The sequence below is a fragment of the Pelecanus crispus genome, chromosome Z (genome assembly GCF_030463565.1).
Source record: "Pelecanus crispus isolate bPelCri1 chromosome Z, bPelCri1.pri, whole genome shotgun sequence".
Lineage (NCBI taxonomy): Eukaryota > Metazoa > Chordata > Aves > Pelecaniformes > Pelecanidae > Pelecanus > Pelecanus crispus.
Genome location: NC_134676.1, coordinates 29,845,442 through 29,963,053, shown reverse-complemented (window position 1 = coordinate 29,963,053; position 117,612 = coordinate 29,845,442). Strand labels below are relative to the sequence as shown.

The 117,612-nt window shown below is 41.3% G+C and overlaps 2 protein-coding genes across 5 annotated transcripts; one reads left to right on the top strand and one right to left on the bottom strand.

Annotated features, from left to right (window-relative positions):
* Nucleotides 1-11,421: 11,421 nt before the first annotated feature.
* MRPS27 (mitochondrial ribosomal protein S27) lies at nucleotides 11,422-59,300 on the bottom strand. 4 transcript variants are annotated; one of them, XM_075725991.1, is made up of 11 exons: nucleotides 59,237-59,300; nucleotides 57,113-57,190; nucleotides 51,599-51,669; nucleotides 48,970-49,028; nucleotides 26,823-26,937; nucleotides 26,241-26,319; nucleotides 24,817-24,932; nucleotides 21,901-22,003; nucleotides 19,530-19,672; nucleotides 15,969-16,124; nucleotides 11,422-11,819 (listed from the first exon to the last, which is right to left on the bottom strand). In XM_075725991.1, exons 1-11 carry the CDS (start codon nucleotides 59,298-59,300, stop codon nucleotides 11,580-11,582), a joined length of 1,224 nt encoding a protein of 407 aa, XP_075582106.1. In that variant the 3' UTR covers nucleotides 11,422-11,579. The 4 variants fall into 4 exon arrangements, with proteins under 4 accessions (XP_075582106.1, XP_075582107.1, XP_075582108.1 ...); XM_075725992.1 differs by lacking the exon at nucleotides 59,237-59,300 and adding an exon at nucleotides 28,881-28,970 and having other exon boundaries at nucleotides 57,113-57,147; XM_075725993.1 differs by lacking the exon at nucleotides 59,237-59,300 and adding an exon at nucleotides 28,881-28,970 and having other exon boundaries at nucleotides 57,083-57,115.
* Nucleotides 59,301-59,386: 86 nt separating this feature from the next.
* On the top strand, nucleotides 59,387-78,518 carry PTCD2 (pentatricopeptide repeat domain 2). The gene is made up of 10 exons (XM_075725995.1): nucleotides 59,387-59,492; nucleotides 61,642-61,734; nucleotides 64,076-64,205; nucleotides 65,026-65,143; nucleotides 68,183-68,261; nucleotides 70,768-70,859; nucleotides 74,088-74,201; nucleotides 75,779-75,853; nucleotides 76,761-76,874; nucleotides 78,242-78,518. Exons 1-10 carry the CDS (start codon nucleotides 59,387-59,389, stop codon nucleotides 78,464-78,466), a joined length of 1,146 nt encoding a protein of 381 aa, XP_075582110.1. The 3' UTR covers nucleotides 78,467-78,518.
* Nucleotides 78,519-117,612: the final 39,094 nt, after the last annotated feature.

The following is a 117,612-nucleotide window of genomic DNA, read 5'->3' as shown; positions in this document are numbered from 1 at the left end:
ATGCACCTGGACAGCTCAACAAGGCAAGATAAGCATTTTTTTGAAAGCTTCTTTTGTACTGTGGAAGCAAGATTGAAGTGGTATCCAGTATCAGAGTTACAAAACTTAGTGAAACATTCAGAATGATGAAAAAGGTTACCTGCGAGCCTGTACAGTATTCAACCTTCCTTTGTCTTACCTTATTTTATTTGTTTAATTTAAGAGTGAATATGGGAACAAATGTACAGAAACCTTTTTTTTTAGTGCTGTGTGAACTTTTAATAGATGAATTTTTAACAAACATTTTCATTTACAGGAAAATGCAAAGAAAAATTTTTCAGGTGAAGGCAATTTTTTAGTAGTTTTGTAAGATAAATGAATAATGTTGTTTAAGGTTCTAGTGAGAATGGATATTGAGGTAAAATTTATTGAAAACAGTCAACTGCCAATACCTTTTGAGGGGTGGAGAGGGGGGGTGGAAGGGCACCCTGGTGGTAAAATTAATCTATTGATGATGACAGAAAATGGGATTTGAAAAGTTGATTGCCTAATACTTACAAGGGTGTAACCCACATTCTCAACCCTCACAAGATCTTGAAAAAAAGATAGAATAAGCAATAAGCTAAAATAAGACACCCTTTCCTTTCCTTTCCTTTCCTTTCCTTTCCTTTCCTTTCCTTTCCTTTCCTTTCCTTTCCTTTCCTTTCCTTTCCTTTCCTTTCCTTTCCTTTCCTTTCCTTTCCTTTCCTTTCCTTTCCTTTCCTTTCCTTTCCTTTCCTTTCCTTTCCTTTCCTTTCCTTTCCTTTCCTTTCCTTTCCTTTCCTTTCCTTTCCTTTCCTTTCCTTTCCTTCACTCTTCCTCTTCCTTTCCTTTCCTCCTCTCATTTCTTCTTTTTACTCTTCCTCTTCCTTTCTTCTTCCCTTTCTCTTCCTTTTCTTGCCTCTTCTTTCACTCTTTTACTTTTCCTTGCCTTTCCTCCTTCCTTTCCTCCTTCCTCTCCCCTTCCTTTCCTTCTCTAGACTGCTTGCAGAGGAACAGCATCACTGTTCTGTGATTTAAGACAGTTTGGATTTTTTAGTCTTAGAAGTTTTACCCCAATTAAAAAAAAACTTGGTACATTGTAGAAGGTTTGCAAATCTGAATTTAAAGGCGGAGTAAAGACCTCCAAAATGGAGATATGTGCTGGTCTGTATGATTCACCATTATGGCTAGTATTAAGTTTCAAATGTAGTAAACTATGACCTCATTTTATTTTCTTTACTTATAATTTATTTCAATTTTACACTGTTAGGATATTTTTGTTTAATAGGTATATGTTTGCACTCCTAATTTTTATGAGGGTTTTTTTAATACTGCTTTAGGGTCCTTTAAATGTGGGCTCCTGAGGCCTATTTAATGCTGTGAATTACTGTTTGTCAGTTGTTGGGGGTTTTGATTTATTTTTAATGTCTTCTCTCTTTTTAGGTATCTCTAGCAATGCTGTTCTATTTATTGCTATACCTTTTAAGTCGTTAAGAATAACTCAGAATGACTATGGCACAAAAGGCAGATGGAAATGTATTGTGAAAACAACCATTTTTGCTGAGCTCATAATCATTCACTTAAAATTGCTTTTGTAATACGTAGTCTACAAAGTTATAGGCAAAATGTTTGGCAGAATAGTTGTACTATTTCTACAATTCTTTCTGCTTTGTCTACTTTCTTGTATAGGTGAGATTTCAAACTTTTTGAGTGGGTGGGAACAGGTTTTCTGATTTTCTGACAATATCTGAAATGGTTTGTATCTCTGCTTTGGTAGAAAATCTGTTTTAAGTACAGCAGTGGTCCTGAGACTAATCTCACTCATGCCACTTACTCCTGTGAATCAGGAGCAGTTTCACTACAGTCAGGGAAGTTACAGTCATTTGGTCCTACTGAAATGAAATTGGAATCAAGCCTTAAGTCTCCCCAAGCAAGTTTGTGATGGCTCAAGTGTTTGTTTTACTTTTAAAATAATAATAATTAGACAGTTACAGCTGATTTTAAAATGTACATTTGCTTTTTTGCTGCTACAAGAATACTAAAATCCTGGTCTGGCTATTCTGAGGTATTGTAATGCCTGTTCCATCCATTCCCTTTCAAATGGCAACGGTGCCTGGGTGCAACACAGAGATGAACTCCTCCATTAGCTCCTCTTGCCCTTAATGTCTTTCCTGCCTGTGGAACTAATCTAACTGTGCTAGTCCTAGTACTACACAATTAGTTTAGTGTAACAGTCATCAAAATGTACCGTGTACATTAACGATGAGTGCTGTTGATCAGCATAGATTTCTAGGAGCATGGTTTGTTATTGATTACTCTAATTATAAAGATTCAATATCTGAGTGTAAAGGACACTCCATTTAAATGGTGGTATTACCCATAACAGCATCCCCAGTCATGATCTTTATGCTATAACTATACTGCTTCATATAATTCAATGAAGAATTAACTTTGGAGATCCCACCCCACTCCTGAACTTGGACAGGGCCTCTCTTGCATGCCTTTTCAAAGTCCTGTGGTGGGCCTGACTTTATTGACCTCTATTTTCACCCCATCTTTCATAGAAATCACTTCTGATTTTTTTTAAACTTACTTTACATACTGTGGTGAATGGAGATAACTGTGTATATGAATGTTTTTTCTTTAATTGTCTATGATAGCTTACACATTTTAGGAGAGTTCCAGTACTCATTTACTAAGATTTAATCAATTTGTTACTTAAATTTTCAATCCCTCCCACCACAAGCAAGTCAGCTCCAAAGAGCACTTACTGTGCATTTGGGACATTTTTGTCATACGCTTCTCTTTGTTCAACTGTCGCCAGAGGTTCTTGCTCAGTAATGATGTTTTGAGAGAAATAGTAATTTTGTTGGTCTGGATTTATTAGAAAAAGAAAAAGTATAATGTTTACACTTGAAAGAAACTGTAAGCTTTCATCTTTTCACTTAATAATTGAACAGAACACTAAAAGCAACTAGGGGTAAGCATTTCTTAGAATGCAATTATATTATTCACCTGGTTTAAAAATGTTTGCTATTTAAAATAAAAAAAGAAAAAAAAGTCTGTTGTGAATTTACAAAAAAAATCTAAAAAAAATTAAGTAACTAAATAAAACAATGGCATAAAAATATAGAAAAAAAAAAAAAAAAAAAAGAAGAATTAAAAAACCAGCTTCTCTGCACTAGACTAGCTAGGAGCTCCAGATGGAAGGAGCTACCTCTTCAAGACTGGGCTGTAATCACAACTGTAAAGGAAGAAATCTGAAATATGCTTTCACGCATTTGCATGCAGCCATTATCTTCCAAACTATGGAAAGAAACAGTCTTGTTGCTGGCTGAGAAGCACCTCACACACCTCCTCTCTCTTGTTCTGAATGGTGTTTGTGTCAGTCTGCAGCTGTGTATGGTATTATGTCTTATAATCCTGCATCACTTCTATTCTATCCAGTCATATCTAATGTAGAAAATTAGTTTCCAGTGAAAGTAATATGTAGTGCTTTTATGATATTTGTGTGCAATATCCCCTCGTCCATTGAGGATATTTGATGTAAAGCAAACAAACTCAATTCCACAATAAAATACAAAAGTGCTAAAGTGGTGTTGACATGTTTCTTGTCTTTGTGTATGTATGTATTTTTAAGTTTTCCCTTTCTTTCAATCATGATTACCTACTATATGGGTTTTTTCTGAAAAGGTCAGTGACTATTTAAATGCTAGATAAGAGCCAATCTCTATTTAGAAATTGGAAAATAAATGCGGAAGATTGCTTTTATCTCTTGTGGCATAAAACATTACCATGATGTACCATGACGTGGCTTCTTTTTGTTGTTCTCATTTCTGTATCCCTCAGCAGCATGAGAAAACACCTCATTTTCAGTAAGTACATGTTCAAGGGGCTGTGTCAGAGATGATACCCAATTAAGTTACATCAAACTGAGCCTAGCCTCATTTGGAAAAGAGGTCTTTTCCAAAGTTGTTGCAGTTTAACAAGAGTGCGCAGCTTGTCTCCAGTGGACATGGACCTTTCTTGACTGCCCTGTAATCCTGGTGAGAGGGGACGGAACACTTGGGGAAGCTGGGCTCCTGGTGTAGTTTTTTACTTCATAAACATCAGACTTTTCCTCTAGTGCTGTTAAAGCAACACTGTAAGATCAGGCTTTCTGCCTTTGTAGTTTTGCTTGCCGCTGCAATGCCTGCTGGGGCGAGGTGCAGCAGTCAATGCTTATGCTTTTTTAGCTGGGGGAGATGGTTAATGACATGAAAGCAGGCAAAGGCTGGGGCAGCAGGGAGCAAGGGGTGCTCGTTCCCAGGAGAAGCAGTGGCCCTGCGGGATTTCCTTCACCCTCAGACAGCAGTCTTTTTTTTGTGGGCCCTTATCTGTCTCCAATGTCTAAGGTTTCATTTGTAACTTCTAATGACAGTAATAGGAAATACTGTGTTTGGCTTGAATTGGGCAGAGCATTGTGAAGTAGAGAAAAATGACAGCCAGATGAGGGGAGTCAACTGCTGCAAATCTTGTATCTCAAGTATAATCCTGCATATGTCTACGTGAAGGTTTTTTGAGCTGTTGTGGTAGAGTAGCCTGATACTACTTAAAATATATTAAAATGATTGTGCAAAGCAGACTAGGTCAGGCTTCAACCCCAGTTATTCACCTGTAGCTGCAGGGTGAAGTTCTGGATTTGCACAGGTGGGACCACTCATAGTACCTGTGGATAGGGGCAGGCCAGCCTGGTCTGTAGTGTTTGGCTTGCTGTTTCCAGATGCCAGAAGAAAGTTCCTTTCTTCAACACAGCTGCTGAGGAGGAGAAATTTTATTTCCACTACTGTTGTTAATAAACTGATTCAATGAGCTTATGAATTATTTCAGATGGCATGGGAAAATGATAGTCCCTCAGACTTTTTCAGCTTGTCTTAAAATGAGGGATCTGTCTTGTGGCATCCTAGACCTGGAGACTGTTTAATGCTGATTTCTAGTGTTCTGTGGCTGGGAGGAAATTGAGTTTTTCATGGTTCCTAGGATGGGGTGAAAAGAGGTGTCCAGGGGTCTCTTGAGCGATAGCCATGGTGACACCTCATAGATCCAGCTAGTTCCCAGCATTGCAGCAAAGCTCCGTGGCTTCCTACAGGGTGTCTCTGGGCATGCAGTACTTTTGCTGCATGAGCATTGCCCATGTCCTTCACACAGCGAACAGGTGTTGACCACTGCCTACTGGTATGGTGCCTATTTTCATCTCCCACAGACATGGCTAGTCCATACGAGCATGAAATCCCCAGGGCATTGTCCTCTGTTGTGCTACGTGTGCTTTCTTCAGATTCAGCCCAAAACCACCAGAGGCTGAGTAATACTGAGTGCCCTCAGCCTGCCAGGGGATTTGCTGTTTTTTGACTGCATGCTCAGCATCATTTCCACCAGAAATGAAATACTGAGGAGAACCAAAGAACTAAATCAGCAGGCGCTGTAGTCTGCACAAGCTCTGTTTGCTGGTTCTCATGGATCCTTACCGCAGATGTAGCTGCTTCTCTGCAGTTCAACAACTCCAGCATTACTGTCCCCAGTGTGAATAGCTGGCAAGGAGGGTGTGGAGGTTGACTGTGCATCTGCTGCCAGCTTCACTGCCAAAACAATTGCATGTGCCCTGATTTACACATCATACTGCAGCTCGGCCCATCACCTGTGCTTGTGAATTACACAGAGAAGATAAGTGAAATAGATGGTACTTACATCCTAATACAGACAAAGCTAAAGATACATAACAATGTCTATATACAGAGGTTACACACTGCATACCTGTTAAGCTCCACAAATTAGTTTTGACTAAGCTTTTACAAACCTCATGTTATCTCAGCCCAGCTGTGTTACTTTCTCAGCTTAAAGAGTTGAAGGTAAACTAAACCACTGAGCCACTTAAATACTTAATATGACCCCCCCCCCCAGAGTGCAAGGCAGTATTTCCAGGAAGAGTTTACAGTTTCCAAAGATGTAATTATAGCAGCAGTTACCATATGTAAGGACAAGAACAGTCTTGAAAGTTTCTTTCCCAATTAATTTAAGGGAGGAATTGTCAGGATTTGCAATAAACAAGATATATTGAAAGCTGATTTTTGTCCTGCTAATCTAATGTGCATGTCAATGGGGCTCTAATGCTGTTTCGGTGCCTGGGACATCTGCAATTTAGAATGGGTTGGGTGGACTTGAGTTTATCACAAAGGTTTAAGAGCAGCCAACAGACAGTACTATGCAATTGCTAGCTGAATTCAGTGACAACTTTGTGGTTACTGAAAGATGTATGTATTTCCATGGGGAGATTGACCCAGAGTAGATGGCAGTTTTCTATCACAAGTTTAGTATCTAAAGTGACTCTTGAATTAATGTTTTGTCACTGATTCTTGACCTATACTTCATTCTCCACAGTTTTATTTTGAGTCACTGTCCCAAGTTCAGGTTGCTTGTCACTTATGTCAGCAGTAGTTTCTCTTCTACAATCCAAGACCCTTGTCCTCATCTCAACATTTCCTATCATTACATTTTTGGAAAGGTAAATTTAACTTTACTTTCCACAAATGTGCTCAAATACTTACCAGAAATACATTTTGCAAGGTTCAATTGTAGTTTCTACTAAACAGGCCCAGCAAAAACAGCAGCAGTACTTGCAGAATAGGATGCTGTTCAGTGGACCACGTCTTGCATCTCTCAAAGTCAAGGGTGCAATTCCCTTTTGTAACTATGACTCCGGCTTTGTGAGGAGGTGGGGGAAGACAGGACACTTTCTAACCTGTGCCCCAGGCTGTCTTCTGCCTGTCTCAGTGGCACAGTGGCAGCTGTTCAAGTCAGAAACCCCCTTGCACCAGCCAACCTTCATCTGCAGCTGGGGTAGGTCATCTTCCTAGTCCCACAGTTTTAGGGTGACCAGAGAGCCCTGGGATGGGCAGGCAAGCATCTGGGACAGGGTGCTGGGTGAGGGAGAAGGTGCTTGAAGCTGTGGCAAGGGGCTTGATAGCAGCGCTGTGTGTAGGACACAGAGGTCTTGACCGGGTCCGAGAGCATCTAGTAACCTTGGCAAGGTCGGGTGTTACCATAAATAGGGCCCATCTGTGCAAGACTTCAGGCAACATTTATTTGAGCTGCAAGGGAATAAATATGTAATTTTCCTCAATGGATAATGACCTTCAGTGCTTTGCTGGAAGTGTTCTGCCAGTGACACTTGTGGGAGGAAGTTACATATTTGCTTGCCTAATCAGCAGTGTATTTGATGTCTGCCATGGATTTGAATTGGGAAGCTGCTTTTTGAATTAAAAGGAAGAGCTTTAACCTTCTAAGTGCTGCTTTTTTCTCCTAACAGCAGCTGAATTCATGCCAACACACCAAACAGGCTTTGCATTTGTTCTGGTTTCTGTTTCTTTTGGCTAGTATTGTTCAGAGAAGGGTCTCTCCCACACCTGGGGAAACACGGGAGATCTGTTAACACTGTCTAGCATGTTCAAGTCTGGCTGTACCATAAGCATTAGTGCAGTCATGTACTATTTAGGCTGATGGTCACCTTGTTTGCATGCACAGCTCAGTGACTATGCATGCAAATGCACTGCTTCTAGCACTGGGAGATTTTCCTCTGCCTTTAGCTATACAGACACCAGGATAATGAGTAGGGAAATTACTCAACAACTTTCACAAAGTAAGATGCACTCCTGTGATTTAGGAATATACTGAAAAGGGAGAAACTGCAAGAGTTTTAATTCAAATCACAGCTGTAGTCACAAACAAAAACAGGATGTGAAGTGATCCAAAAAAAGGAGATAGTGTTACTAAGAAAGAATTTGGCCTGTCCCCTCCAGAAAATATTTTGACAGTCCCATCCAGACAAAGAAAGGTCTAGGCAGCTGTCTGAAGCAGTGCAGTGAGGAGCAGCAACATTTCAAAAAGCTTGAGAGTGTCCTAGTGAGGAAGTGCTCATTGGGTTTTGAGCTCACATGGAATGAGTACCAGGGTGCAGGACTGGATGAACACACAAACTTTTCGTGTTTGTAGAGTACAAAAGTATTTTTGTTTTTTATATATGCATATATACACATATCCACATTCTTCCTTTAGCATCAGAGCTCACATTTAAGCAGCAGCACATCAAAAGCTGCCATGACTTCCCCCCTTCTAAATGCAGCCAGCTGCATCACAGCCGGTGATGACTATCACAGGAGAGCACACAAAGCTGTGGGCATCCGGACAGAAGGGCTTTTGACTACCTGGGGCCCAGTTTTGCTCCCAGGTGTTGCTACAAGTGTTCTTCCAACTTCTTTTCAAGACTAATCCAACAAGCAGCTGAAAAACAGGTTGTGTGCACAACATGATTTATGCAAGGGGGCGAACAGTCAAGTCTATCTTACTTTTCCTGGAGTGGGAAGAAGAAAAGCAGGTAGGTCAAGCTGAGTTAGTTGATACTCTGTTGATTTTTCATGCTGCATTTGTGGTGCACAGCTACTGTCCGTGTCTCCCTTAGGAAGCCGAGCACATGCCTGAACAGCACTGTCTGTGAATTACCCCATCTCACAATCTGTCTCACCTTTGACCTTGCTCAAAGATAGCAGGTAGAAGACAGCACCAAAGAGGAGAGTACCTTCTTCTCCTCCCTCAAGCTTCAGTTGCAAATTTATGTTTACAACTTCTTGAGACTGAGCTGTGTCCAGGGGCCTCAAACCTCAGGGTGCCTGAGCGCTTGGTACCCCAGGCTGCTTGCTGTCTGCAGAGCTGGGGGCATGTTGCTGTCTGAGATGGGGGTGCAGGACAAAGAGACATGGCCAACCTTCTTGGAGAAGGGGAAGAAATAAATAAGAGATGATATACAGGAGGAACTTGAAGGGCATCATGGGTGAGGTCAAAAGGGAAGCAGCGAAGAGGATTGCTAGAGAATTCAAGAGGGTGCAGGTAAGCTTGTGGGAAATGTGAGGATTTGCTAGATGAGAGAACACTGGTTTGGCAGAAGCTGGTTGCTATTGAGTAAGACAGTGGTGAGACCTGGGGTGGGGAAAAGCAGGATTGAGGCTACTAGACCACGGAGAAATACTTGGCTGGGGCACGAGCGGGAGGGAAGAGGGGCCCTGGTGTGCAGCTGCCCCAGTTGGTAAACATGTCACAAGTGGTTTCTCACTCAGGGTGATTACTGAGGGGACAGATAAATGAGAAAGCTTGGCAAAACTTTTGGCTTTTTAAGCTACAAATGGTCTGGACTGGCTGCTGCACGTCTTATGTTTGATGTCCTTTATCTGGCCCCAGGAATCTGCTTTGCTGCCTGCAAAGCATTTGGCAGGGAACCCTCCCCCTCTCCCAAGGGCAGAGAGGGATATGGGAGGAGATTCGGGCAAAGACAGAGAACCCTTGTACCTACACTGTTTTAATTTAGACTTTGGACTGACTCAGAGCATTCAAACCCACAGGGCCTGGAGTAAAACAAGGAGGCAACCTGCAACACTCATTAACAGGCTAAGCAGAGCTTAGAGGAGGATTTTGTTCTCCTATTGCTGCAACAGTTAAGTATAAATGGAAAGGGAGGTTAGTTGTGGGGGAAATGAAGCATGCTCTGTGAGAGAGCAGGGGGCACAGCAGCTGGCAGCTTGTTGCAGCTCAGTTAGCATTAGCAGCCCAGTGTCTTTACCAAGCAGGACGAAGCGGGGTGGAGGCAGGGCCAGAAACAGGCTCCTTGTGCTGCCAAGAAACAGATGCTTACAAGGAACAAGGAGAAATGTGGCAGTGCCTGTTGTGGCCTAGCCAAACAGTGTCTGCATAAGCAACAGGATCAGCAGCTGCAGTAGCTAGAGGCCACGCGTCAGCAAGGAGGGTCTTAAAACTGTGGTGGTGTAGGGAAGATCCCAGGAGGGAGAGGTGGTGTCTGCAGACAGAAGCTCAGAAAGGAATCGGGATGCAGGAGTGATTATGAACCTTTGGAGGTACAACCCATGCTCTGATACTAAGAAACTGAAATATGTGGTCAGGGAATGGACACCTCATTTTCCTATGGCTGACTAGGAGTGACAACCTCTGTAAAGCTGCCAGTTTTAAGGAAATTGTTCTTACGAACAATTTGGCCTCCCACTCTCCCTTAAGGCTCCCTAACTTCTCCTAGTAATCACAAAGCATTTAGACCAACAAAAAGGAAAACAACTTCAGGAGACCTGAGAAAAGTTGCCCAGGAAAAGTCCACTGCTGGTTTAGTTAGGCCAAGCCACAAAATCATCCACTTACCTGGAGACAGCACTCTCTTACTGCAGTATGGACGAAACTGTCGGACTTGCTGACAAGATGGGGTGAAGGACCTTATTGCCAAGTTCTTGGATGTGAAAGAGCAATCAGGCTCTGAGTGCGTTTGCTGGGAACAAGAGAGGTGTTTGATGTATGCAGATAAGATACTTTCATACACTTAAAATAAGTTCACAGATCTGCAGCATGTTCTCACTGGATATACAGTGAGCTTGTGATGTGAGTTTCATCACTGTAAGACTAGACAGGTGCATGACAAAACTGGATGCTTATCAGACGCTGTGGTAAAGCAGAGTGAGACAACACTGTTGTTGCCCTAACAAGCTGCAGTACTGCAGGCCTGTTGCTAGGGTCTCCCTGTTCTCAAGGAACTTGCCCTGCCATAAGCTGCATAAAGTTACTGGCTGCAGCTGATGAGATTCAGTGGTGACAGGGAATATATCAAGGATGGATGCTGATGCATCCCACAACCAGTGCACTATGATCCTTTCCTCCCTTGCCGTTTCCTTGTACTCTGTGTGAATAGCTACATTGTTTTACCAATCTGAAAAATGGGGCATGGGACCATGTGCACAGCTGAGACAAGAAGGGAATTAGGCCAAAAACCCCATGAAACAGCACCCAGAATATAAAAGGAAACTGCACTGCAGTATGAGGCTCCTCAGTGTGTGCCGAGGTGATTGTGTGTGTTTCTCTACTGACCTTAAAAATGGAGCAGAACAGCACCAGTAGAGTCAGAAATTTCTAACTTCCTTACAGGGAAGGCACATCTGTGTGCCTGTACAAGTGCTATCTCCCTAGGCTGAAACTCTTTACAAGTAGTTTTAAAAACAGTCTAAAGTTAGGCTTCCAAGTCCATGTATAGCACCCTGAAATTTTCCAAATGGGTTGGGAAAAAAAGAAAAAGCAATAAATATATGTTAATCCTCTTAGTGTCTGAAGTTCAGAGTAGCCAAGGCATTCTTTCCTGTGAGAAACCCCTACTGAAACAATTTGTGTTTGAAATCCTTCCCTCTTCTTTTGTTCCTTCCACCCTCTACACCTTTCATCACAGGCAAGCTACTTCTTATGCCTTTGTTTCTTTGTGTTGTCTCCATCCCACCCCCTGCCTAGCTGACGGTAAGAGGAAAACATATCATATACAGGATGAAGATTTCTAAACCACATGTGCTTTACTTCAGGAAACAGGCAAAACTGGAAAAGTTTAATTTGCATATGGCAGTCACATATAGTCAAACTTGCAGCAGGATTGAAGTGAAATATTAACAATGGTGAGCACTTCAGTTCACTGACACAGGAATGCATAGCACTATGGTAGTGTTTGAGTTCCAGTACTAAGCAGATGCTTCAGCTAGCTTCCTAGCTTCCATTTCCTGCTTAGCCTTTTCTCTCATCTCTCTTTCTCTCTCAACGAGAAGTGCTTGCTCTTGCTCCCACTCCTTTAGCTTCTGCTCATGTTTTGCAATGTCTTCCACTTCACATGCTGGCAGCTTTTCCTTGACAAGTTGGGTGGTCAGGGTTAACAGGCTTTCAGATTCAACCTTGCCAAGTGAATGCAGCTTAGAGTACAGCTCCTGTCATAAAAAGGGATTTAGTAGGGAGTGAGAAATAGACAGCCAGTCAGTCACAAAATAATCAGCCACAAAATACTTGCCTATAACAACCAATACATCGCTGTTTGAATCTAACTATTAGCTGGGCTATACAGGCCAGGTAACTGTTTTGGCCCAGCAAAGTGTTTTGCCTGTGGCAGCTGGTACCATTTCTTGAAATGCTAACCTCTAGATTTTTTTTTTTTATCAATAAAACTAAAACAATGAAGTTTCACTTTGATTAACCATTGAAATTCTCTTTATTTTTCCAAGTTCAGTTATCTGGTATTAACAAAAATCAGCTGACCAGTTGACTACAATAAATATAATCTAAACACCTTGGTTTTGCGTCTTACTCAAAACTGATTTAATGACTTGCTCCACACTGGCTGCATTAGCATCCCTCTCAACAGATGCACATCACTTTAAATGCTCTCTTGCTAATGGTATACTAAGTAGCTCCCATGATTTTTCTTCCCAACAGTTACTGTGATCTCAGGCTTGACTATGCTTACACAGGACTGTACAATAGCACTAAAGCAAGGGATATTTTTCAGGGATATTCTACCTGAAACTAAGAGCATAGCTTCAGTAAGAAACTGTGCAGTATTTCTTTCTTGAGCTTTATCTAGCTTTCATGCAGCATACAAATGTTAATTCACTTAAGATGAATCATCCAGTGATACTATTTCTGGCTTTCTGGAATCTTTAGCCTGATGGCTCACTAACAATCTGATTAATTGCCTTAGAAGTGCAGATACACAACCAAGGAGGAGTTTCCTAGGGGAGAAAGATGACATGGCACTGGCAGATTCTTTACCCCTTGCTCACTTGTTAGATAGCAACACATTTTCCTGATCTTTTAAAGAAAATGTTTTACTGAACCCAGCACTTGAAGAAATGTTTAATATAAGTACATGTCCTAAAGAAAGGTACATCCATGCTTCTTTCCTTTGCATAAAGCCTATTGTTTTGCATTGCAGGATGATGGGAAGAAGATGTGGTGATCATTCACCTCCAAACAAAACAGCAGTTCTGGGGCTAGGCAGATACCCAGATTTCCACTTCCAGTTATCACTGGAAGCTTATGCGCTGTGCTGCTGCCCCACAGTGTTCCTCTTACCCCAGCCCACACTGGCAACAATCTGCAAAGGCACTGCCCATCAGCTCCTGTCTTGAGGCTTTGCCTTGCTCTTATGCAGGATACTATGATATCCCCTCTGAGGCCTCTCTACTTTTCTCTGCCTTAGCCAACACAACTGCAGGCTTTGCTGTGTTTCGCCAGACCCCTGAAGGTTTGAACTGGACAGACAGCAGATTAAAGACCTTTTAAAACGCTATGCATGCAGGTCTGAGGGGCTTGGGTATTGGGTTAGCTGGTTTTTGAGTTTATCATAAAGAATGAAAAAAAACCCCAATGGCTTTGAAGCTAGTGGACTAAAACCAAACTCAGTAATACTTAGGTGTATTCATCTCTATTTTGTTTGAGATGTCAGTAAGTATACAATGCATCAGTGAGAAACACAAAGAGACTGTACAGCTTGGGTCTCGGGAAGGAACCTGACAACTATACTCATGATTACAGATTATATATTCAGTTTAAATATAACTGGTTTAGATCCTTCAGACTCTCCCTACTAGCCACTACCAAGGATGTGCTGAAAAGGGTGTTTATGCACTGAACCCAAGCAGTATGAAATTGAACTAGAGAAGGGCAACAAACTGGAAACTAGCACGACTTCTCTCCTAAGCCATTACTGGTACAACTGAACTCCTGGAATCTTCCCTGCTCTGCTGTGATACATTAGTGAAACTAATTTAGGAAAGCAGCAGGCTCTATGTCCTGCAGGTACCAAAAGGGTACATTAAGTGCATAAATCATTGATTTCTATAAGCAGTCTCCAGGGCTCTGCACGCAGAGAAGAAGCACTGCTTTTAGAGAGGGTGTTCCCAGCATTTATGTGATGAAATGCTTGCCCACTGATCATTAACACAGATGGAAGGACCTGCCTGAGGAACACTGTACTGAGTAGTGAGCCTCAGAATACGGGATCTGAAAATAGGTAATTACAACAGGAATGACAGCATCAGACAGAGAGTCTAAATTACAGCTCTAAAGGCTGGAAAGAGCCAAATGCCCTCAAGTCCTGCTTGTTTTAGTGGAAGTGAAGGACACGCTGCCTCTCACACATTGTATCTGTTAGGCTGTTGTGGCTTTTTCAGGTACTTCCACAAATGGCTGTTCTGAAGGTTGGTACAAGACATGGAGTCCAAGTATGTGTATAAAAGCTATGCAGAACAAGCTACAGTTCCAGACAGCAACGTTATGTCTGGAGCAAATCCACATGCTTTTCCTTGCATACCCAGGTGTATGACTTGTGAAAAAGAACTGAGCGAACAGGAGAGAAGCAATTGGTTTTGAGCTCAAGGAGAAGGACTGGGACATGCTGGCTAATGCAAGGCTGGACAAAGTGCACCAAAGTGTTTCTGGCAGCAGAAGTGCAAATCCTGTGTTGGGGTTACATCACACAAGAAGCAGATCATCTGTGCTGGGACAGCAGCTGTGAATGCCAACACCACCAGGTTGCTTCAGAGCTGCCACCTTCCCTCAGACTTGTATAGATTTGTAGTGAATTTCTCTGCCCTGTGAACTATACCCATAGGTGTCCAGGGGTTCAACTGAGAAGACAGGCTAGTCCTAATGGATTTGAGAGAAGAGTCCGAGAGCTCTTTCAGGCTTAGCTGAAATGGCGTTCTGATTTGAGAGTTCCTCTTCTCATCCAGACAACCAGAAATTGTGGCTTATTTACATATAAATTACTGTTGGATGCCTAGACTTCACATGAGGGCTGCGTCTTTCTTATATTCAGACTTTTATGGTGGGAGTTTAGAGCTAAGCATCAGGATTGTAGTTTGTTGGCTCAAAGTCAGGGCACTCACTACCAAACTAGGGAATGCCTGAACTGTGGTTAATTATGGAACTTGTGGAAAGGTTGAGGTGCGAAGAAAACTATCCTCTTGGCACTAGTCTGTCCCCAGTTTGACATTTAGGCCTTGTTTTGAGCACTCTGCATTATTTTCTTAAAGGCTAGAAAACAGATAGACAATGAGAGACTCATAAAAATGTCTCACTCCCTCCTTCCAAGGGCACTTGTGTTTACCTAATTCACTGTAATTCATCCAGGCATTAATTATCACATGCTGAGCACCCACTGATTCCCAAACACTTTAATTAAAAAGTTCTAAGTGCCTACAAAGCAAGTTTAATATCTAAAGATTAGTGGCAAATAATTTATGTAAATAAAAATTAAAGAAAGGAAAAGTGTGTATATGTGAGGTGAAACCATAGGATACTAGTCTTTTAACTTTTGACATTTCTTTAGAAGAACAACCATCTGTATGCAGAACAACTGTCCAAGGTCGTGACAGCAACAGTGGAAACTGGTGAGCTATGGAAAGAGTACTGCTCCTGGAACTACAAGCCAGATTAGTGTCAACCTGGGGTATTTGATTTTTACCACAGCACAAGTCAGAGATGATAAAATAAAATGAGCTCATTACATAGCTATGAGATGATCAAATAAAATGCACTCATTATATAGCTATGCCCTAATGAACAACTGTGTTTCATATTGTTATCATCAGCATGATGACCTAAAGATAAAAGGGAGGCAATATAGCCTTACTTAATTCCCCAGACTGAAAGTACAGGATGCAACATTCCTACTTAATCATAACATACACAAAAGGACAATAAATTCAGGATGGTCTCATGCCTATTACAATTTATTTTAATGAGCAAGAGCCCACGCAAGGTCAGATAATGGATCTCTAATGACATACCACTTTCACAAACAGGTCTGGATTTATCATTTTGATATATGAAAAGTGAAGATAAAATCCCAGCAGACAGACAAAACACAAGTGGCCTTGAGCATTTGTGTCTTTGTAGGCTGTTGCTTCCTGTTTGAAGAAGTGAAAATGTAAGGTGACATCAGTTTCAAAAATGCCAGGTAGCACTCCTGATGCACTGAAGGTGTGTCAGTCTACTAGCCATAACAAGCCAGCGTATCTATTTTCTAGTATATATTATGGAGAGCTTAGAATATTTACATAAACGAAACTCATTACCTTGAATTGGCTGTAGTACTCAGGTGCTTTAGACTGCTCTGTTTCTTCTGATTCTGCACACTGTGACTTCTGCTCTAATTCCTTGACTTCTTCAGCCGATTCTGGACTAGGTTTTGCTTCAAGGACAGACTGCAAAACGGTCTCCAGAGCATCAATCTGAACAATCACATTTGTCATGGTTAGCACAAACAGTTTGGAAATACAATCTGAGTGACACCGCTGTCACATTTACAAACAACTTCATGAGATACCATGTATTTTGAGATGACTTCTGTGTATGATAAAAAGAAAACAAAATTCTAAAAGGAAATGGGACTTCTTCTTGGAAGAATTTTATACTGTACTTGGGACCTTTGAGGTTGGACATTAAATCCCTGCAACAGAACAACTCCACTACGCCCTGTCAACAGTAAAACTCCCTGTGACTCAGATGCTGACTGGTATTTGCAGATCTGTCAGGCATTAGGCTAATGTCTCCTCTTGGCCTGGTATCTGGCCATAAATACTAACGCTAAATGGTAGGCACAGTGCTAACAATGCTAGCATGATACACAATCACAGATACATCTAAGTAAGATATTACTATGGAATGTTTGAACAATATAATCTCTAATAGATCATCTCAATACCTCTTTGGTGAAAAGAAGCATGCAGACCACCTGTTTAGCAACAAGAACATTCATTCCTATCATTAGTTTGGTAATTTAAAAGGAAAAGTGGAAATGTAGGCATACAATATATAGGTATAGGTATATTTTCAATCTGTGACACCTCTGTTCTCTTCATGTGTTTGTCTTTCGAGGTAGTAAGAGAACCACCCTCTCCTAATCTAACTGCAGCTGTATCAAAAGAATGCATTAGCTTCATTAAGGGAGTTGGTAAATTATTTCTGTATGTATTATTGATACAAAAGATGGGACTGCTATATTGATGCTGCTGCTGTTTTGGGAATGACATGATCTCCATAACTGGAATTATTGGACGCAGGTTGCCTGCGTTTTAAAGTGCAGCTTTTACAAATGCAAAGAGCTATCATCCTTCCCTGAATCCTATTTCTGAATGTTTATCAGTAGGATGAAATAACTTTCTGTAACCTTTGGATCTGTGATGCTGTCTCCAGGCAGAAGGGATCTTGATACTTACGGTTTCATTTTCCTAGCATAAGCATATAATGCTAAAGGAATAAAAATTAGGCTTATTTGAAGTAACATTCTTGACACTGAAATGTAATCTTTAAACTAGCAGTACTGAAACAGGATGAAATAAGCAATGAAATAATAACTCCATGCTTGGAAATACATACACTCATTTAGGGACTCAGACAATTGAAAAAAACCAAAACTTGTCTGGCTTGTTTACAGTTAAACAGTACAGCACAATACTAAAACAGTATAGCACAATACTAAACCAGTATTTCTATTATCTTGTTCAGACAGTAATAGCAAGAGAGGAAAGAGACACCCTTCTAGTCAAAAATGAATGGACGCTTAAAGCTTGAAAGAAAAGTGACTGGTGACTGGGCAAATCACTTGAAAATGTTTACACCAGAACTGCACAGATAAAAAAGTTTATTTGAAAACTTCCCTTTTAGATAATGAAATTTATTCAGCCAGAAAATAATATTACATTTTGGAAAAGAACCAGGTTCGCAAAACCACGGCCACGTCTTCCTCAAGTAATTCTGTGACTGTGCAGGCATGCAAGGACAATGATTTATAACAGCATCTGCGCTTCCCAGTGGTATGATACGGATTTACGAGAATTGCATAATGGTCAACCTAGTCCTGCCAAAAGAGGCCCAGGATACTACAGGAAAAAAAGGTTTATGGCACCTGAGGTTGTTTCCATCAAATCTGCGGCTGAATTCAGTGGAAGCTGACTGACCCCAATATTGACCTGGTCAGTGCTCTTAGTCCTTCACCCTTAGGAATGCTGCATTTTAGTTGGAAACAGTAATTCAAAATATCTTGTTTGGATTTTCATAGTAAAATCTTAATAAGCATTTAGGTAGAAAAGGTCAGATGATGCAAATCAATACACTGTAATTACACCAGATAAGGATATGGACCAACATATTTTCCTTGTTTTCCTTTCTGCATTGGGGTCACGAAAATGCATTAGAGAAAAATTATTTTGATAATAACAAACCATCCAGGCCTACTCTTGGTCCTCAGCTTGGTGAAACTTATGTGATTTGTTTATATATTGCTACTTAAAATCCAAATGAGGCCAATATCTCTTCAGAGAAGTTTCTGTGTGGTTCTCACAGTCATTGCTTTTTGGGTTCTACTATTGGATTTGTAGAAACACTTGCAGCATTAGTGAGTCATCAGTAACAACCTTGTAAGTTCTTGGTTGTTCACTTAACAAAGTAAAAAGTGTCTCTATGAAGAAAGCATTGCTAGATATTACTAGCATCTACTATTTTTACAGTATCAGTATACAGAAGGACAGGATTCTCTATGGACCTGTTGTACCACAGACAGATGCAGCCTTGTTTCAATACTAGGATGTTCACCTACAACCCAGACCAAGTGGAGGAGTTCCTTAATTTGTCTAGGGTTTGTAAGCAGAAAAAATCAGAAGTGTATTAGGCTGAGTTCTTCAGATTTGGAGTGATGAACAAATCCCCAAAACCACACACCGGAAGAACTAACTCAAAATGGTGAAAGTTGCAGACATGACACTTCCTTCCTTGCACTGTCCAGTATTACACAGAGCTGCTTCCAAGCACGGAGCAATAGATAGGAGAACTGAGCAGTGCCCTGACCTGTGTTTGTCAAGGGAAATGCAGAGACTGCAAGCTTAGTAGTGAAGCTAGCAAAAGGCAGACTCCCATCACCAGACACACTTTCAGGAAAGAGTACCAAGAAGAGGAGGGGAGACCTCAATGCTGTTTCTATCCTCCAGCTCATGTGGTGGGGGTTTCCTAAGTTACACCTCCTAAGCTGTCTGATTCCAGGATCAGCCTGATGCCCAAGAGCACTCCTAAGCCCCAAGTCCCTTAGTCAGTGCTGACCTTACAAATGGACCAAATCTATCCATCCTCCCCAACTGAGGGCACCACAACCCTTCCAGAAACCACTCTGTACCAGTTTTGGACCAGTATCACTCAGGACGATACCATCTCAGAGGGCACAGAACACATGGAATTAGCTGGGAGAGGAACAAGATGTGATATTTCACCCTCACTGCTAAGAAGTATGTCTCCACGTGAGTTCAAAAGCTTGGGAAACAAAGGTGTCTCCCCATCCCCACAGACATGTGCTTCCTGTGACACAGACCGAGGTGTCTCTATAGGGAGGGGAAGGCTTAGGAAATGTACTTAAATGGTTTGTGGCAATAACAGACACTCATTCCCAAGGATGTGCCAGTAGACATCATCACTGGCTCATCAACTGAAGCAGCGGTTCTTTTCTAAACATTACTTCCTCTGTCTTCCAAAGACCTCTGAAATGTTGCTGGGGCTCTTATTAGCAAGGCATGGAATTCACAGGTTTTACTGGAGTGTGGCTTGTATGAAATTCCCTCTGTTCAGCGGGTTATAGCCTTCATACTCACAGCTTCTTTGCAGATTTTGCTGTCCCCTGACAATGAAGCCACATTCTCCATCACTTGCAAGGCTCTATTCAAGTATCCAGGTGTCCACATCAGCGGCATTAGATTGTATACAGCTCTTAGCCCTTTATTCAACTCCACTTTCCCTGTGATAAAAAATACTTTAGCATTAGTACTTCAACAGTTGAGTCTTAATGGAATCCATATGGGTTGGCTGTTTTTTAGAAGTAACAGCAAGTGTCTTGGCTTCTGCGCTAAAAAACAACATACTCTTCTGAAAAGCTGCTGACAGAACTGCTATTACCTTATTTTATGAAGGTGCCTTCTTTTTGCCCAACTTCACAGCTATTACATGTTTGTTCCTGGTTTCTCCCCATCCCCCCTCCTCTAGAAATTTTGTCCAGATGGGAAAGAGGAAAAGCGGTCAGGTTTTCTGGCTGTCCAACAGTTGTAACAGCAGCTCTGAGCAGGATGTCTGAAGATCTCAGAAAAATGTCTCCTTACCCTTCAGGGACTGACTGTGCAGCATTTGTGCAGTAAATCTGAGGGTCTGGACTAACCTCTGTGGCCTTTAGGGTCTACTCACACGTGTCATGGCCAGACTGTACGGCATTTACAGCACACACTCTGGCTAACTATACAGCTTAGTACCCCTATTCTTGCTAGAGCTTCCTGAAAGGAAATATGGGAGACATGCCAAAATGAAATTTTCATTCTTGATTTAGGACATTCTGTGCAACAGGTCTTCACTGACTTTAGTGGGACCTGTGACGTGCAGCATCACTGACAATGTGGCTTTTCTTCTGATGGTAATTACTAGAGAACACGAAACTCCTACATAATAGAGGGAACGTACATCATGTTGAAGTTGGTGAGTACTAATTTATAATGACTGCCACTCTAAGGTTTTGATTTTGCATTGTCAATGCAACAAATAATACGACTTCAGTACGAGAGTTGTATCCAAGCTCTCAATCTAGTTTGCACTCTGGCTATAATGACACAAAACTATGAAACACACCTTACTCTTTTTTTACATGGAAGAGAACAGTGTAGAAAAAGCAAGGTAATAAGTGCACAGACAACGCTTGTGGACTATGGCTAAATTAAAATAGCTGAGGTGCTTTAGGCCACTGTGCCCGTAGACATCTTTCACTCTCTCACAGGTTGGTTCCATTAGTGTTGGCAAGACTGTGGAATACATGACATAACAGTAAATAGGTTTTGATCTACTGAATGTCAATGTCATGGAACAAGTACTGCTACTCACAGACAACAGTGAAGTGCATTTTTGAAATATGGCTACTACTCAACCAATCTATATGACATAAAAAACACCCCAAACTGAATGCCAACTGGACAGCAAAGTCCCTATTTGTATCAGTATCCCCACTGGATAACATACTGCAGCTCTATGGAAAATCCTGCTTTCAAGTTAATTTTCACATTTATCCCCCTTTTTGACTGCAAATTAGTTTTTTGCCTTACAGTCACGATAAATCCAAATCAGCATCCTAACTCTGCCACTACATATTGTATTTTGAGGCCACATTTTAAGAACAAGTCCACTTTTTAATTACCCTAAGTAAATTCTAGAATAAAATATAATGCAGTAATGGAACAACTGCAAAATCGTGAATTTAAACTTAATTAATTACTTTAAAGTAAATAATTTTGTAGAGAAGGACAAAACCCATCTGCACTATATTCCTCTAAAGGTTAGAGGAAATTCAAGAATTAGTTACCCCATTCCCCATTCCCCTTCCCTCCAATTCTGGACATACTCTGATCGAAGTGCTTTTTAATAATATGGCATATCATTAGCAGTGAAGACTCATTAACAGATACAGGATAAAGGCGCTGCTATCTGCTGTTCACAACAGAAACATTAACTTTACAGTGACTAGTAAATGTTCTAAACACAGCGGTTTTTAGGCTGTGCTCTCTGAACTTCCTGCGGTTTAAGGATTATTTTAAGAAGCTGACTAACTAGAAAAAGAGTCTATTGTCAATAACCTTAAATTTGTGTTATGGAACTCTGTATTTTTGGGTTTTTTTAAAAATTTGTTGGTCAACAAACAAACCAACCCTGCTGTTCTTTAAGAACGTCTTCTTTCAGCTGCCAATCCAAACCTGCATGGAGTCCTAAAGGAGGTTCTGAAGCTGGCTGATAAAGGGCATACAATTCAAATCAGTACTACTCTCCAGACTTACAAAACAGACTCAGTCTTAACTCTGAAATTGTTCCTTCCACGATTTCTGCCTTTTTCTTTCTTACCCTCCTTGATGACATTTTAATAAAGCAAAGATGCCAGTTTAATTCACCCACTGAAGACAAGAGCAAAAAGATGACTGTGAGGGTGGTAAAACTTACCAAGGAATGCATAGCCATACAGCTGGGAGCTAAAACCCACACTGCTTGTTTGCTTCAGACCCGTAAGCACTAGTGATGCTCCAAGATTTCTTTCCTCTTCCCACTGCAAATAATGTAAACTAAGTAAGTGTTCCGTGACAAACACAAACATAAAATGGCAGCAGCCAAAGACAGCACGTGGCTTTCATCAGATGTCTTAGCAATAAAGAATCATTAAACATGTCTACTGTTCAGAATTACAGTATGTATATCCTGAAGAACAGTACACATTATACTGACAAACACCATTTTCCAGAAAACAGTAAAATGTGAGTGGTTGAGATTTTGCATGGAGGTGTGCAAAGTGCATTTCCTTCAGGACAGAGGGTTACACTGATTTACACTGGCCAAGCCCTATCTCTGTCCTGTAGGTCCTAACACTTGCTTCAGGCTAACACTGCTGAAGAAAAAAAATTACACAGCTTCTGTACTGGACCAGCCTTTTCTTTTAAGTACATGGTAAGATACATGCTCCACTATCCTTCACTAGAATAGGAAAATGCTGAGAGAAGAATATGGTGCTAATGGTTCCTCTGAGTCCAAAATCTGCACTGTGAAAAGAACATATGCAACTTACCAAGGCCACTGTATGTCCCAGGATTAAAAGTACAGCTGCCTGAGCCAGACCACCAGTGATGGCTAAAGAAGGGCACCCAATCAGTAAGTACATTAAAACCACAACAGTAGTGTGAATTTTGTTTTGCTATGGGATAGTACAGTACATTTTTCAAGATGACAGAAGCACAAACATCGAGGATAAATGTCTCTTTACTGCAAGTGAAAGGAACTGAACAACTCTCATTGCTAAGAAAATGATGAAAAGGAAGCTGTATAAAGCAATAGGTTGGAGGAAGTCTGACTCTCTAACACGTGGGCTTTGTGGCAGGGTACTTCAGTGTCTTGTTTATTACCTTATGACTTGAAACAGATAACCCTGGTGAAAGGAAGAAGCCTTAGGTACAGTGAGTCTTAAAAAGCACAAAGGTTCAACCTTCTGGTTTAATGCATTATTCAGAGATGTCTTTTCAAGGTATGGCATTTTTTTTGTGTCTCCATTTGGGTGCTGCAAGAATTTGCATGTTATCATCTGGGTTATCACCTGACAGCCAGGCAAGGTATTTGCCTGATCCAGAGAAGGGATACAAGGAGACAGGGCTGAACGTGCTAAATTCAGCACTCAGACGAATGCTACAGGAAAATCAGATGCAACTGGGCTGGAAAAACAGGGCTTTTAGAGTGGTCTAGGTTCTTTCAGGAGCTAGCCCATTTGGCTCCAAGAGCTGGACGAACTGCAAGAACTTAACGTTAACACCTGTGCAGTGGAAGGTAGCAATCATACTGATTGTTCGCAGCAGTCAAGGAGGAAGCTTTCTGGGGAAAGCCAAGACCAGTCAGGCTTTCAGTGGTGTTTGCAACAGCAGAAAAATGGAAGCTCTCTATCACCACTACTACACACACTAAGGCCTAACATAGCAGGATTCAGCCCAAGATCCAGCTCTCAAAGTCAAAAAACCATTTCATCAGGCTGCTGGACCCTAAGCTACAGCCAAGGGCCTGTCCACAACAGGACACTGGCTGACCTGTCCCACATGTTGGGAAAACTGAATGAGATTTTCAGGAGTAGCTGAGCAGATCTCAAACTCTGCCTACCCCCACTTCTTAAATCAAACACAGAAAATCGGTACTGAGCATTATGAGGTGTTGAATGGTAATCTGTATGGTGTATACATATAAAAATATGGCTTCTGATGTCTTTGGATGGGGCTATTTCAAAATGCATATTAAAGAAGTCACAGCTAAATAAATATGCTTGCCTTAAATGTGTTTCATGTCCACACCACCCTCGCTTGCATATTCAGCTTTCATGAAATGCTATACATACTAACAAGTGCTTGTCTTTGCAGTGAGGATACACAAACATGGACAAACATAATGGGAAAATGAGATTTTCATCCCTCTGTTTTTCATATACAAGTGATCAAGCATACTTGACTTCTGGGGAATGGAGAATAGAGAACAGGGTAAATGAACATCTGTTTTCTATAGTGAAAACTGAAATTACAACCCAATTGAGTAAAACCTTAAGGCATCTGTAATATACATTTTGGAAGAGGCTTTGTATAAGACAAATGGAGGATTCAAGCATTATCCTTATGGATGACAACATGCTATTGAAGGCCTGTGCCAAACTACATGAAAAGTAGCTGCCTAAACTGCTGGAAATGGCAGAGCCCTTTGCAGATACCTAACTAAGCCCCTTCTGCAAGGGTAGAATAATGCCACTTCCAAAATCCTGAACTGTCATGCTGGCCTTAAGCAAGCAAGATGTGAATAAGAAACCCCTAATCCTTGGAGACAGGAGAGATGTAACAAACTTAGTTTTAAAACAAATACGTACTAGAAACAATACACCCAAAGCCAAATGGGACAGCAAAAATCCTAGTGAAAATGCTTTACAATTCTGCAACATCACCATTATGAAGCTCTAATGGTGAGCAATATGCGTCTTAACAGTGTCCTCTAAAATAGGTGACAGTTTTTTTGTGTTGACTGATAGAGCCTTCTTTGAGCTGAACTGAAATGTCATTTCATAACCTTCCAATGGGCATACACTACATCTGAAAATCCCAACACACCTTCCCTTTCAGAGAAAGGAGCAAAAGGGGTGACAAGTTATTGGATAGATTTCATATTTTGTTGTTTCTTTTTTTTTTTTTTTCTTTCTTCTGCAGTTGTAAAAATAACGAAAAAAAAGGGAGTATTTATTTTTTCCAGGTAAACTTAGATGAAATAAAATATATTCAAGATTGAATGCCCAACTGACTGCACCATGATACTTAGAGGGTTTGTGTATCATTTTGAGTGTGGCCAGCTTACCGTATGTTCAGACTTGCTTGCCAGGTAATGGTATAAAACATAGAGAGAAAGAAGCTGTGTTGAGAACTCATCAAAACTTTCTTGCAGCATGATCTCTGTTACTACTGACATAGCATCTATGGAGGAAAACAATACATACTCAGCAAGTGCAAATTTACACAGCTCCCTTTCACATCCACTCATGTTCACTGATACTTTATCACTGTAGTATGTTTTGCAGTAGTTAGGGAGAAAGTTAAATATTTCTTATGACTAGCAGTATAGAATTAGTCTTGCTCACTTGGGTTATTCAAACATGCTGTAAGAAGGAAGAACGGATTGAATAGCATGAGACCACAGCAAAGGAGCTTTCCAAACTCATCTTAGCTCTACACTCTTCAGTTGGCTCTCCTTTGCTCAGCAGTTTAATCATTAACATTTTTTAAAAAATCTCTAAAAATTACTTCTTTTTTCTTGTGTTTAGATTACAAACATGAGAAGACCAGCTTAAATTCACTCCCCTTAAGGTGACAGGAGAGTACAATGGAGCACAAACATCACAGATGACCCACAGCACTCACTGTGTTCAGCAAACAGTGCTCTGGAGGAACTCCACAGGGAGTTCCAGTGACACTCCCTGTCCAGAAAGACAGTTTGTTAAACAAAAGGCCTTTAGCCTGTCAAAGAAAAGAAATATGGATGGAATAAGGGGGAATTCACAGACAGGGGGCTCTCAAAATAAAATAAATACATGTATTAATTTGTCATTTAGCAAAACCTTCATGATAAAAGCTACAGACAAGTCCTGCAATTCTACTGTCCCTTTCAGTTACTTGTTTTACAAGATGCTTAAGCAAAGAAAAGCTCACTGCAAGTCTACAGTACCACAAAGCGCGCAGTGAAATTAAAATCTTAAATATTTGTCATCAAACATGAGAGGATTATTCATCTCAACACTTAAACAGTCAACAGTGAAAGACAGGCACATCAACATGGCAGTTCAGCATAGCTGGCTCTCTCCAGTGACAGACAGAAAGTCTAGACAAACAGTTTAGATATGTAGCTTTTCAAGGAGCTAAATGTAGGTAAGAAGAACTCTACCAACATGCATTTTGATTTTTATAACACTCTCATTATCACTAATAACTAACATCACTATGATGTTGTTAGCATGTAAGTCAGAATTGTAAAAACTGGAGAAGTTGCTTTACATTTGGAATGGGATGAATCACAGTAGAAACTGTGAATTGCATATGTTTCAAAATTATATAATTAATAAAAACCCAACAGAAATGAGATATGAACATGCAGTTTAAAGGAAGGAGACAGCATGTTTTTAAGGTGACTTGGGAGAAAATATGGCTAAAAGTTTTTAATTCAAAGAAAGGCTCTGCAGATTTAAGAGCATACAACTAATGATGCAGAATTGGTACATATTTTCTCACCTTCATATTTCTTCTGCTTTATAAAACAATCCAACAAAATATTGAAAGTAAAATTATCTGGGAAAATTCCATACTGAACCTGAAGAGAAAAAGGAAAAAAAAAATCAGTGTGAAAATTTGCTGTTCAAATCTTTCCAAGCATAGTGCTGCAGGTATCAGAAAGATCAGAACCATGGAATTGCACACTGCTGCAATGTTAGTCAAGCAACACAAGGAGATTAGCACTGCTCCCGTAATATAGGCCTTTTAACTATTGATGCACTGGATTTGTTTTGGCATTTTTTCTGAGCGTTTGGGACCAAGAGGGGCATTGCCTATCAGGTTTTTACGCCTCTCCTGCATCTAGCATGTTTTGGACACCAATGCTGTTTAAAACCAAAAAGCTTCCTGGGAAAGCAGAGGAAATAAAAGCTGTAAAGAGCTTTAGCCAAAATTCAAGTGCAGCATTAATGTTTGACAAAGAAATATCTGAATTTAAAACCACAGTCTACAGGACCTGGCTGCAATAGAATTCCAGGTAAGCCACACTTGTCTCAAAAAGCTGATCAAATATACTCATGGCTTTTCCTTGTAAAAACTTACCTTGTTTTTTAGTGTGTATAAAGCTTTGTCTTGTGCACCATATTTTAAGCACTGTCTGATCCAGCTGTGGATGGTCCAGTCTCTCAAGTACCAGCAATTTGGACTATGCCGAAACCTAAAGGATGATAAACAGTCCAGGTGACAGTATGACCTTCATCACAGAAACAAGTTCTGTAATCAACAAACTATGAGTTTCAGAACCCCCGCCTTTCATGATCTCAACTATAAATCTGCCTGTATTTGACTTTGCAGAGTCAACCATTGCTCTCCATAGAGCTCCAACTAGCCCTTTCAAGTAAGAGAAACAAAACTTTGATACACTTTAATAGTGTGCACGAAGGCAGAATCCGACCTTTTCACAAATGCATAATATTTTAAACTATTCACTTTCCAGAAAGCCTACTGCTTTTCCCTGGAAAAGAGGAATTCCATAAAACAATAGCTTGGTATATTTATGAAGGCCAACTGAGATTGCTATAAACACTAGTACTTTTTAACCTTGTTCTTCTGATTGTATAATATTGTATTGTTGCTGGTGTCATCAAAGACCAACAACGCTCCATGACTGATGGCATCAGCAAGTATCAGAATTACATCAAAACACAGCTGGGTCTGAACCTTTCGAGCTTGTGTAATCTGGTGTTTCCCACCCTCTCCAACTCATGCCTCACTTCAACCACTTAAGAATTCATTGTGTCTCAGCATAGGCCATCCCTTTGCTGCTGCATGCTTTATTTGCGTTTAGAAATGCTTCATCATTGAGGCATGCCTCATGCAAGGGGAAACTGCTGGAGAGCCCTCCCCTGCCCCCCTGCACTGGCTGCCTTGCTCTCAACGGATGTTTCTTCAACCTGTTCTAAGACACCTTATTGCATGGCTTCAGCAGTCTTCCCAGGCAACCTACTCCAGTGCTCGACCCATTTGTAAAATTAAATACTTTAAGTTCAGCCTCTTTTATTTCATCCTTATTCAGACACATACGCTTTGCTCTGTATTTGGAGAAGTGGTGACAAAAAGCATATGGAGCTTTACCTTTGGCAAAGACTCAAAAAACAATTAAACATCTAGTGGTAGGAGCTGCTGCCTTGGTCCTGGGCTGAAATTCACACCCCAGTGCAAAGAGATGCACGCAACCTTACTCAATTCAAATTGTATGCACGAAAAATGGGCTCAGTCCCCAGCACAAAAGTGACTGCCACTTCCTGTGGAAAACGCTGATGACTGAGCTGGGCTCATGTGCAGATGCTTGCGGCCTCAAGCCAAGCTGCAGCACAATTTAGAGGCAGGGTTGGCTCTTCCATCTGAGTGAGCATGCTTTCCAGAACATTTATCAGATTAACGTGGCCACCAACTCTCTTTCCCCCTCAGTGAATCTCTGCGTATTTCATCCCACAGCTGAGGGCTACACAGATGACCAAGCCTGGAAAAGTACTGCAGCATACAGAGCCTTTAGAATGCAGAAGACATCCATGCCAAAAGCAGAGCTAAACAACTGCACCAAGTCTAAATATACAGTTTCGTAAGTGGCACATGAAATCTCCCTATTAAACTAGAATTTAACAGAAAAAGAAAAGCATGCTTTGAATATTAAATTACAAACATCCATTTTGTTGCTCTAATTGCTTTCCATTTTCTTCCCTCTGGAGTTCAAATATTGGGAATGGCAAGAATGTCTATTTCCTTTCATTAAAGTCCTGTTTCAATAATGCTTACAGGAAGCATCAATTACAGGCATTTGGATTTAATCCTATTTTGATAAAACAATTATCTAATTGCTACAGACTGTTTCACCAGCCACTTAAGATGGGTCAGAGTCCAGCACCCAGCAATAAAGCTGCCAGCATCTTTTGAAGTTGCTTCATTAAATGGTTAATATTGTTTCACATGTGGAAAACGACAGACTTGTCTTATAAAAGCATGACACTGATGCTCTCAAAGACTCAGGCCTTTCTTTTGATACAATCTTTGGCATTCTTCCTACTAATTAGTTATACAGAAGGGAAGCAAGCATTTAATAAATGCAACCACCCAAAGGTTTTAATGCGTTTGAATATTCACCTTTTTGCAGAGCTGCGTTCATTCTCTTGAGTACACCACAGTGAAAAGAGCACTCCAATACCTCCTGCACCTTGGGAATGCCACAGCCTACTGTAATGGTGAAATGTTTCTATGTTTCAAAGTCAACTTGTACTTGGACAGTAAAAGGCCTAACAGGGATGAGATGTGGTCCTCAATCAACACAAGTTTCTGGAATTAGTATGCACAAAATTCAGAGGCATGTTATAAAAACTCTTTTAAAAAGATCTTTGCATGAGCTTTGTAGGGCTGGGACTGATTTGAGAGCGTGTGTGTGTATAGACAGCCGCAGGATCTATCAGATATAATTACTGTATGTTACTATTAAGATCTTTACGCTCGGACCAGGTCTCCACTGCACTACGTACGATGCAAATAAAAAGCAAACAGCTTCTCAGTCAAAGAATTTTCTAGTTAATTCTAATAATTAATTACAAAACAGTTGCCTGGGAATGAAGAGAGGGGACTGGTGCCAAAATTATTCTGTCTCTGTGTCAACAAGAATGCAATACATATGCACATACACGATCCCTCAACACTACACACTTCCATTAATCCACGATGTGGTAGAAGGAGAATTGGAAGTGAAAGGGAAACAGGTACACTACAATCTTTAATTGTTTCTGATCCATATAATGCTGGGATGAGCTTTGTCTCTATTCTACTAGCTAAGAGAAGCCAACAGAGTATGTGTTTTTACAGCTAATGTAGACAAACTAACCAAATGTTGTGGCAGACATTTTTATTTGAAAGGGAATCAGGGAAAAGAGGAGACTGCTGGTCATTTTGACAAGCATTAACATCTTACTTCTCCTCTTTCTCCACAAAACACAAACCAGAATACAATTAAGCAAGGCAATATGTTCAGGGACAGATGAAAAGACAGAAGGAAGCTAAAACTACAGAAAGCAGAGGATTCAGAGTGAATTAAATAAAGGAAGCCTCCAGCAGTTGCTGTGTGTTTAATGGAAAGACCAGGAGGTTATCTTGCAGATGTCTGCTGCTGAAACTCATTTTTCTGAGAACTAATAAAAACCTGAGAAGCACAAGATTCTTATAATGCGTTCAGAAAAGACAAGGAGAAGCATCCATAACAGTATTAGGGGAGGTCCCTGTTGGACTTTAATGTTAATGGCTAAAGAATCAATATGGTCATCCTTCCAGTCATTGAACTGAGAACATCTGTCTCCACAGGGAACAAGACGAGGAATATCTGTAAGACAAGGAGTTCCTGAAATATCAAGGTCATTATGAATCTAACAGCACACAGTGCAATGGTACTAGAATTCCCCTTATTTTGGAAAATTGTTCAAATGATGCAGCCCAGAAACTTGATTTTCATTAAAACATTTCTTTATACTTGCAAAATGATTGTAACTTGGAAGAGATACAGCAAGTGTACAGCCTCAGTACAAGGCAACCAGAACATTTTTAGCCAAGCAAGTGCATATTCTTTCTTGCTCACAAACTGACCAGGACACTGGGCTAAGAATACATTTTTAGTTTACCGATTTCCTGCACAAGGCCCTATTGCTCATCATTTACAACAGTGCTGAAGTACTCATGCTGTGTTAAAGAAACTGAACAACGGAAAAGTTTATCAGATGCTGAGAGTGCTTTATGGAGTGCTCTACTAATACAGCAAGCATGACTTCTGTTGGTGCCCTCCCACACTGCAGAAAAGCTGAGTTGCTTCCCTTCTTTATTTATTTTAAATGTTTTTTCAAATTTGTTTGGTGCCATCAAGTGGTGATGCACTCTAGTGCTGCTTTCACATACCTTGTATTCTCAAGGGAAGTAATACAGCAACCCTGAGAGCAAACAGAAGCACCAACATGCTGGACTGTATTCTTCTCCCTAGGTTTGGTACAGGGGAGTTCATTGCTTTGGGGACAGTCACAAATGAGGAAGATGGTGAAGGAAAACTCACTGGATTACAGAAGAGCAAGTGCTGCAGAAATAATATACTACCAGGAACAGCTCTGCTGCACAGAGGGAAAGCCAGCTCAGCAGATCTGTTCTAATTCTTGGCTAAGCTGATCAGAAGCTCCCATATTGCACTCTGTGGCTTTCTTAAGGGTCAATCCAATCCCTGGTACTGCCAGACGCTATCCTTGTGCAATATGCTATTTTTTCTTTTTCCCCCCATGTGTGAAAGAGGAAGAAGAGTCCCCTTCCTATCTCCAACTTTGTCTGACCTAATGAGAAAGTATTTTGTAATGATCTACACATTCAGTGCACAGAACTGTATGATCTCTTAGGCCTCCAAATTTCTTCAAAACTTTCTAAATTTCACCTATGTTTTGCTTTGCTAATTTGGCATTACCATTGTCGTGGTTTAGCCCCAGCCAGCAGCTAAGCACCACGCAGCCGCTCGCTCACTCCCCCTCCCCCGATGGGATGGGGGAAAGAATCAGAGGAGTGAGAGTGAGAAACACTCCTGGGATGAGATAAGAACAGTTTAATAATTGAAATGAAGTAAAACAGTAATGATAATAATAACAATACAATAATGATGATAATAATAATAATATACAAAGCAAGTGATGCACAATGCAATTGCTCACCACCCGCTGACCGATACCCAGACAGTTCCCGAGCAGCAATCACTGCTCCCTGGCCAACCCCCTCCCCCGCCCCAATTTATATACTGAGCATAATGTCATATGGTATGGAATAGCCCTTTGGTCAGTTTGGATCAACTATTCTGGCTGTGCCCCCTCCCAGTTTCTTGTGTACCTGGCAGAGCATGGGAAGCTGAAAAGTCCTTAACTAGCATAAGCAGTACTTAGCAACAACTAAAAACATCAGTGTGTTATCAACATTCTTCTCCTCCTAAATCCAAAACACAGCACTACGCCTGCTAATAGGAAGAAAATTAACTCTATCCCAGCCAAAACTAGGACAACAGTACATAAAATCAACTCCTTAAATAAAACCTCTTGTACTATAATGTTGTTCTCTGTTCTTATGCTTTAGAGATTTCTGTACTGTCTTCTACCACATTGCAAGGAAGTGGAGAAATTAACAACAGAAGGACACTGAGCAATCTTCACCCTTTCATTATTTCTAATATATATCATATAGATGTGTTATTGTGCTTTCCTCAGAGTTAAAACCAAAAAGGTTTCATATGTTGCTAGTACCCTTGTAGGATCCAGCCCAGGAAAGGAAGGAACCTACCTAGTGGTAGTCACTGTAACAAATTTCTTCCACCTATACTTCAGATCTCTCTTCTTTTAGAACTAGAGAGAAATATGGGCTTACACATTCATTTGCTTTAATCAGGAGGGGACGGTACCAGATTTCTTCTCATCCACTTAAAATTCTAAGAATTCATGAAGCAAAATGCAAGGAGACTTAAAATGAATAAATATTGTTAGAAATGTCCCTGCGAGCCAGGAAGCAGCTCTCTCAATGGAACGAATCCAAAGCCGCTCCACATTTTACAAAAGTCATACAGGGCTGTGAAGCTCCTTGGCAATGCCATGTTTTTTTTCTTCCCAGGCACATTTTTTAGGCTAGAGTGCATAATGATCAAATGGATTCCAGGCAGTCTTAGCTTGGAAACTGGAAGGCTAAGGAAACATCACCCAAAACTCTTCCTTTGTTTGTCATTTCCAGCCACGGGCCTTGGGAAAAATCATGTGCATTTTAAACGGACCCAGAGTCATTGCTCATGTGTCAGCATCAAAGGCAACAGCCCTGAAAAAAATCTTTGTTGATTGAAATTTCCTTTTAAATGTGAACAAAACTTTATTTTTCCATCTCGTCTTTGCCTCCATCTTAGCCTACACCTTTCTTTGTATGCATCCTTTTAAAAATGTCATGTATAAACACATCAGTCCTATAGGAAATACTTCATGCATTAACTGCCTACACTCAAGCAAAAACAGCGGGAACACTTTAATTCTGTGTTGAAATAAAAAACTCAACTAGTATACATAGTATAAGAAATCAATTATCAAAAGCAGTAACTGGACAGGTTTTAAAAATTAGATGAGTCAACTATAACAGAGGACAGTCTCATGCTGAGGCAGAATCATACTCTTACACAAGAAGAGAAGTGGTTTGCAGACTCCCTGAAGAAAGCCCACATTCAGCCCTTACTCTGTTTTAATTTTTATTGACTTTCCCCAATCTTTGATTTTAAAATAATTTAGCTCTTGATTGCTTTGACCATAAAATTAATTCTTCTAAATTAGGCTCGCTCCACCTCCACATGAATGAATATTTCTTGCACAGCATCTTTTGTTCGGGAGTTGCACAGAGCTGTAACAACACTGATGAATATGGCCTCAAAACATGCCTAAATGATCAGTTTTTAGATATGGAGAAACTACAGTAAAGAAGCACAGTAAAACATCAAGGCTGAACAGGAGACTTAAAGAATACTTTTAGTATAGGGTCTTGCTCTCCATTTATACCATATTCAGCTTTTATTTCTCATATTCAGCTTTTATTTCTGTCCATCCTGACGTTAGAGGTTTACCCGTTTCTTAACCCTTATGCTTAGAAAAAGGTCCAGAACTGGGAGAGAAGATATTTTTGGTAGAAGTGCATACTACGCAGTCATTTAGGAAGTCTCAGGATATCACCCCGGGTAACCACCCTCTCCTAACAACTGAAGGGACAGAATTCACCATTCAGTAGTCTCAGAGTAGCTACTGCATTGCTCAAACCCATGCTCCTGCACAAAGCTTTGCAAAGTCTCTTTCTAACAATGACTACCACATACAGCAATCAATCATATAGCAGCTAGGTTCTAGTTTATCCTTTACTGACCTAGCTACTTTGCCAGCCAGTTATTACAGCTGATTAACAAATGACAAACTGAATTTCTGATACAACAAGCATTTCTGCCCATTGTTGTCAATCTCTTGTACCACTAATGTTCTTCTTCCTTTTGATGGATTTAAGGCACCTTTGTGAGTAAAACACAAAGAACAGCCTTATTATGTTAAAAAGAAAAAACATATCAAATAGTTGTAAAATCCTAGATAAATGTTATAAATTTCAAAACAATGTGTGAATGGAGATGCAGTTTACAGCAGCATAAAAGAAATGCTTTGCTTATACCTAAACAGACATAAGAACCACCACAAAAGAAACATAACAGCAACAGATCCAGAGCCTACAGCAAAGTTTAAAGCAATTTATTGGGATTCCTGTCTCTGAAAAGTACCTGAATTATTTATCTGTCCTTCCATCCACAGGCAGTGAAAATAACAGAACTGGAGCGAAGCAGCTCTTCCAACTTTCTGCCACCAGGTTACACCAGGCAGCCTTGAACCCCTCTAGAATCATTTGCAAAGCACAGAGAGGAGGAATGCTTCAGAGAAGTCGATCAACTTAAAGTATCCCACAGGCTCGCCTTGAATGCCTTGAACCTTTATCGTAATTAGTTCATAACCAGACTGAAAAAGGAAAGCCAAGGCTCAAACAACATATTGCTTCTCAGTACACCCTTCGTCCCTGGGAAAACTCTCCCAGGCTGTTAAATGTGTTTCCTAAAAAGCTCCTCTAGCCATGTAGATTCAAAATACTCCAGAACTACACACTCCCCGGCAGGACACCAATGGAAATTCACTTCTCAAAAGAACACGAGTCAGGATTTCTTCTGTATCAGCTTGGTTGAAGGTGTTCTGTATGCCTCAACCTGACACAATAGGACATCAATCACAGGCCTTGTCTAGCTAGAAACTAAAGGTCTTGACATTTAAAAATCCAGTATCAACTTGGTTCCTTGTTCTAAGCATAATATTTAAACAAGACAGGTCAAAGAAGGTCACCAGCTAGCTCACTAAAGCTAAAACTGGCCATTTGGGGATCCCCAGTGTGACTGGTAGAGAAAAGAACATTGTTATGGTACAATATTGCTACTGAGAAAAGGTGGTGGTGCCTGCTTTAGTTTCATCCAGAAAATAAAACCAGGTCTTTTTATCAACATTCAGAAGTTTTATTTCAAACACGAACTATGAAACAAGCAACCTCCCTTTTTGGCTTTACTCCTTTATTGTCAAGACAGAATGATGAGGTGAACAACATGGGAGATTTGCTTCACTTCTTGTTGCTTAGAGATATATCCCCAGTGAAAGAAACCAAATAAACAGACACTTTGATATGGTATTTTTATTTTTCTCCTCCTCCTAGGATAGTAAGAGTGTCTTGTTACCCAACACCCTTCATCTCTCCTGCTCCTTTTAGAAAAGACAGGCAGGAAAATCAGATTTTCTTCTCACACACATGAAGAATCCATACTACTTTCACCATAAAGCTGAAATTCACTCAAAGAGCAACAGTTAACAAGAAAAAGTCTTGTCATAACAACAACAACAATAATAAAAAGCCCAACTTTTCCCCAAACTATTGACTGTAAAGGACACCAATGGGCCGGGGCCAACTGTATGAGGTTCAACAAAGCCAAGTGCCGGGTCCTGCACTTCGGGCACAACCCCATGCAACACTACAGGCTTGGGGAAGAGTGGCTGGAAAGCTGCCTGGCCAAAAAGGACCTGGGAGTGCTGGTTGACAGCGGGCTGAACATGAGCTAGCAGTGTGCCCAGGTGGCCAAGAAGGCCAACAGCATCCTGGCTTGTATCAGGAATAGTGTGGCCAGCAGGAGCAGGGAGGTGATTGTGCCCCTGTACTCGGTGCTGGTGAGGCCACACCTGGAATACTGTGTTCAGTTTTGGGCCCCTCAATACAAGAAAGACATTGAGGTGCTGGAGCGTGTCCACAGAAGGGCAACAAAGCTGGTGAAGGGTCGGGAGCACAGGTCTTTTGAGGAGCAGCTGAGGGAACTGGGGTTGTTTAGCCTAGAGAAGAGGAGGCTGAGGGGAGACCTTATCACTCTCTACAACTACCTGAAAGGAGGTAGTAGTGAGGTGGGTGTTGGTCTCTTCTCCCAAGTAGTTAGCGATAGGACAAGAGGAAATGGGCTTAAGGTGCGCCAGGGGATGTTTAGGTTGGATATTAGGAAAAATTTCTTCATGGAAAGGGTAGTCAAGCATGGGAACAGGCTGCCCAGAGAAGTTGTGGAGTCACCATCCCTGGAAGTGTTCAAAAAGCAGGTAGACGTGGCACTTTGGGACATGGTTTAGTGGGCATCTTGGTGTTGGGTTGATGATTGGACTGATGATCTTAGAGGTCCTCTCCAATCTTAATGATTTCTAGTTTTTACTTTCATTATAAATAATCCGGCCAACCAAGCCAGGAAACATGAAATTGCTACTCTACCCTTAATTGGTTTAGTGATGGACTTGGTAGTGTTAAGTTAATGGTTGGACTGGATGCTCTTAAAGGTCTTTTCCAACCTAAACGATTCTATGATTTCTTGCTTTAGGGAGATTTTTGAATCTCAGCAATTTCTAAGTGTGTCAGGCTGAAACTTGCTGTATTAAAGCTCAACAAAAGGTCAGTTCTGCTGACATCTTTACTCATGTCTCCAAAAACTGCTTCATACAAAGGCTGTAAAAAATGGCATATGTATAAGTAAAGTACTGATTTGATTGTTACCCTTTTACTAGCCCAGCTATGCCTGTCATTATTTCAATTAATTCTCCATCTGTCCAAAAGCTGGTACATAAGTTATTGACTGGACTAATTTTTCAAAATGAAAAAGAAATGTTTGTGAAAGCCCATCTGTAATTCATAATTGCTGAAATCACCTTTGTACCTGGTTCACTTTGCACAGTGACAGAGAACCCCTGCTAAGGACTGCCAGAAAGTCAGTTTCTAGCAGAAAGCTAGTTCCCACTAGATGCATATTGGAAGTAAGTTTAAAACCTTCTGGGTCCCAAACAGTACGATATGTCATGGGCTTTCTTCAACCAGGGCTACCTGTAAGATTACGTGATTTTAGGGAATAAATTGCTTCAAAGCTAGTTAGATGTTTCATTTTTAAAAATAAACAAATTACTTCAGATGCTTTAGAAAACCTCCATCTCTTACCCATCAACTATTGCAGGGATGCCACAGCAAAGCCTGCGTTCCAGTAACCATTAACCAAGCTGGACGTAGCACAAAAGGCTTTTCAAGCTGACAAGACAGCAACTCCAAGTTTTAGAATAGTTCATTCAGTGTCAGAGGGAACTGAATCAGAGTTAGCACCAACTTGCAGGAGTTTCTGCCTTCCAGCGCTAAGCTTAAACTATGACAGTACACCCCTTTCACATTATATTAAAACACAACACTTTATGGGTATGCATAAAAACCACTGCCAACAAAAGCCAATAATGACTTCTTACTTTAAGAGCAGAAAAAAACCCCAGCCTGTAACTAGACATTGCTATTACAGTACTTCCAAACAGCAACTTTTTAACAGTGCCTAACACACAGCCTAAATTTAACCTGAGACAAAATTAACATAATTTTGTCAGAGGCCTAATTCAGGAAGAGCTGGAGTCCACATTGTAACAATGTTGCATTTTCCATCTATTCTACTCAAATTTTTTATGCTTCACAAAGTATCTCCCAGAAATACACCACACACTAGCCTCAAACTACTGTAACATTACATCCACTGACACAAGCCTTGACACTTCTCAGTTTGATCAGAGTTGAACTTGCACAGATTACAACCAATGTATTCCTCTGGCTTGAGTATCAAAGGCTGCAATACCGAAGCATATGAGCCAAACCATGTATTCTGCAAAGTTGTTCAGTTTCACAGCCCATGCAACCTAAGCAAAAAGAAGGTGCTGGCAAGAGTGCTGCAGGAATACAAATACTGAATGGATCTTAGTAGCCAACTTAAGCAAGGGAAAAGCCAAACCTTACATTTACTGCCAAACACTTAAAAAAATGGATTTGCACAGTTCAGGTTTCACCTTTTCAGATTTGCAGCCTTAGTCCCTCAGTTCAAGTCAATCTAATTTTGTCCTACTACCCGTGTCCTTTTCATTCTCCACTGCTAGAGTCTGATTTCTTTGTGCATTGCTGTCCTTCTGCACCCCATGAGCAAAGGGGAGGCAGAGCTACATGATAAGCTGTCAAGGTAAACAAATCAGGTTTTCGTATTAAGCATGAACACCTGCAACAGAGGGGACAAAATACCTGATGCTAACCTCTAGTTTCAGCCACAGCTGCTGTCAAAAAGGGAACCATTTCCAAAAAGTAAACCATAGTTGCATAGCCAGGTCTTGGCTACCAGGCAGTCCACCATGAATCTGTCTACATTTCATGTCATGTCTCAATGAGCGACAGTTTATCAATATTTTTTATGTTCTTCCAACCATGCATTTTCCTGAGAAAAATATTTTTCACAATGAAACCCAAAAATTCGTGAGTCCTTCATGATACCTTTTTAATTGTTCCTTAACTAGTGAGTTACCTAACCACAGTACTTCAGAGGCTAACTTCTAGTTAGCATACCTCTTCATGTATCTAACTTCTTCCAAGCCCTGTGGGACAGAAATGTCCTTCATTCCATTGCGTATGATGTCAAACACATGGACCAGTAAGCAAATCAAGGATAAACACTGCACAACCAACTCGAGCATTTTGTCAGGCAGTTTGAAATCTGTGGGCTCTTACCAGCTTTGTGATTTTTTTACTCCTTTTCAGGAAAATACTGTACTGTCATATCTGTTATTTAAAGAGAGAGACAGCAGGTACCTCACTTTAAGTACTGCATGTACTGTAGGACAAATGTTCCCCTGTGTAGGTAGGTACAAGCTGCACAGTAAAATGAGGTTGTGCTACTCAAAACAGGCAGAAGATTTCAAAATGCAAAGGGCCATTTTGTAGTTCCTCCCCTTCTGAGATAGGAATACAGCCAAGACCATTAGTTATAAATATAACCCACTACTGGCTTTTCTTCTGCTGATGAGCATCAGTGCATGATGCAAGGCCACGACGCCCTGCCACTTTGCCTTGTTGCAGTGGCCTACTCATATCTTGTATTCAGACTCCAAACTGACATTTACAAGCAACTAGTTCTCCAAGGCACTCACAATACAGGAGGCTTATACATGTCATGTTACCCACTGCACAGGAGAAGAGAGAAGACAAGAGGAGGGAGAACACTACAACTATGTGCAGTTATGTATTGGATGTGTTTCAGTCTGGCTTTTTTTATTTTATTCCTCCAAAGAATCGTGACTTTCAAAACAACACATTATCTTACATAAGATGAACTTGCTGCTTCATGATTTAACCTGGACAAGGAAAACTCTGTGAAAAGGGGTGATCACTGCAGGACAGTAACTTCAATAGAAGACAAAAAAAAAAGAAAAAAACCCAACCCTTTGCAGAGAAAGTGGAGTATACCACTCCTGCTGTGAATGCTCCTCTGTCATGCTCTCACAGTAGCTGCTACACCTTGTCTGCCCCCAGTTACCAGCAGCCAGTCTGGTTTGTCAGAGCTTTGGCACAGGCAGTGTAGGCAAAGGGAGGGGGGTGGATTGTCCATTTTACTCCCAGCTGTCTGCTGCCAGAGGCCATCTGTTTTGCTTGTGGCTGGATTTAGCCCTGCCCTGCTCTCTCCCTAATGGAACTAAGTAGAAAGTGGCTGATTAGACTGAAGAAAGGAGTATTTTTCCCCTTTGTTAAATGACAACAGTAGTGAAAGAGGAGAGATTGGAATTAAATAAATGACAATTTAAAGAGGATGATCATAAAGTTGCCTTTAGAGATTAAAGCCAGCTTTATATCCACACCAATTCTTGTAAAAAGATGTAACTCATAAAGGTGCAAATCTGGTTGCAAAGCCAGTTGCCAAGATCCATGCACTTTCAGCTTGACAAGCTCTACAGTGAAAGTGGGGAGGATGGGAGGAGGGGGGGGAATCAAAATCCCTGTTCATTTTTCAGCAAGAGAAAGAAGGAATGTTTACTATGCCTACATTTACAGCTGAGAAAACAGGAGTTTCTACCAGCTGCTCTCTTGTATACCCCTTTCCAATTTTAGCAACAAACCCAAGAAAGCATTCTTTGCTGGCTGTTTAAAATGCTCCCTGAACTAGATCCTGGGTCAAATCATCACCTGGTCCAAAGACACAACACATGGTTCCCCCAGCTACCAGGGACCTGTCTCAATTCGCTGAGGATCTGGCACACCGCATATGTGCATGGATCATTAATTAGACTAAAGCTGGGAGGCAAGGACAACTCCAGCACCTTTCAAGGATGAGCAGCCCAGCATCCCACAAAAGCTGTCAGGGTGGTGAAGATGAAAATCAACTGCTGAGAGCTGCCACAGCGTTATTCCTGAAATGACGAACTCCACATTTAACAGAGCCCCTCAGGCTTTCAAACTGATGTAGCAAAGGGAAGACAGGGAAGCAGCTGAAAAGCCTGGGGATGTTCTCCTTCAGAGAGAAGGGGGGACACACCAGGATTTTAGGAAATAGGTAAGGGGATATCATCAACTGATAGGAGGGGCTTGGGCTTCTATCTAGGCTTCCCCTGCCCCATTCCTTCCTACACCCCCCCCCCCCCCTCCCCCCCCCCCCCAAAAAAAAAAAGACTAAGGAATGGATTATTCTGCCGAGGAACCAAAGATTTACCAAGGAAGGACAGGAATAGAAAAAAGAGGTAACAGGGACTCTGCCAGAAGGAACACTCACAGGTAGCTGAGCAGAGTGACTGGAGTGCTTGGTACAGAGAAGCACTGAAAATGCAGCTGGCCTTATTCCAGCAGACAGTATACATGTGTTATCTCCAGCATGCAGCTTTAAAAATAACTCACTATTAAAGCAGCATTAAAACAACAACAATGAACAAACAAACAAAGAAAAACCCAAAAGTAAGCACCCTGAATAACTGTTTGGGGTTGGTTTTTTTTTTTTTTTTTCACTTTCCTACTGAGCATCTTACATTCCCACTTCTGGAAAACAAAGAGAGAGAGTAATAACATCCAAAATCACCCCAGGAAAACGTTAAACTACGACCTTTGCTTATTAGTATCTCTATTCTATCACAGCAAAGCATTGTTTTGTGGGTCTGCTTGCAATACAAGCTTCGTCTCTCCTTAGGGAGTAGAACACTTTCACAGGCACAGATGTATATGCAGAAATAAGCAGCCATACAAGTTGTGTAAATATACCTGCTTATTTTCGGTTTTGTTCTGCACTCTAATGTTTTTGAACATTTCTGAAGAAGATGGAAGTACTCAGAAAAAATGAACGACTGGAATCAAGCAACATAAGCTGGCTCTTCAAATTTCTTTATTACTGGGACCAAAAAGAAATCTGTGGCCTGATGGATATAATCAGACAACTTTCTAAATGCTCAGTAACTGGTTGTTGCCCAAACATTTTCAGTCCTACAAAAGCATAAACATCCACTTCTGTAACTAAAAAACAGCCAGCTATTTGAAAATTAACACTGCCAGTCATTTATAAGCTAAAGAAAGACGTATGCTAAAGTAGGTCACTCTCCTCCATGTCATAATAATTTTGATTTTGTTATAAGCATTTCATCTATAACTGTATATAATAGAACAGAAGAAGAACAGATCTATACCTGTGGTGCATTATTTCATCCTTTATCATGGTCATCTTAATGTTCTTTCCATTTCCAAAGGCTTTCACCTTCTGGAACCTGCATCACATTTGCTACCTGTAACTACATACTATGCAGCAACATGCATCAAAACCACAGATATTATCAGAGCACAACACATAAGATATTCAACTTAGTAATATGATCCAGTAGCATGTCTTCACTGATACCAACAAAGCACAGAACACTTTTCTTGACTACTAGGAAGTCCAATAAGATGATGTAGGCCTTTTTTATATGGTTGGTCAGACTGTGTTCATCTTACATGCCCTGTGGAACAAGACAAGCCTATATACAACAATGATTTGTTTAAAATTAAGATCATATGGATTTTTCCTTGTAAACAGTAAAATGAACGTAAGTTCTCACTGAAAATGCAGAAGCCTTGTATTTCATATGTTGGCTGAGGTAACACAGGAAAAAATATTTTAGTGCCTTTGTCCTTCCCTCCATCAGTCTACACTATAAAACCAGCCATAACTTGCCATCATTCAACCATACCGACAATCTTCTTAATAAAGGTGTTGTAGAGTGGGAATTCTCACGCAGTGGAATGTCAGAGAGATGCTTTGGTTCCAGCTCTGCTTCTGCACACCCTGCCAGAGCTGATACTGTTTCCATGGTAGGAAACTAACAGTGTCATGAAACTGCTTGCATAGGTATTATCAGCACTCATATTAAGTCTCCTGGAGAAACTTTTCTTCAAACATTGTAAAGGAAAAAAAAAAAAAAAAAAACCATCAGTATAAAGACAGATAGACACAAACCCCTTTCCATGCTAACCTACAGTGTAATAGGGCCTGGAATGTTTCAAAACATTTCACATTGTTGGTGGATCTCCAGTCCCACTTTCTTACAAGCACTACTTTTAGTCACAAATAAGAGAAAACAATCAAAACAGAAAATCTGGAGTAAACCCAGGTAAGTGGATCAGCTTTACAACATGTACATTCAACCCAAGATGTATTTTCAACGTAACAGCTGTGGCAGGCTATGCAACTCCTATACCCAACATCAGGACACTAGAGAGCCAACATTACTTTCTGCATATCTTTCCCATCCAGCTCCTAACTTACATTTTTCCAAAATAAAACTGATAAAATCAAAACCATGTCCAAGCCCTAAATACTCATCCTGTTCTTAAAAATCCATTTTCAATAAAATATTTGTCCTCATCTTATCAGAAGCTCATCCACAGTTGCTTGGACAGTCCATCTAAGCCATAAACACCCTGATTCACCCCATAGAAAACCATTGCTAATGGCAACAAATCAACACCATAACTTACCTCATAAATTGCCTTTACTCTCTCTTTATTACTGATTACAGTAAAATAATCACAACCACTGGCATTCCTAAGAAATTTTCTGCCTGATCTGGAAGTCTTTTGACTATGTACTTACTCTTCTGTCTTGTGACATTTAAACTGTTCAGCATTTTGAGTACATGCTGGTTGCAGTAGCACAAAAACCTGTATTTCCCAAACTATAGCATAAATGCTCTCCCATTTTTAGACTATTTTGGGTTTTTATACTTGATGTGTGAAGATAGATGAAGTTAAAATGACCTAATGTTTTCATTTGAATGGCTACCCCCACTTTTGCTCACAACACAATCCAGTGTTACCCAGCAGTATGACTCAGAAACTTAAAGCTAACAAAAAATTAACAGAATTTATATTTGAAATATACTGCTTACAAAAAAAATCCCTGAATTCAACAACTTGCATTAAGTATCTTTTTCTCCTCAAGAGACATATATTTTACAGCTAATTTTACCAGCAGGATACCACAGACTAGAGAAAGTTACTAGCTCAGCAACTGAAACAGAATTTTTAGTGACTGTTGCCCCTTCTACAGCTGCAATCCTAATATATTCCTTATTCTCCCATGTTATGTTTAGTTCAGCTCACCAATGAGTAACTTGTGACTGAAAACAGCAGGAATACATGCTTACCTCTTCTTAATAAAACACAAATAAAAACTGGCACCTACAAATACTAAAATCCTGAAATCTTGAGAATCTGTTAATATCACCAAATAAAACCAAGATTTCCTGTAGTTGACAAGTTTTAAATGCAAAACATGTTCTGATAAATGCTGTTGGCAAGAAAGCTGTTGGTTGTAAGACATGAAAATTCTGCTAATATTCTTTTCTTGCAAGAGTGGTAGTGAAATCCTTTCTCCCAATACTAAATGAAAAATATGTCTACATGGGATGTGGACCGAGTCAGTTCTTTCCATTTCTGAATCTGACTGGCTTTATCTTTCTATCTACTCCAGAAATATTGGGGGGGGGGGGGGGGGGGGGGGCTGCCCCCTAAGGTTGATGTATGCATTGTTTGCAGAAGAATCTTTTTTTTCCCCTTGCTTTAAATAGAAAGGTTTTTAAAATCCAAACACTTTAGTGTTGGCAACATGAAAAAAAGAAAGATTAGTATTGAAGGAAAACCTTCCAACTTCTGCTTTCACATGCAGTGCCTAGAAAATTCTTGTCCAGTTTCTGCCAAGCTTAAAGGAAAGCGCATACAAAAGGACAGATCAACTATGAAAAGCAGATGACTGAAAACACCAATGCTACAGGAAGAGATCTTTCTGAATGCTTTTCAGCGTTATACCTTTATTGGGTTCTCCCCGACTTTACAGCACAGTTACACTGACTGAGCACACCTACTCAAATGAGATATGGTTACAGGATTAGGCTTGCTGAAATTTGGCTCTGGGTTCTGAAACGTAGTTGCTAGTTATCTTCTCCAAGGATTCCTATAGCTCAGACTCTGACAAACTATGGACAGATAATGACAACAGAGAAACCATGAAAGATGACAGGAGGAGTAAGCACATGTGCTCCTCTGTGCAGGTATGAGTGAATGATAGAGACAAAAGAACAGTGGAGTCTCTAAGACCAGAATACTTATATCTGACAGCACTGGCTTGGATAGTGACCAACAGTTCTTCCCATGAAGCAGCATCACACACTGGCTACCAAAATGCAACAGCATTAAACACAGGGACTTCTGTCATTCACGTGCAAATTACTGCAGCATTCTAATGAGGTAAATTTCTCTGGTGCTTCCCTTCCTTGTGTCTCCCAACCTGCCAAAGGGCAGTCCAGATCTTTTGCAAATTAAGTTATTTTGGACTGCTCAGCTGAGGCAGCTGTCCAAACTGGTAAAACATACCATTCTGGCTATGAAGTGTATTTTTCTCTCAAGATGCTTCCACCACTTCTCAATATAATTTCAAAACATAACTGCAGTATAACGTGAATAACAGGCAGATATTTCTGATTCATTTCTGTATCTTTTTTTTTTTTCACCCACATATTTCTCTGGAGGGAGCAAAAGCCAAGACCTCATGAACTGATGTAGTCTATGTCAGTTACAGCCTTAGGACAATGAAAACATCTCAAAGGAAGAATTAAATATGTTGCAGGATTGTGTCTACACCTCTTCTCCTTTTTCTATTTCTTCTGGAACAGGTTAATGGTATTCACTGCATCCTGTAGATTTATATACAGAAACAAAATACCGTATTAGTGGGAATGAATGCCATGCAAAGTATATTTCAGGAGTAAAATATTTTTTTTGGTCCGTTGTGACTATTTATTACAAGCAACACTTTAGAGTAACTGAATGTTTTCATATGTTAAACTGCTTGATTGGCATGAAAGTATCAAAACCAGCAACTTCTGCACCCACAGAACACACATGCAGATATAGACAGTGCAGATGAAACTTATTTTGCATGTGATGTTGGACTAACTACTGATACACTGGCATTATAAGGAACAAGCATAATTTCATGTTTATGGAGATCACTATAGTCCCAAAATGATTTAATGGCTGATATCAGGCCTCAAAACAGTAACTTGCTACCATGAAAGATATAACAGCATACGTAAGAATAACTTCTAATAGTTTGCTATTGTCCTGCATTGTGATTATAATCAAGTACTGACCCCAGGTAGTAAATCCTGCAATCTGCAGAAATAACTCAGTTCCAAAAAAGCAATTATCAATCAAGAAAAGGCAATGAAAATATCTAGGTGGATTGTGCAAGAATTTGCAGAGCACATGTACACACAAACATTTATGTTTTACAGACAGAGTGTATACTTTTTTCCTACAAAGTGGATCATGTGTTTAATGCAGTTAAAAATCCTCCTGAGGAATCTCAACATAAAACTTCCACAATTGCTTTCAAACACATTGAAAATCTTTGGTGGCATAAAACCTACATACAGAATCACCAGAGTTACCTCACCACAAAACCTCTCTCATTATGCTAATGTTTCTATCATACAAAAAACACCCTGACGTGAGAAACGGTGACATCTCAGTGAGACAGGACAAAGTAAGGCGAACTGCAGATCTTTGATCTGGCTGAAAAGTCCTCTGCATTCTGATTAGAATTTCTGCTGGGATCCTAGGAGATGAAAGGATTTTTTTAAGTCTGACAGTTAATGGAGGGGGGGAGGTATTCAGAAGAGAACAAAAAGAGGAGCACTGAAAGCAGATGACATCATGCCTCAAAACGGCCTTTACCATCTTACTGACATGCTCCACAATGTAGCATAGCAGTTTCCCCACAGCTATTCTTGAGAGCTCAAGATCCTCTGTGGAGACAGTATGGCTGGAGATCCACTGCTTTAAAAGGATGGAAAGTTGAAACACGTCTAAATATAACACGTATATTGTATTTCAGGACCCTAAATGCATTATGGTAATGATCCAGAATACTATTTTTTGAAACTATGTTCGTCCTGACACACTACACGGGAAGTCTCCAGTCTACAAAGCTTACAATCACAAGCTCTGGCACTCCCATCTTCAGGAAAACCCCACACAAGCAAGCACGGAAATGCCATTTACTTCCCTCTGATTCTTCCCACAGGCAAAGTTTGCCCCTTTTGTACCAGGAACATCTTCCAACTTTGTAGGGTCCTTGGAACCGACTACCCTTCACCTCAGATTGCCAGAGGCACCCAACATTGGGGAGAGACATCAAAATCTCCCCCTTACACTCTACAAGCAGTTAAGGGGAAAAACACAGGACACTGGGACCGTTCTGTTTATTTATGTTCAGGCAAATGTACGTAACAGCCAATTTACCAGGCCATGTACATGCCATTTGCTCACAACGGATTTGTATACTTTAGAAATATAAAAAGCTTTTTGCTGATACTGCCTTTCTCTTTTTTAGAAGCTTACTCTCCTTGCATAAAGTACAAAAAATGTGCTCTGAACTGTTTCTCATTAAGCCAGAAAAAGAGTGTTCTTGTCAAAGCTTCTCTATTTTGTAACTCTCCCTCTCTACCACCTCCTTTATGTCTCATGGTGTGGCCACTTTTGCAGAACTTTTTCTCTGTCAAACATCCTCCCAGCTACAAAGAAGTATCTTTATAAACATGTCCTTCATGTGAACTCCAGCCTAAGTGCAAAATGTAAAGCACAATAAAAGGGGCCTTGTGGATACCAACCACCTATTTCCTGAAGCTAACATACTTATTTTCATTTGAAAGGGAAGCTGATGTTATAATTGGGATTTTTACATTTTCACATGAATTACAGACCTCTCTACACTGTTTCACTACCTGCATATAAACGCATTTTGAGAATAGTTTCATGGATCATGCTGGATGAAGTCTCCTGGAAAACTGATTCTAACATCACCAAAAGACTAGGCGTTTTCCAACACCAAAACAAAGCAGCATTACAGGGACACACACAAAAAAAATTCCAACCAAAGCATGTCTGACAAGCCATGTGACACCAGTCTATTCTCTCCACACAGACTACTAAAATTTGTATCAATTACAAATGATCATATTTGATGTGCACATAACTATACTCTCACCAGCCACAGAAGAATTATTTCCTAGAGAAACAGTAAATAAGTGTAGTTATTTCTGAACTGCAAATCTCTCCTTTAGAATGTGTTCTTAATGATAAAAACCCCATATTTTAAACTGATGTACTAACCAGGCACAGATGAAGAGTGGGGAAGATATATACATGTTAGATATTCCCGTTCTTATTCTACCCCTCTTACTACGGAACGTTTTTTGTCACTCTCTCTGAACCTCGTTTTCAAGAAGAAAGAACCCATAAGATACATTATGTATGAACATGTCACTGACTATCTGGATTTTATCTGTACCATTTTGAGACTCAGCAATTAAACTACCACACTGTCCTCTTGGTGACAGGGTGTTCATAAGTCTCTTGGCATCCCTTACCCTAACAGGGCCTGACTCCATCAGAGAGACCTTAAGTCTGTGTGGCACAATGTATGTTACAATCTTCAAGAACATTAGCAAAAGGTACTAACAGCACATCCGTAAAACAAAAATGAGGGCTTGCCTTAAACTGGCTTTACTTTCTCCTGTTTGCACCTCACCTGTCACAGGATGGAAAACTGATTTCTGACCACAGATTCTGACAGGACTAATGAAATCTTGATCAGAAGGAATGAAAGCTCCACTAACCCCCCCCATCTGTGAAAGATTCTTCTTCGGCCTTTTATTTTTTCATTACATGATATTGCTAGTATTAGCAAAATGGGTTTCTCTTATTTCCATCTTGAAGCTCTGAGGTTCAGACACCACCCCAAGTAGTACCAGAGAATCAGAGACCTGAAGTCCAATGCAGTCATGCAGTTACAACTACGCATATACTTAAAACAGCCACCCAGTAAAAGTCTTCATTAAAATAACAATCATCATTATTCACAAATAACAACCTGACATTATTTGTAAAGATGCTCTCTCATGCACTTTGACAGGATGAGCTACCTTCATCAGGAAACCTAGCTCTCAAAATGTGTGTGCAACCATCTGTAAAAGAACTAATTTATTTTAGTGATCAGCAAGAATTACTGCCCTTTTAAAGTCCATATTGAGATGTACTGACCTGAAGCAAGCAAGCATTCAACCTGACTCCAGCAGAAGAGGTACCTAATACACGTCACTCAACACAAAAATAGTTGCAGAAAACCCTAACAACCCATGCATAAGGTGAACTACACAGCTTATCTGGGGAACATAAAGTACTAAGGGGATAAAACCCAAAACTGTACTTCATTTAGCCTTGCTGACTTGATCATTACCACAGCATGCCCGTTCTCCTTTCTGTTCATTCTAAGAAAACAAACTTCCTCAAGTCCTACACTACATTCAAATATGCATATAGACAATTTAGTTAAATTATGACTTGAGAGCAAAAAAGTATCAGAAGGAAAAACTCTATAAACAAACACAATTTCTTGTTAAGTTCAGCATCTCTAATGTAAATCATAGCTGGAGGTTGTATTAGCTGTTCAGTGGCTCAGACTAACACGCTTGACAGGAGTCAATGCCAGAGGTCCAGAAGGAGGGTAGCCATAACAAAGAGAAGTTACCAAGAAGGCCCTTAGCTATGAGTTGTAAGGCAAGTAGATGCACATATTTTGAAAAAGAAAAATCAAAGCCAGTAAGCCAGAAAGGGTCAGAGTCTTAAAAGGGCAAGACTTCATGGTATTTAGTTGTATGTCTCAAAGTTCACGTTGGGGGGAAAAGATGCTTACTTGTAAAGGTAATATTCGGCTTGATCCACTTCCTCTCTTGAAGAAATGTTGTCAACAAACTGATTAAAAAAATAAGAAATAAAAGCTTCAGAGGGAGCACTCACAAAACATAATAGAAGAAAATGCCGCTTCAATAAACAAAATACATTTGTTTGGCATATTTAGGTGTCTGACAGTACTGGAGGTCTTTGCTTGTTCCTACTCAGGTTTCTTCTAGACTGGTAAAAGTCAACTCTTTTTAAACCGAGACAACTCCCCTCCTCACCTCTAAGAAACGTTATGCACATTGAAACCATGGTGACCATCTGAGAATTATGTCCATATAGCTCAGTACCCTGTATTTTTGCTGCTCCCCTCTGAATTTTTTGCTCTTTAATCAAATCCTTTAATTTGAGAATATTCAGTTCCTTACTTTTTCCGTCCAATTCTGAGTGAGTCTTGACATGCCTTATTTCTCTTTCTAAAAAGTATTCTTCTCCCTAACATTTGCCCGTTGTGTCTATTCATACTATAAATTCTGAAGGACAAGGGAAACAGCATTTTGTATTTCACCACACATATAAAGAACAGTAAGAAAAAAATGACCCCACATGCCATAAAGCACAATTTTCCCCTCATTTAAAACCTTGTCTACTCCAAACGATCTTCCAGTATTCCCAGTGCTATCAACTATTTAAATAAAAGCCAAGTTTTCAACCAGACTTTGTCTTATAGTAACAGTGAATCCTGTTTTCCTGTAGGTTTTACTAACATAAGCATAAAGATGCTAGAACACTCTTCCCAATATAATACCTTTAGCTCAGAATATATAAACAACATGTTCTCAAGGTCAGTACTTCTCTTTATCCTAAGCATAAGCTAAAAATAATAGTTTCAGCTGACTGGTACTTGCTCTCCAGATTCTCAACTCTCTTTGCATGCTGCATACATGTAGGTCTCATCTTTTGAGTGTGGCAATAGCATGCCTGTATGCTTTAGTTACATTTTAGAAAATAAGAATCTGATGTGAGCTCGAGGTATTAGAAATTGGGACTGTCTGACAATCTGGAAATGCCACTTCTCCAGGGAAGAGGTCAACCCAAAGCAGAAACATGAAGGAAAAGACTAAAGCTGATTAAGTAATTTTTAAGGGAGAGGAACACCCATTTCCCCTGTGGATACTGTCTCAGAAGCAACAATCAGGAATGCCTGATCTGTATAAATGCTTGATCTTGTAACTGTGTAAAATGTTCTGTGACTCCTCAGTTAGTGGTGCCAATGATCCTAATTAGTGGTGTTACTGAGGTACCAAGGTGGTGACTCAGCTTTTTTGGATAACTTTGAAGATTGAAATTTTTTTTTTTTTTTAAAAAACAAGTGATGTATTTATTCTACTTCTTCAGTACAAACACTCACTTACATACGGAACTTAAAAGCACATCTCACATCTCTGCTTTCACCCCCCCTCCCCAGATTAACCCATCCAGAGGATGGAACTGGTTACTAATTCCAGTAAAAATAATGGCTTCACTTATCCCACACCAGCATTTGTCCTGCCTCAGCCTGTTGAGGCAAGGAAAGAAAACTATAGAGGCAAAATTGTGCTGGCTTTGGCTGGGATGGAGTTCATTTTCTTCATAGCAGCTAGTATAGGCTATGTTTTGGATTTGTGCTGGAAACAGTGTCGACAATACAGGGATGTTTTCGTTACTGCTGAGCAGCGCTTACATAAAGTCAAGGCCTTTTCTGCCTCTCACACCACCCCACCAGCGAGTAGGCTGGGGGTGCACAAGAAGCTGGGAGGGGACACAGCTGGGACAGCTGACCCCAACTGACCAAAGGGATATTCCATACCATATATATGATGTCATGCTCAGCATGTAAAGCTGGGGGAAGAAGGAAGTGGGGGACATTCGGAGTGATGGCGTCTGTCTTCCCAAAACTGTTACGTTTGATTGGAGCCCTGCTTTCTTGGAGATGGCTGAACACTTGCCTGCCGATGGGAAGGAGTGAATGAACTCCTTGTTTTACTTTGCTTGCGTGCACAGCTTTTCCTTTACTTATTAAACTGTCTTTATCTCAACCCACAAGCTTTCTCATTTTTACTCTTCCAATTCTCTCCCCCATCTCACCAGGGGGGAGTGAGCGAGCGGCTGTGTGGGGCTTAGTTCCCAGCTGGGGTCAAACCACCACAAAAACGTATTCACCTCTGCCTCACTCTGAAAGGAGCCTGGTAGTGGGGGAAGATGCACGCAGACAGGCAGTATGCTAATTCACTGCGTTCCTTTAGCAGCCTGGGTTCTTATAAAGTGCCTGAGGGGGTGTTAAATCTCTCACTAAGACAGAAACCACAGGAAGGCAGGGAACATATTACGGAAATACATAGCCCAGGAACAGTGAGACCTGATTTTACTGAGGAAAAAAAAAAAAAACCTCTTTCTGTTTTGAAGACCCTACAGTCCATGTACTAACTAATGAGTACAAAGCAATAATAAAACAGCTTTACACAGCAATTTAACAGTATAACAAGACATTAATGAACCCAGAACTTCCAGCAGAGGTGATATCATTTATCCCCTCTAGCTCACTTGATTTCATAAGCATTCCACTGTCATTTCCATCACTTTATGATTGGGATTTATTTCCTTACCCGGGCTATTGTCAAAGAGCTGACAGGCAGCTTTCTTTCATAGGTTCTGTCCATTAAGTGCGCTAAGTCAGCTGGAGAAAACAGAAAAAGAGTATGCTTAATCAACTGGCATTACAGGAAAATCTGCAGAACCATCATATAACCTAGAAGAGAACGTCTGTCCATGAAATCAAATTCTGGTTAACATCTCCTTTTGAAGTTTTATGAAAACACTACTTTCAATTATTGTTAAACACTTTAACAGAAAGTAATACATGGAAAGGTTCTCAACATGATGATTTTAACTTTAGAAAGAAGGGGGGGGAAAAAGCAAACTACCCTATAATGCATTGGATTAAATTAGTATAACTAATATAACTCATCTGAAAAAAAAACTGAGCAGATGTCCTTAAAATTCACACTTACTTTCAAGCTTAGCATATGCTGGACAGTGCTTTTGGCATGGGTTTGTCCTCTATTTTATGGTAAAACAATGAGACACAGAAACAAGCAGTACCATACTGATAAACCCTACAGTCACAAACAGCAATCCGAAGAAATCCTGTTGATCAAAGTGGGCACTGTGCCAGTACTTTATTCACTTTATAGCATTCTGCTCCAACAGTCGTATAACAATATCAATTTGACCATACAGGAACTTTAAGCTTCCGACTGTTGAACAGGCAGCCAACCACTGCATTTAATGAAAATTAAATTAATTAATTGAAAGTTAAATTAATTTAATTTGAAGTTTTAGTTTTGTACTGTTCCTGGAAAACAATGACGACTTGGGAAGAGTAAGCCGTTTACTGTATGCTTAGTGTCAGCTCTTTGATTCTTAGCTAAGACATGAACTGATGATATCCAATCTATGAAATTTAGAGACTTCAATCATACTCTTTCCTTCTATTCTCCTGCCATCTTCCAGGACCAGGAATCCAACATATTCTCTCTGCATCATTAGTACCTTGCTTCATCCTTTGCACCCCAAGACCTACAACTGTTACTAAACCAGGCTCTCCTTTGACACCTCTTGATTAGTCCCATTGGCCATCCTTCAAGAGCTGATGGGTCGGTGCGTTTTACAATTCATTTTCCAAAAGGTCATCCAAACTTCACACCTGTCAATGAAATGTGAGGCGAGCACAACTTGCAACACCACATAGAACTTACTAAGCCTTCTACTCTAGCAAAGTTGTCATGGGCAGGAAGCAGCACTGCACCAGTAACATGCTGTCTCCAAGGGATGCAGTCCATGTATGTTCTGCCTACAAAACAAGCGATCTCACTATTCACCATTTTAAAAAAACACCTGTACTGCCAGTGAATACTGAGAGGTATACAGTTCCAACAGTACGAACGGCATTCACTGTCACTCTGACCTTATAGGTACTCTCTCAAATTACAACACATGTGCAAAGATTTTTGCTGCAGTAAAATCACAGAGCCTTGATTTGGAATAAAATGTTTGACTCTTAGTCTGTACAATGCTGCTGTCTGCCACATAGCAGTATTTTGTGTTTGCATAACACCTTCCTTCCTGAGGCACTTTAAGGTGCTCTTTAAAACACAAAAAGAGCCTTTATCTCTGTCTGAGGGAAGGCAAGCATTTCATGACCATGAAAGCAAAGGGAAATCTGTGGCATCTACCAGCTCCTGCGAAGTACAACACAGGATTCTGAGCTGATGGGGGCCACCAAGGCCATGATATACCAGATAAGTACTAAAACAGCAGATCAACTTTTTTAATAGTAAAGAAATTTCTGTGGGAATATCCTTACATGAAATGTCTGTATTTGACTCTATATTACCTGCCTCTCCAGGTCATGATGAAGCACGTAGGTAAAGACTTTGGGTGCATTCCCAGTAGGGCTAGAAGTTAGACAGAATGGATGCTGCGGCCAAGTCAACTTGTCAGGAACTAAGAACTGGCTAGATCCTTGCCTAAACATAGTAAGCCAACTGTCATCCAACATTCTGTATCTGCATTTCAAGACAGCTGGAAAAAAGTATTCACTCTGAAATCTGCTGTTTGATGACATAGCAACGTGGACCTGAGACAGACAACTCCACAGGCTGGGAGTTCACTTACCTGTTCCAGAACTATTTTTGTTACGCATGACTCTCTGAAAACTGGAAGGTGATACCTAAGACCATTTTGGACCACACTCAGCCCCTGAGCTTGGCACTTCTTTTTCTAGGTGCCCATGAAGATGAAGAGCCCATTTTAGGAAACACTGAGTACTTAAGCAGAATATAATCCAAATGAATACAATGCTCTGAGTGCAAGATCCAAAACTGCTAGCCATTTATACACAGGCCTCCTCTGGGAGAGTTCACACACAGAATTTTAATGATTGACCTTTTATGCCGTCTATAAAGCTGGAACTCTCCATCAGGACTTTAGCATGGAAACCAATATGAAGCACTTATCTGTCACCTCCAGTATAAGAGTCACAATAAAATGAAAGCTGATTAAACCTTAAAGAATAAAAGACAAATCAAGTTAATGGGAAATTTAGCTTTGTTTCCAGACAAATTGCTGTTTCTGCTGTAGTTTCTAGATCTGAGTAATTTGCAGTGAGCAATTCTTTGGTGGTTTGTTTTCTCTGAAGAGCACCTGAAACCAGACTTTTTTCTCATATTCAATAATTATTAATGAATAATAATTACTGAAATAATTCAGCTACCTTTTGTAAACCAAGTTTGCTCCATAAGTTGCTATTCAAGATTAGAGCTGCTTCTTAGTTAAAAACAACCCAACAGCAGTACTAGAATGGAAGAATGTGAATGTCCAAGTCTCCTAGCGCTGTTGGTAGTAAAACTTGAGCACTAACATTGGTGCATAAACCAAATAAATGTTTTAATGGCCAAAGCAAAATTCTACATACATTCTAACAGATACATGTTGCAAGTGGTTTTATCTGACAGTCATTACCAAAGAGGACACTAGTTGGATTTGGAGAGTTTTCCCTTCCACAGCATGTAGCCACATCCATAAGTAGCACATTTGGCCACCATGTTAGGTCACTACCTTCTTATTCTTAGAAGTGGTCCGTCCAGGGCAGGGTTGAAATCCAGTGATGGGGCAGCAACGGGAAAGCAGATACGACTGTGATGTAAAGTTCACCTGTCCTGGGAATGATGGGCAGAGCTAATACCTTAACTTACACACTAACATTTTGTTTTCTATATAGAGAAAGCCTTCATTTATTTTAAATACCAAATTAAAATATAAAGGAAAGCTGAGACAAGTACTTTGCCTTACAAATTTATATGTTTCACATTTCTCAGTATTTCCACATCCCTAGCAGCTTCTCAAAGAACTACAGCTTCATACCAAAGAAAGCTTTAAATGGAAGTTATTCAAGTCTGTAAAGGCAGCACTGCCACCTGGTGCTGCGGATAAGCCATTTTGGGTACCGTGAATTTTTCTAACAAAAAAAAGACATTTCCTATCTCAATTGGATTCTGCCAATGCCTGGGATTCTGGTAATCTCTATTCTTCTCATCAAGATGCTTACTGTCACTTAATTTTACCCCTGTTAGTGATGAACCAACTGAAACGTTGGAGAGTCTAAGTCCAGCCATGTCTCCCATTTCCTTGATATCTCATCTTTAATAAGTGGAGTCCAAATTACTTCTAGACAGGTATCTTCCTACCAGCAAGCAGTTTGTAAATTCCACATTAACACAGTTTCAATTCCTACCTTTTTGAACAAATGTGCTTCTGCACACAAAATACAGTCTTGTTCTTTCCTATGCTTTTTTCAGTACTGAAGTTTGCTAAACTCATTCATGCTTGGGAATGCTAAACTGAGACTACGGAGAAGAGAATAAAGCATATCCTATATGGACACAGCAAATGAGTTTGAGTCTGGTATGGCACCCCATCACTGCAGCAAAGAAATGGAACTGACTTCAAATCAAAAAATCCTTCTTTTTCCTTTAAATGTATTCTCACAACATACTTTTGCAGAATAACAGTTCTGAAACAGTGTTTGAAATACACAAATAAAAGATCATCTCCTCAACACAAGGAATTGACTCGAGCTACAATCACCAGTTACCACACACAAGATTGTATGTACAACCGTACAACTGACAGCTACAGAGCAGACATCTGAAGAGCTGTCTCCTCTTTGAAAATGCTAATACAGCTGACACCATGTTAATTTGTTTTCTCTTTTCTGTGAACACAAAATGAAAATGCAAAGCAGTTCTTTGAAAAGCATGGAACAGACATCTGCTTTGGATCAAGATCATCAGCAGAGCACCAGTGAGAACTGTGCTTGCCAAACAGTCACAAAAGGTCTTGCCAGGCCTGGGAAAAGCCAAACATAGACTGTACCAACACTTGCACAATGTTTTCTCCTACAGTGGACTGCTATTCCCTATGACATTTGTCAAAATAAGAACCCTTCTTCATCTGGAGGTGACTGTCTCAAATACATCCCAGGGCACTAGTCTGTGGCTCCAGCCCAAAAAACACTGCATGAATAGTCCTACTGACAGTAAAAGTTTACAAGATATTAACAATCTCTGCAGGATCCAACCTACAGCCATGAGCACCCACCAGCAGTTTCTGGCCCATGTACAGTAAAACATGTTGACAGTACCAACCTAGCTGTTTATAGGCAAATAACAGAAACAAATCAGTGCATAAAAAACCATTACTCTGATCATTTTGTCTGTCTTCCTGCCTGACAAAAGCCCTAGAATTTCACCTGCTGATTCTTCTTTCAGCCTCATAATCTGTGTTACAATTAGCAAACACAGTTCAAGGGCTCAGGAATGAAAAACGGAAGGCAAAGATTACGTGTTAAGGGGTCTCCAAAACACTTATGGTACAAAATAATGGATTTGTATCTTTAGCATGAAAAAAAATTTTGCATGATGCTTTCTATTTAACATAGACACCAAAAGGATGGTGGAACGTTATTTCAAATGTAATCTAGCCGAAGAATTCAGCTATGAAATTCGCATGAGAGATCTCAGTACCATATGCATATGCAGATACAGTCTAACATACAACTTCTTGGAAATAAAATGTTTAATTTCATTTCTTCCTAAAAGAAAAATCTAAAATTTCAACAACAAACGTAATTTTCCCTCCTACAAAACCCTGAGGAAAATGTTATTTCAAAAAAGTTTTTAAACAGGAATATTCTGCAATACTTATAGGTCTTCTTTCATACTGCATTACAACTAAAACAATGTCAATGAAGAGGAGCCTTAACTGTCAGACACAAAACTATGACATTCATAAAAGCTTTGGATTTTGTGAAATAAACTGGCTTGTAGAAACCAAACATTAATTAAATGGACAACTTCTAACTTTTTTCTGCATTATAGCTTTGAATATATATGACAGATTTTTAACATGTTGAGCAGATTTTGACATAGAAACTCAGAAGCATTTTGCTCCACACATTTTTTTATTTTGAAGTATTCATAGATGATGAGCTAGTCTAAAATGAGTTCAGACTGCAATTAACTACTCACAGTGGAGAAAAAGAAACAAACTTTTCTCACCCAGGCTATGCTCCTCTTTTTGTCTCCTTTCCCATTTTGAGCTGTCCACATAAGCCGCAGAAAGAAGAGATCTCCTACCTAATGAAGAAAGAAATCACTAGTAAGCCGGGTTGCTTAGACATCTCTGAACAAATTGACACTTTATTAAATACCACCTTTTTCTGTCACTTTTACTGAGTTGGATGCATTAAACTGTCTTCACGACACAGCTGTCAGCAGCAGCAGCCATAACAGTTCAGATTCCTTGTATGTGGATGAGCCATTACCTCGTCATTCTCAAAACAGAAAAGCTTTCCCCTAAAAGCTTTTTTCAGCAAGAAGCAAATCTTCCCAAACCTGAACTCTGTATTTAAGAAAATGATAAATTTATAAAGGTAGAAAAAACCCCAAGCCACAATAAAGGATAGCTTCTTTGTCCACAGAGACCTTTTTCACCAAATGCTAGCAATTAGCTAAATGCAGGCATAACAGCATAATAAGAGAAGATGAATATGCACACAAAGGCTTTTCTGTTACTGTTGAATGGTTATTTTTTCCACCTGTAAAGATCTGTCACACTGGAAATGAAAAGTAGATGCTTATCTGGAAATACTCCATCTTTTATTATCTCCTTTTTTTGCACCTCCTGTGAACTGCAGAGTTCACTCAAATGTTTTTGAAAGTTTTTTCCACATACTCTTTGTACCACCTTTGAAATCTGCTCAAGACACTGTTCTAGCTTTTGAAACAAAATAGAAAATGCTTCAGTTGGAAGAACAAACTATGTCTCTGCATCACTCACAGATGATGAGGCCTTGAAGATGCATGAGGAACATATGGATAAAATCTGATGAAGGAAGATATAGAAATACATGCAGAAGGTTGCAGAAATTAATGTCAAGAGACAGGAAGTATTTTAAAAACAGACATTACTATGCTACACAAAATTCTCACAACTATCTTAAAGCCTTTATCTGAAAATCTATCTGCTACCACAAAAAGTTTGTTATTCTTGGGCGTGAAACAATTTTTCTCCTTATCATCCTTCTGACATGCAATTACACACTCACGTCCAGCTCTTAACATCTTTGCAAATTTTTGTCTAAAAGACCTGGTACATGGAATTCCACAGTCAGAATATGAGAATATGTGCAACGCTTCACCAAACAATTAGAAAATAAGAAAAAGGGTATTTTTGTTTGTTTGGTGGGGTTTCTTTTAAAGCTATTTTTCATTCTGTTAAAAAAAAGAGGCACAAAAAATATCTTGGGGGGGGAGGTGTTGGGGTTTCTTTTTTTAGGATAAACTTCTGTATGCACATTCACAGCTAAGGATGCCACTAGCAAGCATGAGGGCTTAAAGAACTATTTTCTGTAGCACAAGCAACTGTCTGTATGACAGCGCTTTGCTCAGGTAAGCTGGAGGTCAGGTTTGAGGTCACCACGCCGGTTCATTGCTGAGTGGCTCCAGGGCCAGAGGAAAGGGCGGCGTTTTTGAGACACGGGCAACTAGCTACCAGGAAGCAGCACAGAGAAATTGCTGCTCGGGGAAGCTGAAAAGGCACAATCAAGTCACCCATCACCACCACACTTTAAGAAAACATTACTGAGTTCAGTTTTTCCCAAAGGTCAGAATTTTTGGAACGGTGGCTTCTCAAAATCATCAGTCTTGTTTGAGCTTCTGTCACCTGAGTTAGTAGGTTTTGCTGAACACTTACTGCCGCGGGTTTGCGGCCTCCATACAACTCCGTGTGGCTTCCCGCGACCCAAAAAGGCAGGTCCTAAGATACCAAGCTATGAAATCGGCAAGGTGGAACAGCTATGAAAAGCAACTTAAAGACACTCTCCCGCACCGCATACTGGTGACAGGCCGTCCTCAGAGCTGCCTCACATTTTATGTATTAGGATGTATATAAAAGCGAAGGGAAAGTCCCCACGCAGCACCGCGTCCCTGCTCACGCTCCCCACGGCGGCGGCCACGGCAGCCGGCGGCCACCACGGCGACTCCAGGGCCCGTCCCGCCAGGGCCCGTCCCCCGCGGCCCGTCCCCCACGGCCCGGCCCGCGCCGTCCCCCACCGCTCCCCCCACATCCCCGGCCCCTCCGCCGTGGCGAGCCCCGCTGCCGCCTGCCAAGGGACCACCGACCTGCCGCGGCAACGAGAGCCCTCCCGCTGCAGAGCACGCCTCGCCTCAGCACGGGGACGGCCATGGCGCCGAGGGAGGAGGCGAGCGGCGGCGCGGGGAAGGCCTGCGAGCGCCCCGCCCCCGGCCGCCGCCGGCAGGCCCGGGCGCAAGATGGCGGCGGTGCTCGCTGGCGGCTCCCAGCGGGTGCTGCGGGAGGCGGTGCGGCGCTCGGCGGTTCGCCCGCCCGCCTCGGGCTGCTGGGGCTGCGCGCCTGGAGGTACCGCGGGCTGCGCGGCGGGGGCGGGCGGCGGGATGCCCAGCCGGGGCCCCGGGCTGCCCGCCGGCTGGTGCGGGCGGGAGTGGGCGACCGGAGTACTACAACTCCCGGCAGGCCCGGCGGCCGCCGCCAGCCTTGTGCCTGATGGGAGTTGCAGTTCCTGCGGGGGTGCCCCTTTCGGCGCGGGGTGCGGGAAAGAGCGCCGAGGGGCTCCCGGTGGGCTTCAGAGCGGGCCCGTTTGTGGTGCGGTGGGCAGGCCGAGCTGGTGCGGCAGAGTTATCCCACGGGGAGGGTTGGCAGCAGCGTTACTCGGTTTATCCCCTGCTTGCCTCTGGCTGGATACGAGCCCCTAGGGGAAAAAAAAAAACCCAAACATGCAGCTTCATAAATGTGCATTTATTCTGGGAGGGTGACAACGTTATCCAGACCCTGGGCTGCACCTGCTGGTTGTCACCACCACCACTGCTGCGCTCGGCCTTCAGAGGCCTTTTGAAGGTGCTCCTTCGCCCGGAGAACAAAATGGGGCACGTGGAAAGGAGGTGCACGACGGAGGGCACCCCAGCGTAGGCCCCGTCTGGGGTCCCGGCCCGCTGCGCTAACATCAGTGGAGGTTTCGGTCAGTTTACGGCTCTGTTAGACCCCTCAGAGACAAGCAGATCGCCCCCTGCGTGGTGGTCTGCCCACCGCTCTTCGCTGGCCTTCCTTTTAGAGGGTTGCAGCAAGCGTGAGGTAAAGCAGGTTGGTTGTTTAAGTTCTCTGGGATGGCTTGCGCTGCTTGCACGCACCAACCATTGTATGAATCTCCCTCCTTTTTCCTCGGAGGCCCTCTTATTTGGTTTTGCACTGGTTTGTTTCTGTAACACTGCGAGGTATGAATTTAAAGAAGCGGTAGAATTCAGCAAACTGAATTCAAGAAGGGTAAAATTCTGCTGCCCCAAGCTCTCTGCGGACGCTGCCTGTGACCAGTGAGTGTCTGTGCAGTGTGGTGCGCCTGTCCCACCCCTGGCACCATCATGATGCGTGCATCAGCTCTGTAGAGGCCCAGGACAGGGATGGTCTTTCAGTGTTAGACCAGCTGAGAAGGTCTGTGGGAAGTAAATGGCAGGGTAATCCAGGCCAGTTTCATCCTGGAAGAAGTGTATTTGTTTACCCATTGGAACTGTCTCCATTAAATTTAATGGCTAAAGGTGCCATTTAATGGATTTTTTTCTTCAGATTTTATGAAGTGTGTTATTAACATGCTTCACTTGCATAGAAAACAACTGTTTTTATTTGCATGGCTTGTTACATTTTGCTAGGGAAATGCAGGAGAATAAATAACCTAATTCAGGTCAATACGTGCTTTTGTCCCTTCATGACTAAAATAATTCTTTAAGAAGCCAAAAACTTAAAAGATTGTATTGTGAAAACGTAAACTATTACAGTGACTCTCTGCTACAAAATCACTGGTTACAAATAAAAATCTACTGGAGAGCAAAAACTTCGCAAATAGCATTTGTGTGATGCTTTTGTTAAAGGACTTACAACACAGTACAGTTGAGGTCAGCACCCAAAGTTAATTTTGAGATTCTAGGCTCAATGACTGTCTTATCTCTGATGTCTGTACTGCACCACAACTTCACTAGATCTCCTGAGTGTTACTACAATCCAAATAGTAAGTTTTGTGGTTTTCCCTTTTGTCTTCCTACTGCATTTGGAGCTTCCAGAACAATGCATTCTACAGTAGCGGGAGCCGCACATGTGAGGAAAGGAAGCTGTGCCACTAGTGAATTGGGGTGAACAAACAGATGACAAGACAAATCATTATAAAAGCATGAAAGGGGAGAAAGATCCTATTCTTGTGTAGAATCCTTTTGTACCTTGGCTAGGTGGAGAGGAATGGTGTCTCTAGTTTTTCTTTTGCACATCCAATAAATATATACTTCTTCATCCTTGAACACATTAACTCTGGAAAGCTGTGACATAGTGCTCGAGTTCTTTTGTCAGTGACATGAGCAACTGCACTTTTTTGCAGTCTTTTTTTTAGTGTCAGGCTACCAGTGGTCTGGCATCACACAGTAATTAACAGTAATTCATAAATGCAAAGTTCAGTAGTATTAAAACAGACTATGACATAAAACTCAAACGTTCCCTTTTTTTCTTATGGTAGGGAAGCGGTATCTGCTAACAGAAGATGATATAAAGTTACAAGAATTTCAGCAGATGAAAGCGGCAATTAGAAATGAAGTTCATGGCAATAAAGGTATTAGTATTTATTTCATAATAACCATTCTCAATTTTAGCGTGAGTCCTAGGAAACAAGACAAAGTCATTGTAATATGACATCAATTGATCCCATTTAAAGCAACAACTTACGTCTTCCTCTTGCAAATTTTTTGTAGCTAAAGTTATTGGAAGATCAGAGGCTTTTTAGAGTGAAACAATATTAATTATGCTGCATTGGAAAATGTGGAGAAGCTTTCAAGTAGCCAAGGTGTTTACATAAGACTTGAAATGTTTGTGTCGTTGCTTTTCTGACTTTGTCAGATAGTCTGATAGTCTAAGAGAAAATACTGTTTCGGTCTTCAAATCTTCCTTCAAATATATCATCAGCAGAGAAAGTTAATACAAAGCCTAATGGCTACTTAACTATCCAGAGAAGGCCTATGCCAGTAATTCTTTGTTAACCCACTCTGTAAATTTAGTTAGCTTATTCTTTTAGATTTTTATTCCCTTTTAGCGAATGTAAGTTCTCAGTTGTACACCCAATTCCAGATGATGTATGCATACTCAGAATATGAAAAACATTCAGGTTTTACAAACTAACGAAGGAGCAAGATCAGTGGATTTTTTCTGATGGGGATTTTGTCATGCTGTTTAAAGTGTATACAAATTCCTTTCTTTAAGGAACATAAATATAAACATAAATCTGTCCTTAATATTTAAGAAAGGTTAAGTAGAACTCCATTTCCTGCACCTGTTTAATTATGTGCAGGTGTTCTAGTGATACAAATTGACAATTGGTCCAAAGGATGTAGTTAATTTTAATTTTTTTGTGTGTGTGGCAAGGAAGACACAGGTAATCAAATTTAGTTTTATATAAATGAATCTTCTGGGACAGAGTGGGAGGTAAAGTCAATATGACAGTTTTTCTCTATTAAAAATAGGATTTAAATCAGGCAGTGGCAAGTCATAATGCCATTGTATTTCGCTGTGATGGTGATGTACTCATATTGGGAATTATTCATCCTGTACTTGAGATACACTGAATTTATTGCTTTTACACTCTGGCTAAAACAGGTTTGTAGAAGCCAAATATTTGGCTTTACAGGTCGCAGCTGACCTTTTTGTTTTGTACAAATAGTAGCCTCTAAGAACTGATGAAAACAACGTGCTAAGCACCTATTTATGTGTATGTGTGCATGGTTTCTGTGCTCAGTGTTTAGTCTAATACTTGAAAAATGAAAAGAATTAATTAGGGCTAGTAATAAACTTGGTTTAGAAATGGAAAAAGCGGTAATAACTATTTTGTTACACAGACTATGTAATAGCTATTATTTATTATAGTTATAATGCAACTATTAACTATAATAGTTATACTATTAACTACAGCAGTTAAACAATTAGCTACAGTTGTTCTAATAACTGTTATGTGTTCTTTACAAATACAATTTGGATCCCAGGTGTTTTTTAAATTTCTGCTTACCTTTGAAAATATCACAAGCGTTACGTGTGCATACTTATATATATATATATTCTTCTGACTTCACAGGATTCAGCTCTGCGTCTCAGTCTTGAGTAAGGGCTTGTATTTGCATGTAGCAACAGATATGCATCCAGTAGCTGAATATGTTGTTCTCTGGGGTGCTCACTTTGCACCTCTTGTGTAGGTTACTAGCTTGGAAACAGCAGTGACCCAGCAACTGCTACAAAAAAGTTCACTTCCCTGCCCAAGGTGGGGGGCAGCACCATCAGAGGAATGGGGCTGCCAGGTGGTACATGTGATTTTAGTCTTGTGTATGTCTGAATCAGAGCCTTGAGATTACCAACTGAAGGACTTGTCTTTGTGCTTCCTTTGTCATAGGAAAATGTGCTGGATAGAGAAACCTCTTTTTTGCGGGGGGGGAAGGGGAGCAACTCTTAAGTTTATGTCTATATATAGATATACATAGATTATGTGTGAGACTTTTTGTGTTTGCATCAGTTGTGAAGGAATTTAAATCTGTACAAACAGTGTTGAGTAGAAGGTCTTACTCTCGTTTGACTGCTGACTTTGCTTGCTTGCTTTTTAATAAAAGAACATAAGGCAGAAAAACATCACTTACAAAAATTTCTTCCTCTTTACAATTTTTGTATTACCTGATATATTTCATAACATGCACAATGAAATTAAGTTCACAATAAGCATCTTCTTGGTTTTCCAAGTCTGACTTGGCTTCATGGGAATACCTAGGCATGCTTGTCTGTGAGAAGCTTTATGCATTTTTCGTGGTGAAAAAAACAAGCTTTCTGCTTCACTGAATCTCCATGTTTCAGGTACCAAGTATGCAACACAGGTAATGGAATCATCTATAGACTGCTGCTATAATGTGTTTTATTTTCAGATCCATATTTTAAAAGTATTAAAGAAAAATTAAAGAAAAATGGAATGATTCTCAAAAATGAATTAAAAAATTTACTGCATTTATGTCAGACCTCATCTGATGTGGAACTAGCCAGAAAAGTTATTTACAGGTATTTTTAACAATCCAGGTAACACTCTTTTCTGTCTTTATTTTTTCACTTTTGTTACATCATCTTGGGTTATGTCTGCAGTTGAGGGCTTGCCCTAGTTCAGTGGCTATATGCATAGTTAATCCCTTAAACTAAGGCTGTATTTTCATTTACTTTGGATCTTGCAATCCTTCAGAGACTCTCAGATCAAAGGAGAGTCAAGCTACAGGAGCAAAGTGGTGTCCTACTGTATGCAGAATGAATGGTGAGCCACACAGAAATGTCATATCAGCTGAGAGGTAATGATGTGTTCAGTGGCATTTTCCAGCCAAGACACACCTGGTTATAAATTGGTCTGGACCCAGCCATGGCAGGTCAGAAGTTTTTGTGAATGAAAGCCTTCCCAGCAACTACAGTGTAGGAGCTATAAAGAAAAAAGTGAAACACTTTATTTTTATCTTTTTATTTATTTTTTAGTGTAGGAGAGAAAAAATGAGGTATTTTAGCAGGTACTGCTGCTAAAATAGACTCCTGCAATTCCTGTGCTATTGCTCTTGAATAGAAGGTAAAGTCACTGGGAATTTTTGTGGCAGAGACCCATTCTGTTACTAATCCAATACAGGTTACTTTACTGGAAATAGAATAGATTACATACTACTAGTTAATTTATTAGTTTGATCAAAACAATATTTTTTCCATAAAATTAATCTGCTGTTATCTAAATGTCATTGGCCGGTGCAGGTAGAGAAGTGTGCCTCTGTCATTGCGCATACAGATCTTGCTGTCTGTTTAAAGCTGTTTTCCCTTGAGAAATTCTAACTTTTTTTAATCTTTCCAATAGGTACCATGAACAGAATGGAATCACAGCCTTACATAATTTTAAATTTGGGCCCCTCTTTATGAGGCTATGTTATGAGCTGGACCTTGAAAGACCTGCAGTGGAACTTATTAAAGATCAGGTCATTCCCCTATATATTCTGAAAATATTGTTGTTATTATTATTAGTCCAGTATGACTAACTGGTATGCTATGCATGAGCCTTGCATGAACTTACAGATTTTAAGTATATGTGTTTCAGTAGCAAGGATGTCTATGACATTAACATAAGGATGGAGATTACATGGGCTTTATTTTAAAAATAGCAAAACAGTAATTAAAAGAAAATTAAATGCTAGCTTGACTGATAACTTTATTATTGTACTTCTGTATAATTGCATCATTTAAATAAAAAATATTGATTAAAAAATAATTCCTCAAATGAACACAGCTGATTCATCTTTTTCTGCATCCTGTGCGGCTTTAGATCATTCTTGAAAATGAACACTTCTGGGTTTTTATGTAGTAGTCCTCTGAAATCGTATCATAGAATCATAGAGTGCTTTGGGTTGGAAGGGACCTTTAGAGGTCATCTAGCCCAACCCCCCTGCCATGAGAAGGGACAGCTTGAACTAGAGCAGGTTGCTCAGAGCCCCATCCAACCTGACCTTGAATGTTGCCAGGGATGGGGCCTCTACCATCTCTCTGGGCAACCTGTTCCAGTGCTTGACCACCCTCATTGTAAAAAATTTCTTTCTTATGTCTAGTCTAATCTATTCTTCTTTAGTTTAAATCCGTTATTCCTTGTCCTGTCACAACAGGCCTTGTTAAAAAGATTCTCCCCATCTTTCCTGTAGTCCCCCTTTAAGTACTGGAAGGTCGCAATAAGGCCTCCTCGCAGCCTTCTCTTCTCCAGGCTGAACAATCCCAACTCTTTCAGCCTGGCCTCATAGGAGAGGTGCTCCAGCCCTCGGATCATTTTGGTGGCCCTCTTCTGGACCCGATCCAACAGGTCCATGTCTTTCTTGTGCTGAGGACCCCAGAGCTGGACGCAGTACTCCAGGTGAGGCCTCTCCAGAGCAGAGTAGAGAGGCAGAATCACCTCTCTTGACCTGCTGGCCACGCTTCTTTTGATGCAGCCCAGGATACGGTTGGCTTTCTGGGCTGCAAGCGCACATTGCTGGCTCATGTCCAGTTTTTCATCCACCAGTACCCCCAAGTCCTTCTCTGCAGGGCTGCTCTCAATCTCTTCATCCCCCAACCTGTACTGCTACTGGGGGTTGCTCCGTCCCAGGTGCAGGACCTTGCACTTGGCCTTGTTGAACCTCATGAGGTTCAGACAGGCCCACCTCTCCAGCTTGTCCAGGTCGCTCTGCATGACATCTCATCCCTCAGGCATGTCAATGGCACCACTCAGCTTGGTGTCATCTGCAAACTTGCTGAGGGTGCACTCTAATCCCACTGTCTATGTCATTGATGAAGATGTTAAACAGCACCGGTCCCAGTACGGACCCCTGAGGGACCCCACTTCTCACTGGTCTCCATGTGGACATCGAGCCATTGACCACTGCCCTCTGTATGCGACCATCCAACCAATTCCTTATCCACCAAACAGTCCACCCATCAAACCCGTATCTCTTCAATTTAGAGAGAAGGATGTTTTGGGGGATTGTGTCGAAGGCTTTACAGAAACCCAAGTAGATGACATCCATTGCTTTTCCCTTGTCCACTGATGTAGTTACTCCTTCACAGAAAGCCACTAAGTTAGTCAGGCAGGACTTGCCCTTGGTGAAGCCATGCTGGCTGTCTCAAATCACCTCCCTGTCCTCCATGTGCTTGAGCATAGCTTCTAGGAGGATCTGTTCCATGATCTTCCCAGGCACAGAGGTGAGGCTGACAGGTCGATAGTTCCCAGGGTCCTCCTTTCTTCCCTTTTTAAAAATGGGCACAACATTCCCCTTTTTCCAGTCAGCAGGGACTTTACCTGACTGCCATGACTTTTCAAATATCATGGAGAGTGGCTTGGCAACTACATCAGCTAGTTCCCTCAGGACTCTGGGGTGCATCTCGTCAGGTCCCATAGACTTGTGTACATGTGTTATTTGCACCAACAGATTTATCGTTTTACTCTGTACTTCACACTCCCTCTGAACCCTGTAGAGGTGGTATGATAGTCATTGGCTCAGGAACTTGGCCATTTTAGTGCTGAAGAAACTTAAGGACTTGGTTTTGAACATCTGTAAAATGCTACGTGTAGTATTATGACAAGATATTAATCATGCCCAGTGTATGTGGAACTAGATGAACTTTAAGGTCCCTTCCAACCCAAACCATTCTATGATTCTATAATAAATTAAAAAGATTCTGTGCAATAATGTTGTGTCTTCAAAAATCTCTGGCAGCCAACGGTCATCTCTATGATGCTTATTCATTAAAGCATGAGATATGCCTAGCCAGAAATGTGAGAAGTTTTGCTTGGGCTACTGTTCTTAAATTAGGCATGTGTAAAAGTGTGTGTGTGTTTTGGGGTTTTTTTTTTGATTGAGATCTATGTCATTAAGACAGGTCCTGCAGTACTTGCAGGACTTGGTAACTGATGGATAGTAAGGTACGGTACCACTTCCTCAGACTCCGCTGCAGAAATTTAGACTTAATACCTATGACATTTTATTTGCCTATTCCCAACACACAGTGTGATTGACATGGAATGTAAAATATACTTGCTCTTTCTTCTGCTGCTCTGCTTGTCACCACTCAAGCCCTTTGGCTGATCATCACTTGATATTGTGATTAGCAAAAAATTCTTTCAGTTTCATGGTGGTGGTACTTTACCCTAAAGATATTGTTAATCAGCTGCAAGCTGTATTTCTGCTGAGATTTTGGAGTTGCCATTAGTCAGTGACTTCTGCCTGCATTAACTTAGAGGTCACAGTCTGTCATTAGAAAAAAAGATCTCTGGGAAATTTCTGTTTAATTTTAGTAAGCTTTTGACCATACTGAGTCACTGGTATTTTAGAGGTTACTTGACAGAGGGACAGTCAGGGAACCCAGAGTGTTAAATGTTGAACTTGTGACGATGGCGCTTATTCCAGTAGGAAGACCTTGTAAATGCTGTGCATAGTAAGAATGCTGACTGTTCTAACTTTCTTTACACGTGCTCTGTTTATATGTTTCTTCTCCAGAATTTGCGTGGGTTTTTCTCAGAGAGTACATCATTCCATATTTTGATGACTATGTTGTTTAAGAAGGGTCATTTTGAAAGTAAGTACTGTGTTTGCTAAGGTAAATGCATTTTGAGGAGGATGCTTCTCACTGTAGGTGTGTGTAAGTGTATATAAATATATGTATTTTTAATGAATATTGCTGATTGATTTATGGATTTAGAAGGCCAAACATCATGTAAATCAGTGTAGATGTGAATGAGCTGCACTGTAGTGTGTAATAAAAATGGAAGGCTGTATTTGTTTCGTACTTCCAGTGGTATTCTTCCCATTCTCAGTTGCACAGAATTGTGATTTTCCAGGGGGGCTTGTTTCCTAAACCCTCTTCTCTGAAGGCTTAACTTCTCTTTGGTTTGTAATTTCCCATATCTTTTTGTTTGCTCTATTCAAAGTTTGTTTTATGTCATTTTTGGAACAGCAAGTTCTTCAACAATTTTTTTTGGCAGTTCTGCATTTGTGTCAGAGTAGGGAAGAGTACCCTTTTTCCTTTAATAACAAAACCAGACCATAGCCTTCTCTTGGTTTGTCTTACTGGTGTGCCCACACAGAGTGACTACTGCAATATTTAAATCAGATGCTTCAAATCAGTTTGGCCCTTTATGAGGATAAGCAGGAATCATCTGACCTGACTGAAAAGAGTTTCCATGAGAAAATCTTAAATTGAGTACAGAGTAAGCTTTTCAAGCAAGTTCCTTTATTTGAAATTTGTTGAGCACACAGCGCTTAGAATCATAGAATCATAGAATCATTTAGGTTGGAAAGGACCTTTAAGATCATCCAGTCCAACCATTAACCTACACTACCAAATCCACTCTAAACCAATCAAGGGTAGACTAGACTAAACCATGTCCCGAAGTGCCACATCTACCCGTTTTTTGAACACTTCCAGGGATGGTGACTCCACCACCTCTCTGGGCAGCCTGTTCCAATGCTTGACCACCCTTTCCGTGAAGAAATTTTTCCTAATTTCCAACCTAAACCTCCCCTGGCGCACCTTAAGCCCATTTCCTCTTGTCCTATCGCTAACTACTTGGGAGAAGAGACCAACACCCATCTCACTACAACCTCCTTTCAGGTAGTTGTAGAGAGCGATAAGGTCTCCCCTCAGCCTCCTCTTCTCTAGGCTAAGCAACCCCAGTTCCCTCAGCCGCTCCTCATAAGACCTGTGCTCCCGACCCTTCACCAGCTTTGTTGCCCTTCTCTGAACATGCTCCAGCACCTCAATGTCTTTCTTGTATTGAGGGGCCCAAAACTGGACACAGTATTCCAGGTGCGGCCTCACCAGCGCCGAGTACAGGGGAATAATCACCTCCCTGCTGCTGCTGGCCACACTATTCCTGATACAAGCCAGGATGCTGTTGGCCTTCTTGGCCACCTGGGCACACTGCTGGCTCATGTTCAGCTGGCTATCTACCAACACCCCCAGATCCTTTTCGGCCAGGCAGCTTTCCAGCCACTCCTCCCCAAGCCTGTAGTGTTGCATGGGCTTGTTGTGACCGAAGTGCGGGACCTGGCACTTGGCCTTGTTGAACCTCATACAGTTGGCCTTGGCCCATGGGTCCAGCCTGTCCAGGTCCCTCTGCAGGGCCATCCTACCCTCCAGCAGATCGACATTCCCACCCAACTTGGTGTCATCTGCAAACTTACTGAGGGTGCACTCAATCCCCTCATCCAGATCATCGATAAAGATATTAAACAAGACTGGCCCCAAAACAGAGCCCTGGGGAACACCGCTTGTGACTGGCTGCCAACTGAACTTAACTCCGTTCACCACAACTCTCTGGGCTTGGCCACCCAACCAGTTTTTTACCCAGCGAAGAGTACACCCATCCAAGCTGTGAGCTGCCAGCTTCCCAAGGAGAATATTGTGGGAGATGGTATCAAAAGCTGTGCTAAAGTCCAGGTAAATGACATCCACAGCCTTTCCATCATCTACCAGGCGGGTCACCAGATCATAGAAGGAGATCAGGTTGGTCAAGCAGGACCTGCCTTTCATAAACCCATGCTGGCTGGTCCTGATCCCCTGGTTGACCTGCACTTGCCTGTTGCTTGGTCTCTTGACATTTGGCAAATCTAAGTCCAGCAGTTGTCCTGAAAGTTGAGACTGAGCCACTGTAAAAATAATTAGATCAGAGCCTGAATCCAGTGTTTTGGTGTAGTGGAGCATGTGCATTATTGAGGAGCTGTTAGACAGTTTGCCTAAAATGGTGCAAGCTTTGATCATGTGTTTAAAAGGCTTGCTTTCTGGGCAATTAAGAAGAATGAGACTGGCTTTGTCAACTATCTAGAATTCAACTTTAGATTTGTATGAAATTAATAGAACAGTAAGGCCAGAAAACTTCATTGCTGGGAAGACATTTTTACATCCAACTGACGCTAAATTAAACCTTTTGAAATGTTTTTTTTTTTTTTTAAATAACGGATTTCACTTTACATTCTTATTTTGAAATAGACTTACTGACCACATTGAAATTTTTTTTTTTTTCAGTTACTAAATGTCCAGCCTTAAATTTTTGAAGTGAGTAACACTAATGTAATTTTGATAGGTGCTTTGGAAGTTCTGATAGAAATGAAAAAACAAGGTATACCTTTTAACAAAGAAACCTATCTACTTGCATTTGCAATATGCTACAAACTGGTAAGTATTTCCAATTTACATGATGAAAAAGTATTTGAAAAGCCTTCTCTATGCCTTCTTTTTTTATTATTTTTAAATTTCTATATGTTCCCAGTCATGATTTCTTATCTAGTGCAAATATTTTAGATGTGATTATGTCCTAAATTGCTTCATCCTGCATGATATGTCTTGATATTTATATGGCTACATATATAGCTTCCATACAAACTAATGTCACAAAGCAAATATCTAAAAAAGTACATGGACGCAAGCACTAAGGAACAAATTTGATACAGCCATTGATTAGCTGATAGTATTCTTTCTCTGGGATCTGTATATCTCTTCAGACTATACTCTGTGCTTGAGCCTCAATACTGGTTTTATAGTCTGGCTTCCTTAAGAGACAAGGCATATATATGATATGTTCTGTTTGTCAGGCATCTCCCATACATTTCTCCTCTCCCAAGTAACCTTGAACCATTTCTGTACTTGCACTCAAATTTGACAAGGATTAGAGTTCTCAAAGGTAATCTGTTCCTACATGCCTGATGAAAATGGGCAGCTGAGTGGAGAAAAGAAACCTAAATGAATGCCTTCAGTGAGAGACAGGCTGCCCCTTGAGCTTAACTGTATTTTTAGCTCAGAGAAAAAGAGCATGAACACAGTAAGAAGCTAGGCTACATAGGTTCTATGAGCGTTTCCTTAGAACTGTTTCCCTTTTGTACCAAAGTGAGATCCCCAAACTTTTTTTATGTTGCTCTTCCTCTCCAGATTTGAATCAGTTCTGCAGTTTGAAATATGAACATAGGCCCTTCCCAAACTCAGTACGAAATTCATCTTCAATTTCCTCATGTTTTTAGGAAGAAAGACACTAGCTGAGGAAAAATTATACCACTAGACTAAACTTCCTCAGGTTTTTCACTTAACCATACAATGAAACTAAGTGCCTATGTGATAAAAAGGAGTTGGCCTGAAATGGTAGCTCAGCAGTAATTTATGTGGTGCTTCTGCAATTCTCAGTTCTAATGAATCAGGGCTGTCTTTAGGTCAGGGGAAATACAAATAGCCATGTGGCTTTGGTGTCTGGAGAGTGGGGCAGTAGACAAAACTGAGAAAGAGGTGTGGAAGTTGTCTGTTATTAAGAACAGCTAGAGAATGATGGTTGCAGTCAGTTTAGGGATGTTACCAGTTATATGTAAATGGCACCTTTTTTAGAGAGTTATGAATGTACAAAGGCTCTGACACTATGCTACAACCCAAGTTTATAAGCTCGTGTTTGCTACTAGCATCCACTGAAGCAATATTTACCACTTCAAAGTTGTTCCTTGGTCTATACCCTGCCCGTTTACGTAAAGGCTTTCACAGAAACCCACTGTGTTTCTCTGAGGTATCCTTTACTCCCTCTGCTGTAGCTTCTTCCCTAAAATCTTTATATGGTTCTTTCCATGGCCTGCTGTCAGAAGGCTGGGAACCCTGGCATGTGCAACAGGAAGAGGTTCCTGAGACTTCTGTTTCCTACTACTTCTGGCCCTACCTGTGTTTTCAATAGAGAATCTAGCCCATCATTACTTGTCTAGCAAGTTAATAAAAATAGAGGGGAGATGATTCTAAACTGTCACCCGGTTGTCTTAACAGCCACAATAAATTTGTGGGTTTTTTTTCATTAAGATAAAATACTACCAATAAGGGAATAAGCTGTAGTAACCCTTTATGCACTAAAGAGGATTAGATAGAGCTCTTTCAAAAGCTTAATCTGTTGATTCAGCTGTTAGTGATAGGAGGAGAAACAATGAAGCTCAAAAGTATTTTTCCTTGTGATGCAACATAAGAAACTTCCAAAAAAATCTTGAAGGGAAATATCTGCAAGATGCACTACTTGAATACTGGAAATAATGGTGCTGGTATCATTAAGAGCAGTGCTGGATTTTTGTCAGGTTAATTCTTGGTTTCTTTTGAATAACCATGCCAGAGACCAGTACAGAAAAATGCACAAGGCTTAAACCTCAGATTATTGCTAGTGAATAAACAAAGGAATGAATGTTGAATCTGTGTACAGAAGTGTTTGAGAGATCAATTTCAAAAAATCATTGTAAGGCACTGCTGTCCTCTAAGGTAACAGATGGTCCTTCTTTTAGTGCAGGGAAGGGTTCTAGGCCTTTTGATGACAACAAAATATTTATGTAATAATAACCAATCTTCTGGTGGTCAGAATGTTTCTAAATTTTCAAAGAGCATGTTTTAAACTACAGATTTCTCATGTGTGGTTTAAAAGGTATTTTCACAAGCTGTGCAGACCATTCAGCAGTGGCATGGAAAAGCATCCCTTAAACACTCAAAGGATGATCCTATCCCTTAAATCATGGCCAGTATTTTGCAGGAATGACACTTTGAACAGCAGGAACAGAAATCAGCACTAAATACTAGGAAGGAATATGAAGGCTTTTATCCATATTGGTGGTACCAGTTGTTACAAAACCTTCCTGCTGCCAGCTTTTAAGTTTGGCAGGTATTATTTTGTTTGGGATCCAGTCAGCTCTACTGCAGTGTGAGGAGCATTGTTTTTGAGAGTTGGTGGTTTGTGAGATAACACACAGGTAAACTTATTGCCTTTTACTACAGACTCCTATTGAAAATAGTCCCAGCAGTAATGGAAGCTTTCTGTGTTGGAAACCAGGCAAATGTCTAAGCTATCATATTAGAATAGATACTTTGGAAACGTCTTGCAAGATGTAATCCTTAAGAGAGGCTAAAAATTGCTGAATGTTCAAATTTGCACATACACAGATTTCTTTAGTGTAATGGTGCTGAGTCAATGCTTAGAAAACACTGATTTTCATTAACATACATTTCTAATGTAGCTTTTAGAATAAGGCAAGGACAAAAAGTCCACTTTCTTCCTGATTTGGGAATGACTGCAAAGTGGAAAAGAAAGTGTCTGTTGGTTTTAGCATACTGCAGGGGTTGTTTTATCTCTTGTAGAAGCCAGAACAAGGAAGGTGTAGTTGTTAAAATAATGGAAGTTATTTTTACCCTCTTCTGAACTGTGTAGCTTTGAATACCATATTTTGGTATTGTGTTTCTCAAGAAGTGCTGCATAGAATCTGCTTGGTTGGGTTCAGATATGGATTAGCTTGGTGATCTTATAGTATGTTGTCTTCTGAATGCCTTCTGAATGTGATTGCAATTGCCTGCAGTCCTCTCAGATCACAAGAATAACAAGTGCAACTTAGATTTGAAATTTCTATGCAGGACAACCTGGAGTCTTGCAAAATCTCTGCAAAACTGCTTGAAGAAGCACAGCTAAAAGGTGACACATTACCACTGCGAGTGTTCTGTTTTGCTGTGGCAACTGCTCTGAAGCAGGTACAGTACCTTTCATTTTGATTTGTTTCTAAACCTCTGTAGTTTTATTGTAGTAAGGTAGTCACTGAAAGGAAGTTAACATAGAGGAAGCATAACTGATCTATGTAATAACTTCAAGTACTAGAACTTTTAGGCCCCCAAAAGAGTAGGATTATAGACAACGCCCACACAAGTGAATGTGGAAATTGTGAAATCTAAACATATGTCTTGAATCTAATGCACAGGTGTTTTGTGCTAGAGACAATGCCATATAGAATATATTTGTAGAAAATGAGAGTTGGGCCAGCAAGTTAGATGTAACCATGGACCCAGTCCTGCAGAAACTGATATTTAGTGATGGTTTCCTTTAAATAAAATTAAAATGATAGTTTAAAATATTTGCACAGTCATGTCTTTAAAATGTTTATCTCGGAGGCAAACTCAAAGGCTATGATGTGTATTGCCCTACTGCCTGGGAGATGGCCTGTCTTTCTCCACAACATGTTTCTTCAGCAGAAGGTTTTCATATACCTTGTGTGCCTAAGCACTGATATGAAGAGGCTCTGAGGCAGTATGGGGTGAAAGACTGAGCAGGAGAATAACAATTAGGAAATTCTAAAGTCTAGTATTTCCTCTGCCATTAATTTGTTTATACAGCTTCAGGAAATTCTGAACCTTCTCTGTTTCATGTCTAGCAGAGGTCAGAGGCACTGTAAGAGCTAGCGATTTGATGTTGTTCACAGATTTGAATGAGTGCAGTAGAATTGTTAAAATTTTCTTACCTGCTCTGTGGTCTTTTTTTGCGCTGTCTCTGTGAACAGAGACACTGAACAATAGCGTCATTGAAATTAATTTATTCATGTGCATGATGGCATGACTGGGCTTCTTATTGGCATTGAGGTTAAAAAACAAAATCTCTGTCTCTGAAACAACATGAAATATCCTTGATGCTGTTGCTTTGTGTAAAAATCAGTTAAAATTCTTGTTTTGCAAACAGAATAATGCTTCATATTACACTTAATTATTCTTTAAGCTTCATGATCTTTGACAGTACATCTTGCCGTGAGTAGGATGTTTCTTGATCCCAAGTAACAGTGGTTGGTCTAGTAATTGTCAGCATAACGTTTACTGTCTATACAAATCAGTTGATGGCATAGATACAATACTGTGGATGTGTGTGTCCAAAAGGTTGAAAGTGCTGGGCAGGATAAATACTCACATTAACATATGCTGCACTTCATTTAAGTATTCTACATGTGCCAAACTGGCCATGTGTGTAATCTTTTATCTTTTAGGTGCTCTCATGCTCAGTGTCGGTTACATGGTTGCTTTCCCTACTGATGATTCTATGATTCTATCTGAGGCAGGGAGCACTGTCTGATGTGTTGAAGATCCAGATGACATGGGAACTCCAGTGTGGGGTGTTCCTTTCACAGGCTGGGTGCTATTTGGAGTCTATTGGTCTTGGTGAAGGGGTTCTAGATGCTGGTTTGTGATTCATTGAAAAGTTGTGAAAGACTGTTGCTTCTCTTGAACTTCTATTGTGAAAGTGTCACACATTTAACCATTTTTTTTTATTATTTATAATTCCTTCCTAGAATGATGTAGCACAAGCCAAATTTTATTGTTCCCAGATAATGAAAACAGAGAACAAACTATACAATAATCTTAAAGTAAGTATGCTTACTTTGTATTAGAATCTTGCAGAGAAGTATGCTATACTGGACAAAAAACTCCCATGTGCAAAGTAACAGAAGTGTGCTGGGTGCCCCCCACCCCCCCAAAAAGGGACCCAGACATCTAGGTGCCCTCCCGACTCCAAAGGGACCCAGGCATCCAGGAGCCCCACCACCACCCTGAATAGGGGACCCAGGTGTCTGGGTGGACAGGCGTGCATCAGTGCTGTTACTGATGTTTTTTGAGCCAACAGACAATTTCTGTCAGTTGGACAAGTTACATTCTGAATTTTTAACACCTTCCCCCCATTTTTTAAAATGGCTTCCTACCGTAGATGGGAATGGAAAGTAGACCAGTCCTACATCTGTGAGTATAGACCCATGAACAATTTCTAGTTATGACATTGTGACTTTTTGCTTTCTTGCTACAAGAGATTTAAAAAACCACAAGTCCAAGTAAATGTCTGCCTTAGCTGTGATTTGCCCAGTTCAGACCTCCTTCAGCCCTATGAACCTTAACCACACATGTACATACAATTTTTTTCTTTAATTGCATGGTCTACGTCATGAGAGAAAGTCTACTGCATGTGCTCTGTAAGTGACCTCTTTAAGCTATGGAAAAAAAAAAGCTTTATTCAAGAGCAGCTAATGCAGCTCCATCAGAGGAGCTCTGCCTCCAGGCTCACCCTTCCTTTCCAGGTCCCAGCTGCGAAAAAAACCCAAACCTCCATGGAAATTGATCATTCCCTCTGCTTTCTTCATGATTAATGAATTTTTATCAGCATAGTATCTAGAAATGTATTTTGTCCTGCTTTGGTTCATGTCTTCCTCACACACTTTTTTAAAAATTCGCATTCTGACGATAAGTACTATTTGTGTGGTGTGGTTTTGGTTTATTTTTAAGGTTCTTGTCCAGCTCAGATCTGGTTCGCTAGAAGAAGTACTAAAGACATTGGAGGCAGCAGTGGAAGTAGATACTCCTCCCTTTGTGAAAAAAATTGAGTTTTCTGAGGAGGTGGTAAGTATACAGTAACAAGAGGAGGTCCATGGTGCTTGGCTGAACCATGATGGCGGTGGTTCAGCTACAGAACTTCAGGTGCCTGAGTTCACCCTGCTGAAGTTGTATGGGTTCTGATGCATTCAGACGCCAAAGCAGCTGGCTGGCTTTCTGTACTGTTGGACAAAGCACGTAGATGTCCACTTCCCTTTTTTATTGTGGAGCTTGCTTTTAGAACATCAAATTTCATCTGAATGTAGATGAAGCATTCCCTAGTGGCATTACATAATTTAATCCCTTGCCTTCTGTGCTATTTTCATGTGATGTAAAAATGATCGTTCTGATCACAGTGATATTGTTAGGTTGGTAATATCTGCAAAGACCTGTGATGCTATACAGGAAGTGTGATATGGGAAATAATAGCTTTTGCTATTTTACTATATTTTACTATAAAAAATAACTCTTACAGTATTGATCACCGAGAAGGCTTCCTTCAGAGCACATATGTACCCCTGTCAGCTTGGCAGTGTTGCTGCTGCTTGTCCTGAAACTTACTAGTGTATACATTTTGAACATGTCTATGGAACAAGGTATTTTAAGACTTATGTTAATAATTAAATACTTAGCCTTTCATTGCTCCCTATTAAACAAAATTAATAACTGATACGTAAAATAACAAGCAGTGGTAGAAGGGGGAAATACCTTTCAAAATATAGCCCATGTATATTAACTGCTATGTTGAAAAGATATTTTTTAAGCAGCATTTCATTTTGTAAATTCACTGCAATAAATGTTACATGTGTCACTGTTGTATTTTGATTTTGTTTGGCAAATTTGTAACAGTCCCTAAGAAGACTAAGCATTAGTCCTAACCCATTCCTTCCACAAAAAGTTATTGATCAGTAACAATTTTTAAGAGATCTACTTATACTTGAGCTCATATTCTGTATATGGCATACAGAACCTCACAGTGTTCTATGGTTTGACTTTTATTGATTTGTACTGAACTGTACACTTAGTGTGATACGTAATAATAATTAGAATTGTGCTGATCTGGAAAGTAAATTCCAGGAAGCAATTATGTTTCCTGGGTTTAAATAGAGAATAATTGTTTTAGTCTATACTAGGACTGAAAATAGGACTGTACAACTTTGAGGAAGTTTTAAATCTAATAAACTGTCTCTAATAGGTGTCCAGTGCATTTCTACCATTGTCTGGTGATGTATAATGTGTGCTGCGTAAAATCCTCTTCTTATGAGTCATTGCATTAGCCACATTTACATTGTATACTTTTTTTTTTCTTTGAGTGATTACTTGTCTTCATTGTGGTGGTTGAATGAGATCTTGACTTGCTGAACTGTAACAGTCTGTTGTTTTCTCCTCCTTAGCTGGCTACAGTCAGGGAAAAGATGGAAGAAAACCCTGCCCTTTCTGCCAAATTAGGAGGTATTTATACGAAACTACAAGCTTCAGGACGGATAACCATGTGCACTCTGGAAGATATGCTTTTCCAGATTCCTAGTTCAAAGAAGACCCCTGCAAAGTTTTTAAATCAGAAGCAATTGGGCTATCAGGCTGCTAAACCACTTCGGTCAAATCTATTGTTGGAGTAGTTCAGTATTTGACAGCAAACTGAACTGCTGTTAGCACCTTTTAGAAGCCAAATGAAATGTCTTCTCCCCTCCTCTACAATAAGCAATTGTTTTATGTTGTTTGTGTGAAACTGCGTTTTAAATACAGATCAGAAACTTCCATGTTTAAGTTTTGATGCTAAAAACAAGCTGTGATGGTGGGGTTTTGTGTGTTGTTCAGAAATGGGGTGACAGAACGGTTTGAAGGTTTTCCCCAGGCACTTAGATCAGGATTTTTCTATGCTAAATGTCCTGATGGAAGTGAACAAAATAGTATGTGTATCTGACCTGACTTCTGTGGTTCATGAGAGAAAAATTCAGTCTTCATCAGATGTAATGTTCTGACTGGAAGGATAGATGCAGTCCAGAGTCTAGATAGAAGAGTAGGGAAGTGTTTTAACTGTTTATTTGAAATCTGTACATCTCAAGAGAATCAGAGGGAAGCAAGCATCTTTTGTTCCCTTTAATGTCTTTTTCTTCAGAAGCAATATATTAGTATGTTTTTCATATCAAATGGGATCACAAAAATGCTATGGGAGGTGGCATGGTAACCAACTGGTTGTTTTCTCACATGAAGGAGATTCCTGAACAGAAGTCAGAGTATCAGAGTGAGCAGCCCCACATACTGCTTCCTTCAAATTTTCTGGTATTAAGCCTCCCAGGATAAGAAATCTTGATGCAAATTTGCAACTAAGTCCTAACAAGTTTCTTAGAGCAAGTACGATCACTTTTCTAGACTAGAATTTCATATCGTCTGCATAATTCACTCATATGTAGAGTAAGTGATCATAAAAACAGTACAAAGGAGCTTCCCGTTGACCCAGCTTTAATGACTCCAGGCCAAATGTGCTTGGTTCTAGTAATAAAAAGCTGTTTGTAACTATGAGTTCTCTATACCTCAAAATCTTTTCTCATTCACCATCCGGAACAGAAGGAATTGGAAACAGCTGTACCTTGGCTGGCACTCAGGTACTTCTGTTTACTTCTGCATGTGAATTGATGACCCTGTTGGTGCAGAACTTGGCAGTCCTGTGAGCGGAAGACCAGGTAAGGCGCAGCTTGGTACTCTCCAAGTTGGGCCGCCTTACCTCTCCTTTGGCTTCTGTTCTTTTTATTTTGTCTCTCCTCCCCTCAAGCAAATGTCAGAACTCAAAGGATTCTTTCTGTGAATGAATCTGTGCATGCTATATGAAACTCTGTTGAAGCCAGTGGGTCACTGTGAAGAAACAAGAACTCATCCGTGCAGAAACACGTCTTTAGCTATCAAAGCAAATGTGGCTACAGCAGGTCAGAGGTTTCCTTCTCAGGCTCTAACACGGTAACTCATTTCTGTCACCAATGTGTCTTGTTAATAGTAAAATGCACAAAACTGTTACACAGTGGATGGAATTTCATGCAAATGTAAGTGAAGAAGAATAATTTGAAGTTTGTGTCACATTTTTGTGAAATGTGTGCATATTTTTTAGGAGTGGTTGCATAGATTAAAGTACTACATACATTAAGAACACATCTAATTACTTGTTCTGTAATATTGTGTAGCACATAATTTCACACATAATTCAGGAGTACAGGTTTTTAACCATTTTCCCTCAGCTGGGAATTCTTTCAACACTGCCAATACAATATGGACCCTTAAGTAGCTCTCAATCTTTTGACCACAAATAAATATGATTTTACAGGATTTGTAAAGGCTGCTTGCAGTGTGGCAAGGATTAGTTTCAAAAAAATTAAAGGAGTGAACTACTCTTCAGTTTACTCAGTGCTATCAGGACAACTGATGTAAAACTACGTTTTTATAGGCGATAGAAGATATTTTGACCCATTTAGCCTGTTACATAGCAAATACATAAGGTCAATTCTGTTTAATTTCTTTATTTAATATATATATATATATATATTTTATATATTATCACTTTCAAACTTGTATTAATTGCAAGAAGTTGGTTCAGCCTAGGACTGAGATGTGCATGTTTGTTTTAATCTGGATTGGTTAGGTTCCTGACTCAGGCTGTATCCTACTTGCAACTGAAGTAATGATAACTTCTATGACAGTTGTCAATATAGCTGATATTTTCCATTTATTTTCTTGACTACTTGTTTTCTTGAGGCTGATTTACTCAAGCTAACTATTAAGTCGATAATTTCTTTTAAAGAAACACCATTTCTTTGTCTTCAGAGAGAAGGGGGATGCCCTTAAATAACTAACAATACTTATGTAGAAATAGAAAGCAGGGACCCAAGAAGGATTAAAGGTTAGGTTTGAAGAAACACACACAAAATTCAATTAAACATTAGAATACTGAAGGTTGCTCTGGGAGTGATGTAGAAGACTGGTAACATCCTCCCTTAGGAAAAAGGTGGGAGAAAAGAGCAACTTCTAATGTTTATGCAGCTTATTTCAAACAAAGTCTAATTTGTTTCATACAAGTTGCACAGGGGCTTGTTAATCAGGAAAGCTTAGATTTGAATGTGTGTTTATAAATTTACCTTTTGGTGCATGAAGATCCTGAGCACACTGGCTTTTGTGCAGAAGAGTCTTCAGCCATGTGCTTAGTTTAGTGTAGTTAGGTATGGTTGCCTTCTGGTTTCCCAGCACCCAAGATGAGGAAACCAAACTTGTCTAAAGTTAAGCAAATACTTAAGGGTTTTGCTGGGTCGGAGTGGCTGGAATGTCAAGGGCTGAGTTACTAGAGAGCATTTCTTGGACATGGCCTCAGACAATAGGATGTGCACTATATTATTACAGCCATTGGAATAATTACACTTTGTTTATATGGAGGATCAAGGATGAATCTTGAAGAGAAGCCAACATTGTGAAATTCAATTAAAGCCAACATTATGAAATTCAATTAATAGAATTTTTTTTTTTTTTGGTAAGCAATCTGGAAAAACAAGGCATTTGGATTTCAAAGTGAACTGCATTTTTTTCTAGGTTTTACTGCAAGAGACTTCTGTAGGAAATGCTGCTTAAAGCTTTATGTAGTAAGTAGCTCAGATGAGGATCTGAGGGCTCTTTTGGGTACTGTTATGTGGGGCAGGATTGCTGTTTATCATATGCAAATATTCTTCCTGCAATAAAACAAAACATGAGTTTTGTGCATGTCCATGCACTCCAGTAGCTTTTTGGAACAGTGATCCAGGAAACAGCAGGTGGCGTTTCTTGATCATACTTTCCTACTGACACGATTTCCAGGGATAACTTTTACCTGCGGTGTCAGTTATGTAAAGTCAAGGCAGAATGAACAGTTTGTCCTATGTTTAATACATGCCATCTTAAAATGGAAAATTCAGGCATTAGTCAGCAGCCTCAAATGGTTGGTGATGGGCATAGACCGCAAACCTATACATTTACAGGATTTCATTTGAAACTTACTGCATGTATTGAAACCTCATTTTTGCCAATGATCACAATGCAGTTATCAATGACCTAGGAGACAGGCTGCTGATGTTACTTCTAGTACACCAATGACAATTATAAAGGCTTACTTTGCTATACCTGTAAGAGAAAGTTGGGCACCTTTTCCAATTTGGATTGTAAAAGCATTCATCTTTACATTCATATGGGATCTGGATTGTGTGCAGTCTTCAACGGACTGATACTCCTCTGCTATAGATGCTTCTGCTTTTCTCTGTGGTTTAATACCTCTTTCTTTTTCATATTCCTTTCCACAAGCATCTTGAGGCTTGGTAAGGAAGGATCACTTCCTCTGTGCTTCTCCCAAGTTAATTTTCTGCTTCAAAACAATAAAAATCAAGCTGAAAGGCTTAGTCATTGCAGGGGAGCTCAGGAATGCTTCCAGGCCTCAAGAAGAGTTTTCACATATTTAATGAACATTCTACACAAGTTTAAATGACTTCTGAAACAAAGAGTCATTAGAACTTTGCAGCACTGTAGAAAGTAGGGAGACCTATAGTGTATAGGTCTAGAGCTATTCAGCTTGGTTTGGTTTTTTTTTTTTTTTTTCCTCAGGGTTGTTTCAGATTACATCCTTTAAAAATTTTTATTGCAAAATAAGCAGAGACTTGTTCTTTTGTTTGTTTTAAAGCTACATCTGTTGTGGCTGGTTACGTGCACTTGTGTTGCCACATACTTCTTAGCAAGTTTATTAAAAGTAGATGTTGCTTATAGACCCCCTTTCTCCTCTTTCTTTTCTCCTGCTGCTTATGGAAAGTGTTTTGAACTCAGCAAACATCTGATTGTCTGCTCCCCTTCCAGGCACCTTACTTTCATCTGACTGATAAATTTAAGCAGCGAGAGGGACTAGGAAGGCTTAAAACTACTACTGGTACTGGCTCCATGTTTTGTAATGTGAAATATAGCACTATTTCCATATCTATCTTTATTTGTGCTATTGAAGATGGTTGGCTGAAGACGTTCAGGAGCTTTTGGTGTGTCTTGGCTCTATGCAGTTGTCTAGACCTCCTAATAATTCCAGCAGCATGTGCAATGAAAACTGAGATATTCTGACTTGACCTCCCCAGGCACAGATGCTGGTTTTTGCAAGTACTGATGCTCTAACTACCTACAAACCCTTTTGTATACTGTCAAGCAAGGTCAGCTCCCAAGTCCCTATGCCAAGCAACAACTCAAAATAAATGCAGGAACACTGATATCAGAAGGAAGTTGAGTTAGGGACCATCTGCGCAAATCAGATATATGGGATCAGAGCCAGCTGAGCCTGAACCTGGTGTCCACATGAAGGGTAAAAGCAGTGTGATAGTTATATGAGACTCCCTCCTATGGTGAGGAAGGCAGCAATCTGACAACGAACCTGGAAGTTGTGCTGCCTAAGCTTGTTCATCTGTTGGACCCCTTGCTGATCTTCCATGTGGGCACCAATTATGCTGCTAGGAGTAACCTGGAGCGCATTAAGGGTGGCTACAGAGCACTGGGGATGAGGGTGAAGGGCGAGGGAGGCAGGTGGTATCTCCTCAGTCTTGTCAGTGAGAAAGGGAAAGGTCTAAGCAAAGTGGACTCATCCAGGGTGTCACAGGTTGGCTACTTGGCTGGTGTTGCAGGCAGGGCTTTGGCTTCTGTGACCACAGTCACAGCGAGGGCTACTGAGCTGGGATGGGGTGTGCTTGACAAAGCGTGGCAAAGGGGTCTTTGCAAACAGGCTCCCTAACCCTTTCCTTGCCAACCACATCTCCCCAGGTGCCTCTGTGCAGCAGGTATGAGGCTCTAGATGTGGAGGACCAGTCAGTGGATGATGTGGGTGTCAATCCATCTACACCAGATGAGTCGCCAAGACCAGAAAGACCTACCCTCCATGTCACTACCACCTCCACAAGGAAGAAAAGACAGGTCATGGTTGTAGGAGACTCCCTCCTGAGGGGAACAGAGGGTCCAATATGCCAGGCACACCCTCCTCATAGGGAAGTCTGCTGCCTCCTAGAAGCCCAGGTCAGAGATATCACTAGGAGACTTCCCAGCCTGGTACAGCCCTCGGACTACTACCCATTACTGCTCTTCCACGTGGGTGGTGATGAAGTTGCAGTACGTAGCCCAAAGGTGATTAAAAGAGACTTCAGGGCCTTGGGACAGTTAGTGAGGGAATCTGCAGCACAGGTTATTTTTATTTCCCTCCTTCCAGTTGTGGGCAGTGACATTGGAAGGAACAGGGAGACCCAATGTCTTAACACATGGCTCCATGGCTGGTGCCACCATCACAACTTTGGGATTTTTGACAATGGGACAGCCTACACAGCACCAGGCTTGCTGGCATCAAATGGGAGCCACCTTTCTCAAAGGGGAAAGAAGGTCTTTGCTTAGGAGCTTGCGAGGCTCATTGACAGGGCATTACACTAGATGTGAAGGGGGAGGGGGAACATTATCAGGCTTGCCTGTGACAAGCTGTGGGGTGGTACGCTGCCCAGTTGTGTAGGGATGGGGTCAGGAAGGCCAAGACACAGCTGGAGCTGAATTTGGCAAGGAATGCAAAGAATAACAAAAAGGGCTTCTACAGGTATGTTAACCAGAAAAGGAAGGATAAAGAAAGCGCACCCCCCGATGAACAAGAATGGTGACCTAGTATCAAAAGACGAGGGGAAGGCTGAGGTCCTCAACAACTTCTTTGCCTCAGTCTTCACCAGCAGCCCCTCTCCTCACCCCTCCCAAATCTATGGACGGCAAGATGGGGACCAGGGGGATAAAGCCCCTCCCACTGTAAGGGAAGATCAGGTTCGAGACCACCTGAGGAACCTGAATGTACATAAGTCTATGGGACCTGACGAGATGCACCCCAGAGTCCTGAGGGAATTGGCTGATGTAGTTGCCAAGCCACTCTCCCTAACATTTGAAAAGTCACGGCAGTCAGGTGAAGTCCCCGGTGACTGGAAGAAGGGGAACGTTGTGCCCACTTTTAAAAAGGGAAGAAAGGAGGACCCTGGGAACTACCGACCTACCAGCCTCACCTCTGTGCCTGGGAAGATCATGGAACATCTGTACCTCCTAGAAGCTATGCTCAAGCACATGGAGGACAGGGAGGTGGTTCGAGACAGCCAGCATGGCTTCACCAAGGGCAAGTCCTGCCTGACTAACTTAGTGGCTTTCTATGAAGGAGTGACCGCATCAGTGGACAAGGGAAAAGCAACAGATGTCATCTATGTGGACTTCTATGATTGGACTAATGATCTAATTAGTGGCTTCCACTGCAGCACAGTCAAAGTCTTGCGGAGATGAGCAGGGGGCTCCTGAGGCAGTAGGAGGCAACAAGGAAACCTCCATGAAACACCTCGAGGGAAACAAGGGATGTTCCACTAAGAAGGTGACACGGCCAACAGGTGACACTGCCAACAGCCCAGAACAAGGTTCCCCTTGTTGCCTCTGTCTCTCATTCCTACCCATAAACTTTCAACCTGCTCGTGGCTGTTCTTCAGGGACAGCTCTTCACACTGTATCGATTTCTTTATGTAGAGGGCAACGCCTCTGCCCCTCCTTCCTCACCTGTCTCTTCTCAACAGTCTGTAGCCATTGATAGCCACTAATGGTTGGACTGGATGACTTCAAGGTCTTTTCCAGCCTAAACAATTCTATGATTCTATGATTCTGTAAAGCCTTCGACACAGTCCCCCAAAACATCCTTCTCTTTAAATTGGGGAGATACAGATTTGATGGGTAGACTGTTTGGTGGATAAGGAATTGGTTGGATGGTCGCATCCAGAGGGCAGTGGTCAATGGCTCGATGTCCACATGGAGACCAGTGAGAAGTGAAGTCCCTCAGGGGTCCGTGCTGGGACCAGTGCTATTTAACATCTTCATCAATGACATAGACAGTGGGATCAAGTGCACCCTCAGCAAGTTTGCAGATGACACCAAGCTGAGTGGTGCGGTTGACATGCCTGAGGGATGAGATGTCATCCAGAGAGACCTGGACAAGCTGGAGAGGTGGGCCTGTCTGAACCTCATGAGGTTCAACAAGGCCAAGTGCAAGGTCCTGCACCTGGGACAGAGCAACCCCCGGTATCAGTACAGGTTGGGGGATGAAGGGATTGAGAGCAGCCCTGCAGAGAAGGACTTGGGGGTACTGGTGGAGGAAAAGCTGGACATGAGCCAGCAATGTGCGCTTGCAGCCCAGAAAGCCAACCGTATCCTGGGCTGCATCAAAGGAAGCGTGGCCAGCAGGTCGAGGGAGGTGATTCTGCCTCTCTACTCTGCTCTGGAGAGGCCTCACCTGGAGTACTGCGTCCAGCTCTGGGGCCCTCAGCACAAGAAAGACATGGACCTGTTGGAGGGGGTCCAGAAGAGGGCCACCAAAATGATCCGAGGGCTGGAGCACCTCTCCTGCGAGGACAGGCTGAAAGAGTTGGGATTGTTCAGCCTGGAGAAGAGAAGGCTGCAGGGAGACCTTATTGCGGCCTTTCAGTACTTAAAGGGGGCCTATAGGAAAGGCAAGGACAACCTTTTTAGCAAGGTCTATTGTGACAGGACAAAGAGAAATGGTTTTAAACTAAAGGAGGATAGCTTTAGACTATAAGGGTATAAGGAAGAAATTTTTTACAGTGAGGGTGGTGGAGCACTGGAACAGGTTGCCCAGAGAGGTAGCGGAGGCCCCATCCCTAGAAACATTCCAGGTCAGGTTGGACAGGGCTCTGAGCAACCTGCTCTAGTTCAAGCTGTCCCTGCTCACTGCAGGGGGGTTGGGCTAGATGATCTCGAAAGGTCCCTTCCAACCCAAAGCATTCTATGATTCTATGAGGAGGGTTTTACATGAGGTATGCCAGGTGGGTTATCATAAGCTGGAGAGAACTGAGGGCACAAGAGGCAGAGCAGATGCATCTGGGAGACAGCATGACAGGGGAGGCCCTCACACTTCCCCTCTAAAAGCAGCACAACTTGAGACTCATCTCAAATTCCTGTTAACAAATCCGTGTAGCATGAGGAACAAGCAGGAGGACAGTCTATGCACAGCTGCAGAGCTAAGACCTCATTGTGGTAATGTGGTGGGATAGCTCTCCTGACTAGAGTGCTGCCATGGAGGGATGCAGGAAAGACAGGAGTAGGCAAGGATGGCAGGGAGGTTGAGCTCTGTATAAAGGAGTCATATGCACGGAGCTTTGCCTTGGGACAGGTGAGCCAGTAGTGAGCTTGTGGGTAAGGATCAGAGGACAGACCAGCACAAGTGATGCTGCAATGGGTATCTGCCACATCCCATCTGATAAAGAAGAGGGGGCAGGTGAAGCATTCTTTAGGCAGCTGGCGAAAGTCTCAGTCATAGACCCTAGTACTCGTCAGTGACTTTAATCACCCTGCTGGAAGGGCAACATGGCTGGGCAAAACTGATCCAGGAGATTTCTGGAACATATTGAAAATAATTTCCTGATGCATGTAACTGAATCAACTGGTGAGGGAAGGTGCTCTGTTGGACCTGCGACTCACAGAGGAGCAACAACTGGTGGATAGCATAAAGGGCAAGGGCAACCTTTGCTGCAGCAACAATGAGACTTGTGGATCTTGGGAGGAGTAAGCTAGATCCAGGACTTCAGAAGAGCAGGTTTTTGCTTGTTCAGGGACCTGCTTGCAGGATCCCATAGGAAACATTCCTGGAAGGAAAGGGGCCTGGAAGACTTGCTTGATCTTCAAGAACACCTGCCTCAGAGCACAGGAATGATCCATCTCAATGTGCAGAAAGTCAAGCAAGCTGGCAAAAGGCTGGCATGAATGAACATAGAGCTCCTGGCTGAGTTCAGACATAAAATAGATGCACACAGCATGTGGAAGCAGGGATAGGCTACCTGAAAGGAATGCAAAGATGTTGCCCATGCATGTATAGAAACGGAGTCAGCAAAGCCAAAGATTATCTGGAGTTGAAACTAGCAAGGGAGGTGAAGGATGGCAAGAAAAGTTTTTCTAAGTACATTGGCAGCAAAAGAAAGGTTAAGGAGAATGTGGGCTTGCTGGTCAGTGGGACAGGGGAACTAGTGACAAGGGACAGGGAAAAGACAGAGGTACTCTGCCTTTTTGCCACCAAGCTGGTCAGGGGAAGAAAGGCTGAGAGAAACAGGTTTGCTCAGCCTTGAGAAGGCTCAGGGAAAACCTTATTCCTGTCTACAGCAACCTGAGCAGAGGACAAAGAGAAGGTGGAGCTAGACTCTTCTCAGAGATGCATGATAACAGGACAGGGGGCAATAGACACAAGTTGAACCATGTGACATTCTGATCAGGTATTAGGATAAAAGAAGTTATCATAAGGGCAGTCAAACCCTGGAACAGGTTGCCCAGAGAGGATGTAAAATCTCTATTCCTGGACATCTTCAAGACTCAACTGGACATGGCCCTAAGCAACCTGACCTGGTTAGATCTGCCCTGAGCTGGGGTTTGAACTAAGATGACCTTTGGATATTCATTCCAAACTGAATTGTTCTGTTATACACCTGGGTGAGCTACTGACTGTCTTGGTTTGCATTCCTCCACTCTTCTGTGAGAAACAAATCCACATGAAGCTTTCAAACACCCAGCAAGCCACCAGGTAGCTGGCTTAAGAGTCAGCTTCTACACACTTGTATAGACAAGGCTCTCTTTTTAGTATCTTCTGTACTGAAGATGGTGATCACCCAGCTGGAGGGTGATGTGGTCCCCCAGGCACCACGTGGAGTGTCAGGGTTATGATTCACAATGAAAGTTCTGGACTCAGACCTGGCCTCTTTGCTGCCCCTTTGCTACCTAGAGGATAGCAGCACAAATTTCCAAATCATAGGACAATCATGTGATGTACAAATAAGTAAGATGATAGCTAGTCTGGCTAATTCAACCCTTCGCGCTGGAATCACCAAGTTTAGCTAGACGTGGTATAATTAGAACAAGGTAGCCTTGGGAACCCAGTAGTCAGCAATGATCTGGTAGATAACCTGAATGGGCATGAATAGTCTTTTCACCAATTGTTTATAGGACCTGTGTTATGTGGTCAAACATTACTCTTTTTTGGTGGTAAACATCTCTAAAATCAAATGTCCAAAATTCTTTGGGGGGGGATTTGAAATTAGCTCAAGAACACTGTCAGATACTTTCATCCACAGTGGCACTGTAGCACATTTTATTCCTTTTCCACAGCTTGTCTGATTCCTATTGTAAAATCCAAGATTGAAAGGGGTAAGATCAACATGTGCTGCTACCTGGATTGTTCTATGCAGAACTGGTGTCCTCAGCCTCTGATTCAAATATTCAATTGTTACATTCTCCATTTAGACCCCGAATTATTGCTGCTTCTCTTGTTTGTTTGAATATGACATGCCTCCTGGTATTTTGGCTTGACATGCTGGTACAAAGTTTTCACAGCCAGCTCATGTGTAATGGTTTTTTAATTTCACATACCATCAGCCTTTACTTGTCTCCCGAAACTTCACAATTTGCCAGGAATTAATCTCAAATGAGCTTTGCTTTACCATATCAATAAGAACAAGCCATTAAAGTAATGGTTTTGTGCTCTCTTTGGAGTAATTGAAGGGGATATCTCCTTTTCACGTACCATGTCAAAGCAGCTAATGATGTGGACTAACACCATGTTACCAGCAGTCTGCTCTAATTTTCTTACCAAATAGCCACAGCTCTATATCCAAGTCATACCCACTGCCTGCTTTGGGAACGAGGTAGAAGAAAAAAAGTGCACTCATTTCTGTCAAACACAAAGCTTTGACTTACCTGCTTGGGCTGATGGTATCCTTGGACAGGCGATGTGACTGTTGTTTGTCTGGAATAGCTGGGGCTCTTAGTTCCTGGAGTCCCAAGGGGATGGGTGCTTGCAGCAACCTGCCCCTGCATCCACTCCAGCACCTACTATAATAATAATAATTGTTATTATAAAAAATAATAAAATAAATAACAATAAGTTGTCCTCTTAGTTCACATTAAAGGTACTTTTTTCAAGACTTTGTACTGGCGATAGATTATAAGATGTGCTTTTCATGTCCAGTTTCCTAAGTCCTGAGCTAGTCCTTGCTTTCAGTTTCTATGCAGTTAAGGGAAGTTTGTGGGGTCTCAGTCCCATTGACCTTTGTGGGATGCTTGAAGAGAGATTAGGACCTCGGCCATATCCAGCAGAAACTGCAACATCAAAATAAAATAGAAAATTACCCACCTCCAGCCTTTCCTGTGCTAGGTAATTCAGGCTGACTACCATGCAAGAAATTACTACATTTACTTTATGAACAGGAAATGCCTTGTACCAGGAGACTTGGCAGCACCAATCTTGATGGAAAATTTTAGAAAAGAATAATGGAAACGGTAACTTAATAGTGACATTTGGAACAGCTGAAGGAGCGCAGTGTGAATTCCCAGGTAACAACTCCCTGGTAATTACTCCATCTATAACTACTTACAAGTGCTGTAGCACTTCTTTCAGCTTTATGGCAGTAAATGGACCTTGCTCTGGATGGCAGGATTTTAATGATGATTTTTTTGTTGCTGGCTTAACCGTTAGAAAGAGTGGTCCTGCACTCCTTTCAGGCACCATGTGTTGCAGAACTGGAGCCAGAAAGTCCACCAAAACCTGTTAGAGCAGGAAAGAGAATCAGTTCACAAATTCACTTTACCTAATCAAAAAAGTCCTAAGTGTGTGGTTAAACATCAGCAAAACAGCTTGAGAAACTTCTCATCCTCCTTCTCTACAATACCATCACTTGGGGAGGGGTAAAGGGAAGGGAGGAAAAAAAAGGAGAAATAAAAGGCAAAGACATTGTTGAGAACTTCTTCTTTATGTTTGAAGCTTTATCAGTTCTCACATCAGAATGACAGAAAAAGAGAACTGTGATGGAGAAAGGATGATACATCTACAAAATTGCCCTAGTGGTTAAGTACTTTCAGGGGAAATTCAGACCAAAGAATCTGCTCTGCTGCACTTTTACTACCCTTTGGAAGGGTTTAAGATTTGTAAGCATTGGCAAATGAAAGATTTGAAAAATGCCTCACAAAATGCTAAAAAAAGTGTATCCTTGATTTTAGAAAAGGACTTGTGGTAGCTGTCGCCCTAATGCAGCTAGCTCTTTATGGCCAGCCACACAGATGAAAACATCAGCATGACAAGTTTCAGGCCTGGAAGTTTACACAGTATGTACCTTTACATGGACAGGACTGGTCAGGCAGCAAGGCATTTCACCCTCGAGTTGCCGTGTATCTTTCTCTGCTATGGGTATCCAGACAAAGTAGTTTGCTACCTCAAAGTATGTGACGGAAAACCTGGTCGTATTTGCATTACCAAAGCAAGCTATAGATTTTTCATTTGTTTTGCATACATTTGTAACCATGTTAGTGACGCCTATGTCTTGGGTTGATTTTTTTTTTCTTGCAAACTAATCACAAAACTGTAGAGTAACTTACATTGGAAGAGATTTCTGGAGGTCATCTTGTTCCACCCCCCATTACATATCAGCAGAGAATAGCACTGACATGTTAAGTTAGAGAAAGGAAATCCAAATCCTTGCCTGTGCAATTGTAGCCATATGGGTGTAGCTCCTTTTTCTTCCAGTGAAACCAAGCTTGTTCTTTCACTTTATTCCTCTTAAGAGGCATATATTTTCAGTTAATCATCTTGCTCCATACCTGGTTATAGTTAGCTCTTGTTCTTGCCTACTCCTAAAATGACTGTGCTCCAGACTCAGTAGAGTGGTTTAAGTATGGGCTGAGAACCTCTCTGAATCAGGACCTGTACTAGCAACTAGCTTTTATTGTTTTCTTTCTAAGCAGGGGTGCCTGAAAATATCCTCTGACCTCCAGAGGGTGGAGCAAAGAAGTGTTCTTCCATTGAGAGATTATTTTAAATATCTCACTGCTGTAGCACCATTTTATTCTGCACACAGTCTATTTCCTACCTACTGGCTAAACACAATCAGTCACCCTCTACTACAGGTGAGTCTTTCCTATCAACTAGCATACAATTCAAAGTCCAATTTATTTCATTAATATTCTTTTGATATTTACACTGCTCTTTTAATGTCTTTTTCTTAGGGTCAGAGTGGATGTACAACTTCCTGCACCACGTTGGGACTTCCCATGTCAGTTATTTAACGGAGTACCTATATAACTAGCCACCTTTATCTCCCATAAGTCCTAGGGATGGGGGTGGTAGTGATGTTTTTCCCAAGGATATTTGTCTAAAGACCTCTTGCCAAATCCTGGTGATATACCTAGAAATGTCCAGATCACGGAAAGAATTCTCGTACTGCCAAAACAGCAGCAATAAGAAGAAATATTCCAGTACGGCTCTGATTATTCCTGTGTGAGATGTATGTTGTGTATAAGGCTTGTAAGTAATATAGGGCTTGCTATGCTGTCTCATCTCTCTTGCTCAGATTTGGATGTCCAAAGAGCAAGCTGTTTTCTTCCCAAAGTGAGCTTCAGCAGTCAGACATTTTCCGTGGTCCCAAGATGACACATCAGTGTGTGTTTCTTCTCCCTTGTGCTCACATATAAAGCCAGGTGTGATTTACACACACACACACACACACACACACCCCCATTGTGTTCTGCTTGGTGCTGTTTCCTCCCTATCATTTAGCAAGAGGTGTAACTGTGCTCAATTTGCCGAGGAGACTATCATGCATGTTATTATAATGTTTGACTTGTATAAATGCTCGGTCTTCCTGTTAGCTGCAGGGAATAATTTACACATGTGGGTTTTGTCTTACAAATATTCAAGGTCAGTCTTATAAATAGTGAGTCAGGCCATTAGTGTATGTTTTGAGCAAGATTGCCCATTTAATTAGTCTGGACATTTATGCGGACAGCCTGGAAGCTGCAAGTTAGAGTCGCACTGTGCTGGCCTTCTGTTTGGTTTCTTTATATTTCTTCCCTTAAACTTGCATGTTCAGAAAGGAGGCCCATGAAAACAGAGTGGTGGGGAGGAGGAAGTGAGAACTGGTTCTCTGTGTCAGGTGAAAACTACATAGCATCACAGAATCATAGAATAGTTTGGGTTGGAAGGGACCTCCAAAGATCATCTAGTCCAACCCCCTGCAAAAAGCAGGAACATCTTCAACTAGATCAGGTTGCTCAGAGCCCCGTTGAACCTGACCTTGAGTGTTTCCAGGGATGGGGCATACATCAGTGGGGGTTTACTTCATCAGAGCTGTTTTCCTATCCTGGATGCAGTCACAATTCCTGATGTGAATTAGGGCAAACCAGAGAAAAGAGGAAGGGTAGTAACAAATCACCTGGTTCATAGGTATGCCAAGAGTGTTTCTCAGCTGTTTCAACACCCATAATATGCTATTAAATAGCCCAATATGCTTCTGATTAATACATTCTTTAAAAAGAAGACATATAGAAAATGACTGTAATGCTGAATAATTTAACTAGTTCCACTCTGCAATGCAATAGCTTAGAAAATTTCCTGTGAATGGCATGAGGGACTGCCATGTCTCTCTGATTCTGAGCCTAAGTAGAAGTATATCCTCTGTGTGCTGTAGTGACCATAATCATAACTCATGTGAGAACTTAAGTCTGTTCCTTAGGACCACATGAGATAATTTAGCCAACCTGATTCCTGAGTTGCTAGCCAGAAAGACTGAGGGGTTAAGAAGTAACATTTATGTGATGGGATTATTCCATGTATTTTATAGACAAATATGTACTTATAGCCAAACTTCTGATATTTGCCTCAGTTTTGGAGAGACCATCTCTGGAAATTTAGGGACTGATTTTCACGTGCTGTTTCACATGGATTTTCTGTGCTGTCTGGCAGCTCAGAAAATCAGGTACAAGGTAGGGTGTCCCAGAAATGAGGCACCCCGGACTGGATGCCTTTTGTAAAAGTGTTGACAGTTTTGGCTGGCAGCTATATGGTATCTTGGTGACTTCCAGCTGTGAAATTAATTAATAGCTCCTGGCAGTCAAGTCACATGCCTGCTGTAAGTATTCTTAACCAACCTGTTTTACTTCCAAAGCCCTTCCGTGTGCCAGAAATAGAGGTGCCAAAGAATGATGGGAAGCAGTGTGATCTTGTAATTTTGCTACACACCTTGCAAATCCAAAGATCCTGAAATCTTTACAGTTTCTAAATTCCAGCACAATTAACCTGAAAACTTCATAAAACCCAAGGTGTTTGAATGTTTTGATAAAACTTATCTTGGAATAGAACTACTTTTGTATTACAGCACTTCATTCAGATATGTGAAGCTCCTGGGCTTCTGTAAAAACTCAAGAAAATACAGAAGCCAGACCTCCAGAGGTATAAATTTTCATGTGTCACTTTGCTTCAGCTCAGCTCTGATTACTTCTGCTGTTAGAGGATTTTCCACTGGGTTCCAACACCAAGCACTCAGTCTGTAGACTTTGTAAATGTGGTTAAAAGGGCAGCTCAGAGAATGCTGTTGTTTAAACAATAAGCAGAAACATAAGGAGTGAGAATGCTTCCTGTTTCCCTAAATGACCTTAAGGGAAAAAATCAAGGTATAAAACTGAGAAAATCAGACATTTTTAAAAAGTGTCTTTTTGAATAATAGAGGCAACTTCAGTCCAGAAATGTAGAAAAACCCGCAGTAGATTTGCAATTTATTGCACAAATCTAATTTTGTCCTTGTCTAATTTAATTTATTTTCTTCTTTGCATAAGTGAATAAACCCCACATTTTTTGTAAGATTTATGCCTCATCATTGGCAAGGTTATTTCGGTGTGCCCTGACCTGCAATGAAGCCATTCTCCTTGTACTGATCTTTATTTATGCACATAGTTTTGTCTTTCTCTGGTGGGGCAGTATTAGCACTGAGCACACACCTCATGCTCAGCCAGGTAAGACAGGAGGCAAGGGCCTTTGCCTTTGATATAGATGGATCTTTCTTTGTGCATCTCACAACTGCTGCTGCTGCCTGTAGCTGCAGCCATTCTTTATTGTTTCTTGTTCCTTTACAGATACGGAATAAACCAAGACCCCAAATTCACCATTTCTACAAATGCAAAACAGCAGCGAAGATGTCTCGCTAAATCTGGAGCCACCTATGTTGTGTTTGTGAAGCTAGAGTGAGACTGCAATTAGTTTTACTGATGGATTCAGATGTTTGAAAACTAGTAAGGACAAAGGGCTTTCTGAGAAAAGAAAATGTTCTGCTTGCATACTCCATTGAAAACCATATGGTGCTTTGTGCACTTCCTCTTGCTAATGATAAATGTGATACTGCTTTTCTGGCATAGAACAACTTTTTGTGTGAGTAAACTACATATTGTAGTTGTAGGCTATAAATTTCAGCAGCATGGACAGAAACTGGGCAAGTACACAGCTCAGTATTTTGCTGTTTCATGGGACCAGATAGTTGCACGTGCACTTTGAAGCATATTGGATGAAATAATGTGAGATCAGTTCACAGTATTACAAAGCATTTATGGCTGGAATCAGACCTGGTAATACAGATATCACCATGCTGAATCAGCAACAGCAGAAAGCAAATGAAGGCAAGACAAAGCAAGAATTGTTCACGCATTGCAAAAAGAGCTGTATCTCAAAATCCCCTATGTCAAAAACAGAGTGACAAGCTCTATCAAGCAAACTTTATATACATAGGAGAAATCTTTTGCAGCTGGGGATCTGGATAGCAAGTGCTAGTTATGTTGGCTATTCAACAAGACAAAAATCTAGTAATATACTGCAGAAAAAAATAATTTATTACTAGGATGTAATGTTTCACCTAGGCAATAGTTACTTAAAATTTACTGAGTCTGTTGTGTGTGACACATAAATAAAATAAATTCTGTACATACTGTGGATGTAATGAAGTATATAGTTCATGTTTCTGATGTATTAGGAGGACAACTGCAAGTTTGTCATTGACCCCATAAACACTGTTTATCTAAGTCCAACTACTTGCCATATTTTAGGTATTTTCAACATAGTTCTGTTCTGTGTTAAACATCTGTAAGACAAAATTTCTCTTATGGATTCTTTGCAAGTAAATATGACTTCTGACACATTTTGCATACCTGCTGAATTTTGTACTGCTCTTGCTGGTATTCTTACATAGAACAGGCATCTACTGGCTATACTGAACTTGCATGTACTTAAAAGATGCTCTGCTTCAACTCCACCACTGTATTTGCAATTTCATTTGACTATGACCTTAGTTTCAGCTATCAGAAGACACAGCGCAAAGGAAACACTTTGTTGTGTAAAAGGTTGTGTTCACAGAATTAAAATTTGTCTTACTGTGACACTGATACAATAGCAATATGCCCTCTATAATTTTCAGCATTAGATGCTAACTCTCAAGAACTTCACAAACTATAATTCTATCAAATTGTTTGCATCTTTGGAATGCTTTCAAAGAGTAATGGAAATACAGAATAATGCTAAAATTATTTATGTCTTCTTTTAAAGAAGCCCTGGAGGTCATAGTTACCTTCATCCATCCACCTCTACACACAAAAGAACAATTAGAAGAATTTTGTGGTTAAAGATATTTTCTGCTCTTGACTCACAGTACACACATTACCAAATGGCTAAATAAAAAACAAATAACCCATCATATGTACTGAACATGATGGACCTTTCTATTCTGAATATGTGTTATACTGTTCTGCATTGATACCCCAAGTTTGGTACCCATGGCTCTCAGTAGCCAGAAATCTAGTATTACCTGAACATCACTATTTAGAAAAACTCCTGAAATGTCTGAAAAATGCCCACATGCTGCACCAACACATTACAGTGAACACAACTGAAACTTAACTTCACTAAATGCAAAATCGGAAAGTCAGTTACCCTTTCTTGCACCTTGTCTGCACAGCAGGACTGAAAATAGACCTTCATATGTTACTGTAGTTATGAAAGTTTCATCACTGAAGGAATGATGATCCTTATGCTCTCTCTGAGATGTCACATCATAGTATGAAAACATTATTTTTCCAATATTTAAGATGCTCACCCATGAAGAGTGGTGCTGTGTAGAATCTGCAGCTTGTCTAGACGGTACTGGTGTCCTCCCATGCATTTTCTACAGTGGCGACTAGAGATGCTTTAGACTCCACAACAAAAAGCTTAACCATTCCAACCACTTTCTACCAATACTTGGAAAATAAAGGTTTTGAAACTTGTCCTCTTCAAACTTTTCTTCTGGAGTATGTGATTGGAGGGAAGGTGGTTTCCCTGAAAACAAGCAGCTATGCAAAATAAACAGTCATCCTTTTCCAATTAACAGGCAAATAGACACCAAGACACGTTGACTGACTATTGCTACTTGCCCCACAACAGCAAATCTTGAAATTTGTCATTATACCATGAAAAAGCCTTTAAGTATTCCTGATTATGTGCCCAAATTTTGCCTTTTCTCATTTTTTCTAGCTTCCAGGCATGCTGTTAGCTGTTTATCTATTACAACATTTAGTAAAGATCATTATTAATTATTTCAGTTCTTTTTGTAGCTGATCAATAACATACTTTAGTTACATTTCCTCTAGGTCTGGGTTTATTTTTGGCATGAGTGGACAGATTTCAGATAAATTTAGTTCACAGAAGCTTTGAAATGTAGGCTGGAAGGGTCACTGGTGGTCATTCAGTCCAATTTCCTACTTGAAGTAAGACTATTTCTCAGACTAAGTCACATCAGCCACAGCTTTTTCTAGCCAGGTCTTGAAAACCTCCATGGACTGAGAGACATCTCTGGGCAGCCTGTTCCAGTGCTGCACTAGTTTTTGCTAGCAAAACAGTGCTTTTTAATGCCCCTAATGTACAACCTGAACCTCCCAAGCCACAATTTCTGGTTACCATCTCTGTTACATCATCTGGCACAACCAAGAATTACTCCAGGTAGTGATAGCTAGCTGTTAAATCACCCCTTAGACTTCTCTTCCTTAGGTTAAGTAAATCCTTCAGCCTTTCTTCACAGTATATAAGCTGTAGGCCTCCAGTCCTGTTGGTAACCCTCCACTGGACCCTTTCTATTTTGTCCGCCTCCTTCTTGAAGGGAGATGAATAAAATTGGAGTCAATATTCCAGAGCCAGCCTCACCAGCACAGAATAGTGTGTGATAATAAATTTCCTTGACCTGCTGGCTATAGTCCTCCTAAATTAGCCCAGCACATCAGCCAGGTTTGTCTGATGTGCAACAAGACTTCTCTTAGCCAGTCCATTCCCAGCCATACCAGTGCATGGGCTTCTTTCACTTTTCTTTGCTGAAACTTATGAGCTACCTGTCAGCCCAGTGCTTAAATTCATCAAGATCTCTCTGCACTGAGACTCTGCAATTCATTGTGTGAGCCACTTAGCCTTGGCTAGTGCCACATCTCAGTTATGTTGCTCAAAACTTTTCTCTGTGTCTACAGATCCTCTACTTTGAATCCCCCACGGCTCTACCACTATTGATTTAAACCTCCTCTCATCCATGTGGTGTATGATCCCTCATGGTTAATGACATACGTGGGGAATAAACAGAATGTATAAACCATTTGCCCTCTTGTTCTTCACAGATTTTATCAGCACTGGAGAAAGAAAACAAGCTCGTTTCCGTTGGGTGAAATAGAAATTGGATGTAGACTACAGGCAAAGAAGAATAGATACCTGTAATTTATGGAAAAATGCCTTTGATAATGAGGGTTGGATTTTTTCTATAGCAAAATTGGGCACTTGCTAAGTCATTTATTACTAATGTGGTTTTCCAATATACATTAATGTAATTGCCTTTACAAGTTGCACACTCTGGATTTTCTTACTTTTCCTATATGGGAGAACAATAGCAGGAAGGAGAAATATGTGTGTATTATTTAAACTGAGGAAGGGACAGGTGCAAAATTAAGTGACTTCTAGTTCAATAGTGCAAAATGTTTACACAAATTCAAATGGCAACCACTTAGATATGTGCTAAGAAGATATCTGCAAGAAATGATGTCATGCAAGGTTAATGATACATAAACTATTATTCTAATACTTTTACTGCAAGGTACAAGGAAGTAACCACAATATCCTGAAAAAGAATGCAATGGAGATTTGTTAGAGCACATCAAGCACTTATGAGGTCACATGGATGTTGGAGACAGGGCAAACAGCTCTAAGGTCTGATGAGCCAGATATTTGGGGCAATTATTTAATTTGGTCTCCCTAACATCACACAACTATTGTTAACATTTGTAAATCTGTGTGGCTGTCCTTCATTATAGGAATCTTGTAAGGGAAAAATGGACTATCCACACTGTTCTACGTGTTTTGTAATAATAATAGTTTATGTTGGGTATTCAAACATATACTTGAAATGTTCATTTGAATAATTTCAACAAAAGTTTAATAGCGGCTTGCAAGAAGGCATTTTATTATTAGAGTGACTTGGGGCATTTTACAAAGTGTACGTAAGTGTCATTAGTTCTATCTTTACTTTTAAATGACAGGACTTAATTTTCAGCTGGGTTCCAGTGGCTCACCACACCTAGCCTTAGCTGACAGATTGGGAATATTTTCTAGCTAAAGTGCTTTTTGGCAGAAAACTAAAATTTTGATGAAATTTTCCCCCAAAGATTTTCAGTCTTCCATGAAGAAGAATAAACTTTCTTTGGGGGGGCCAAATAATGGAATTCCTTGAAATCAGTGAAAGTTTTCTTTGTGGTTGAAGTTTATTATATTTCAGCTTAAATTAAAGACTTGTTTTCTGAATGGTGTCTTTGCAAAGTGTTGTCTATCAGCAATGAATAAACTACATCTTCTATCATACATCTTGGCTCTGCAAGCACAATACATCATTTTCTTTCTTTTCAGAGAAGGAGAACACATAATGCCTTCCGAAAGGCTTCAGCTAGCTAGGAATCCTGGCCAGTAGAGAAAAATAGCCTTCTGACTGAAAAATCTGTTTCAAAGGTGACTGTGTTATACCTCCTAACAGGAGCCATAAGACAGCGCAGGTCTCCTTTCATGGGCTCCTGTTCCTCCTTTCACCCATTTGACATGATCTTTGAATTTTCAAACAGTACCAGGTCAACTGGACAACAGAAACCAGAAGCTTTAACTGAGTATAAATAGCAGGGTCAAAACTACTGGCTGCAAAGAAGCAGGCAAAAATCAATAAATCAATATGAATCTTTAGCAGCTCAAAGGTCATTGCCACTAAACCGACTGACTCCTATGATGAGATGACTGCACCACACTTTGCAAGGTTTTTGACATGGTCTCCCATAGTATCCTAGTACCCAACTTGGTGAGCTGCAGATTGGATACACAGATGGTCAAATAGTTGGAAAATTGGCAGGATTCCTGGGCTCAAGGGGTTTTGTGACCATGAGTACCAGGTGCAGCTATTGGCTGGTGACTCACTGTGTCCTTCAGGAACAGATACTGAGAACCATACTGTTTAACATCTCTGTTAATGACCTGGGTGATAGGAATTTCACCCTCAGCAAGCCTGCCAATGATACCAAGCCAGGGGATAGTAGACATGCTGGAGGGCATGCTGAGAGGAACCTGAAATTCTCAACAGGCTGGGGAAATGGGGTGGCAGGAGCCTCAGAAAGTTTAACAAGGACAAGTCCGAAGTCCTGGTAGGGAATAACCTCCTGCAACACTACAGAGACTCGGATGAGTGGTTGGAAATAAACTTTGCAGAGAATATTTAAGTGCTATCTGCAACTGCCTCATGGGAAGATAGAGAGAAGACAGAGCCGACTCTTCCTGGAAGTGCACAGTGACAGGACTGGAGGCAACAGGCACAAATCAGAACATGGGAATAAGAAACATTTTTCAATGGAAAATTTCCATTGCACTGGAACAGATTTCTCTGAAAGACTGTGGAATCTCCATTCTTGGGAGATACTCAAAACTCTACTGGTCAATATCCTGAACCATCTGATCTAGTTGGACCTATTTTGAACACGAAGTTGGGCTAGATGACCTCCAAAGGTCCCTTCCAAACCTCAGTTATCCTGTGATTCTCCAATTCTATAAATACTGTGTCCTCTTCAGTTGCTAAAGTTATTAATACAACAAATCTATTTTCCTTTGTCAGTTGGACAAGTTGTAATTTCCATGGTAACAAGGGGAATTCCTCTTAATTTTTCCTACTTGTTAGATTAATTGCCACACTTTAAGAACACCTAACTGAAGGTGGAGAAATTCCTGATTACTACCAGGATTATCTTTTTGTCATGGTTTAGCCCCAGCCAGCAACTAAGCACCACGCAGCCGCTCGCTCACTCCCCCTACCCCGATGGGATGGGGGAGAGAATCGGAGGAGTAAGAGTGAGAAACACTCCTGGGCTAAGAACAGTTTAATAATTGAAATAAAGTAAAATAGTAATGCTAATAGTAACAGTATAATAATGATAATAATAATAATGATACACGAAGCAAGTGATGCACAATGCAATTGCTCACCACCTGCCGACCGATACCCAGACAGTTCCCGAGCAGCAATCGCTGCTCCCTGGCCACCCCCCCCCCCCCCCCCCCAGTTTGTATACTGAGCATGATGTCATATGGTATGGAATAGCCCTTTGGTCAGTTTGGATCAACTATTCTGGCTGTGCCCCCTCCCAGTTTCTTGTGCGCCTGGCAGAGCATGGGAAGCTGAAAAAGTCCTTGACTAGCATAAGCAGTACTCAGCAACAACTAAAAACATCAGCATGTTATCAACATTCTTCTCCTCCTAAATCCAAAACACAGCACTATGCCTGCTGCTAGGAAGAAAATTAACTCTATCCCAGCCGAAACCAGGACAGTATCCACCCCTTATTCTATACCATCTACGTCATGCACGGGCCCTCCCCTTTCCAATGTGTTCCAATTAATCACCACTACTTTCCCTATCTTGATATACACACAGATATCATTCCCTTCGTCTATGGCCCATCCCTCTAAAATGTCCATTGAGTTCATTTAGCCCATGACTTTGGGTTCCATCTGTCATCACAGTCTGTCAGAGCAGGAGAGGTGGTGTGCAGTGTTGGACTGTTGCATGCTGAAGTCAGTTCTCATTCCAACATGGTTTCATCAAAGTTCATTTTCGTTAAGCTGGGCAATTCTTACTGCAATACCATTGATGCGGCATATAGCAATCATAATATATAGTATTATATACTTAATATTAACCTACTATATTATTATATTAACATGCAGTTAAGAGATAACATATAGTTAAGAGATAACATACAGTATTATAAAGCAATTAATATTATACAATTCAGTTCATTGGCTATTTTCACCCAAAATCAAATTCCCTTGAGGTACACATTGGGCTTCCCCATCCTTTTGCATCACCCACCAAGTGCACCCAGGTCCTTGAGCAAAAGCAATCCCACGAATGGGTTTGCCTTTGCCAGAGGGGGAAGTAACCCAGACTGTCTTCCCCAGCATATTTTTCATGTGCACTACAGGAACTTTATCTCCTTCTACAGTACGTAAAAGTTTTGATTGGGCAGGGCCAGCTTGATTGGCAGATGCCCTGGTGTTGACTAAGCAGGTGGCTTTTGCTAAATGCGTATCCCAATGTTTAAACATCCCACCACCCATTGCTCTCAGGGCAGTCTTTAACAATCCATTGTATCGCTCAATTTTCCCGGAGGCTGGTGCATGGTAAGGGATGTGATACACCCACTCAATGCCGTGCTCTTTGGCCCAGCTGTCTATGAGGTTGTTTCGGAAATGAGTCCCGTTGTCTGACTCAATTCTTTCTGGGGTGCCATGTCGCCACAGGACTTGCTTTTCAAGGCCCAGGATGGTGTTCCGGGCGGTGGCATGGGGCACGGGATATGTTTCCAGCCATCCAGTGGTTGCTTCCACCATGGTGAGCACGTAGCGCTTGCCTTGGCGGGTCTGTGGGAGCGTGATGTAATCAATCTGCAAGGCCTCCCCATATTTATATTTCAGCCATCGTTCACTATACCCAAGGGGCTTGAACTGCTTGGCTTGCTTGATTGCAGCGCATGTTTCACACTCATGAATAACCTGTGCAATACTGTCCATAGTTAAGTCCACCCCTCGATCACGAGCCCATTTATACGTTGCATCCCTTCCTTGATGGCCTGAGGCGTCATGGGCCCACCGAGCTATAAATAATTCACCCTTATGTTGCCAGTCCAAATCCACCTGAGCCACTTCAATCTTAGCAGCCTGATCTACTGGCTGGTTGTTTTGATCTTCTTCAGTGGCCCGACTCTTAGGTACATGAGCATCTACGTGACGAACTTTTACAACCAGGTTCTCTACCCGGGCAGCAATATCTTGCCACAATGCGGCAGTCCAGATTGGTTTGCCTCTGCGCTGCCAGTTGCTCTGCTTCCATTGCTGCAGCCACCCCCACAGGGCATTTGCCACCATCCATGAGTCAGTATAGAGATAAAGGACTGGCCACTTTTCTCTTTCAGCAATATCTAAAGCCAGCTGGATGGCTTTCACCTCTGCAAACTGACTCGACTCCCCTTCTCCTTCAGCAGTTTCTGCGACTTGTCGTATAGGACTCCATACAGCAGCTTTCCACCTCCGATGCTTTCCCACAAGACGACAGGACCCATCAGTGAACAGGGCATATTGCTTTTCATTTTCTGGCAATTTATTATACAGTGGGGCCTCTTCAGCACGTGTCACCTCCTCCTCTGGTGATATTCTAATGTTTTTTCCTTCTGGCCAGTCCATGATCACTTCCAAGATTCCTGGGCGACTGGGGTTTCCTATTCGAGCCCGTTGTGTGATCAATGCAACCCACTTACTCCATGTAGCATCAGTTGCATGATGTGTAGAGGGGACCCTCCCTTTGAACATCCAGCCCAACACCGGCAGTCGGGGTGCCAGCAGGAGCTGTGCTTCAGTACCAACCACTTCTGAAGCAGCTCGAACCCCTTCATATGCTGCCAGTATCTCTTTCTCAGTTGGAGTATAGCGGGCTTCGGATCCTCTGTATCCCCGACTCCAAAACCCTAGGGGTCGACCTCGAGTCTCCCCTGGTGCTTTCTGCCAGAGGCTCCAGGTAGGGCCATTCTCCCTGGCTGCAGTGTAGAGCACATTTTTAATATCCTGCCCTGCCCGGACTGGCCCAAGGGCTACTGCATGAACTATCTCACGTTTAATTTGTTCAAAGGCTTGTTGTTGCTCAGGGCCCCATTTGAATTCGTTCTTCTTCCGGGTCACTTGATAGAGAGGGCTTACGATCTGGCTGTAATTTGGAATATGCATTCTCCAAAACCCCACAACGCCTAAGAAAGCTTGTGTTTCCTTTTTGCTAGTTGGTGGGGACATAGCTGTTATTTTGTTGATCACATCCATTGGGATCTGACGACGTCCATCTTGCCATTTTATTCCTAAAAACTGGATCTCCTGTGCAGGCCCCTTGACCTTACTCTGTTTTATGGCAAAACCAGCCTTCAGAAGGATTTGGACTATTTTCTTTTCCTTCTCAAAAACTTCTTCTGCTGTGTTGCCCCACACAATGATGTCATCCATGTACTGCAGATGTTCTGGAGCTTCACCCTGTTCCAGTGCTGTCTGGATCAGTCCATGGCAAATGGTGGGGCTGTGCTTCCACCCCTGGGGCAGTCGGTTCCAGGTGTACTGAACACCCCTCCAGGTAAAAGCAAACTGGGGTCTGCACTCTGCTGCCAAAGGGATGGAGAAAAATGCATTAGCAATATCAATTGTGGCATACCACTTAGCTGCCTTTGACTCCAGTTCATATTGAAGTTCTAGCATGTCTGGCACGGCAGCACTCAGCGGCGGTGTAACTTCGTTCAGGCCACGATAGTCCACTGTTAGTCTCCACTCCCCATTAGACTTTCGCACTGGCCATATGGGACTGTTAAAGGGTGAGCGAGTCTTGCTGATCACTCCCTGGCTCTCCAGTCGACGAATCAGGTTATGGATGGGAAGCAGGGAGTCTCGGTTGGTGCGATATTGCCGCCTGTGCACAGTTGTGGTAGCAATCGGCACCTGTTGTTCCTCAACCTTCAGCAACCCTACAATCGAAGGGTCCTCTGAGAGACCGGGCAAGGTGGACAACTGTTTAATTTCCTCTGTCTCCAAAGCAGCTATACCAAAAGCCCACCGGTACCCTTTTGGGTCCTTGAAATACCCTCTCCTGAGGTAGTCTATGCCAAGGATGCACGGAGCGTCTGGGCCAGTCACAATGGGGTGCTTTTGCCACTCATTCACAGTTAGACTCACTGCAGCTTCCAATACAGTTAGCTGTTGGGATCCCCCTGTCACTACAGAAATACAAATGGGTTCTGCCCCTCTATAGTTTGATGGCATTAGCGTGCACTGTGCACCAGTGTCCACTAGAGCCTTATACTCCTGTGGGTCTGACGTTCCAGGCCATCGAATCCACACAGTCCAGTAAACCCGGTTGCCCCTTTCCTCCACCTGGCTGGAGGCAGGGCCCCTCTAACACTGGTCACAGTATTCGCTGTTCACTTCCTGTAAATGTGAATCAAAAGTCCCCTGATCAAGGTCGGAAGTAAAATTAGCCCTCTTACTCTGTCTTGGGAACTGCTCACTGGAAACTGGAGCTGCAATTTTCCTGGGAGAACCGCCTTTTCTAATAGTTTTTCCTTGCAACTCATGCACCCGTGCCTCTAAGGTTGAGGTGGGTTTTCCATCCCACTTTCTCATGTCCTCTCCATAATCACGCAGGTAAAACCACAGGGTGCCCCGTGGTGTGTATCCTCTATATCCTCTCTCTTGAGCATAGGGACGTTGACTCCTAATGGCTGAGACACTGGTCCGTGCAGGTGGGGAGTAGGACAGATCCTCTCTGAGTTGTTGGAACTCTTGGCACAGTTTTTCCACAGCCGAGACACAGGCCCGTAGGGAGGAAGAGAGCTTTTCTTCGTAGTCCTGGAGTTGTCTAGCCACTTCATCCACCATTGGTGCCTCGTCATCTTTCCAGGCTAGTATTGCCAACGAGTTGGAATACGATGCTGGTGCGCTCCGTACCACCTTCCGCCACATGGATTGTGTGCACCTGACTTCATCTGGGTCTTTGGTTAACTGCTCATCATTCAGGTCACTGTAAATCACCTCCAGCACGCCTAATTCCCTCAGGTACTGGATACCTTTCTCTACAGTGGTCCATTTGCTTGGGCGGTATAAAACCTCCTCCTTGAAGGGATACCTTTCCTTCACGCTTGACAGAAGTTGCCTCCAGAGGCTGAGCGGTTTTGCCCCTTTTCCAATTGCTTTGTCAATGCCCCCTTCCCTGGAAAGGGATCCCAGCTGCTTGGCTTCCCTACCCTCTAAATCCAGGCTACTGGCCCCGTTATCCCAGCATCGGAGCAGCCAGGTGATGATGTGCTCGCCTGGATGACGACCGAAATCTTTTCGCATATCTCGCAGCTCACTCAGGGATAGGGATCGGGTGGTCACCATCTCATTTATGGGTTCTTCCTCCTCTGGTTCTCGTGATGGCCCTGGTTCATCTTCATCCCTTACTAAATGAACTGATTTCCTCGTGTATTTTTTCTTCTGTATAGGGGCAACTGATACTGGCGCAGGTTGGTTCTCTGGTTTAGCCGCAGTGTCTGTCACTGGGGTTTGAGTAGCCGCAGTGCCCATGGCTGTGGTTTGAGTAGCCGCAGTGCTCATGGCTGTGGCTGGAGTAGCCACAGTGCCTGGGGCAGGGGTTTGAGTAGCTGCAAGGCCTGTAGTGGGGGTTTGAGTAGCCACAGTGCTTGTTGTTTTGTCATCAGATCCAGAGACCTTCTGTTTCTTTTGAGGGTACTGATTAGTGTTGACCACGGCTCGATAGGCATGGGCCAGTCCCCAGCATGTTGCAATGATTTGTGTCTCTCTGGAGCTACCAGGGTGACAACATACTTCTTCCAAGTACTTTACTAATTCTTCAGGATTCTGCACTTGTTCAGGGGTGAAGTTCCAAAACACTGGAGGTCCCCACTGCCCTAGGTACTTGCACATACGAACCCACACACCCTGCCACTCATAACTATCCAGCCTTGGGGTAGATCTCTGGATGGTATTTTTAAACTGCTTACTGACCTTTATCAAAACGGAAACAACATTCCCAAGAATTATCAATAGAAGTATCTTAACTGCCCAGGGGTGTTCAAGATACAGGAAAGTTGTTGTAATGAAGGAGGAAACATCATAGAAGAAAGCAGCAAAGGTGCCATTCTGTATTTCCTCCACAACAAGCCTCTCAGAGTAAGAAGTATGATTGCTAACTCTCTCTATGAGGTAGTACCCGAAGTACAGTAGTGACTTCTGTATGAAACCCAAATACCAAAGAATGCTCAAGGTCAGGGTTTTGATAAGGAGCCTCCCAAGCAAAAGATCATGAATCACTGCAGAGCATAGCACACTACACAAACTGACAGCAAGCTTTAACGCGTGCTGCAAAAAAAGAACATGGTGCAGATCAGAAGAACTAATATCGTGACCGGCAACTGTTAACAGACTCCTTAATACACTCTGATTAATCTGTTGTTATCTCAAACCCTTCGTGTCCCTGTTCGGGCGCCAAAAAGGACTGTCGTGGTTTAGCCCCAGCCAGCAACTAAGCACCACGCAGCCGCTCGCTCACTCCCCCTACCCCGATGGGATGGGGGAGAGAATCAGAGGAGTAAGAGTGAGAAACACTCCTGGGCTGAGATAAGAGCAGTTTAATAATTGAAATAAAGTAAAATAGTAATGCTAATAGTAACAGTATAATAATGATAATAATAATAATGATACACGAAGCAAGTGATGCACAATGCAATTGCTCACCACCCGCCGACCGATACCCAGACAGCTCCCGAGCAGTGATCGCTGCTCCCTGGCCAACCCCCCCCAGTTTATATACTGAGCATGATGTCATATGGTATGGAATAGCCCTTTGGTCAGTTTGGATCAACTATTCTGGCTGTGCCCCCTCCCAGTTTCTTGTGCGCCTGGCAGAGCATGGGAAGCTGAAAAAGTCCTTGACTAGCATAAGCAGTACTCAGCAACAACTAAAAACATCAGCATGTTATCAACATTCTTCTCCTCCTAAATCCAAAACACAGCACTATGCCTGCTGCTAGGAAGAAAATTAACTCTATCCCAGCCGAAACCAGGACACTTTTTTTCCACTATTGTGTACTATTCAGTTACTCTATCAGATGGGGATTTTGGAAGACAACGTTCAGCAAATTGTCTGCATAGTGGCTGTTGGTGCCAGTAAAAAGGGTGGAGAGACATTTCATCTTCCGCATGTTACATATGGCACAAAAGTAGCAAGAGAAGAGGAAACTACTCTTTAGCAGATTCTGATTAACAACGTCCTACATGAGAACAACCTGACTTCAGATGAGTTATTCCTGGTTTATACCATAAGAAGGCAATCAAGTTCACCATAAGACAGTCAGGTTATATTCCTGTGTTTAAAATTACTAATAAGAACCAATAAATGGTTAAATGTTTAACATGTCTTGCTGTGGAGAGGAGCAATTAGACTTTAGATATCTACTGAAATCTCTTATGCCATTGCTCTGATTTGCGTTGCTTTTTAACTGGTTTAGAAAGATACTCGGTTTCACCAGTGTCTGCTGCACTGTAAAATGAAGGCTTCACTAACTGCTACTTACCTTAATAGTTTTCAGATTGCATCCCACATAGCTACAAAAGGGGAAACATCAGCTATATTTACAATGTCAAGAAAGACAACATTTTTTTTCCTTAAGCTTTCATCTTGTTTGCTCCCTTAAAAACACTAAAAATGAATAGAAAAGAATTTCCTGGGGAAAACTCTGAAACAGTTAGATAAAATAGAAGGAAATGACAGTGAAATAGAATGACAGGCCTGTGTGTCATGGATGGGGGTGGCAGACTTCAAATTATGAAGCAGAGGGTAAGAAGCAAAGTGTTTCTTCGTAGTCAGTGGCTAAAAAAGTCATGACATTATTAATCATTTGTATAGGACAAGAAATGTGCATGGCTCTGTACTGTGAAAGATAAACAAATAGATGGATCTGTCATGGGTTTACATTTTAAAGGAAGGGGAAAAGTCAAAGGAACACAGTACTGCACATGTAACCATCACAGCTTTCAAGTTTTAGAGAACAGCTGAAGTTTTTATAAGGTCAGGAGTGGCATCAGTTGAGAAACACTTTCTGACTAACTTCTGTCAGAAAAAGCTGTTTCAAATCAACCTATTTCTCTCCTGCAAATCTGTATTGATTTCAGTGAAAATTTCTGCAGTCAGAAAGTGTTCTACTTTAGAAAAGATTCAGATTACATTTTGGAATCTATTCTGAAAAAAAAAAAAGTTATTTGATATCATTAGATGATATTACATAAGTAACATAAGTTGTGCTTGTAAATGTTTCTGGGCACCTGTTAGCTTATTTTTCTTGCCATCACTAGCCCTTCATTTGTCTAGTGTAACATGTGACTTAGATTTGATTTATACTGAAACATGTTGGGGAGAAGAAGTTTGTATATATGCTACTTACCTTTATCCAGGTAAGTAGGCTGCTTCACTAGGAAGCCAGTCTGCTTGCATAGACAGCAGAGAAAGAGATGGAAGTGTCTTTGTTTTCTGTGATGGTGATTCACAAGAACAGGAAGAGTAGATTTGGAGGCTGAGACAATTAATGCCCTCCATTTGCTAAAAGGGGATCCTACAAAAGCTTGAGTTCGGAAAGCATTTTTCTAAGGCAACGTGTCAAATTACTTTTCAGTGACACAAACAGTAAAACAAACATCAGAATTCCACTCTTATTAAAGTGGATTTCAGCCAGCTTTAGGACCAGCCAAGCAGCTTGCTCATGCCCCTTTCCCATTGATGAATTAAGTCAACTCTCCTCTTTGATTCCTAAACTGGAATAGCTAGGGATATACCATGCTCCCAAGCAGGAAAGCATTTACTAAATCGCAGTGTTCTTGAGTCACATGTAGCAATCTCTGCTGCTAAAAGCAAATTTGGCAGAGGGATCTCATTGTTATACCCTTCTGTTTTGTATATCATCAGCTGGAGTTATTTTTCAGAACAATGCTGAATGCCTATTACACACTGCTTCAAGCATGTCAGTATATATTATTACACTGACCAACCATATTTCATTTTCATGAATGTCATGAAAGGAGTCAGGGAGGTAATATTATGTTTTAGACATACAAGGTGACCCTCAGGTATGTGAAACCAAATTAATTTTAAGTAGATTAGGTAAACTGCATTTAATTCCTTGTTGTATACTAGTTTTAAGAATTAAAATTTTTTGCTTAATTCAAATTCAAAGGGAATTTAAACAAATCAAATTCATGCTACCTTAGCACCTAACAATCTAAAGCTGTAAGAATGCTCCACTTTAAATGCACACCTTTATATAATTCAGACTCATCTTCTCAATTCTGATCATGTCAACCTGCCAGTTGAATTCCTGCATATTCTAACTCATTTTCTTTTAATAAATACAACACTTCTAGGCTGGAAGATGCTGGTAGATGTCAGGGTTCATAGTTTTGACATATCAGTGATCTCAAATCTCAGTATAGCTTGCTAGTATACTCTCATATAAACTCAATGAGAAAATAAATATATAACCTTTTGCTTAGCAACAAATGAAACAGTAGAAACAGCTACCCAAGTCACAGACCAGCATGGTGCTAAGGAACGCCTGGACTGTACCAGTCAAAAAGCTTTCTCTGGGATGTTTTGCAAACACAGACAACAGGTTCAGACTAGATCATAAAGGTGCATATCTGTGAGTGTGAAGTGAAGCTAACAGAAATACAGCCAAAAAAGAGCAAGGGCCAGCCAAGGAAGTACCAGCAGCACAGTCCTGGAAGAAATCCAAAGAGGGAGAGAAAGTTCTAATTTTGGACAGAATGCTGGCTTAAAAACAGATTTGATTTTCTGAACAAAGAAACTGCCTCCTGTTGTTTGTCCCTACTGTATTCAAAGAGACAGAATTCTGTGTACTTTCTTTGTAAATACAGAGCAACACACTCACCAGATCTCAAACTCTCCAGATTTAAATTGTTTTACATCAAGAGTCTTGGCTGAAAGCAGAGTATATGCCTGGGGTACTTGATACTTGGTTCATAGCTACTACTTTTCTAAAATCTGCTGCCTTTGTTAACTCTATTCGTCAGCCTCTTTTGCACAGCTAAAAGTGGGTATCAGTCTTTGGAAGAAAAAACGTTCAATTCAACAATCTAAACACTGCTTGTTTTTTCTCCTTGCATATTGTGCATTGAAGCAAATAGCAGAACATGTCACCATATCTTTCTCTCCCTGCACTCCTCCCTGGTGATGCAGACCACCCTTCCAGAAAGGCATAAAATCATAGAATCATACAATAATTTAGGTTGGAAAAGACCTTTAAGATCATCAAGTCCAACCGTTAACCTAACACTGCCAAGCTCACCACTGTATCATGTCCCTAGGTGTCACATGTACACCTCTTTTAAATACCTCCAAGGCTGGGGACTCAGCAACTTCCCTAGGCAGCCTGTTCCAGTGCTTGACTGCCCTTTCTGTGAAGAAATTTTTCCTAATATCCGTTCTAAACCTTTCCTGGTGCAACTTGAGGCTGTTTCCTCTTGTCCTGTTACCTGGGAGAAGAGACCAACACCCACCTCAAGACAACCTCCTCTCCGGTAGTTGTAGAGAGTGATAATGTCTCCCTGAGCCTCCTTTTCTCCAGACTAAACAACCCCAGTTCCCTCAGCCGCTCCTCATAAGGCCTGTGCTCCAGACCCTTCACCAGCTTTGTTGCCCTTCTCTGAACATGCTCCAGCACCTCAATGTCTTTCTTGTATTGAGGGGCCCAGAACTGGACACAGTATTCCAGGTGTGGCCTCACCAGTGCCGAGTACAGGGGAAAAATCACCTCCCTGCTGCTGCTGGCCACACTATTCCTCATACAAGCCAGGATGCTGTTGGCCTTCTTGGCCACCTGGGCACACTGCTGGCTCATGTTCAGCCGGCTATCTACCAACACCCCCAGATCCTTTTCGGCCAGGCAGCTTTCCAGCCACTCCTCCCCAAGCCTGTAGCGTTGCATGGGGTTGTTGTGACCCAAGTGCAGGACCTGGCACTTGGCCTTGTTGAACCTCATACAGTTGGCCACGGCCCATCGATCCAGCCTGTCCAGGTCCCTCTGCAGGGCCATCCTACCCTCCAGCAGATCGACACTCCCACCCAATTTGGTGTTGTCTGCAAACTTACTGAGGGGATGGTTAGCACAAGGTCCTTATTCCTGAGGGAAGTTCCCTGGGTGCTGGCCTGGGCTGTTTTCAGCCAGTGTGAACCCACATCCTCCTCTGCAACACAGCAGCTTTGTGACAACACCCCTTGCCTGAGCTCACCTCTCTCTTCTGGGAAACTAGTGGAGATGATCAACAAGAGGTGAAAGCTGCTCATGGGTACCTTACTCAAAAACACCACAGTCACAATGATGAAGCAGCTTGGCAGGAAGGTTATTCTACCTGAAACATGATATTCTTTTATGAATACTCTTACTTTATTCCTGCTGTGGGTTTCTTATCTCTCAAGCTTAGACAAATGCACTGTATACCACGGAGCCTACAATTGGGTATTAACGAACTTCCAGTTATTTTAATTTCCCTAAATGCTTTCTTATCTCTGATTTTGATTTCCAGTTACTCAACTGAACAGTATGGTAGATCTCCAACGTCTCCCACCTTGCTTTCAGGGTTCGAGTGTAAACCAGTTCCCCAGCTACACTTGTGATACAATGGTGTAACAAACAGTGATTGTGAGTAAAAATTATGAGAGTGTGAGGATATGAGTGGTATCAGAACATCTTTCTTTCAGCTGGAAACTAAAATATAGGCTCCTCATTTCTTTCCTTCTTGCTATTCCAAGCCTCTCCTTCCCCTTCAGATAAGGAGCTAAGGAAAGTCTTATACAAACACATGGCCTTGGTGTTCTTATATGGGACAGATAGTTCTTCTAAACTGCTGTCCTTCAGGAAGAATATTGTGCAACGCCTCAAGTGACTAATGAAACTCATTGCAGGCTGATGTAGCCTTTTTTAAAATAGGATTAAGAGTTTCCATGAGGATGGAAAGGGAGAGGGAGAAAGTGATCTCATATAACCGGTTTAACCTGCAGATGATGAAGTCCTTTCTAATAGGTTAACATTCTTGACAGCAAGATGAATGCAATCAAACTCTACAGTGGCACCTTGAATTTCAATTTAGAATTGGTCCATTTTATTTACCAAGGATTTCTAGATCACACATTTGCATCTGAATATGGGGTAAGTGCTGTTATAGAAGCTTTAACAGGAATTTTCCATTGCAAGAACTCCTTTCTGTCTTTCCAGGATTTGCCATGGGTAATGATGTTTTTTGCTGCTGGCTAGCACAATTAAACTGAAGTATAGCCTTGGGTCAAGACCCATATCTTTACAGGGTTAAATTATTCTTTATCTAGCTCAGCATCTTTGACTGCCTGCACTGCTGCTTAGGCAGAAGAAGAAGGAAGTTTGCATGTCAGGAAGATTGCTTCCTATTGCAGCATGAATAACTCAACTGGTAGCAAGTTGGCTGTGTGCCATTCAAAACTGAACAGCCAAGTCGGAGTGGGTCAGGTTTGCACTTTACCAGGGTAATGCTGTCTAGTCAGACACCGGCACAGGAGCATTTTCAGATCAGTCTGCTCAGCCATGGGAGGAAGAAGAAAGAGCAAAGGAAGTTTGGCTGTCAGAAACCTTGTTTTATCTTCTATTGTAAATAGCCAACTGGCAGCTGGTCAGGCATTCAAAGTTGAAAGGTCTAGTGGCACCTGTTTTAGGTACATCCCTTCCTCAGTTAATAGGCTGAAAGTGTAAGCATCAGGCAGCAGCCTCAACTGACTGCTAAAGCCGTTTTCCATTTCAGCTGTGTGGTGGACTGCATTGATCTGTAAGTTCTGTGTGTACGCCCTGCCTATGAGCACACAGGTCAGGTTGATATTATCATCACCAGTGGGTGAGGCAACCGGTGTTATAGCGGTCAGGCCCAATCTGCTGCCTGTTAAAGACAAGGAACAGATCTGGGATGCTGTTCACACGTGCTGAACTGGCTCCATGAAGTCCTCTTTACTCTCATGTATGTTACAACTGGTTTGTGGTGAAGTGAAAGTTCTGAAAGTCAGTTCAACTGTCCTGTGGATCATGGTTTTAAAGTTTACCCTTTTAAAAACAACAACCCTGAAATGGATAAAGATAAGAGAACTAAGTCTTTCCTTTAAAGGTGTAATCGCATCTGCCATAATTATGAAGCTACTATCACTTTCTTGCACAGTGAAGCTTAACATATGCTTCAGCTGCACAGTTAGGGCAGCATGCAGTTTTGCTCTATATTTTCATTTGGTCTTATAGTCTGATTGTCATAACCACCTACTGCTTCCCACCTGAAGAGAGGATGTGCCAGTTGCCTCTGCTTAGAGGAAAGAATAAAAAACAAGCAAAAGAAAGAAAGAGCAGAAGGGAAGAAAAGGCTGCTAGAAAAGACAGGGAGCGCAGTCTGATGGCACTTGAGGCCAGTGACACTATTCCTCTTCTCACAAAGGAGAACCCTGTAATAAAAAAGTGTATACCCTAACAGAATATTATTCAGGTTGTAAAGTCAAACACTGAAAGGTTAGCAGAAGACAAAGTAAAGAAGGTGTGAGGAGGGGGGGTCTGACCAGGAGAGGAATGGGTTCGACCACCTCCATTGGTGTGGAAATGAAGTGAGCTCACCCACTTAGTGAGGGAGATTCATCAGTCAGAGCAGCGAGGTGGAGAGACACAGTCAAGATATCCAGAGGGAAGAGGTCCTGTTTCTCCAGTGCTTGGAGGAAAAACTGATATTTTTATTTGTTTTGGTATGGTTTTGATATGTAACTTTGCTTTAAAGGTGTTGGAAACCTGTAATGAAAAATAAGAGTAGCGTAAGAACTAGCTATCCTTGTCAGATGGTTACTGTAGGTGTTATGAGAAGGGCTTGTACCCTACAGTGGTGAAGGACCTCAGAAAATGGAGGTAGGGCTAAGTGCAGGGAGAAGCTAGAGGATGAGAAATACACAACTGCATCTCAGTTTTGACTGCATGTTTCTCCTCTGATGAGCTCTGGGTCTGGTTTTCAACACAGCTAGCTGTTCCCAAGAGTATTCATGCTCTCCTGAAAGGTACATTTCTAAAAATAATTCCTGCCAATGCACACAGCATGTTGAAACAAGACCCTATCTCTTGCATCCACTCAGATTGAGCTTTATGGGAGAAAGTACGAGTGGTTACTCATGGTAGTGGTGATGCACAGATGTAGTGTACTCCATTTTTGTATACCTTTTGCACACCTTTCTCCCACCAGCAGGAGGGTGACCCCAGTGCCCCAGCCTCGCTGTGGGCCCCTGGGCAACCCTGGCAGCTGTGGTGCAGCCGCTTTGGCCCTGGGAGCTGTTGGGTCCGTTTGAAGCTTGTCACCCTCTAACATGTTGGGGAAAAGCCTCACATCTCTCCTGTAAAACCACTTGCAATGGCTTGCACCCCACAAGACCAAGCTGGAAAGGTTTTGCTCAGGAACCAGTTTGTAAAATGCAGTGGTCAGGAGGTACCAGCCAAGGAGATGCCTTGGCTGGAGAGGACAGGGCTGCAGGGCGAGGGAGGTGTGGTTGCTCTGATGGCCTTGCCTCTGGGCATGCTCCTGCATAACTGATTCAGAAAGCGGCAGGAGTGTCAACAATGTGAAAGTACAATATAACAAAAAACTGCAGAGTAAGCCTTGAAACTCCACCTATTTAATTAAACGTTTTTGCAAGGTTTTCAGGTTTAAACAGTGTAGGATAGCTACTTCCTGCTAGGCAGCTAGGCCTCATCTTCATGATAACATCATAAAGAAACTTTAAAGCAAAAGAAATTTAATATACAGTTTGGAAGGTGTTTAATATTTGTAAGATTACCTATTTTTTTTGTCAACCTAAATCTCCAGAATTATTATGCCGTCTTTCCCTGCACCCCTAACTTTTTTTTGTATGACTCATAGTCAGTTCAGGCTGAGATTTTAAGGTCAAAAGTTGAAGACAGTTGAAAAAAAAAAAAAAAGTGGAAAATCTTCTGATGTACAAGCAAATGATCCTCTCCTTTTGACAACACTATAACTGAATAATCTGTTCACTGTAATCCAAAGAGATTTTTTTCCTGTGTCTTTGAAAGAACTCACATATGGAAATAGATGCATTATAAATATACTCTGGCTGACTAGAGTGCTAAGTCATGGGATATAAAGATAAAAGGGAGATTAACAATCTTTGTCCACTATGAGTGAATCTGTATGTTCCCACTGCCTGTTATTAGTCACATATTCAGTCCATAATCTGAAAACTGCAAACCCTGAAACACTGAAGTAGTTTTTTAAAATTAACCGAAAAACATTTAAATCTGCATCTTGCTTAGAAATGATGACTAATGTGCTGTACTCACAGTGCTGGCTCTTGGAAATAATACTAAGTGCACCTGGGCCTGTCATTCTGTCTGCTTGTCTATCACACTGGGGTATTCTTTTTTCTTTCAAGCATTTAATAAGAAAAGGATGGAAATGGCTCTGCAGCAGTGTTCTCAGAGTAGATCACCCTGAACACTTAGGGTCCCCTGTAGGAAGCTGATCAGTGGTCTATGCACTAGGGTCCTGAAGAGTTAATCAGAAAAAGTAAAATGGAAGAACAAGAAACATTTTTTAAAAATACAAAATAAAAAAGCAAAAGCATAAGAAAACATAATTGGCTAGTTTGCCACCATCTGTCAAAAAATGCATGCAAGTAATTACTTCCACTTACTCTCCTCAGAATGCATGATAAGATCTACACAAAAATTGATTCTATGTGGAAGCCTAAAAATGCAGAACTAAAGTCCTGGAAAAATAAAGCTGGAACTATGTGATTATAAGAAACTGAGGAAGCAGGTCAAACCATCTGCAAGGTTATGACTCCCACAGTGAGACTACTGGTGCAATGGAAAAGAAAAAGCCCTGCCTTATCCAACGGGGTATAGAATCATAGAATCATAGAATCAGTTAGGTTGGAAAAGACCTTTAAGATCATCAAGTCCAACCATTAGTCTAACAGCACCCAGTGCACCACTAAACCAATTAAGGGTAGAGTAATAATTAATTTCATGTTTCCTGGCTTGGTGGCTGGATTATTTTTTAATGAAAGTAAAACTAGAATAGAATCATTAAGGTTGGAAAGGACCTCTAAGATCATCAGTCCTAGCTGGGTGGTTTCATGCTGCACAGAGGTTAGATCTGCTAATACAATCCAGGTAGAAGGACCACTGACCTCACTGCTGAAATCAGGCATGTTAGTGAATGTCCTCATCAGATGGTCATTAGTAAAATGGGTGCTGCTATTTAAAATGTATTTGTCCCACAGCTGCATGTTATAGAAGAGTGGGTGGAACAGGCTGGACAAACATGCCTCATCCCCTTCATAGTGAAATTAGGCAGGTTTGCTTAACCTGGGGATGATATAATTAAAATGGACTAACTGCACTGGACTAGGTGACATTTGCACAGTCCTCTCTCATGATCCATTCTGATGGTTGGCTGTGGGCTGGTTGCCTCCCGTGGAGTGATGGTAACAAGCATGTATGAGCTACTGTTATCATAAGCAATCCCAGACATTTCTGTAGGAAATATTTCCGAGTGGCATTAGTTTTGCTGGTGTCTAGCCTCAGGTGATTGCTCATGTGAATTCTGCTTCATACAATCCTTCTAGAACTTGCAATGTAGTTAATCCCAGTTTAATAAAACTTTTATTAGGGGACAGCTTTTAATTTTTTT

Coding starts and splice junctions, on each gene's coding strand:
- PTCD2 (XM_075725995.1), top strand. CDS start 59,387: ATGGCGGCGGTGCTCGCTGGCGGCTCCCAGCGGGTGCTGCGGGAGGCG. Junction 59,493..61,641: donor CTGGGGCTGCGCGCCTGGAG/GTACCGCGGGCT, acceptor TTCTTATGGTAG/GGAAGCGGTATCTGCTAACA. Junction 64,206..65,025: donor GCCAGAAAAGTTATTTACAG/GTATTTTTAACA, acceptor TCTTTCCAATAG/GTACCATGAACAGAATGGAA.
- MRPS27 (XM_075725991.1), bottom strand. CDS start 59,300: ATGGCCGTCCCCGTGCTGAGGCGAGGCGTGCTCTGCAGCGGGAGGGCT. Junction 51,670..57,112: donor AAAAGAGGAGCATAGCCTGG/GTGAGAAAAGTT, acceptor TGTTTTCTCCAG/CTGACTTAGCGCACTTAATG. Junction 11,820..15,968: donor AGTACTACAGCCAATTCAAG/GTAATGAGTTTC, acceptor TTTTTATGACAG/GAGCTGTACTCTAAGCTGCA.